Below are 144,179 nucleotides of genomic sequence, written 5' to 3' on the forward strand. Positions count from 1 at the left end.
TTGTGCACAAGTGTTGTGCGAATGACAATGCCAATGTCATTGGTTTGATTCCCAGGGAACACATCCACTGATAAAAAGTATCATTTAAATACACTGTAAGTCACTTTGGATAGAAGAATGAAAATAAGTCCAATAGCTCTGCTGATCCTGCAAGCACGTAGCAGAGTATAGCATCCATCCGCATGTCCTTAATTAATTCTCATCAGTATTAATAGATGATATCTGCTTTTGCACTTCAGTAAAAACAAGCTAACAAAGAGACTGAAAGCAGATCTGATGAATAATACAGCACATTTCTCCCGCCGCTCAGCAGAAGACTTGTTTTCAACATTAATCTTCTCCAGTTGTGGAGATGCTTTCAAATAATAAACCAGCAGGTGTTTGAAGATGCCATGCTGATGGGAAAAAGCCAAATAAATCATATGACGTGTTAACGGATATAGTATATAATAAACATGAGGTCTTCGGTAATTGCTTTGTTAGATGTGATTTATTTTCCCCATCCTTACAAGGAAATGGTATTAAATAAAAATACCAGGGACAAAATAAAAAGGTAAACCCAACAAGAAAACATCACATTTGGCACGTTTGTTAGATGTTAACAATTTGCCATTTTTCAGTATAAACGTATAAATGGATAGTATAGTTATACACATAAAGCAGGTTTAAACAGACATGATATTGATCAATGAATGCTGAGTTAAATAAAAGTAGTAATTCCATTTTAAATTATTTTATTTCAAAAATAATTTAAGACATGAGAATAAAATAAGTTAATACATTTGTTTCGTAAAGTGGCTCAAATCATCACACATTGTTTATACAGTAGTGCACGAACAGAAAAATCACTTTTATTCAATAATGTTAGTCATCTTTATAAACCTGCCAAACTGAAGGTCAAATAAAAAGTTACCATTGAAGCAAAGAGTTAAAAATCCCATCTAGCTCTATGCACATGAAATAGTCACCATTGGCAAGCAAAGTAATTTGTTCGAACAGGTCTTCTGTGGCCCTTTTCATGTACGAATCCATTAAACGGCTGGCTAGAGCTAAAGAGTCCACGTCTTTTAAGTGACCTTCATATGCATCCTTTTGACGCCTTTCATTAGATGTAGAAAAAGAAATGGAGAAAAGAGCCCTACTACGCTCATTAGTGTTCATTACAAAGATCCCGCCAACAACAGAGTGCAATACCATTGAGAACTAACAAACCAACCAAACACTAAAAAGCAATTAGAAATTCTCAAATTTTAACATTCCCAAGAGTACACCTAATCAGCATTCTTCTCTGTTAACTTTTATCCCTCATTACCTAAGATTGATACATAACTGACCAGATTTTAGTCACTCTCAAAATGTGACATGGGGTGGTGTTGGGGTAGAGGGGAATAACTGTGAATTTTCGATCAGAATAATATGCAAATAACATAAAATAAATAACAACAAAAATATTGTTCATATAGATTTGGATATTTACATGTTGTTTTACATTCAATATCACTTAATTAACCAAGATCAGCAGTTTTACACTTTGGGCATGGGTTGATTCTTTGTTGAGGGTTTGACATATTGCACACATTAGATTTTAATGTAATGTTTTAGAATGAAAGTATCAGCAAATTAACAGCACAACAGTACACGGAAGTATTTTTCCCTTTCATTTTTTTCCACAAAATCCCTCAAAAGAGTTCTAAACCATGAACCAAACCAACCAGCTCTGAGGTGAATCATAATATTTCAAACTTTGATTTGAAGCAAAAATGTTTTTGAAAATCAGACAAACAGACAAAGGTACAACGTGTCTACTTATCATCTTTAATGAGGAAATTAACTACAATCACATGTAGCATAACGAATGACGTAATCGAATTTAAAAACATAGAAAAGTATACAAATATTGTTTTAAAAATGTTGGTTATAAGTATAGAACAATATATTTTAAATGTATTACAAAATATCCTATTGTTAGTAGTTTGAGAGTGTAGTGAGATCAACTTGATTGCTGCAGAGCTCTTTTGGCGAAATTTGTTTGCTGCGATTCTATGATTGGTGGATCGTTCTCTGCTGGATCATGGGTAGTGTAGTTTGCCAGCAAAAATGTAATTATTAAACGCAATTTAAAAAAATATAAGTTGAAATAAACTGGACTAATAGCTTCTGAAGAAGCAAATGCCATTGATTATTAACCTCTGAGCTCAAGGTAGGTCTGTCTTCAAAGTTATCGTTAATAATCAGTTCCTCTATGGAAAAGAGGAATGGAATCGTTACTTCCGGAAACAAGACTGTTGCGCTCTATTGAGAACCAATTAGTTACTAAAAGGACATTGAGGATACTTCATTTTAGTAAGCTAAACAGCTGAAACTGGGACATATTTAAATTATTTTATGAATTGTCAGGACACCGAGACACTACTTGTGAAAATGGGTGTCTGGTCACCCTATACATGGCTGTTAACATTAACACACGCTAACTCCTGAAAGTTGAAACCCAAAAGTTTCTGTTTGGTCAAGGAGTCACAAATGTAAGGACAGACCATAAATGATGATGAGGAATGTGCACTTGTAATTTATATTCCACTTTTGTTCAAGATATCAAACACATCAGACACTAGACAAATAGGAAGGGAAGAATTTAAAGCAGCCAGCTTCACTCCACCTTTTTGTACATTTGTTCTTGATTTTGGAAGGAGACTTATAAACAAGAGAGAGAACAATAAAATTAATTAGGAGACTTTGCAAATTCAAGCATTATATGCCTTTTATCCATGCTCTCAGAGCATTGTAGTGCAAAGATCTGGAAGGCCACTAGACTTGCTCTTGCAAGTCAATCTTTATTTGTCACCACACAAGCAGGCCCAGTGGAATTAGTTTTCACAACTTTCACACTTTTCCACCATCAGGCTGAATGTTCTTGTTGCAGAACTATACCTATTCAGGCTTATTGGCATGGTTATGGTTTCTTTTTCCACTGGAGTGCAGTCAAATCAGGATTTGAATTAAATGACAGAGCAAATGACAAATCATTAATCACTACGTCACAACATCCATTCCATCAGTTCGGTTCTCTGTCCCGACCACTTGTATTTAAATGAATGGGAGAAATTGGAACACCCAATAAGGTGGATGTAGAAAAGTCCCACCTTAAAAGTGAAAGAGCCAATGAACTTTTAGATACAGACATCGCTTGTCAGTCAAGTCCAGAACACGCATGTGCATTAGCTGGACCAGCCTGAAAAATTTAGCTTTTTAGCGTGATCTGAGCTGAAGAAGCGATATTTATGATGCTGTTGTTGTCAGATTTAACTGCTAATATGAAATATGTTCTTTGATCGTAATCTTGACCAACCGCTTTGGTGATCTCGGTCTTTCGTCATTCAAACTGTATTTTTACGCCGCTTGTATCCATGGAAAATAGCTGCCCGGGAGTGTTCCAAAGATGGTCGGCGAGTGAACTGACTTAACTTGAAAGCGGGGTCAGATTGGGAGACAAAATTTTACTGGGAATTTCAGGATTCTTGCAGCCCACTGGAGATTTTATCAAACCCATTTACGAATAATCGATATGTTATGCTTTTACTATTAGTTCTTTATTTATCGATATTTTGTTATTATTATAATTATAATTATTATTAATTTTCAATATTGCGGATAAATAGAACAAATCTGTTCGATGCGTCAAGACATCGAATCAACGACTCATTGAAATTGTTATAATACACGACACACAACCTAATTACTTTCTGGAATTCCTCACGATTGCTTATATTTATGCAAGAGCTGGAGGGTAAATAATAGCAAAAACATGTATTTTTTTTGCTATTATGTTATTTAGTAAACAAAAAAGTTGATTGGCAATACTTTTCTCATTTAACCAGACAAATCTGCATTGCATGTTCAGAATGAACTCCCATTATTTGACACACAACTGCTGTCATGGAGGCCATATGGTACCGTACTCTCGCCGTACCCTCTCCCGATGGCCACTCTAACCCTGCTTGAAGGGACTTTGGTACGGTTATCAAACTATGCTGAGAACTCAAAGCCATTGAAAAAAAATAATTTGTACCACTGGATCAAAATAAACTTACAAGGCCAACAAACGATAATTCAGTGTGGAGCAATAAACACCTTCTTGAGTAAAAAAACAACAATTCTATTAATCTAAATTAAAAATCAGAATTGAAAATCAAAAACAGTGTTACTTTCTCCATTTTACTCTCTTGATAACAGGAACCATTTTGTTAAATTGAGGCAGACAAGATCACTGTTTAAAGAACTGTCATTGCCAACCAACTGCACTGTCTCTCACACTCCCCAATGAAGAGCTTCATTTCCTAACAGAGAAAGCCCCGGCCTCAGCCTGAAGACATTTCAAAAGGCTGCCAGCCATAATATGACATATTAGAGCACTGAGGCTGACAGTAGCACACCTTCTGATGCACACAAATGAGAATTCCTGCATGCTGCTAAAGTGAACTGGACACTAAAGCACGTCTCTTAGAGCAACTTCCATTTAATGTCACAGAATAATTTAAGGCATGATAGCAGAGCAGGCCGTAGCAATGAGGAATCTGTAATGAATCCAAAATTGATTCATAATGCCGTAATAGAATACATCTAATTTGGTGTTGGAGAGAGCTGCCACGAATCGTTAATAAAATCATCTCCTGGCATACTGTATATTCTTTTTGTGTGTGACATCAAATGGGGGAGTTGTAGGGGAATGTATAACTCTACAACAGAAGATCCAATTCGCACATAAATTATGAAGAGATCAGTTCTCTTTATGCCCAACCTGTGGGCACCAATTATACTCATTTAAAAACGTGCAAAAATGCACATTGCATAAAATACCCATACAAAGAAAAAACAATTGGAAATATCACACTCAAAGAGATAGTTCACCCAAAAATGAAAATTCTGTCTCATAGTTCCAAATCTTTATGACTTTCCTTCTCATATGGAACACAAAAGGAGTCATCTAGAAGACTCTCCAAGCTGCTCTTTTCCAAATAATGAAAGTCAATGGTGACCACGGCAGTCAAGATTTCAAGGCAACATTTTCAGGGAATAACAACTTAATGGAACACTTTACAGAAAAATAATAATTCTCTGATCACGTAGACCTTAAGTCTGACTTTCTTTCGGTTGCAGAACACAAACGAAGATATTCTGATGGAGATTCAATGTGAATATACCCATAAAAAAGTCAATGGGGTCCAACACATAAAACTCAAGTGGTTTAATCCATGTCTTCCGAAGTGATTTGATTGGTTTTGGGTGAGAAATGGACCAAACTGTAACTCCTTTTTAAATATAAATCTCGACATCTAAAGTCTACTTGGCGCAATCATGATTTGAAGCTTGTTTATACATCCTTGTGGTTGACATGTGCGTCAAGCACAAGGAAGCGTAACCTAGCTACAAATCATGATTGCAAAACATCTTAATTTGTGTTCCACAGAAGAAAGAAAATCATACGAGTTTGAGATGGCAGCGACGTGAGTAAATGACGAGAGAATTATCTAATCCTCACACAAACCTATTTTATGGCTTCAAAAGACTTGGAATGTAGTGCAGAAGTCATATGGACTAATTTTATTATGCTTGTATGGTCATTTTAAAGCTTCATAAAAGCCCTATCCACTTTCTCTATGGAAAGAACTGCTTGGACATTCTGGTAAATGCCTCTTTTTGCATTTCAAGCAAGAAAGAAAGTCATATGGGTTTGGAACAATATGAGAATGAGAAAATGACTGTTTTTTGTTTTTTGGGGGGTTAAATATCCCATTAGAACTTCTCTCCAAAGCTATCACAATAAATGTAACACATGAGTAAAAAAAGTTCAAAATAATAAACTACGAAAACTATGGTCACGATTCAATCCCTGTTCAACACACCAAACCATTTGATTCCTGATTAGAACACCAAATATTAGTTCTATATGTTTCGCATTAGGTCAATTAACAGCATGTGCAGTTTAACATACTTGAAAAGGTCAAATGGCATTAAACATGGCCGTTGAAGACACAGACTTGCTGATCATAAGCGGCATATGTGAGGGTCCTGCACCCTCTACAGCCTCTTCACCAATCAAACCCTGCCTGTTCAGATTCAGGATGGAGTCAGCGATGATGCGGGCGGTCTTCTTCTGGTAGCCCCCTGACGTCACCATTAGGATGGGGATCCCTCTCCGCCGAGCTGCTCTGAAGATGATCTCATCTCTCTTTACTATACCCTGAAAGAGGAGTGAGAACATTTTACCATGTGTTTGATGACTTTGCTATAGTGAATCATTTCAAACTATCCTTAGATGTGAAACCATTACTGAAGGATTATTTATAATTATAGAAAAGAAGAAAAAACAGCACGCTTATGATATGATGAGTTGGCACTGAATTGGTCTAATCAGCTAAGCAAATGTTTAAATATGATCGCTCTCTTTCAGAGTTAAATACAATAAGGCTGACTGGCCTATTTTCTTCCACCTGTGGAGTGGTATAGAGTGGAGATAAACTTTACCTGGACCCATAGGACTAAATCAATGCCAAAGATGGTCATTAAAAATGCATGATCAGGCCTCATCAGATTAGCAAACACAAACACATTTTAGAAATGATTCCAGTAGGGGACAAAGGTTTCAATGGCAAAATGGGTTACACTCATGTGTAGGCATATCAAGCTACATGAATATGTCCATAGAAAACAGTGTCCACGCATGTGTTTCATTGGGAGCCTATGGCACATATGTGTACCGTTGCATATTTTAATGGAGCAAAGATTGATTTTCATTGGACAGCATACACTTAACCTGTCGGTTTGGGTCCTGTCTGGACCAAGGCTTCAATGGGAGCCTATGAATGCATCATGAGAGCGCTATATGCATATGGACATTTTGGGGAAAAAACGGATTGTTTATTGGACATTTAGCTTTCAATCAATATATTTTCTTCTTAAGCCTTGAAGCCTGGTGGGTCTATTTTCTTTGTGAAGATTGGGAGAGTTTTCAAATGGGTAGAACTTGCAACAAACAGCCAATAATTAAAATGATAATGTACCAGACTGACAGTGTTTGAAATTTAAACTACTGCTGTTATTTAGTCTTACAAAGAGTGCTTGGAGATACAGATGTAGTTAAATAAAATATGTTGTAACATTTAGTTTAGCATTTGTATATTGATGTTTTTTTTTTTTACTTTGGCACTTTTAGCACAGTGGACTTTTAGAAAGTTTTCACAGTATATTTCATTAGTCTTCTAACAATGTCCAACAGTGTATGTACATCATCACAGGAGCTTTATATCATTCATGACAATTGTTTATTCCCGACAGTCATGGAAATTCCCACCAACGTGTCATTTCCAGCACATCTCAAATTCTGTATTGTGTTTAATAGATGTTTGTGGTGGAAATGACAGTGATGGTAATGGCATTTTTTCAATGTTTTTGAAATTAAGTGGCTGACTCCTTTGTCTTGCTAAGGCTAATTTTATGGCTAACATGTTATTTATCCTAAATGCACACAATTCAATAATGTTTTCACACATTGCATGATTTGGCAAAATTACAGCTTGATTAGATATGATGGCCAATAAAAATATTCTGCAAATAAATTATATTTAACTTAATTTTTCTTTTGATTTTTTCAAACATCACTTTCAGATCTCAAGCATGCTGCTTGAGCATTGTCTGACACATTTGTCAAATTCATTAAATAAGTACACAAACTTTTGAACAACCAAAATTGTTTGATGAGGTGGAAATGATGCCAAAAATGTGAGACAGTCATCATTTTTATTTATAGAAATGTATAGAAGTCATTTTCATACAATAAATATTGAAATGGTTTGTTTAGTTCACTATTTGTTTAGATTATCAAAGTTTTAAACAACTAACAATTAAAAAAATTTGTTGTGGATATTCATAGTTTAATACTTAAAGTCTGGGTCTGGCTAAAGGCTAACAATCTACATAAAAGGCATTTGAAAGGTACCAAAATAATACTGAAAAACAAGAAATCTGTTAGTTTTAATAAAATCAATCCCTGGGACATGGGAATTGCCTTAAGTTTAAGAAACACCCATTTCATAATCCTGTCTTTAGCCATAACTTGTAAATATTCCAAAATAAAGTATGGTCACTGTTTTAGCAATAGTTTAAGTTAGAAGTCGCATTTGGAAGCAAAATTCCCACTAGCAAGAACTTCCATTCTGGTCTAAGCTGGCTCATGCTGGCTTGGTGCCTATCTACAGTAGCTGGTGGACCAGCATAGCCATGATGTTTACCACCAAGAAAGGCTGGTTTACCAAAATGAAGCAGGTTGAGTCTTTCTGGTTAAGCTAGTTAAGAAGCCAGGTGGGGACACCAGCCAGACTGAAATCAGAAACAGGTTGACTTTTCTTTAGCTAAAATCGTAGTCATAGTCTTTGCTTATCCGAAAGTCGACAAAACAAAAGAGATGGTTGTTGACTTTAGGAGAGCACAAGGTGAACACACTCCGCTGAACATCGACGGCTCCTCTGTGAAGAATTTCAAAAGCACCAAATTCCTTGGTGTTCACTTGGCGGAGAACCTCACCTGGTCCCTCAACACCAGCTCTATTACCAAGAAAGCCCAGCAGCGTCTCTACTTTCTTCGAAGGCTGAGGAAAGCACATCTCCCAACCCCCATCCTCACTACATTCTATAGAGGGACTATTGAGAGCATCCTGAGCAGCTGCATCACTGCCTGGTTTGGGACTTGCACCGTTTCGGACCGCAAAGCCCTGCAGAGGATAGTGAGGACAGCTGAGAAGATCATCGGGGTCTCTCTTCCCTCCATCAAAGACATTTACAAAAAACACTGTATCCGCAAAGCAACCAGCATTGTGGACTGACCCCACACACCCCTCACACAAACTCTTTACCCTCCTCCCGTCTGGCAAGAGGTACCGAAGCATTCGGGCCCTCACGGCCAGACTGTGTAACAGCTTCTTCCCCAAGCCATCAGACTCCTCAATACTCAGAGACTGGTTTGACACACACGTGTCCTGAGTTGCACTTTAATTACTGTCACTTTATAACTGTCTGCTACCTCAATAACTGCTATGTGCATAGAACAATATGTCATAGTATGTTATGTTTACATTTTTAGAAACTGTCATCTTTTTGCACTACTGAGTACTGGTCGGCGCTGCACTGTGTCTATTGTCCTGTTCATTGTCAGTAATTTGTTGTACTGTCCCGTACTTTTTGCACATGTTTGCACGTGCACTTAATATAGGTATATATAGGTTTTTTATATAGGTATTTTATTTCATTGTGTTGTCTCATGTGGTCCTGTGTTGGTCCTTTGTTGTTTTTATGTAGCACCATGGTCCTGGAGGAACGTTGTCTCGTTTTGCTGTGTACTGTACTAACTGTATATGGTTGAAACGACAATAAAAACCTGACTTGACTTGACTTGAAGTCAAGTCAAGTCAGGTTGCCAAAGCAATACGTATTGTTAGGCGTATAGGCACGTGTGAGCTCCATTTTCCGGTTGTAAATTCCACGGAGGAACGCAAAAAGCGAATAGTGAAGCGAGTTGATTTCAGCTGTACAGGATTTAATACAAAGAACAGGAATGCATATTTTATAAACTGAAACCAAAACCTAACCATTAGTGGAGTAAAATGGAGTGGTGGCGGTGTAGTGGACTAAAGCACATAACTGGTAATCAGAAGGTCGCTGGTTCGATCCCCACAGCCAACACCATTGTGTCCTAGAGCAAGACACTTAATCCAGGTTGCTCCGGGGGGATTGTCCCTGTAATAAGTGCAATGTAAGTCGCTTTGGATAAAAGCGTCTGCCAAATGCATAAATGTAAATGTAAATGTAAAATGTAATGTTAGTGGGAAAAATGCAACCTCTGGATTAGCGCTTGTCACTGATTATGCAAAAGCATTTACTTTCTGGTTTCAACGCGGGATCCGAACACGGGTTGCAACACGCTTCTGGTCACGCCACAAGGGAAGGAGCTGATGCAAAAATGTCTAATAGGAGATGGCGCTTATCAGTGAGTCAACATCCTAGGGACTGGAAGTCTTGGAAACAACATGCCGCATACCCGTGTAATCATGTTGCACCAGCACACCGGCATCCAAATCACAACATATGCGATGCAATCCCTTTTCAAAAAGGACTGCAGACACCAAAATAAACTAGCTGACAGTACACATGTTGCCATTGATAAGTGACATCTGTGATTTCCACTTTTGAAAAGCACCAGCTGCCACTGACAAGCATATATAAACAAACAAATTCACGGTAAAAAAAAACAATAAAAAATGTGGTAACCTGTAATTGTTACCATAAGGAGCTATTTCAACCCATCAATGCTTTTTCTGGGATTTCTCACTCTCACATATTTTGCGGTGTATGCAACTTAGAAGAAGTGACTAGCCACAAAAAGTTCAGTCAAAAATGCTTATTCTGTTATCATTCATACAACACACCCATGTGTATTTCAAAACCACTATGACTTTCTTTCTTCCCTGGAACACAAAAGGAGCTACCGTACTGATAACAGAATGTCCAAGTTGCTCTTTTCCATGCAATGAAAGTGAATGGTGACCACAACTATAAAAAAAAAAAAAAAAGTTTTCTTGGTGTTTGTTTGGTGGTATATTCAGGTTGATTTAGTGATGCTAAATAATATTTTTTGACTTGAATTAAACCAGTTAATTTAGATTTGACCATGTGAAGCACAATTTGCTAGCTTAACATTTCATCAGTTTATTCTGTTTATGATATTTTAATAGAAGCATCCTTATGGTCACCATCCAGATCTATAAAAAAAGACATTCTTCAGCACTGCTGCCATTTCATGCTGTAAAGTAGGTCTGAATAATTAATACGGGAGATTATTGACCTGGCAATAAAGGCCTGTCAAGTTGATTCAGTATATCGCAGATATGATATGGAGGACTGAAAAGGAGAATGACTGACAGCAGTACCTGTGGGGATATCGCCAGACCTCCGAGAGGATCTCCATCAAGGATGTCCGTGCCTGCATTGTAGATGATGATGTCGGGCCGTATTTCATTCATTGCCCCTTCTGAGTGGAGCTCCACCTTCTGGAGATACTCCATGTCTTCTGTGCCCCAGTCCAGCTCCACTTTTCGCTTAATTGCCCCTGAAGTCAGAAATGAAGACCAAATTAAGCTTTCATCCCATTAAGTGCTGATAAAGACAAAGGGAGAGTGTCAGCAAACAGAATGGATAATGGCAATTCAGAGCATTTTATCTCCGATAATGGCCAAAGTAACCGATTAAGTTTTGTTCGGTTTCTGATAATAGCTTGACACTGGGAGAAGAGCCATCAATGTTTTTTTCTGGGATTTCTCAATCTCACATATTTAGCTGTGTTTGTAACTTAGAAAAGACTAGCCACAAAAGGTTCAGTCAAAAATGCTAATTCTGTTATCATTTATACAGTACACCCTCATATCTGTCAAAAACCACTATGACTTTTATCTTCCCTGGAATACAATAGGAGCTACCTTACAGAATGTCCAAGTTGCTCTTTTCCATGCGATGCATGTGAATGGTGACCACAACTGTCAAGCAAGTTTTTCAGTGTTTATAATTTAGTATAAAAATAGTTTTTTGCTTTTTATATTTTTCCTGAAAAAAAAAAAGCTAGCATATATTTTCAGAAGACTTCAAATTTACAATAGCACTCAAGTAATCTACATTTATGATTCTGTTATGGTGCTTCTTGAAGCTGGACAACTCTTGGGCATCATAAACGTTCTCTGTATGGAAAAGAGCAGCTGGGACATAATGGCTTAATGTCTTCTTTTGTGTTCAATGGAAGTTCAAAAATGAAAAGTTTGGAACAACATGAAGAATTTCAATTTTTTTGGTGAACTATACTTTTAAAAGGTAAACCCTTAAGCGATGCACCCTTTCATTTCTTTAAGCCTGGTTTAAAGGCATAAAGAGTGCAATTCCTTGCCTCTTCTGAGGCTTTTCAGACCTAATTAGTCTCTTGCGCCTTTAACTGCAGATGAGAGAATACTATGGGATACACGGAGTGTGAAAAAGGAGGTACGTTCTCTTTTGAACCTACTGAAAAGTCACTGAGGGAAAATGTTTTAGAAGGAATCTAACGAAAATAAAAAAAACAACCAGACCATGAAAAAGGTATCTTAAGAAGCCAGGATGTGCCTTCAACAGAGCGAATAGGACTATTAGTCAAATGCATACAGTATAATGTAACTGAAAAGTTAACATACCTTTATATTTAGCTGATTTCATAATGTAAATGTTTTTATGAAATCATCTCAGGTTTGTAGCACATGTGCACTGAAGCTTAACAAAACAGCCATATTTCTGTGACTCACACTCAAATGCTTGACAGAGCACATTAGAACAGTTGAGATAACGGATGTGCTAATTGACAAAGATTATATTGTGACTATTTTGTTTCCAGTTTAATCATGCTTTCAGTAATTTCTTTGATTTGCATGTTCTAAAGGAAACAATAGTGCTTGCAGGGCAGTTAAAAAGACCAAATCGCAATACTGCATGCAAATATGACAATGATATTATCACTGTTGATTACATTTTGAATAATGAAATATCAATGTCTAATTAAAATTTTAAAGGAACAGTTCACCCAATTATGAAAATTCTCATCATCATCATGTCATTCAAAAACCTGTATGATTTTGTTTTTTCCTGAGGGACACAAAGGGAAAACTATTAATCTTCACACAGCTCTTTTTCATACAATTACGATTCAGAGTGATAACGTTTGTTAAGTTAAAAAATGAACCACAAAACATAATTGATTTCACATTTCTAACACCACCAAATTTGATTTGAGAGCTTCAATGGAGGGTAGGGCTGCCCCTAACTGTCGACCAAACGTTAGTTGATGAGAAGAGTCTTGGTCGACCAAGTTTAGATTGGTCAGTTGGTCGCAGAAAAAAAAACTCCACAGGAAGCGGCGAAGTCACGCAGTCAGTGACAGATCCAAAGTGATGACCCCAAGAAGGTGACATGCAAACTCTGCACCTGGGCCGTTTCTAAGCATAGGTGAACTAGGCGGTCGCCAAGGACATCACCTGCTGGGGGCGGGGGCGTCAAACAGGAGGCTGCTGCCATGCTCCCCAAACACCCCCTCACCCCCCCAGAACAGGGGTGCCAATAGGGATCTCGCCTAGTGTGCCAGAATGGTCTGAAACGGCCCTTGTTAATTTTGAAAACGGTAAAGTTGTTCTTTAAAAATTCTCCTTTTGTGTGTCAACAGAAACAATAATAGCTTTTGAACAGCATAAGGTTGAGTCAATAATGACAATTACATTTTTGAGGTGACCTATTCCTTTAATGTTAGGCTTAATTTAACATTACAATAAACAATGTTTGAGAATTTCAAGTAAAGTACAAGAAGAAGAAATAGAAATAAGCCTTTCAAACACTTCAACAAAGACTAGACATCTAGGTGTGGATGCTGCAAAGAACACGCAGCTGATCAAGGCTCGGAGCAAACACAACATATACAATGAGGGTTGCAGGACACTGCCCCCTGTAGGAGGCCAAAAGCACTCACCAGCTTCCCAGAAGGCAACATACCTCCTTTCATTTCCTCTCATCTCTCTCCCTCTTTATATTCCATTATTTCTGAGCATGTGTATGAATTTGTATAGATATGCAAATAAAGAGCCATGTCCAGGCAAAATTCTTCAGATAACCACGAGCTGAAACATTTCAGCTTCTCATTTCTAAATGGGAAAGGATATCTTTACATAATCAGGATCACTTTAAATGCCCATTTAAACACTGAAATGCACATTAACTCACTCTTTGCATATCCGTCTCCTGGATAGATGTGGCGATTATAGACATCCATTATGTAAACTCGTCTGTCTTCAAGGAAATCCCGCTCATGTCCGTTTCCCTGCAATACACATGCATCAAAAGAGCGGATATAGGTTCATAAAGTTCAGAATTGATAAGACTCCTGCTGTTTGCACTAATGACTGACTAACACTATTATTACTCCAAGACTAAGGCTGTTGCTAGTTTTAAATCCCGTCTGCCTCATATCCAGTCCTAGACCGAATCTGCAGACTTCTTTGCATTCTTTATGCTGGATTTGGGGGGCATATTGTGAAATGACCATTTGACTGCTCATTATCCTGCTTATTACTCACTAAATAATAATAATTAAAAAAATGGACATAAAATATTAATTTGAGTTTAAGTTATTTTATAAGCTTTCTTGTAGAGATTGAGTGATACAAGAAGTAGGAAAGATGACCGCAACACCCAGATATCCATGCAGTAAAATGTCACTTTATCTTAAGATGTGCAATTATTCAGATATACACTGCTGGCCAAAAACTTATTTTTATTTAAATAAGCAGATACTTAAGAGCCTATGATTGGATTATTATTGCAATTATCGCATACGAAATGTAGTCGGACAAAAACCTTGAATGATCGTGATTGGAGATCACTAAAACGCGAAGTTACATCGTAAAATATCAACAGTAGAACTCATGTCTATGTTTAATAGTTAAAGTAAGAGCATTTCCACATGCAAAACATGCAATGAAAACTGGATTGGCCACAAGAAAGCCACTTGTTAGTGAGGCTAATTGGAAAAAAAACGACTTCAAATTTGCTAGGGAGCATAAAGATTGGACTGTGGAACAATGGAAAAAGGTCATGTGGTATGATGAGTCCAGATTTACCCTATTCCAATGCGTTGGACGTGTCAGGGTAAGAAGGGAAGCGCATGAAGTGATGCACCTGTCATGCATAGTGCCCACTGTGCAAGCCTCAGGAGGCAGTGTTGTGATCTGGGGTTGCTTCAATTAGACAGGTCTAGTTTGTATATTCCAGGACAACAATATTCCAGGACAACAATGCCAAGATTCATCTAGCTCAAATTGTGAAAGAGTGTTTCAGGGTGCATGAGGAATCACTTTCATACATGAATTGGCCACCTCAATTTATAAATTGACTTAAACCGATATTTTCATTGTAAGGTCACAATACTTAATGTTAACACATAGAACCTAATTGTAAAATGTGTTATCTGAATGGCAACACCATCTCTATCATCTAAGTCATTGTTGGGTCTGTAACAACAACCCATTGTTGTCTCAATGTGCAGATAATACGGTTTAAAAGCAAACACTTACAAATTTACATAAGCAGTTGACGTTGCCTACAGAGACCAGAGTCTGCAATACATGCCATAATTTTACCCTTTTAGTTGGAGATTTAACGCCAACTGCTACATTCTCTATATTTTCACAGCTTTTAAACCCAGCTGAGGCAGCGCTTTTAGGTCCATTTATATGCCAACATGAAGATTCCCACCTTTGTTCTGCTCGTGGCCCTTCATAAATTATTCACCTGGAAGCAATATTGATCTGATCCTTGCCTTAGTCGATGAGCAAAAGACCATAATTACAATCAAGCCAAACTTTTAAATATGGCAGTTTTATATGTTAGTGCCAAAATTATTAGGGACAAAAGCTCCTGGGTCCATGCAAACTTAATTAATAGGCTGCGTAAATTAGCAGAGGGTGTGACTAATTAGGAGTGAGAATGCAAAAAACTGCATATTTGAGGCAAACATCTTCATTTTCAGTGACTGAGGGAAGAAGGAAATTACACTGTAAAGACAGCAACTAATTATTAATAATTTTAAAAATTAAAAAAAAAATTTTTACATCTTAAAACCAGTAGGGTTGCTCCCCAGAATATGTTGTGATTTGAACAGTGGTCCACTGCATAGTTTGCCAGTGTACCCAGTGCCCATTAGGATTCTTAACTAGCTTTAAAGTGCTACAAATAATTTTTTGGGATACTACACATAAATTAAATTAAAGATATCACTGAATTCGTTGTCCTGAGAAATCACACCAGTGACAGCATTAGTCTCTAAAAAAAATAAATAACAGAGCTATTTAGAGAGAGTTATTGGAGCATTCCACTTATTAGCCAATCAGAAAACTAGCCTAAAATTCTTACCAGAAACACACTTTGGCTGTGAATAATTTTGCGCGTTCTGGTTTGCTAACGGTTTTACGACTGTAGGTGTCGAAGTTAGCAAAATGGAAGAAATCACTTACAGCACCTCTTACTAGCCCATTTTACTTCCACAATCTCATGCATCACGAGTGAAACACGATATTCAACAAGACAGGTACAATTTCTGAAGAAAATGTGAGTGGTGCTTGCCGTCGCAAAACTCCTGACCACAATGTCCCACCAACAAGATCACTACCCTTCCCTGAGTCAAAAGATTCCACCCCCATGTCTCTACAATGTTCTGGTGCAGAGATTTGAGTGTTGGTCTAAGGTTGCTTAGGTGCTCTGGAAGGTTGCAAGGGTGTTCATAAAAAAGCTCCTTGCTAGCATTCCACTAAAATGATTTGGTTTTCCCAGCGCTAAATGAGAGAGAGGATGATTTAGGTGAGTGTGTTTGATTACTCTCACAGCTTCATTGCTGCGTTCGCAATACAATGTGACAAATGTATCGTTTTGTGATTCTACATCGCTAATTACTGTTACTGGAAAAGCTTGTTACTGGAAAAGCTACACTGTTGTCAAAACAGCTAAGCTAATGTCACGCTACTAAAAAAGTACTTTTAGTTAATTACTCTCCAACACTGATAACATGCACTGATGAATTGTGAACAATTACACCCTGTCTACACCGGACACGAGAGGCACATCACGTCAAATGCAATAGAACCCATTATAATCAATGATGCAGTCTACACTGGAAGCATCAGTCATGCTGACAGTAAACGGGTGTCCCATTCCATGCACTGCAAGCACTGACACTACTACTGCTAACAACACAAATAAACAGATTAAGAAGTGGTCACACTGGGCGCTGATCACTCAAATATTTTTCGAACAATGCCACGAACCAGGATATGATGACATGTGGGAGGGCATCTGCTGTAAGTAAATAATACATAACAAATAATAATAAATTTTAAATGTTTAAATATATTGTCTAATCACTTTCATGCAACAATTAAATTCACATCTTGGATATATGTATCCTTAGAATTGTGCCAGGAGGTCAGGGTGTGACGTTTCAATCTTCTATTGTTCACGGGTCATCTGGTCATACTAATTCAAGGTTCAAAGTTCAACAATCTTGAAATTTGGTACACGGCGTAGTACGAAATTTCTTTGCATGAGCTTGCATTTCCAGTCTGCAGCATTTGGATACATTTAAATGGGAGTTAATGAGCACAAAGTTTAGTGTGACTGCCCCTTCAGATCGTTTGTGTCGATGAATCCAGTGTAGATAGTCTCAAGCCACAGCATCGCATCAACAGTGTACGCCTGGTGTTAACAGGGTGTAAGACCAGGAATATGTATTTTATGTAAGTATAGGGTCAATTTGTAATTTATGATGACTTTAACCAGAAATAATTAATTAGTCAATCAATCACAAAACATGAGAATGAATGGTCTAAGTTGGTCTTCTCAGCAGGACAAGATCTTAGATTTGCTTTGTATACCTCACTAGTGAGACAGAGACATATTTTTTTCTTTTCACTCAAATTATCTTTAAAAACTAAAAACACACAAAAAAAAAATCTTCCTAAAAACCTGACAAAACATAAAGACAATGAGAGTTTTCTCTGAATGATGAACACAACAGCCATTATCTTCAGCTCTTTGTATGCGATTGTCCATTTAGGGCTCTGATGCTTAATTCTATACCTTACTTTAGTGACACTGCTACTGAGACAGCCCACTTTTTCATCCTGTTATCTCATCAAGCACTTCCAGCTTTCTCTCTCTCTCTCTCTCTCTCTCTCTCTCTCTCAGCTAAGTACAACATCAGACTATCAAGCTTAAATTTACATTTATTCATTTAACAGACACTTTTATCCAAAGTAACTTACAAAATGAGGAAGGATACAACATAAGTGATTCATCTTAAGGAGGCAGTTACACAAAACGTGCTCCATTACAGCTTCAATTGCATTAGAAAAGTACTAGCCAAGACAGAGATAAGAGTGCAAAAAGATAAAACATTTTTGAGTGTATGGTCAAGTGCGCATGAAAAAGTTGTGTCTTTAGCCATTTTTTGAAGACAAAGAGGGAGTCTGCTTGACGGATGGAGTTGGGAAGTACAGTAAAACCGAAAGTGTCTGAAAGTTATTTGGTGCCTCTTTGAGTTGCTACCTCAACTTCTGCTCACCTTCACTGTCCATGAAGGACATTGTATCAGTGAACTAGTGAAGATGTCTCTCGATGGCTCAATTACTTTTGAGTGAACTCTTGCATATCAACACTTTAATAAATATGTGAGCAAGCAAATATCATGGTTTGAAAAATAAAGCTGATCATGTAAACTGGCAATTTGCAGTTTAAAATCCCAGTTAAATATTATAAAATCCCTAATTCAGTGAGATGCATTACAGAACAGTACTACGTTACTGTACAGGATAATTTACCATTTCAACACTGCATTAAAAATACAGCAAGTATAACATGTACTTTACTGGGAGAAATTTAGAGATAATATATGCTACTGCTGCAAAGCATGCTAGAATGACTGCTTACAATATCCATACTGATCCATGCTTTAAAGAGGTCATATTGTGAAAAATCTCATTTACTTTTTTGAAAGAAAACAGGTTGATATCCTATGTAAATAGACAACCATTTTATAGTTACTTTATAAATAGTCAGCTCGTTTTGTTGTCCCATTGGTGGAAGAGGCCTGATTTGTGTCAGATGGGCTGATGAGGCCTTAAACCTAAATCTACGCAAACCCTGTGCGTCCTGAGCCTCTACCATACATCAGCACATCAACGACATCTATTTGACCCATGCAAAGAGGGTATTTGCACAGTCTTAAAGGGCACAGGAGTAAACAAATGGCCTGTTTAATTCTAAGGTTAAGGGAACGGGAAGGAAATGGGTTGTGTAAAACTAAATTACGACTGTTTTGGGGAAAAAATCTTGACTGACATTTTAAGTGGACCTCAGGAAAAACTATAAAACGACACAAAAATTCATGACCTCGTTACACACTATAAGAGCGTGTAGGATATCTTAACACACTTGAAATCCCAGCAAAGTAGTTCATTGCCATCAATGGGCTATAATTGCCAATGCAATAATCTTAATAACACACTCAACGGCCAACACTAACAGAGGCATGACAACAGAAGAACGCAAGTTTTAGCTTTAGAAATGTCAAGGCTGATGCATATAAGTAATCAGAGCACAGTTATCGATTTTGCATTCAAATAAGGGGTATTTTCTTGTCCAGAGCATCAATTCCTTTGCGGTACCATTGAAAGACAGAGTGGTGTTGTAAAAGGACTGCTCACCTGATGGGCGTCTAGATCGATGATGGTGACCCTAGCAACCCCCTCCACCCTCTCAAAGAGAAACTGTGGAGGAAAACACACAAGGGAGGATGTTAGGTTTTTTCTGACAGAGGAACAAATTGCAAAGGGGTTTGTGGATCTCATGACAAAGCAACAATCTGAGAGCGGGATGACTCTCAATGAATGAGTTTCAGTATAAAGACGATACATAGATCCGAACATGGTCTCCATACCCATGAGTCCATGCAGTTTTTTTGTTTTGTTTTTTTGATGAGAGGATAAACTCTAAGGCTGGACTGTTTTTTGTTGTTGTTTTTGGTATGTATTGCCATATCAGCATCAAGGGCTATATCATGGAAAGTACAAGTTATAATCAAAACATCAAGCTGGATTGTTTAAAAAGGAGATTTGTTTATTTTTATTAAAAAGGTTTAATGACACATTTACATAATAAATTCACTCATCAAACAGTGGTTACACATTTTTTAAATCCTTTGATCTTTTGAGATAAAAGAGTTTGATATACAATGTAAACATGCTCCAACTTTTAAAACACAAAACTCCTCATCAAAAAGGTCATTTATTGACACTAAGCTGAAAAAACAGCTCTGTTATTTCTTGTGACATCAAAGGGATATTTCTTCGCAAACTAACCACAGTAAAGTACTAAGGAGAAAGTAGATAGTATTATTCCTAAACAACAGAAGTATGATGGTACTGTATATAACCGGAGGCAGTTACATGTTAGTAGAGACTTGGGGCTAAGGCCAGACATCTGTATATATGTATGGGACAATTCTTTGATGAAATATTGAAATAAGCACACTAATTAAAATGTAAATGTTAGCTACATCTGTGAGGTGTAATTTACATTAAGTAAATCTTTAAATATTACTTGAACTAAAACTAAAAGGTCCCACTAACTTTGTCTCAGCCTCAAATAAGTTCAAAGACCAGAAGTTGCATGCGTTTAAAACTATGCCAGGGATGTACACTTACTTTTTAGGTGCTAGCACAGGTGCTAGTGAACAAAAATTATGAATTAGCACAAAGTAAAATTTATTAGCACACAACAGAGTGCAGTTGAAATTAATTTCATTAATTATTCAGTATTCATCACTACTGCAATTTACTATTACAACTACAATTTTTATTCAATATCATATTTGTATAATATATAATGATCTACCTTTATTACAATACATATTAACCACAAAATATATCATAATGTTGCAATACCCTCGTAATTTGCCCCCACCACAGAATATAAAGGCTTATTTCCTGCTATGTAATTAAAACTAAATAATAGTACTTAGATTTTTAAACATTTTATGAACATATTAATTGTACTGGTTAAAGAATAGATCACTGAAAAACCCATATCTATTGACAAGGCTGTAAACAGTGCGACACTTAAGCGCGCAGCATATAAGGAAGATTAACATGAACCTGACAAAGCATCTATGGGAACCCGTTAAAGTTTGAGTGATCGAGAGCTGACAAAGTAGAAATCAGACTCATTTTAGATGTTCTTTTTTGAAATGCTCCTTGTAGGCAAAAATAACACTCAAAGATGTGTTAAAACTGTTCAAAATCGCAATCACACATTTTTATTTTAATCACAAATGCGAGCAAAACTATCGTAATGTACAGTCTTATGCACTTTAAAACATGATTAAAAAATGTAATTGAACTCTTTCAACTTTCAACAAATGCACTGTACATTTGATAGTTTTATATAATCAATTTGTTGGGTGTTTTTAATTTAGTATAGAGATTAGCATGCTGTAGGTATGCTAAAACAGGTGCTTGTGTATTTGGAGCTTTGCTTAAAACCGCAAATTTCCTGGTTAACGTCTTAAAGTTAGCACATTCCTTGTATATTCCATGAGTAATATACATCTGTATGTTACTCATTGTTTTCATGGTTAATTATCTAAATATTTGGTACTTTTTGCATCTGGATGGACCATCTCATAGTTTCCAAGACAATCATTTTTGTCTGCTCAAACACAGCTGCAAATCGCGGGTCATGAGCGCCTTCTTGTTTGCACACAAACAAGCATGAGTGCTTAAAAGAAGGTGCCAGACAGCAATATTTGGTATTACCGATACTGTAGAAAGACCGGTGTCATTACATATCATTATAGTGTTGACTTGGTGCTGAAGCACTGGTACTTTTGGCTAGGGATGCACCAATCCGATACCTGGATCGGTATCGTCTCCTATACTGAAGCTTTTAGACAGATCGGGTATTGGTCTGGTGAGCCCAATCCATATCGATACTGTGTGTTAGTCATGTTCGTTACTGTCAAGCTCAAAAAATGACATAAAAGAACCATAAAAACACAATTAAAGTAGTTCATATGACTCTGGCGTTTTATTCAAAGCCACTTGAAGACGTGCGATAGCTCTGTGAATCACAAAAGGCTGTGTTTAATAAGTAAATATATAAAATGCACAAACAGCTGCAGCACGTAATTGAATGGCGCTGCTCTGTTTACACACACACTCATGGCTATTTTTAGCCTTCAAAGTGGTGCACAATATTTGAGTGCTCCTCAATAACAACATCTCAGATGTAGATGCTCAAAAGTTCGGTTCACGTATAATATGCATTTAGAATGCACTGGAGGTGGTTCTAATTCTGGTAACTTTTTTTTTTACCAGAATTTGAATAAGATGTGAATTAAACTACTGTGAACTTGCCTACAAACAGACACATGCAGGACTTCCTGGAGAGTTTTAGAATGTCAAAATAAAAGCGTGAGGGTTTTAAAGTTAAAGGTGCACGATTGAGATATATTACTATATATTACTATTATAATATATTATTATTATTATTATGATCATAATTTGTAAACAAATAACAATATTTAAGTTGAATGGGTTCAACAGTGTGAATGACAAATGGACTGATGTCTTACAACTAAATTTAACAAAAAATTGATCTGAAGTCCAGATACAAGTTGTGTGTATAATCACGACCAGCCAGGTCGTGATTATACACACCCAGTCCCTTATCAGGCTAATTAAGCCTCCAAGAGGGATAAAGGCCGATTGCGACGAGAGAGATCGTTTACGGACATGTCCGTCAAGTGTGTGTGTGTTTGTCTTTTGTTTAAGTGAATCATTAAAATATTGTTTATATTGCCAAGCTGGTTCTCGCCTCCTCCTTTCCATTGAACTGCTTTACAGACTTATAATGGAATTCCTTTAATTTTGCTGCTACATTATCCAGTATACTAGTAAATAATAAAGTTTTTCTTAATAAGCTATACGTTTATATTGAAATAATGTGTAGTTATGATTTGTGTATCTTTACATATTAAAGAGTACTCCAATTAGTTCCACAATAATGTCAAGATATTCTAAACTGATTATGCAAAGAAATCAACACCGCATCGGATCCGGATCAGCCGAAGTTGAGATTTCCGATATCGGAATTGGATCGGAAGAGAAAAAGTGGTATCGGTGCATCCCTACTTTTGATATCCCTATAAGATGATAAAAACATTCAGGATTTTACTAAAAACATTCGGGACTTAATCCCCAGAAGCTCACCCCTACCACCACCTATATATACATAACTAACTATAAGAGCAATATGTGGAGCATGTTTGGCAAATGTTGTGCTGTTCCTGGCTCTGTGTAGCCTTCTGAAGGTTCAGTAATAAAAAATGTACTGGTGCTAAGTGACCCCCCACCGCCCCCATTTATTTAACAGCTATTTTCTGTTTCATTAGCCATCCCCAATTGTATTAAATTACATATATATTACCTGCATTATATCTGATATCCTGCCCATTGAAAAACCTATATCGCTCAACCACTGGTTGAAGATTGAAACTAATGGCTCAAGGAAGGCATGACTGATTTCTAGCAATTATTGTGAATGTTTCATATTAAGCATAATTCATTCCTTTTATTAGCAATTGATTCAGATGGCTGATAATATTATGCTTAAGCGCCTTTTGGAGTAAGTATCTCACCTTGATAGCAAGTGTGATGTCAGCATATGCACAAAAACCTCCTCCTTTGTCACTCGAGCAGTGATGGAAACCTCCTCCTGCAAGAGAAACACCACTGGGCGTTTAAAGTTGACCAATTAGGTGAATAGCCATATAACAAGGTTGCCTTGTATTCCAATGCTTCCAGAAGATTTCCAATTGTGTGTTCTTCAAAATCAGGCTTATTGAGAGACTAGCTTTTAATTAGGATAGGATCCTCTTTTTACATTCAAGGAACAGATCCAATCTATATCCCTGCCATATTTAGCCTCATTAAATGACTGCACTCCGGAACCTCCTCTACCGAGGTGGGCCGGTTTCTGATTAGCATTTATTGCTTATTCACACGACCCCGCTCGCTGATTCACAGCTTTCAGTTACTGTGCAACACCCTCAGAGTAACAGTTTGAATGAACAGTAATACATTGTATATCAATGTTTGGCAATGCAGAGGCAAAAAGAAGCTTTGTTTATCTATCAGGGGACGTGAAGGAAATGGCTGAGCTAGCAGTAGCCATACTGAAAGTCTGGCGCGTCGCTCCCACTTCTTCAGACATGAGAACGGGAACAGAATATTGATAGCATCACTACATGGCCATCTCTTGGGAAGCAATGAATGCATGCACTTCGAATAAAGTTGTCAAGAGGAGAACAGCACTGACACTGACTGGTGCTGCTTTTTCATTGTAGAGCAGTTCATTCCTGTTATATCTTAATATTAAAAGACAAATTCCCTTCAAACTCTTCAAACAATTTCATTGTTGATTACATTGTAACTTTTTTCAAAGAAGTTCAACACAGTTACATCTTTAGAAACTCTAATTTCTTTAAACAATCAAAATTCATTGCAGATTTTTTCAAATAATAATTTTCATTGTTGAGTAGTTCAACCCTGTTACATCTAAATATTAAAGATAAAAAATCTGATTTCATTGCTACTTTTTGAAATTAGCATTTTATTGGAGATTTCTTCAAACAATAATTTTTATTGTAGAGTAGTTCAACCCTGTAACAGCCTAATATTAATGAGAAGTTCACTTCCAACTATTTAATTTCGTTAAACAGTCAAATGTAATTGTTGAATTAACTAATCATTTCTTAATACATTATTTTCATTGTAGATTAGTTCAACTCTGTTATATCATAATATTCACGAAGATTTAATTGTAGATTTCAGCAAACAACAATTTTTACTATAGTTCATGCCTATTACATCTTAATATTAAGAAGTTCCCTTCCAATACTCTAATTTCTTAACCCGATCAATAGTTTGAGTTTGTCTGAGATGGCAGAGAATCAAATATGTACAGTACTGTAGCAAATCTTCAAACAATAATTTTTTTGTAGAGTAATTCAACCCTGTTACATCTTAATAATAAAGATAACAAGACTGATTTAATTGTACCTTTTTTCAAATTAGCATATTTATCGCAGAGTACTACTACCTTGTGACATCATAATATTAAAGTTACAAATGCTGATTTCATTGTAACTTTTTTAAATTAGCATTTTATTGTAGATTTATTCAAACAATCATTTTTATTGTTAAGTAGTTCAACCCTGTAACAGCCTAATATTAAAGCAAAGTTCCTTTCCAACAGTCTAATGTCTTTAAACAAGCTAATTTAACTGTAGATTACTTTAAATATATATATTGTAGAGTAGTTCTTCCCTGCTACAACTTAATATTAAAGAGAAGTTCACTTCCAACAATTTTATTTCGTTAAACAATCAAATGTAATTGTTGAATTAACTAATAATTTCTTAATACATTATTTTCATTGTAGATTAGTTCAACTCTGTTACATCATAATATTAAAGAGATGTTCCCTTCCAACTCTCTAATTTTATTGTATACATATTGAAGATTTCATTGTAGAATTCAGCAAACAACAATTTTTACTATAGTTCATGCCTGTTACATCTTAATATTAAGAAGTTCCCTTCCAATACTCTAATTTCTTAACCCGATCAATAGTTTGAGTTTGTCTGAGATGGCAGAGAATCAAATATGTACAGTACTGTAGCAAATCTTCAAACAATATTTTTATTTGTAGAGTAATTCAACCCTGTTACATCTTAATATTAAAGATAACAAGACTGATTTCATTGAACCTTTTTCAAATTAGCAATTTTATTGCAGAGTACTACTACCTTGTGACATCATAATATTGAAAAAGAACACTTTCCTTCGAACTCTATAATTCCTTTAAATGATCAAATTTCATTGTAGATTAGTTCAACCCTGTTACATCTAAATATTAACGATAACAATAATGATTTCATTGTAACTTGTACAGATGTACAGTACTGTAGCAAATCCATAAGTCAAGGTAAGTAAGATGCACTTATCCTCTCTGCAATTGTTTTATCAAGCAGTAACAGGGACCATAAGAAAGAAAACTCATCCATAAATCTCTCAGGAAACAATGAATGCATGCTTTTAGAATCAAGTTGCAGGAGAACAGCACTGACATGGTGGTATTTCTTTTTCTTTTTCTTTGTAGAGTAGTAACACCCTGCTAGATACATCTTCAAGGAAAAGTTTGACCTAAAAGTAAAAGTCTGCCATCATTTACTCATTCTCATATTGTTTCCAAAAACATGTGGGCTTCTTTGTTCTTTGGACCACATATGAAGTTCAGCAGAATGTAAAAGCTGCTATTTCCATACAATGAAGGTGAATGGAGACAGACACTGTTGAGCTCCAATAATTACAACAAAAAACATGCCATAACTATGCAGTTCACTTTCATTGTATGGAAAAGAGCAGCTTGTAAACATCTCTTTTTGTGTTCCACAGCAGAAAGGAAGTCCTATGGGTTTGGAACAGCATGAGGGTAAGTAAATAATGATAGAATTATAATATCTGGGTGAACTTTCCCTTTAATATTAAAGAGAGACCCTGTAATTTAACTCTAATTTGTTTAAACTATCAATAGTTTGAGTAAGACTGAGATGATGGCAAAGCAAACATGCAGTAAGCATAGCAAATCTATAAGTAAGATCCACTTATTGTCTCTACATATGTTTTTGAATGGTGATAGGGACCATTACAAAGAGAACTCACCCACATTTATCGCCCATCCTCTATCCATTGCCAGCTTTCCAGCCTAGGAAAAACAAGAAAAAAAATGTACTTTCATGGTTTAATTTTCCAGCTGGCATTTTACACTTTTCAAGTCATCAAAAATGCAAGAAAAAATTAAAATCTGTTATTGTGCCGGATAAATCAAAGTAGTAACTTGGCGCTAAAGCTGAGGGTGGATACAACATTATCTGAACTTCTTTCATCTCTGATACAACATCTCTGATTACAAAGCCTTTCTATTTCACACTATAGTTCTGTGGATATATAATCTACTAATGATTTAGAAGGGGTTTCTTGCAGCGTTTTACACAGCATATGCATTTGTAATATTTAAACAAATTCCGTTTAGTCATTTATTTTAGTTGTTAATGGTTTCCTCATACAATCTTTCCCTTATTCACTTATCCATCTTCTATCTTAGACATCCTCTTCCTCCGCTTTACTTCTGTTATTATCTCCCATATGCATTGGACAAATCCAATCTATCGAACACATTTTAATGGCAGTGTAATAACAGGAAATGGCTTTAAAATGCAGTTTCCATTGCACCGAGGGTAATCCATTTGTATATGACAGATAAGACTGCCTTCCAAGAGTGGCGCATACCAATGAGGCTTGCAATAAGAAGAAAATTTGTGGGTTGATGCTGCTTTGTTGAAATAATAATCAGTTCTTCACACGTCTTTCAAAAGTGCCCTCAATGAAACCTGCTCTCTATTTCTTATATCATTTTGTCTTGTCAAATGTAATCAAATTGTCTCCATATGCATTTGGATGCTATGAGGACTTTTTATGTGGTACCGCTATGTTTTTGTAGATTATGTAAAATCAAATATTATGAACTTTGGAAACTGTTACAAGTTCTTAGCCATTTGTGTTTGCCATTTACGATATTGAAAAAGAGAGTCTGAAATGTTAAATAATAAGTATAATATGCCGGTTAGTTCTGGTCCTTAATCTGATTGGACTAGCAGTGTTCCAAGAATGCTGATATTTAGTATGACAGCACTGGAAGGTTTCACTGTTTGCATCACTCGGCTTTCACAGTATTCAAGACAGGCTGTCGGTCAGCGACCACGCTTTTTGTTTGAAAATGCATGAATGTCATTACGTTTACACGGCTCATCCACACTAGAACAGTGTTTTCCTCCACCAAAAATGGAGCGTTTCGAAAACACTCTTTATTACTGCATACTTTGGAAACGATGACTTTAGGAAACTGAAAATGTAGTTTTCAAATGAATAAAGATTTGTACTGTTTGCCGACGCAAAACCATTGATACCACTTTGGCTTCATTTGGAACTGTTTTCGTTGGCGGTGCAAAAATAAACAATAACTGCCATATTCTGTCAAAAAGTAAGGTCATGTCCACACTAATCTGTTTAAGTTTATAATTTTCAAAAGTTTGTGGTTATGTTTTCTAATGTCTCCTTTTTCATGAATGAAAGTGTGAATGAGAGGCATAAACGTAGCAAAATCAATGTGTTTTCAAATAGAACCATATTAATGTGGATGTAGCCTAAATAACACTATATTAACTTGTTTCTTCACCTTATTCAACCCCGCCCCTTTTCAATGCTCCACGCTTCCGTGTTTTGTCTCTTAACCTCCGTTTTGAATTGAAGTGTACTGAGAAGTCAATCAAAATGGATTACGTGTGGGAGCACAGAAAGTATTTTTCACCAAGAGTTGATGGTGAGAGTCTAAACCACACCTTTACTACGTGAAAATGATAGTGAGGTGTCACTGCAGATGTTCGTTTTTCCAACACCAACGGAGGTAAATTGGACCTGGCAGATCACATTCGAACAGCTATGACACACTGCACTTTTTATGATTCAAGCATTTTATTGTTATACGTGTAATTCTGCTTAATGTTTTAGGTTTCAACTTGTTATAATTTGTGTTAAAGTGACAGCTCGTATTATTTCACATGCAAGTTCATAACTTTAAGGGAATATAATTTGTCACCCCACATTTTAAAAAGGCTTAAATGTGATTAAAATGGTTGTAAACGTAATGTGAAATAAAACTTACACTTTTACATGTATATGTGTGTGTACAGTATGTGTGTGTGTGTGTGTGTATATGAATATAGTAGCACCCATTTCCCCTTCCCGGTTTACTCAAAAAATCTGTTCACTATAACGTACTGGGTGAATGAGATGAGAAGATGGTCAGAGGTGTCGTATAGAGGTATTTTTAATGACTTTGTGTTGTCTCTTGGAGTTTCATGAGCACAGAGGCATATCAGTATATCCACAGCTTGAAGGTAGGATCTTGTGTATTAATGAATGAAGCGCTCCAGATGTTATGACCTCCCCTGAACACTTTAAAATACTCATGATACATTTTGGCAACTCTATAACCTGTAACTCCACTTTGCTAGTTAATCACACTTCAACATCAACACCATAGATATCTATACAGAAAACTAAATGAATTTTTGTGGTTAAATGTGTGGTAAACCACACATGTGGTCGATTGAGCTTAACTTGCATTGAACCCAGAATATTTCTTTAAACTTAAACTGTCAAAAGATGTGTCATTAGGACTCAGTATTGGCACTATGCAATTTTTGAATATTTTACATGCTAAACATCACATTATCTTCTAAGAATGCTTATGTGGGTGAAAACATTGGAGACCGTAAAACAAAAACAGGCTTCTGGTAGGACACTACCGCGTTCGGGAAAATGGTGAACAGAACTGTTGCATTAAAGCAATATCAGACTTGCAATCAAACTGACAGTAGAACTGCACTCTTGTGTTATTGTGAGTGTGCTTTTGCTTAAGTACATAAAATGTCTTTGATTTGTGTTTCTTGTCTATTATCTCTGAGAAATTGATTAATAATCATTTTAAGCTTAATACATTTACCTGCATCTTGAAATGAATAATTCAATCACATATACAACCAATATAGTCACATCAATACTCTGAGTGCATTTAAAGCTTCTTTTAGTCACTCATGAAGTAGAGTGCCAAACTAAGAGAGGAACAACACACATACACTACAAATCAAAAATGTAGGGTCACTTTCTCATTCTTTTTTTCTTTCACATTTTAGAATAACAGTAAAGTCAGCACATTTATGGAATAATAGAAATGGAAATATGGGAAATATGTTCCAAAATAAATCAAAACTGCGTAATATTTTAGCATCTTCAAAGTGGCCACATTTTGCTTAGAAATGTGCTCTAGGCATTTTCTCAACCAACTTCTTGAGGTATCACCCTGGGATGCTTTTTAAACAGTATTGAAGGAGTTCCCATCTATATGTTGGGCACTTAGTGGCTGCTTTTCTTAATGATTTGGTCATCAAGTCATCCATTTAAAAAAAAATGTTGGCACAATTATATTTTTGTCTACAAAACTAATTTCAAACATTTAAGCATACACCTTCAGATCAAAAGGTTTTTAAGATCATGAGAAACATTTCAATCAAGTGACCCCAAACGTTTGAATGGTAGTGTATATGAACACACACATACGCTGCCTCTTGAGCTCAATCCCCTGGCTGCAGCCACTGGATGTCTTTGCATAGCCTAGGGCCCTGAGATGCTCCTGAGAGGCATAACAGCTTAACTCTCTCTTTGGGGTTTTTACTGATAGGGGATCCAACAGTAAAAGTGCATCAAAAGTTAAAGTCATCAATCATTTTTTATAAATTCAAGGACCAGAGTTACTCATGATTAATATTTTAGGCAAATCACATTACATTCTCAATGCAACTGAAAAAGTACACCACAGATATCCTCTACTGCAGTGGTTCTCAACTGGTTTTGCTTCAGGACACAGATTTTACATTAGGCATCAACGAGCGATCCAACACAGTACTGAAACTCTATCATACAAAAATAAACATGATTTTAACATCATCTGCATATGCAAAACTATTGAGAATGTCTTGAAATTCGATGGTTTCATGCTCTCAGCAACCAATAATTCACAGTACAAAACAAGATTTACAAGGATGAGGCTATGTCATGCAACCATGTTGGCATCTACATAATTTTGCAAGCTTCTATAAAGTGACACATCGCTTTGTGCCAAATACCATAGAATTTAGAAAAGATATAGATTTTTGTTTTCCCATTTAAATGTTGATATTTATTTAGCTACCCTAACTATTTAAGATTTGATTGGATGCATGACCTTTGACATCAAAAAAAATATATAGATTTTTGTTTTCCCATTTAAATGTTGATGGTTAGAGAAATTATATATTTTTCCATTTAATATTCTTAATTTTTTTTCCTGGGGTTTGTGACCCTATCAGAACAGACCTAGGTCACAACCCACCAGTCAAAGGAATAGTTTTGTCATCAGTCACTCACTTTCATGCAGTGGCATATGATATGATTGATGATATGAAGTAGCTCCCTTTTAACATCGCAGAACATGTTTAACCATATAAAGCTGTGCCAATAAAAGGTTTCCTTTGGAATATCATTCCCAAAATGGGTGCCTTTTTGCTTTGAAATCCCTGCTGATTTTCTGATATAATGATCATATTGCTATTGATATTTTTCAATGAGTATTTGTTGAATTGAAGCAACATTCATTTGCTTAAAATTTTTACGTTATTTTATAGAAAAATCACATTGAAATGCGATTATTAAATATGATACTGTAGGCTTTTCAGGTATATCTCACAATCATCATTACATTACATTCATGCCACCACCACAATAATAAAAAAAAAAACAGAGCTTACACATATAATTTTTTTAAGATATATTTATAGTGAGAAAAGAGTGGCCCAAGGTATCCTTCAAACATTCAGCTTTAGTGTTTAGGTTTGTATATATATGGTTGGAGTAAATATCGACATATTTTGTATTTTTGGGTGAACTATTCCTTTAAGTTCCACTACTTAAAGGGGCCATGGCATACATATTTTAAATTTTCTTCCTTGAGGTTCACTTATATGGTTAGTAAAGATTTTTTTAAAAAAGACATAATATACACTCACCTAAAGGATTATTAGGAACACCTGTTCAATTTCTCATTAATGCAATTATCTAATCAACCAATCACATGGCAGTTGCTTCAATGCATTTAGGGGTGTGGTCCTGGTCAAGACAATCTCCTGAACTCCAAACTGAATGTCAGAATGGGAAAGAAAGGTGATTTAAGCAATTTTGAGCATGGCATGGTTGTTGGTGCCAGACAGGCCGGTCTGAGTATTTCACAATCTGCTCAGTTACTGGGATTTTCACGCACAACCATTTCTAGGGTTTACAAAGAATGGTGTGAAAAGGAAAAACATCCAGTATGCGGCAGTCCTGTGGGCTGAAAATGCCTTGTTGATGCTAGAGGTCAGAGGAGAATAGGCCGACTGATTCAAGCTGATAGAAGAGCAACTTTGCCTGAAATAACCACTCGTTACAACCGAGGTATGCAGCAAAGCATTTGTGAAGCCACAACATGCACAAACTTGAGGCGGATGGGCTACAACAGCAGAAGACCCCACCGGGTACCACTCATCTCCACTACAAATAGGAAAAAGAGGCTACAATTTGCAAGAGCTCACCAAAATTGGACAGTTGAAGACTGGAAAAATGTTGCCTGGTCTGATGAGTCTCGATTTCTGTTGAGACATTCAGATGGTAGAGTCAGAATTTGGCGTAAACAGAATGAGAACATGGATCCATCATGCCTTGTTACCACTGTGCAGGCTGGTGGTGGTGGTGTAATGGTGTGGGGGATGTTTTCTTGGCACACTTTAGGCCCCTTAGTGCCAGTTGGGCATCGTTTAAATGCCACGGCCTACCTGAGCATTGTTTCTGACCATGTCCATCCCTTTATGGCCACCATGTACCCATCCTCTGATGGCTACTTCCAGCAGGATAATGCACCATGTCACAAAGCTCGAATCATTTCAAATTGGTTTCTTGAACATGACAATGAGTTCACTGTACTAAAATGGCCCCCACAGTCACCAGATCTCAACCCAATAGAGCATCTTTGGGATGTGGTGGAACGGGAGCTTCGTGCCCTGGATGTGCATCCCACAAATCTCCATCAACTGCAAGATGCTATCCTATCAATATGGGCCAACATTTCAAAAGAATGCTTTCAGCACCTTGTTGAATCAATGCCACATAGAATTAAGGCAGTTCTGAAGGTGAAAGGGGGTCAAACACAGTATTAGTATGGTGCTCTTAATAATCCTTTAGGTGAGTGTAATATTACATTACCTTTTTCTACCCTGTCTTTGGCCCTCTGTCTGAAATGCATGTTTTTTTGTGTACTTTACCTTTAAGACACGCCCACGCCCACAGTTATGATGCCCACAGTTATGATTGGCTAACTTCATTGAAAAGAAGAAAATCCTGCCATTATAAGTGTGGAAATGTATTTAACAATAATGAAAGAATAAAAACCTTTAAGCAATTTACGAAATCCCCTAAAGCACACAGTCCAGGCAATCATTGATATGAACATATGAATGTATGTCCCAATTTATGTAAAGCACACAATCAAATTACAACAGTTGTTCAACTTAAATAAAAATAGAAATCTGAACAAAATCGTCACACTGTTTCTCCCCAATACTTATCAGGCATACAAGAATTGGTGATAAAACAACCCTATTTAAACAGCGAAAAACACAAGCTTTGAATTGGTAAATAAATGTCTATCCAGATGTAGGTAGAATGTTATAAGGGACTGTCAGCATGTGGATTCCCGTTTGAACACCCGGCTTCAATACACATCCTTTGTCAGGAAAATCGGGATGTTCGCCTGTTGGAGAATTTCCCTCGAATGGAGCCGGTCGAACGGGGGAGGGGTCTCCCTTGATAAATTTGCCGCTTAAATATGGGAGAATGGTCGATGCGTTCTTTTCGGCCAAAATGTGGGACATCATGACTAATATAAGACAGATGAGAAAGCTGACAGCCTTGCTATCATTTACTTCAACATTGTTTTGCGTTCTTCTGCCATATTTAAATAATTTAATCTCAAATCAATATTTTGTGAGGAATGATGTATTACTTTGGTAAGTAACCATGTAATAAGGATGGTCTGCTCCCCTTTGGAGTCATGATCATGGTTTATTTATGATAAAATGTCTGACTATACATTTCCTTACATACAGTTTTAAACAAATGAAAATATGAAACATTATAAATAGAAACCGATATAACTGCCGATTAACAATCGGTTATTGGAAGAAATCTCTGCCGATAGTTTTTTATTTGATTTTATTACTCATCAATAACCCTCATCTGGTGAAATGTGTTTATATACTTATACATATACAAAACTCTTCATCAGGGTAATATATACACTATAAAAAGCTTAATTTGGTAAATACTTAAATATAGAGCATTGTAATGGAGCCAAGTCCCCGGTGTATTTTGGGCTTGTTTATAGTTAAAAGTTCAGCGTTATGCACCAAATCTTGTTTTTTTCTATGTATTATTGGGATTTTGGTTGCAACTAAACTGCTTTTGGGATTTTATTCATTTTGGACTCTTGTAGCCTCAATGTCCGTGCCTGTCATTGTAAGGAAAGACCATTATTCAACTAATCGATAATCGATCGGCCTTTTCCACCACCTTGGTTATCGGTATCGGCAAAATCCACTATCGGTCGACCAATATCGTGTCCAATATTGTTGCTGCTGCTACATCTTTAAATACATGTTTCTTTGCAAAGCCTGAATCCTTGGTTCTCAGAAGAATTCATCCATGAATCCAAAGAATCTAAACATTTATTCCCACATTGACGCGTTAAGGAACTAGCCACTCATTCCTAATGTTGGGATCCTTCAGAAATCTATGCAGAGTTACAGTATTTCCACAACCAGCAACACAACATCTGGTGACCTAACTTTACTCTTTTTGCTGGTTAAAAGCAACCTAGCAGTATCACAGCTGCCTTACCTCTCAATCAACTCAACGGCTGCGATGATTACATATGTTGTGGAGGCGGGGCTATTCAAATTACTCCTATCACCTACGTCACTGGCGGGGCGATTTCAAAATGAGTAATTTTTGCAGGGTGGAAACAATAACGATATTTTGGAGAGTATATTTTTAGTTCTGAAACTTACATAGCACAATAACCTCTTATATAACAAAATGACATGACCCCTATAAAGCTCCTATCAACAGTAGTGGCTTACCCGACAGCTGTGTCTGGAAAGGAAAGCATTAACTAATACAAACACATTATTAATGACCACATGCTGTATCACTAAACTCATTTCCACTGCTCAATCAAACCATTTGTCATTGGAGAAGTGCTACTAAAACAAAGACAAGTGTTCACATCTGATCTCATTTATACTCATCACATTAGGCATCTGATAATAAACAATTTCATAACAACAAAGCAGAGATTAATGACTTGAGTCTGCCAATTATGATATTTCCTCCCAAAACGGCCACAATTACATGGTAAATGTTGTCTAACCTTGAAATTCCCAGCGCACTACCTAAGATGGGGACAGCCTGCACATCCTCCCATGTTCCCCGAACCACGACTAGAGTTCCATGCAGTCAAACAACTGCTGACAAAAATGGCAGTCAATTAGAAGACCGTGAGAAGGGCTCGATGGGAGGTATAATTATGTTCTCGGGCTGAGAGGTACGTGTGGAGCACACTTATTGCGAGTTCGTCTGTCGCGCAGCATGGTCTGTCAGAGACACTGTGGAGAACACCTGGCAAACCACAAGGTAATTTACTGCAGTATTTTATTTTGCTGGAATAACAGGGAGGGAAAGAAGCTGCACTAGGGCATCCTCAAGGAGGGGTCCCAGCAATTCCCTAGCAACCACCCAGAACAACTTAGCAACCACATAGCGATGCCCTCCCAAACATTGTGGCAGCAACTTTTGCATGGTTAAGCACCATAGCAATATTAAACATCTGAGCCTGATAATTACATGACTGTGGCAAAAATGTTTGCAAAATGATATTATGTTGTTTCTTTGTCCATTGTGTGGTGCTAAAAGTGAATACAAAATTTTCCCAAACAATTGAGATTCTTAATGTTAATGCTCTATTGAGTTTTAAATCAACAAAACTGACATACCTACGCTACACCTTATACCTAAACATAACTGATGGTGTCATAAAAGTAAATATAAATGCAAACACAATTGCTGAAACCACATAATTTTGTGGTGCTTCTATGACCATTTCGGCTTACGGGTCAACAAGCTTGCTCTTTTGGACTCTTCCCCTGGTCCTTTGCATTACAAGTGCAATGTGAATATAATTTCAGCTACCACACAATTTGATCGTTCTTGAATAAGCTTCTAATGTAGTTGGTTATGTAATGCAAATGTTAAAATAAGAGTAGTAAGAATTAATGCGCTAACGCTTGCGTTTAATTAAAAAAAGATGAATCTGTGAATTTTTCTTAATCGCGATTAACACATTTACCGTTAATACAGAATAAACCAGCATAAACACTGGTTGGAAGGGCGGAACCTTTGTAATGTTTCCACCCGGATTAATTACACTGATGCACACTTCACAACTAGGGCTGAAACGATTAGTCAACATTATCGACAACGTCGACAATAATACTTTTTGTTCAAATAAATTTTCGCTTTCGAATAGTCATTTCATCTCATTTAACCCTCTGGGGTCTGAGGGTATTTTGGGCCCTGGGGAAGTTTTGACATGCCTTGACATTTGTGTTTTTTTCAGTTGCTTAAAAACATATTAATGGCTAAAGTCTGATTACACTGTATTCAGCACAAACTGGGCTACAATAATATGTGAGCAACATGTGTGTACAGGTTTGTATTTTTGAGAAAATTATGTTTAAGCATGGTTTTTGAAAAACTAACATTTTAAGTCACTGAAATAAGGCCATATAACACATACTAAACATTTGTCCACAATACTTTTGAGAACTGGAGAGAGTTTTTGCTACAAAATGATGTGAAAACCATCCTGATCACTCATTCATACAAAACAATATAGTAATTTTAGAGTTGATTATGCAAGGAGCCGTGAACTATCATGAATATGGATGTATTTCACACCTGAGAGACAAAGACCCCTCCCCTGGGCCTATCAATGAGGGATAGAGAATGAATGTGAGGAGACTTAATGATCAAAATCAAGTTTTAAGTTAAAATAAGTAATCTGACTATATATTTTCTTTACATAAAGACTTTGCTTAATTTTAGACCTACACTACCTTTTAAAAGAAGTCTCTTCTGCTCACCAAGTCTGGATTTATTTGATCCAAAATACAGAAACAACATTGATATTCTGAACTCTTTTTACAATTTAAAAGAACAATTTATTAATTTTCATAATAAAATATAATCTAAACATTCATATTATTTTCATATCAGATTACATATCATATTTATATTATACAGCATACAATTTAAATACCTGCTTTAGCCGAAACAGCATTTAAATGTAACTAAAACTTGCTTATTAGGATATATTTCAAATGTCAATACTCTGAATCTTGGCTGGCAAGTCTGGAAACAGTCCCACTAGTAAAATATATACATGTATATATAAAATAGCATGTCAACTAATGAAAACTAAATTACTTACTCGTCTGAAATTGTATCATCGGCTGGATCAAGTCTCTCTGCTCTTCTTCTGAGAAAAATGTTAAATCTTCCATACTATCCTGGCGCTTTCTCGCCTGTGTGTTGTTGCAAACATGCAGAAAAATTAATTAAATGTGTTTACAACCTCACAGTCGGGGGGGCGTGTACATTTGCATTGATCGTCTCAGCACATTAGAGTATGAATGGCGTGCTCTGCTGGTGGGTGGGATCACATTACAGATAATTAGATAGACCAGTAAAAACTGTACATCGCTTTGTTTCAAACAGATTGCATAGCAGGAGAATATTTGTTTTAAATTGGAATAGTTTTATTTAAAGGTAGACTTTCAAAGTAGACTTTTAAGCTTTCTTTAGACATATGTTTCATGTTTGTGTGATAAGTATTCGCAGAGTTTCGGTTCATTTTTGTGACGTGTTTCTGAAATATGCTACAGAGACTGCTGAAAGCTCACCCTTTTTATTTTATTTATTTTACAAAAGCACAAGATTTTGTTGTTATTGTGAGTGTACACAAATAAAATTTATAGTCTCTAATGATGTCTTACACTTATCTGTATACCCAAAAATGACGGAGGATTTTAAGTTGTTTCTGCTGTAATGACGAAAATATCCAGCAGGACGCACCGGCGCGTCCGTCGACCCCAGAGGGTTAACATAACATGAGATCATATGAAACTCTAATGATGAGTGAGAGCAGCACTGCAGCTCGTGCCTGACTGAGGAGAGAAAGAAAACACACCTCACAGTCCAGATGCACTCTAAGCTTTCCAAGCATCTTCAGGTGATGTAGATCACAAAGTACGAGGGAATACTACAAAATAAGTAAATACAGAAGCACTCTCCTTGCAAAATGCTGAAGCAAAATTTGCATGTCAAGTGCCTTTAAAGGAAACACCCCAGAGTTACATCTTTAATGCAGTTATAGTTAATACGTTCTAGCTTTATTAAAGTTCAAATAATAAGAAAGCAGGCCATGTAAATAACTTCAAACTTCGAAACTGGCATTTCTCTGTGCGGTCAGCGCCTCTTCTATGAGTTGTGCGAAGTGTCCTGATCTGAGGAGGAGATATTGAAACCCAGCTGATGCACACTCTGTCGCGGGGACGCTCATCCCAGAGTGTGCTCGCTTAACGCAGCAAGATTATAACGTGATTGCTCGCAAATTATTGAATCATAATATATGTGTCACTGTGCATTTCTTATCGTGAAGAAATTTGGCAATACATAGCTTCATTAATAAGAGAGTGTAGCATAGGGTCGTGTTTGGAGCAGCTAAAGGAGGAAGCGGGAGCCGGTTTCCACAGTCCACGTTGAGTCACATTTATTACAAACAGAACAGAAATCGCTTTTCAGCATAAACACACAGGATCTTGCTTTTCAGTGTAAACACTCTCTATGAAAAAGACATGCGGTCTCTGGTGTGTGCCACGCGCTCTCTTTCGGTGTACTGGCCAATGCAAAGATGCATTCCCCCCTAGATGCAGCATATAAGATATTTAGACTTGATTTTAGAGAATAGATCTTGAATATAAGTATATTTTGTCTTTAATTGCAATAATTGTAGAATAGTCGAATAATTGTTTGAATAATTGTTAGATTAGTCGATGATCAAAATAATCGTTAGTTGCAGCCCTATTCACAACACACACACACATCAGAGAGATAAAGTAATGGGAAAAGAGCTCTTAATGCTATCTGATGTACAAAACAAGCCAGATGGGACTTGTGACAGGAATCAAGTATTGTTCAGCTTATGTAAGGCACATTTTAATTACCACAGAAGCACCAAAATGCAGAATGAGATGTTTTTGTCTGCAAATGCTTTTCATGTGGAGTTCAAAGCAGCGCTTGATGTTGGCGTTGACGCTCTAACACGAGTCACGAACGCGACTTCATGATTGCTGCAGCAAAGTGGATGTATTGCAATGAAAATGCAACCTATGTGGGGACTAGTCTTTCAATTAGTCAACCTCCCACTTAGACTTTGTGAAACATTTAACGTTACTTCAATTGGTGCTATTTTAGTGCATTTCTATCTTTATACTGCGGAAGGCTTTGTTTGGAATTGTTAATAAAGCATTATATTGTTACATATTGTTTTGTGTTCTTCCCTAAGGTGGAAATAAATGCATTTTGACGGGAAAATTTATTTCAGCACAGTCAAAATCTGCAATTAATCGCAATTAACTTCAGAAAGTATGCGTTTAATCGCGATTAAAAAATTTAATCGACTGACAGCACTAGTTAAAATGCATCACTTTACAAGTCATGCACTATAGTAAAAGTGTTTAGATGTCTTAAGACAGCATTGTGTGAGTGAAAAGTATGTGTTTATGAACTTATAATTTGCCCTTTACTTGTGATTTGTGTGAAAGGGAATAAAAGTAATTGTTGTAGCAACTCTATTCACGTAAAAATTATTTTGCAGGTATAGAAATGGGATTCTATGAGACCAGGTAGTAAAATATAGTATTAAGATATTGTTAATGTAAATAGTGTCATAAAATATTTTTTTTTTCTTTCTTTTGTTTGTTAAATGGCTTTGGTAGAAAATAGCATTCTCAGCTGTGCTCACATTGTGCAATTAGATTGCTTACATTTGTTAAAATATTTAAATGCAACAATTCAAATATCAGCAAGCCTGAGAAAAGAGAAAATTGTCATGGGCCAGATTGCACATAATCCAAGAAGGTTATTAAGATCCAAAAACAGAAACTTCCTCTGAGAAATAAAACTCATTAGGAATTAAAGTAGCACTCTCAGCCTTTGTTTTTATTTCACGGCTTAACTCCTCGGTGGAAAAACAGCAAGTAATGTGTCTGTTTTTATGATAGCTTCAAAAGAGGCTGTTAGTGTTAATATGGTTGTGTTACCTGTGAGAAACTCCTCAGAGTGCCTCTATCACAGATGTTCAGAGCCTTTCCTACCGGCTGTTCCTCCCCAGGTTATTTCAACGTATGCCAATGAGAGGTCCTAACTGGGCCCTAACAAAATCTTTCACCAAATGTTTCCAAGTAAAACTTTGAACAATACGCTGTGAAGCCAAATGATCTGAGCAAAATGATGACTCACTGCGATGACTCACAATGGGGCGCTATTGAGTTTTAAATTCTTGGTGACAATTTAAAATAATGTTGTATTTGTTAATATTAGTAAATAGGCATCATGAAATAACAATGAACATAATATTTTTACAGCATTTATTAAAATTGGCTAATGTTAATTTATGAAAATACTATTGTTCATTGTTAATTCATGTTAGTTAATAAAGCGTTCAATAATTTTAACATGTACAACTTTTTTGTATTATTTTACATTATTAGTACAACATTTGTACTATTATGTTGAAACATTGTCTGCTTTATTCCTGAGAGCGCTCACGCCAGACACGCCGATTCGTGATTCAGCCTGTGATTCGCATTTCAGTGCGTGACCGCATGTGGCCTAGATTTTCTCGACATGCAGACAGTCCTTGTCCTCACGCACTGTCACCGCAAATGCGTCAACGTATACACTAGCAGTCAAAAGAGTATACATTGAAAGGCTGAGTGCGCGACCGTGTGTGAAAAACTAAGTATATCCGAGCCTTTAGAGGAACCATTGATTGGGATCCTATAAGAAAATTCCTATTAGGATCCATTACAATTGATTCCAAATCATGAGTAATAATGGCAAACACACATCTCTGGGCGAAATGGATATTTGAAACCTACCATGATGGTTCCTCCCGTTTGTGTGCGCAAGGGTCTCAGAACTTTACGCTGTACCAGGAAGTTGGGCAAGAACAGCAGAGGTGGGATTTCTGTGATGCTGGCAACCACCAGAGACCACTGAGAGGGGCAGAAATCACAAGCACATTTTTTCAGGTTCTAAGCAAAACTATTACAATTAACAGATAACCATAATTAACAGATATTGTGACATAAAACACAATAACAATTAATGGCATAAAAATCAGACAATAATCAAATGACTAAACAGAACACTAAAGTAATTGATAGAGGGGTTGGTGGTGGATTGTACAGTAAATCAGATTTAGAATCCATCTTTGGGAGTAGAATAAATTTGATATCAGTGATAGGCAGATATATCGGCCAGGAAAATTTGTCCAGCTGGCCTAGTATCAGTTAAACAACCAACATTTTTGTTCATAGCATACATTAGGTAACAGTTTCTGTTTTTAAATATTTTTAGAGAATTTGGAGTTATTATTGTGTGAAACAGTTTTGTCCAAATTTACTTGCTATCATTAAGTTACATTATATATATCGTAGTTATATCGGCCACACCTCTAGATATCAGTATCGACATAGGGCATTACAATGCAAAAAACTGAGAATTTATGGCTTATTTTCAAGTAAAACTATCTAATCACCTTTAAAATAATAAGAAAAAAAAATATTTGACATAAGATATTAAGACCTGTTTTCAGAGAAATCTGACAACATTTATAAGGGGTTTATTTCTTACCAAATTGACAAATAGTTTTTCTTGTTATAAGCATAAAAGTTACTAAATATCATTAGATGTCATGGATAACAAGGCAAAATATCTTATAGCATGTTATTTAGCTTCTGAAGTATATTAATCTTGTTTTAAGAATATCTCAATATTTTTACTATAAACCAAATCAAACATACTCTGTAAAAGTTATTTTTGTACAGTACAAAAAAATGTACATAAGTGGTAATTTAATGGAAATGCAAACTGGTGGCAAAATGTTAAAGAAGGATAAAGAGACTACTGCATATTATAGAGTGAAAGAAAGAGTGGAGCAAGTACACAAGATTTGGTCACAGAAGAACTCAGATACCTCTCTGGAGCCCTCCAAGATAGCGTTCTGCATGCAGTAAGGGAAAGAGAGAATACATACACAGAGCCGATTTAAAAAAACTATCTGTACGATCACCTTTCAAGAGTGAACAGAGAGGAGAGTCAGCTATAAGCAGCCACTCAAGCAACACATGCATCAACAAATATAGATTCCTATACAACATGGGTAGTCTGAGGAGCGAACGCCTGTGGGATCATTAAGAAGCTTTTGAGCCGCCCTCATTGTATGGTCTGCATGGTGAGACAGCTGACTCATGAGTGCACTGGGGGCTTGGCAGACTGCAATCTGTGCAGAAGACTAAAAACTGATTGATTTGGACAGGAATAAAGACCTACTCTGAGGAATCAGATGCAATTTGCTATTGTACACTTCCTCTGTGACTCAATGGCTCATTGCCTCTGAGATGAAATCGTACGTCGTGATGTTTTTTTCATCAAGTAGGAAATGTCCACAGTCATAATGGGGCTATAATAGATCTCCTAGAAGGCCTGCAATAAGTACATTTGTAGTGTATTGCAAGTCAGTTTAAGGTAAAGAATATGACAACTTGAAAATCAAAATGCTGCTTTTATAACTGTCTATTTGTATTGCTTCTAGTAACCTTTTGCCATCAGTGTATGGAATTATGGGTGTTGGGAAAAGGATTGGGTGCATGGACACAGCCGAAACTGTTTATCTACCTTGAGTCTGTTCAGGTAACGTGTAGTATGAACCACAAGAAGATCTGCTTCACTGGCCTCCCTGGCTGGAACAATGGTCTCATCTGTGATGAACTGTTCCTCTGGAAACATTTCAAGGTATCATATGAAAGAAACAATAAATTAATGCAAACACACAACACAGTCACATGACAACTTTTAATAATTAGTACGAGATGGCGAAATCGTAATTTATTGTACAGCTTGTGTAAAAATACGCAGCCTGATCTCATGGAATTTACGTGAAAATGGCAAAATGTTTGCAAACCAAAATAATGTGCTTCATTACACGTGAAATGTCCAAAGGGGGCACCAAAAGCGAGGTAAATTATGTTGGAATCAGATGAGGTTTTTAAGGCGAATATTAGATGGATGTATTAATGAGTAAAAAGTACCACCCTAACTTAAAACTTTAACCTAAACCTAAACAATTGTGTCTTAGAAGACACCCTTAACCTAAACCAACTCCTAAACCTAATGGATAGTGTTTTAAAAGCAAATTCGACATGAAAAGCACATCTACCACGTAATTTCGTGTCATTTCTATGACACTTCGCTTTGAGCGTCCTTGGCTGGGCTTGAGGCTCGGTCTCCCGAGTCCAAAGTCCACAACTCTATCAGGTGAGCTACTGTAGATGTTAATAATCATAATAATAATCAGTTTAGAATATCTTTACATTATTGTGTGGAACTAATTGGGCGTACTCTTTCATATGTATAGAAACACAAACCTCTAACAACACATTATTTCAATATAGATGTACAGCTTATTAAGAAACACTTTATTATTAACTAGTATACTGGATAATGTAGCAGTAAAATTAACAGTAATTTCAGTATGTAATCAAATGATAATAATGATAATAATAATATATTATAATAGTAATATATAGTAATATATCTCAATCGTGCACTATTTGTCATGGATCCACCAGTCTCTCTCTCTCTTTCTTCCTCACTGCTGTCAACGCTCACTCTCCCCTGAGTTCTGATTACACGCACCTGCATATCATTAGTGGCTAATCAAGGATTACAGTGCATCTGGAAAGTATTCACAGCGCTTCACTATTTCCACATGTTGTTATGTTACATAAATTTATTAAAAATAAAAAACTAACAAAATCACATGTACATAAGTATTCACAGCCTTTGCCATGGCACTCAAAATTGAGCTCAGGTGCATCCTGTTTCCACTGATAATCCTTGAGTTGTTTCTACAACTTGACTGGAGTCCACCTGTGGTAAATTCAGTTGATTGGACATGATTTGGAAAGGCACACAGCTTTCTATATAAGGTCCCACAGTTAACAATGCATGTCAGAGCACAAACCAAGCCATGAAGTCCAAGGAATTGTCTGTAGACCTCCGAGACAGGATTGTATCGAGGCACAGATCTGGGGAAGGGTACAGAACAATTTCTGCAGCATTGAAAGTCCCAATGAGCACAGTGGCCTCCATCATCCGTAAATGGAAGAAGTTTGGAACCACCAGGACTCTTCTTAGAGCTGGCAGCCCGGCCAAACTGAGTGATCGAGGGAGAAGGGCCTTAGTCAGGGAGGTGACCAAGAACACGATGGTCACTCTGACAGAGCTCTAGCGTTTCTCTGTGGAGAACCTTCCAGAAGAACAATCATCTCTGCAGCACTCCACCAATCAGGCCTTTATGGTAGAGTGGCCAGACGGAAGCCACTCCTCAGTAAAAGGCACATGACAGCCCAACTGGTGTTTGCCAAAAGGCACCTGAAGGACTCTCAGATCATGAGAAACAAAAGATTGATCACTTTGGCCTGAATGGCAAGCGTCATGTCTGGAGGAAACCAGGCACCGCTCATCACCTGGCCAATATCATCCCTACAGTGAAGCATGGTGGTGGCAGCATCATGCTGTGGGGAGGTTTTTCAGCGGCAGGTACTGGGAGACTAGTCAGGATCGAGGGAAAGATGAATGCAGCAATGTACAGAGACATCCTTGATGAAAACCTACTCCAGAGCGCTCTGGATCTCAGGCTGGGGCGAAGGTTCATCTTCCAACAGGACAACGACCCTAAGCACACAGCCAAGATAACAAAGGAGTGGCTACGGGACAACTCTGTGAATGTCCTTGAGTGGCCCAGCCAGAGCCCAGACTTGAACCCGATTGAACGTCTCTGGAGAGATCTGAAAATGGCTGTGCACTGATGCTCCACATCCAACCTGATGGAGCTTGACAGGTCCTGCACAGAAGGATGGGAGAAACTGTCCAAAAATAGGTGTGCCAAGCTTGTAGCATCATACACAAAAAGACTTGAGGCTGTAATTGGTGCCAACGGTGTTTCAACAAAGTATTCAGCAAAGGCTGTGAATACTTGTATATATGTAATAAATGTTTTTTATCTTTAATAATTTTACAAACTTGTTTCACGTTGTCATTATGGGGTATTGTTTGTAAAACGTTGAGGAAAATAATGAATTTAATCAATTTTGGAATAAGGCTGTAACATAAACATAACACTGGATGCACTGTACATATATACAGGGGTTAAATTGGGCCGGTACGGTCCAGATCAGTGTTCCGGCACCTTTGATTCCAAAAAGCTTGTTTGTCAATCAATTCCATTTCTTGTATTCTCCGATGCGGTTTTTGTTTGATACATTTGACACATTCCGTCTCTATTTAGCGAGTGTACATGGTCAAAAGTATATCAAGTTCATTATGCTTCGCTCTAGTCAGTTACGGACGCTGGTAGAGGCAGAATACGAGAGCAGCATGAGGCAACGCGTCCCCGCATTCTGACGCGCGTTCTGCCCTCCGTTCCAAAGAAATTGCGTAATACGCAATCTTCAATCCACTGATATGCAGTAGCGATTTCGCTTAGTTTTACTAAAAAGCTGTATACATGAAGGGGGTTTGAATCTGGAATCTGTTGCATTCAAAGCAACATCAACACAGATCAAAACACTGCAAAAGGTTTCACTGTTATTTGAATATTTATGTGTGTCCTCGATTTTGGTTGATTCAGCATTTACTTTTATTTAGTTTTTCTTTTGAAAAAAATAAAAATTCGAGCAAATATACAGTGGGATTCACTAGTGAAAATGCTTGTTCATGGCACATTGAAGAATTTTAAACTCTTTTATCATTTAATGCATATGTTTTCATTGCACATTATATTATCAGAAACACAGTTTGAGTAAAAGGTAGTTGTCTTTTTTTTTAATTGTAACATAATTAGATTTGACTCTAGCATGTTCTAATCAAGTGGTTCTCAACCGTTTTGACTCCAAGGCCCCCGACTGTCCAAGACATCTTTTGATGTCTGATAAAAATAATTGATCATGGAAGATTTTTGATTCTAGAAGTTTCAGAAAGATTTTTTTTTTTTTTTTGCATTTTAATTAAGTTGAATTTTAATTATTTTAATATTTCTTATTTTAAATACATTTTAAGTCAACTTGAGGCCCCATTGGAAGTGTGCTGAGGCCCCCTAGTGTTTCCTGGCCCCCAGGTTGAGAACCACTGTTCTAATCTAATAGATATCCTGATTTCACACACTTTTTGTCTGTTCTCATCAATAGTATCTCTGAGACCCCACACCTTTCATTATTGTCTGCAAGTATCATAAGACTGTTGTGAGTTATCTGTTCGTCGTGTCTATACCCTGTCTGGATATCACTCACCTGCTGTTTGCCACTCTGCTCAACTGGATTTACTCACAATGTTTACATCACTGTTTCAATCATCTGTTCAAAAAACCCTGCTACTGTTCATATCTCTGCCCCCATGAGTCTCTCCATGACACCGTTAAATGTTAAAAACCCTCACGCTTTTATTTTGACATTGTGAACTCTTCAGGAAGTCCTGTATGTGTCTTTTTGTAGGCAAGTTCACAGTAGTTTAATTCGCTTCTTATTCCAATTCTGGTATAAATGCTCCTCTGGTGCTGTTCAAAATGCATATAAGTGAACCAAACTTTTTTTGCATCTATACGTCTGGATATTGTTCTTGAGTAGTGCTCAAATATTGCGCAGGTGTGTGTGTAAACAGCCGCAGGTGTGAGTAAACAGAGCAGCGCCATTCAAAAATGCGCTGGAGCTGCGCGCGTATTTTATATATTATAAAACACAGACTTTTGTGATTCACAGAGCTATCGCACGTCTTCAAGTGGCTTTGAATAAAATGCATGAGTCATGTGAACTACTTTAATTGTGGGTTTATGGTTCTTTTATGTCATTTTTTGAGCTTAACAGTAACGAACATGACTAACACACAGTACATCGGATTTGGATCGGGCATCTGTTATTCTAAAAACTTAGCATTTTCCTTTAAAAATAGCCATTGTAAGGGTTGAGTGTAAGACTGCTCCATTCTCAAATCTCATTCACTTTAACACATTCAAAAAATGTGTGACAATGCATGCAAGAACCAATGTGGACATTTTCTTTTCGTGCAAAGGTTGTTCTTGTTGCAAAGGCTTAACCACTGACTTAAACCAACCATAACCGGTTTGCTGGTCATGGGCAGTTTAAGCTGGCCCAAACGTACCCAAACCCCCTTTAAAATCAGTCAACACACCAGTCTGACAAGGCTGGGACACCTGCTAATTCCAGCCTAGACTGTTTTTATCTGCAGGGTTGGCTAATATATAGGCCTAGAATTAAATATTATGAAAAATACAAAATTATTGATAGATAAGAGGATTATTGGCCCGATATTCTAAATATCTGTGGCATTTTTGTCACTTTTGTAAATTTTGTCCTAGTAATTTCGGACCCTTTTTTACACCCAGTTAACTTTTATTACCTTAAAAGACATAGATGCTCTTTGCTGTTATGTAAATAAATGAGGAAACAGAGCGTGTGCTGCTGACTAGTTCATTTAAAGTACTCCCAGAGTTCCATTTTGCCCCTGACCTTGCAGCAGGAGCCAAGAAGCATACCTCCTTTTGCTTTTGCTCCCAAAGGGAGTTCAGCTTCCCTCATTATCTCTGCCTCAATGATTGTTCCTCTCTCTATCCTACTTTACCTCCCCTATACCCCCCACACCATCCCTGATTTGCTGCTCTTCGAATCCCTCATTCTTGTGTATTGTATTTCATAGGGCACCTTACACAGTGGTCTGAATGCCTCTTTTGCAAACTGCACCTGAAGTGGTGCTGCTTACCTTTTAAGAAGTGAATGACCTTGCCCCATTTGCCTGCGTCAAAGGGATGCAGCTTTTCCAGACCCATGAAGGTGATGTTGTACTCTGGAGAATAGACAATAGGGAGGCATGTCGCAGGGACTTCTGCATACAGTTCAGTTTGGTGAGAACTGTGGGAAGAGAAATGTGCATTGTAAATAATCATGCTTATGTGCAACCTATAGGAGAATATATACAATCAGTGAGGTTCTTGGTTACACACATTGTCAGCAGTGAATTTAGAAGAAATAAAAAGAAACTACCTACCCCTTCTTTCCACCTGAATCTTCTTTTTTTGACATTGTGGCCACAGCATATCATTTATTCAGCTTGAAACAAATCAAATTATTCCATTAGTGCAAAGCATTAACTTTTGGGAGTTTGCATATTTTAGAAACTGTGTTTCAAGTGTATTTCTGAATATTCTGTTTATGACAAACACAAACTGTGCCCAAAAGACCTTATTCAGAGTAGCGACATTTAATTGTTAATGTGAATGAAAACAAGGCTGTGAGGATTTTTAAATGTTAATGTCTTAAAACTCTGGCATGTAGTGTATAAAGCTGTTTAAAGTTACTAGATAACACCTAATTTTCAAATGTCATGTTGTCTGGAGTTGTTAGTATACTGAAAATAATTTAGAAAGGTGTATTTTTAATGTTTCATCAATCAAACAATTGACACCAACGAAAACAGGTCACTTAGAAGAGACCATCACAGCCTCATTTTCATTCCTGTCAAAAATTAAATATGATGCTACTCTGAATAAGGTCTACTGCTATTATTATTGTCATTATTAATGTATAATAACAACAAAAATGTTAAGTTAAGTTAGTGTTGGTAGTTTCAGGCTTATCACTGCACTAAAATGGGGGAGGGTAACTACATATCCCAGAATGCTTTTCTTGCGCATGCGCTCAAAGAATTTTGATTACGCAACACAGGAAATCTTTTAGCTTTAAAATATCCACGAAATCTCTAGATGAACATAAGGGCCGAATACAAAGTGTTAACTACTTATTCAAAGATACAGCGGGACCAAACTACTCAAAAAGCATTTTTGTGTTTGGATATTTACAATAATCGCTGTAAATGTGAAATCAGCACGACTTACCTGCTAGCCATTCTAAATGTCTCTTATTTCTACGCTGAAAATATTTTTGTCGTCTAGGCGTTTATTATGAACGTAACACGTGCAATCATGCTCTTAATAGATAATGATGTTGTTTCTATTAAATATTTACAGAGAAGAGTATTATGCGCACATTAAATCGTCTGCTTGTCCAGTGCTTTCCTCCTGAAGCGCAGCTGCGTTCTCACACGCGCCCCTTCCCTACGTCATTATGACATACAATAACAATGTAGCTGAACTCTTTAAATGTCTCTTGATTTCTACATTTTGGGTTCATTTATCAAGATTATTTGGTTTAATATTATGTGATGTAATATGTTATTTCCCCCTGATTATTATTAGACCATGCTATGTTCGTAAATCTACACTGGCAGCCAGAAGTTTGGAATAATGTACATATTTTGCTCTTATGAAAAGAAACTGGTACTTTTATTCACCAAATTGGGATTCAACTGATCTCAATGTATAGTCAGGACATTAATAATATGAAAAATTACATTTTGAAAACAATTTCAGAACTTAAACTACTTCAAAAAGATTTCGTCAAAAAATCCTCCATGTGCAGTAATGACAACTTTGCAGATCTTTGTCATTCTAGCTGTCAGTTTGTCCAGATGTCAGGTGACATTTCACCCCACACTTCCTGTAGCACTTGTCATAGATGTGTCTGTCTTGTCGGGTCTGACGCACCTTACAGTCAAGCTGATCCCACAAAAGCTCAATGGGTTTAAGATCCATAACACTCTTTTCCAATTATCTGTTGTCCAATATCTGTGTTTCTTTACCCACTCTAACATTTTCTTTTAGTTTTTCTATTTCAAAAGTGGCTTTTTCTTTGCCATTCTTACCATAAGGCCTCCTGAGTCTTCTCTTTACTGTTGTACATGAAACTGGTGTTGAGCGGGTAGAATTCAATGAAGCTGTCAGCTGAGGACATGTGAGGCGTCTATTTCTCAAACTACAGACTCTGATGTACTTATCCTCTTGTTTAGTGGTACATCTGGTCTTCCACATCTCTTTCTGTCCTTGTTAGAGCCAGTTTCCTTTGGCTTTGAAGACAGTACAGAAGTGTACACCTTTGTATGAAATCTTCAATTTCAATTTCAAGCATTGTATAGCCTTCATTCCTCAAAACAATGATTGACTGGTGAGCTTCTAGAGAAAGCTGTTTCTTTTCTGCCATTTTTTTTACCTAGTATTGAGCTTAAGACATGCCAGTCTATAATTGAATTGCATACTGTGGCAACTCAAAAACAAACACAAAGACAATGTTAAGCTTCATTTAATGAACCAAATAGCTTTCATCAGTGTTTGATATAATGGCAAGTAATTTTCTAGTACCAAATGATCAATTTAGCATGATTACTCAAGGATAAGGAGTTGGAATGAGGGCTGCTGGAAATGGGGACTTGATCAAAAATGACTTTTTCTCAAATAGTGATGGTGCTGTTTTTACATCAGTAATGTCCTGACTATACTTTGTGATCAGTTGAATGCCACTGGTGAATTGAAGTACCTGTAATTATTGCAAACATTTGGCCACCAGTGTAAATTATCATCAACTGTACCCAAGTTTGTGATCTTCAGGCATTAAACCCCACTAATGTTTACCTTTAGAGTACAAACACATTTTTTTTAGTGTATGATGAGATGTTGAAAAACTCATAATTTTTGGTTTATTGCTTTCATCATGATTTTACTACAAATTGCACATTACATATAAAGCATATTTTTTATTTGTCCTTTATTTAACCAGGAAATAAAACTCACTGAGATTAAGATTCTCTTTTACAGAAGTATCCTGGTCAAGGCAGCCATCAGCAGATGTTTACAGTCTTAAATAACATATAACGATACAAATGCAAATAAAAAAAAAATCCATTCTCAAAGAAGTTAAAAGAGAAAAAATATTTTAAAACATTTGTAAATTGACATATCTTTCTCAAGTTCTCAAATAAGATATTTAAAAGTACACATTGACACCAGCCTTTTTCTCTTTAAATAATTTTGTAGAATGTTCCAACAGCATTTATACAAGTAAAAATATAAAGCATGATTCCAGACATTTTTTGGGAACTTTAATTTGTTTCACAGGTTAATCATGTCCCTAAGTCACTATAAATATCAGTGTGTGCAGCACTTACGCAATAATGATGTCATCATCCCAGTGTCAGAGATGAGGTGAAGCTATATCTGTAACCAACTCGCTGTTTTCATTCAGCCCAGAGTAACAACCACAATCCAGATGTTATGTAAGAGAGTACAATAGATAAAAAAAGAATAGACAGCAGCATGTGTTTTATCAGCATCCTTATTCTTTCACAGGCACTGGTGATCTAAAGGCACCCCTATAGCATGAAATGTAATGGTTCTTTGCACTCCCCACAAAGTACAGTCACACTGTGACTGCCCTTTGAAGCTGAGGCAGCCTATGGCATAGCCTGAGTAACTTCTTTCTATAATGGAATATTTTAGCATAAATTGAGAGCTCAGTCTTTTCGGTTTTTTTATTTATTTATTTACTATTATTATTATTTGAATAATATTTCAATAATTATTTCAGAGTATAGAAAGAACATCCCTCTGTTCCTTAGCAATGAAACCAACCCAGTCCTTAGGTAAATTTGATTGCATTAATACACCCCTGACCCCATACATAATTCTGTCTACGAACTGATCTTCATTTTTCTTCAAAGCTGAATATTTCTCTCACCAGTAAATGGTTCTCTTGATATTCTGAGACATTCTGTCTAGTCTCTCAAATCATTCAGTCTTTCTTCTTGACTCATCTTAAATAAAGTTTGAGGAGTCATAAAAATAGGCACATTTTTGTCATACCTTCATTGTGCACATAAAACAAGATTGATGCCCTTGATGTGTGACTCTTTCCACACAGACACACACACAAAAAAAATTAAAAAAATGGGAAACCGCAGGTTTTCCAATTTTCTAAATACTGTTATTTGTGATCTACACAACATAATTGTGTTTCTCTTCTAAACTTGTTTTTGATTCATGTAATTATCAAATATGTGCACTCTACTACTGTAGATTCAATTATGTAGAGTGAATGTGAACCAATCAAGTCAAGGGCAAGAGAATTTGTAGTCCCCAGCATGTGTTGCATGGGACTTGATGCAGAGTAAAAAAAATAAAAACAATTTATTATGCATTTTTGAGCAAGATGAGAAAAAGTGCGTACTTAGTGCTTAATGTCATTCTTTTGGGATTTAGAACCAATTTTGTTATGCTGGGTTACCATTATGGTGAAGACTAGAGTGGAGCTTTAGCTCAGGTTGAGGTCGGGTACTCAAATAACATGATAGATGTTACATTTCTCAAGCATTTAGCGTGTTAATCTCTGCTGTTGCTAGCTAAAATTCAGCAAATTACCATATTATTTTTAAATCAAATTACAAATTTGTAAAGTGATGGCAAAATATCATGTAAAACCGAGGAAATGATTCATACTAGGGACACATAAAATCAAGATGAGGCTACTTAATTGGTTCATTTAAAAATAACTTTATTCAATAATTACATGCACAAATGATGTGTCCTGACATATAATTAATGAGCTAAATCAAGTTGAAAAAATATGCTGATGTAACTTGTTTGATTCAAGTGGATCCAATGTAAATGATTAAATCATGTATATTCAAATTAGTTTTTTTCAGTGAACTTTTGAGATTTCAGAGCCTTTTGATTTAATATTTTGCTTTAATAAATTAAATTCATTGTTAAATCAGTGTATTTATATACAAAATGTGTGCATTTTCTGCTAGATACATGACCAAAATCATATACTGTATATTCCAGATTAACTAAATCGTCAACATAAAAAAATAAAGAGCATTTGGTTTTAAAATCAACAATCAAGGCACAAATAAAGAGTTTTGGAAAAGTAATCCTCTACAAATTACTAATTACTTTTCTAAAATAATAATTATATCACAATACTCATTACTTCATGGATAAAGTAATCACAGTACTAATTACCTTTAAGTTACTTTCTAAAAACACTTTTCACAGAAAGGTTTTTGCTTTTCCGCTTAATGAGTTAAAAATAATGTCTATATTTCCTCCTTGTTTACTGTTTACAATGACTTGTAGTGACTTTTCAGCTGTCACAGAAACACAAACAGAAATAAATAATGGATATAATTCATGTTTTAAATGTATTCTACATAGACAATATTATTTTAGAAGTGTGTGTATCCCAAATAATGTATTGAAAGTAATTAACTTAATTGAAATTCCACAACTGTAACCTGATTACTTGAATTTGATTACTACTTTTGATTTAAAAGGTAATTGGATTACAGTAACAAATTATTTTGTAATCAGATTACATCCAACACTGCAAATGAATGTCTAATTCAGAAAGACTGATTCTATGACAATACATTATAGAAACCAGAACTTAGCCTTTAATGGTTGAGAACTGCCATTTAAGTTTCATAGCACAACCCAAAGAACTTTGAACTCAGGCGATACAACACAGATAGCACACGTATATCTCTGAGACGTCTGTTTTAGATCCTTTCATCTGGAATGCATTATAATCTAATAAACATTTGATAAACATCTTAAGATCAGATTTACAAACATTCTGAATCATAAACATCTCAAAGACATCTGCTGAATGTCTTATTAACATCTGAGACATACTTATTGACATACATCTTATACGCATTGCAGATGAGCCAACAACATAAAAAATACGTCTTTCTGATGTAAACACTCTCTGGGTGATGCATGTGCTATCAGGGAATTGCTCCTCGTTACATTTTCCCTGACTTTCACAGACAATCAAACATTTTTGTTTTTGTTATCTAAATTGAGAGTTTGTCCAAAAAGGATGATTGTAAACTTCTGTTGCTTTTTGTCATTTTTTAATGGCTTGCTAGAGGCAAGCAGACAATTCACCTGGCCTTCAATACGTGGTTGATCAGTTTCATTGATAACAGTCAAAGAGAGATGACAGTAACTGTCCATGTATCATCTGCTGCTTTGTTCTTATAGAGGATCTTCCAGGCTTGTGCTCCATTGTTGAGTGCAAAATAATGGACAGACAGTTCTGTGGAGCCATGTTTTGTGATATATTGCTGCTGTACAATATTCTACCAAGACTCTTGCAATGAAATATTGCTAAAGTTGACCAGAAAAAGCAGTATGTTTGCAGATGTGGACCCTGTTCATTTTAAGATCTTAAAAGGAAGGAATAAATCTCCTACAAAGGGCTGGTGCAATTCATCTATGAGGCGACATCAACATCAAAGTTTGCCATCGGTGCATCTCGCATGGAATATGAATGCTTTGTTCACCTGTTTCTGTCTCGAAGCTCTTTGTGGCAAGAGTTGTATGATAAATGGCTCTGCTTAAAATTTAAAGTGTGAATGCACCAGGACTAGAGGGGAAGATAAAGGAATGGCTGTACAAGGATGTAATGGTACTGGTCTATGGTGAGATTACAGCAGATTCATCCTATAGCTCAACCTTCAGGTTAGAAGGCCACTATACAGCAAACTGCATCAGATTTAAGGGCCTGTCAGGGTAAAAGTTACATTAAACTACAATGTTTTGGTGCAGCAGATTGTTGTTTCTGAAAATTAACTAATTGCTTTGGCCTAACAGGTATAGATTACCCAAATTCTTTTATAAATACTATATATATATGTAATTCTGTCATCATTTTCTCACCCTAATGCCATCTCAAATTCGTATGACTTTCTTTCTTATTCACTATAAATCTTGACATCTGACTTGACTGGAACACAGTAGCCGTGTTTCCACCATCGGTCCATATAAGTGCATGCCAGGGCCAGTTGCGTTTCCACTGTCACTTCAAGGGCTTCATCGTGCCACCTTGGGGCTTTCTGGGAGCCAATGGCCAGGGCCGTAGCAAGGCCCCATGACTGTATATTTGTCATGGCCTCTTTCCAATTAAAAAAAGAATGTTTAGAACATGCTGTGGGCCCCCCCGGACCTGTGGGCCTCTAGAATCATTACCACCTAATCGTTACCAATGGCCTTTGGCCCACAGGTTACCCTTGGGCCAAACAAGGCCATCTGGGAAGATGTTAAAGGTGGAGTTTCACTGAATTTGCCAGGTTGTGTATCCAGTGCACAATGGTTAAAATTGGTTTAGGGAAAATACACATTTGAAATAAAAAAATAGCGGGTTCAGTGCAAATTCGTTACAATGCACAATGGACAAAGCAATGCCCAATATAGACAACTTTCCATGGTTCAAGATCATGGATGGAGTGGTGCTGGAACATTGTGCAGCTGTTAGTGGATAGACCACTTAGGACACCATGGCAGTTACAGTCAGTGAGTTGTCAACGCTAACTTATCTTGCTTGCCAATGTTTAAAAACGATATAAACTTGATACGTATATATAGATAACTAGATAACATGATACCTCAGCTTGAGCTTCTCTCTTGCTTGTGAAATGGGTGTGGTGTGTGACATTGGCACCAGGGCGACACGTTAAAGGAGGGTTTTAGGGCAAAGCTGCAAGGCTATTGGCCCGATGGTGGCAATGCAGATTGATTTTGGTCTCGCGGCTCAAGGTCCGAGGCTATCGGCCCTGGCTGGCCAGATGATAGCCCTGGTTCGCACTGGCCCGATCGTGGAAATGCAGCTAGTGTAGGTTTCAAGATGGTGATTCTTTGATACTGCACGCAGTTGTCAGATCCTTAGTCCCAGTATCATAACACTGTACTAAGTAGACTGTATATCTTACAATAAGATGTGATTTTTTTTTTTTTAGTGTTTATCACCAAACTTCATCCACCTTCGACCATGGTACAACGAGCCTGGCCAAGCAAGGCCTTCAGCTGATCTTTCTTCCATGCAGACCAGCTGTCAACTCCCCAATAGTCTTCCAAAACCAGCAAAAAGACCAGCTTGACCAGGCTTTAAGACCAGCTAAAACCAGCAAACCAGCTCAGGGTCAAGGCACTATGAAGCTTTGTTTGTATAGGATACCCAGAAGAGTAATTAACTACTTTTTATTCCCGTTTTGTGGAGTACACACATAGATACTACAGGATTACATGGTCCATTGAGCCTTAAGGAAGTAATTATATCCTGGTGATGCCTTACGATGGTGCTACTTATTTTAGACCATCTCCTGCTAGCTTTATTCTAGCTTCTCTATTATTCACAGAATTTGGTCATGTTCAGCATGTAAAATGGCTAGAAATAGCATTTTAGCTTAGCAATTTACACAAGGTTTATTTCTTGTACTTCAAGCTTACTCCTCTGTCTGCTCGTATGAATGTAACACATCATGAGAAAGTGTTTCACCGCTGTTGAAATGCACTTTGGATTGCATCATTTATAAATATTAATGTTTTCCATCTGAAAGAACTAAATATTAAATGAAACAAATGACAATAAAATGCAAAGTAATCTCTTCAGTAATCAAAATACTTTATGAATGTAACTGTATTCTAATTACCAATTATTAAAATTTGAACTGTAGTGGAAAACAGTTACTTACTGTATATTTTGTATGTTAAATACGTAATCCTGTTACATGTATTCCGTTACTCCCCAAACCTTGTTACCTGTATACATAATTAAATGCTAAGATTAGCATTTTCACCACCTTCTGAAGCAAGGAAAGCTGTCCTCTATGGGATTGACCTCATCTTTAAGTAAGAAAATACTGTGTCTCTGCTAAGCGGAGGAACGCATTGATTCATGTTGTGAAATACTAAAGGAGATCATGAGATTTCAAATAGAAAGCCTCTGACCATAGGGAGGAAATGATTGTAGAATACAAAGGTGACAACATAATCCTTAAGTAAACATAGTGAAGATCAGTTAGGATTTGTGATGTTCTTTGTATTTTAAAAGAGTCTGTTTAATATCATAGGCAAGGCTGTTACACCATATGGTTACATTCCCTAAGTAGTTGTTGCGTCACCTTTGCATTCAGAATTTCAGCATAAAAACATGCATTTTATTCACTAACCACCCACAATGCAGTTATTTAGAGAGTATTTAAATTCAGCAGAAACACGCCTCCTTTCCATGTAAATTTGGCTCTAGAAGTCAGCACTATTTTCCTGGCACAATTATTGTTGTGGTATTACCAACAAAGTCTCTAATTTGTACGAGATGGTGAAATCATACGATATTGTACAACTCTGGTAATATGTATACGTACTTTCACACCAACCAATCACAGATGCTTTCCTCTTCTCCTTCTAAACCCTCCTATTTCCTTTCTTTCCTGGTACATAAAAACATATGTTCCAATTAAAATCATGGTAAGGGGTTCAGCTTTATAGTTAGGTTTAGGTTTATGGGGTGGGGTTAGGAAAAATCTCAAGAACGTGCATTCAAAACTCGGAAGCTTTAATGTTAGGCTTACGTTTGCATCAACATATGTTTTGTTTACTGTGAAATAAAGGCAATTTCGGGGTTTACAGCACGACGAGGGAAGCATGGCTGGTATTCTAAGAGTCATACGTATTCATATGATATTGTATGATTTCGCCATCTCAAACTATTCTTACGACTTCATGAGATCGGGCTGGCTATTACTGTCCATGGAAAGCAGGCAGTAAATGGAATTTTATTGCAAAGACATGTTTGTTTTAAATGACCAATTCAAAGCTTTTGCATTTGGTCTCCACCAATTTTGAATCCAAGGCATTATTATTGTGTTCACTGGGTTAATGAAACAGTTATTTCCTTTATTATATATTTACAGTAAATAACTGATATGGTCTCTATAGGCTTATCATACACAAAAAAATGGTAACCTGCAATTGTTACCTCAAGGATCTATTTCTATTTGATCTAATCCAGCAAGTGCCCACCAATGCTGTGAAGGAATGATTCTGAGATTTAAATGAGGATGCATGGAGGATTTGGTTTTCAGAGCATCAAGCGCCCCCTGCAGGAATAAAACTTTGTCACACAAGATACAGTCAGTGGCTGACAACATGTGCAATTTTAGTCTGTAGGTCTGTTACCCACACAACATTTTGTATGTATTTATAAAACATTAAATATATCAAATGAGTCATATGTGGAGCCAGTGAAGATGTTTGAGGCATCCATAGAAATATCATTTGTTTTTTCAGGGTGAGGAAAGCAATGATCAAACCAAATCTATGCCATTGAGGTTATGTGACACAATTTTTTTACAGTGTAGGAATTCTTTAATTATACAAAAATGAATTAATATTCTCTTTTGAATAGGAACATGCAACCAAAATCACCATCAATAATAATTTACTGCGAACAGAAGTAGAGGAGGTTCTTTCTTTTCATCAAAGCCATGCTGAAAGCAAACTAAAATGGCTATCAAATGCCTACAGACAATTACAGACTGTGCTTTGGAGCTGGCAGCTGGTGCTGGGAAAAGTCCAAGATTTGTCAAGCATGCTTCTGTCCTCCAGGCCCAACCCTGTACCAAGCCCTGAACTCCACTGCCTACTGCTGCAACAGAATGACACATTGCCATGACTTTCTCAAACAATAAGACTCCTCATAGAGATCTACCCACAGTAATACTGCCTGAAATGACACTAACAATTTGCCTTGTGATGTCCTACAGCATCCAGCAGTAATTTTGGATATGAATTTGTTGTTTGTGCAGTTTGTTTAATAGATTTATCTCTGTGGATTACCATTTTCGGCGCGGTGCCGTCAGAATTGATCCCAGAGGCTAAAGGCCTTTTCTCAGTAAAGAAATCAATGGTTTCACTCTCCTAATGATTTGCCTTTTCTGTGATTATTCACAGCTGTGTAGTCAAATGTCATTTTCATCTTTTGCTTTTCTCTTTTTTAGAGAAATTGAAAAATTTCTTACATGAACTTTTCTTGTTTAAACTTGCGTGTTATTTGAGCTGTAAAGCTGTTTAAATTGTCATTTTAATGTTTTTATGTTTTTGTGTCTGTAAAGTGATCAATGGAAAGGAGGAGGCGAGAACTGGCTTTTCAATATAAATAATAGTTTAATGATAAACTTAAAAGACAACATAAACACACACATGATGGACATGTCCGTAAACAATCTCTCTCTCCCGCACGATCCTCTGCAGTCGACCTTTATCCCTCTCTGGAGGCTTGATTAGCCTAATACGGGACCGGGTGTGTACGATCACGACCCGGCCCCGCCCTCCGCCCTGCCACAGTGTCATTTTATGTCATCGTGTCATTTTTATGTCATCATGGCAACAAAGATATAAAATTAGATATAACTTTACACAGAAAAGACTAGTAAGTGATTTTATCATGCTAATATCATGTTAACATGTATATGGTTTATTTCTTGTGGAAAAATCTTTGAAACGGATTATTAACTTCCGTTAATAAGTGCCTCACTGTTACCCAAAAATGTTATTTTTCTTTTTTTAAAAAAGGAAGTCAAATAATTTTGTGGCAATCAACATTATGCCACAAATGCTGTCGATTCAGCTTAACTTATATTTAACCTGAAATATTCCTTTAAAAGTCAAAGTGTCCTGATACTTTCTTTTTTTTTTTTTTACGAGTATTGATACTTCCTTTCCATTTGGCACCAACAATCATGCCACGGTCCAAATCACTGCGATCACATTTTTTCCCCATTCTGATGATTGATGTGAACATTAACTGAAGCTCCTGACCCGTATCTGCGTGATTTTATGCACTGCATTGGCTGATTAGATTATCGCATGGATGACTGTTGGTGCTAGATGGGCTGGTTTAAGTATTTCTGTTACTGCTGATCTCCTGGGATTTTCTAACACAACAGTCTCTAGAATTTACTCTGAGTGGTGCCAAAAACAAAAAACATCCAGCAAGGGTGGTCTACACAAAATTAGGCAGGTTGTTTTAATGTTGTGGCTGATCTGTGTATCTATATATATATTCACTGCCTTTGAGGTTGGGAGTAGGACATGACATGATTTTAATTTGTGCACTGAATGTTTACAGAATGACATTAGTACGTCAGATCGTACAAGCACTAGTACAAGGGCATGAGCACACTATCGGAACCTTTTCCAATACCTTCCAAAGCTATTTCAACAAATACTACTTATTAAATGACAATGTTGAATGATAATGATTTAAAGGAGCAGAATAAATCACCAAATATTTGAATAATTATGAATCAGAAGCCTATTTAAATTTGAAAGATACAGAGAATATGGAACCCTTTAGAATCAGGTTAAGAAATGTTTCTAACAATGTGTGAAAAAGAAAGCAAGTTTAATTACCACCAATTCATGAATAGTTCACAGCCCACCTACACTGGATGAGCAGTAGCAGAACACCTGCCAAATTAGTTAAGTATTCATTTAGTTGGGCATGTAGACATAATTACACCTAAGTAATGCATACAACCTTGTACAGGAACTGCAAAAAAGTTGCATTTGTCCTAATTGTCAGTGATTTAACATTGTTTAAAAAATTGTGAACCCAGTGTTCTTTCATGTGACATTTGACATTTTATGACGTGCACCTTCTCACAATACATCAAACAAACAAGGGGTATGGACAGTAATGAGCTCAGTATGGTAAAGTAGATGTATCCACTTACAGTTAATGAGCATTGGACCGCTGTGAGGATGCAAACAGCACTTAAGTTTCAGGTGCATGATTTTATATGTAGAACTATAGTACTGGAAACAGGGATTTGTTCATGTGGCCATACAACCACCCTTTGTACAGTACTTTCTGTATGATACAATTGTTTTGATCTCTTATAGAACAGCATGTTAACAAAGCTTGTGGGCTGTGATTGACATCTGTTTTTACACACTAGTGGGATCAAACAAATTATATATATATATATATATATATATATATATATATATATATATATATATATATATATATATATATATACTGTATAGAACTGAAGACTTGGTTTCATTATATTGTATATGCACAACCTACATTACTTAATGTCATGTATTTTAAACAAAGATCCCCATCAAATCTTCTTGATATGGTCAGCGCCTATATCTTTCCAACATGATCCCAATATACCTAGTTACAGACAAGTGCCATCCCCCATCATAATTGTTTTGTATCAGTACAAATTTGCATATCTTCTTTTGTAGCTCAACTAATAGCGCATTGCATCAGCAGCACGGCAGACTCGAGTTCCCGTCCCACATTGAAACCAGGAAGTAATCAATAGTACAAACAGTGACAAGTACAATTTGGTGGTTCCTACATTTACATTCAAACCAATACAGCAGGAATTCTATAATACTATAAAGGAATAGTTTACCCAAAAATAAAACTTCTCTCATCCGTTGCTCACCCTTATGCCATCCCAAATGTGTATGACTTTCTTCTGCAGAACACAAATTAAGATTTTTAGAAGAATATTTCAGCTCTTTTGGTCCATACAATGCAAGTGAATGGGTGCCAAAATGTTGAAGCTCCAAAAAAATCACACATGTCAGCATAAAAGTAATCCAAATGACTCTAGTGGTTAAATCCATGATAGGTGTGGGTGAGAAACAGATCAATATTTTAGTATTTTAGTAAATTTTTACTATAAATTCTCCTCCCTGCCCAGTCAACCTCCACTTTAACTTTCACATGCTTCTTCTTGTTTTTTGTTTTTTTTGTTGGTGATTCACATTCTTCATGCATATCGTCCCCTTCTGGGCAGGGAGAAGAATTTCTAGCTAAAATGGACTTAAATATTGATCTTTTTCTCACCCACACCTGTCATATCGCTTCTGTCATATATATTTAACCAATTAAGTCTAATGTATTACTTTTATGCTGCCTTTATGTGCATTTTAGAGCATACAAATTTTGACACCCATTCACTGGCATTGTATGGACATACAGAGCAGAGATATTCTTTTAAAAATCTAAATTTGTGTTCTGCAGAAGAAAGAAAATCATACACATCTGGCATGGTGTAAGGGTGAGTAAATGATGAGTTAACTATTACTTCAAGTTCAAAAACACTTCCCACGCCGGCCACTGGGGGCAGTGCATTGTATTTCGGTAAGCACATTCCAAGTTTAGTTCAACAAATGTCAACACACTGTTTCCAAATTCACTATTTGTGTATGTATGCATGGTATGTTTGCTTCTACAAATTTGTTTAAATGGGGGAGGTAGGTTGGTGGGGGGGTTACAGTCCTGCTGTAGGGGACTATTATTTTAACACTCTGTTTACAGCAACAGCTTAAGGGAATAGTAAAAGGGACTTAAATATCTGTTTCTCACCCACACCTATCATATCGCTTCTGAAGATGGAGATTTAACCACTGGAGTCTTATGGTTTACTTTTATGCTGCCATTATGTGCTTTTTGGAGTTTAAGATTTTTGGTACCCATTGACTTGCATTGTGAGGACATACAGATTTAAAATATTTTTCTAAATAGCTTTGTTTGTGTTCAGCAGAAGAAAGAAAGTTATACACATCTGGAATGGCATGGGTGAGTAAATAATGAGAGAATTGTCATTTTTGGGAGAACTATTTTTTTAAGGCTGTTTACATTGGACACATTGAAGCAAAAAAAGATGAAATGCACTCACACTTAGCAATGAGCGGTAGTGCGAATCACTTGCATCACATCAGAAATAAAACAGGGTGCCCCTTAACTGTTGGCTCGTTGTGATATGGCAGTCACATCAATTACAGACAGCATCATTAATTAAAATGGAGCTACTAGCTTTTGACGCTTGTGTCTGGTTCCTTATTCAAGCTACTTTTGGACAATATGTTTTGTAAGATGCCCTGTACAAATATATGGAATTGATTGGAATTGAATCGAACAGCTAAGAGTACTTGAGAGATGAGTTATGTTGTGTGTTTTTTATAAAGAAAAAATAAATGAAAGAGTATCTTTATCAAAACTTCTCTCAAAAAGATTTTAGAAAAGCAATAGCCTAGGTGGAAATCATTATGCCACAGTATGCATTCAAACCCAAAATCTTCCATTATTCACTGATTACTTCAAACGTTTTCTTGTCAAATTGGGGCCTAAAGAGATTTCTCTGCATAAATACTAAATGAAAAGCCACGTCAAAGACTGATTGAATTAACAGCCTATTGCTTGTGAATATTCATGGATATCAGAGTGTGAATTTTAGTCTGCAACAGTGTAGTTATGACTAATATGAGAAGAACACAGTTTTTAATACCATGGTCATCATCCATCAATAATGCTTCATCTCCACTGCTGTCACACTTTAATGGCATATTTGACTTTATGAAGTCCTCTTTGCTCTTATCAATCTTCTTTTAATCTAAATTTTCAGCATCTACTCCAAACTATTCAATTTCAGTCTATAAATTATTTTGGGGAGTCATTGCTCTACACTATTTTAAGTTTAAATCTTACTTGTTGTTCACACCTACCACAGAGCTTTGTTTACCTGAGGTTTCATTGGCATGGTCTGCAAAATTTATGAGTTATGCGAGTTACAAATCAAAGTGTGCTGCTTTTTTATGTTTGGCTTTTTCTATACTTCAGTGCTTTGAAATGTGATGGATTCTATTTATTTTCTGTTGGAGTCATTTAATTTATGGACTGAGGGCTGTGCTTTTTATGTTGGTGATAATGTGGTGCAGCTCTAATGGGCCTCAACTCAAAGAGAAGTGACCTTATTGGCTCACCTGCTGAAGAAAGATCATGTGTTACTAGGAATGCGGCACTAGTGTCACCAAATGGAATTGCAAAAATAATCACTGTTTTCAAACAGATTTCATGAATACCTTCCTTGTGTCCGACAAATAGAATGTCCCATCCCAAACTCATGTTGTTGAGCCAATGTTGCTATGTTGGGCTTGTTGTTATGCATATTATGCTAATTATTTGTAGGGGTGGGTAACATTTTTTATTTTCCAATCGTGATCTTTTAAACGATCTCGAAATAGATCCTTAAATCTCAAGAGCGATCCTTTACGCTATGTGGCAACCCTCTACAATCACTTGCATATGCGATCAAATTTCAATTTACACAGTATATACTGTATATATTTATAATTCATTTGTTCATTTGGCAGATGCTTTTATCCAAAACGACTTACAAAAGAGGAAATCATAAGCAAATCATCTTAAGGAGACAGTAGTACGAAAAGTGCCATACACAAAGTTTCACTAGCATCAAAATAGTATTCAAAACAGATTAAAGTGCAACAAGAATTTTATTTTTTTTGTGCCTGGTTAAGTGTTCATGGAATAGATGCATTTTAAGTTGTTTTTTGAAGACAGAGAGTGAGTTAGCTTCACAGATAAGAGTTGGGAAGGTCATTTTACTAACGTGGTATGATGAAACTGAAAGTCAGGGGAAGGTGTTTTTGTGCGACAAGGTGACATTCCTTAGCCGACCGCAGGCTTCTGGTGAGCGTGTAGTTGTGCAGAAATGATTTTAGGTATGCTGGAGCAGACCCAGTGACTCTTTTGTATGCCAGCATCAGAGCCTTGAATTTAATACGCGCATCAACAGGCAGCCAGTGGAGAGAGACAAAGAGTGGTGTAACGTGCTCTCTTTGGTTCATTAATGAACAGACGTGATGCTGCATTCTGGATCATTTGCCAAGGTCTAATTGCACATGCAGGGAGGCCTGCAATTAAAGAGTTACAGTAGTCCAGTCTAGTTATGACAAGCGACTGAACAAGCAGTTGTGTGGCATGTTCAGAGATGAAAGGTCTTATCTTCCTGATATTGTAGAGTGTAAATCTACATGATCTTGTAGTCTTTGAGATGTGGCCTGTGAAATTTAGCTTGTTATCGATGGTTACCCCTAGATTTCTGACCGCTTTGGAAGGTGACACTGTAGTTGTACCCAGCTGCACGGTGATGTTATGTTCAACATCAGAGTTGGCTGGACAGACAAGGAGTTCGATCTTGGGTGGGTTGAGTTGCAGGTGGTGTTCCTTCCTCCAGGCCGAGATATCTGTCAGGTAGGCAGCGATACGAGCAGTCACTGTGGTGTCGTTGGGCTGGAAAGATAAGTAGAGTTGCGTGTCATCAGCATAGCAGTGGTAAGAGAAACCATGTTACTGAATGATGGGTCCTAATGACGTTGTGTATATGGAGAAGAGAAGTGGTCCAAGCACTGATCCCTGAGGTACCCCAGTAAGTAATTGATGTGGCTTGGATACCTCACCTCTCCAGGCTACCTTGATGGACCTACCTGAGAGATAGGAGTTAAACCAGTCAAGCACAGTTCCTGTGATGCCCAGAGTAGAGAGGGTGGAGAGTAGGATCTGATGGTTGACTGTGTCAAAGGCTGCAGAAAGGTCCAGCAGAATCAGAACGGATGATCTGGATTCAGATTTCACCTGTCTCAGTGACTCTGTATATATACAATGATGAGCCAAAACATTATGACCACTCACAGGTGAAGCAAATAACGTTGATAATCTGTTTACAAGGCCACATGTCAAGGTCTGGGTAGATTATATGGTAAGTGAACAATCTGTTCTCGTAGTCAACACTTTGAATGCAGGAGAAATGGGCAGGAGTACCTGAGCAACTTTGACAAGGGCCAAATTCATATGGCCAGACGACTGGGTCAAAGCATCTCTGAAATGGCAAAGCTTGTGGAGTGCACCCAAACAGCAGTGGTGGGAGGAGGGACAAACAACAAACCGGCGACATGGTGTTGGGAGCCTAAGGCTCATCGATGCAAAAGGGCAACAAAGGTTATCCCGTCTGGTCCCGTCTGGAGGAATGGGTCACAAAACACAGTGCATTGCACCCTGCTGCGTATGAGGCTGCGTAGCCGCAGACCAGTCAGAGTGCCCAAGATGACCCCTGTCCACTGTCGAAAGCACCTATAATGGGCACACGAGTGTCAGAACTGGACCTCGGAGCAGTGGAAGAAGGTCGACTTGTCCAATGAGTCCCATTTTCTTTTATATCATATGGATGGCTTTGTAAGTGTGTGCCATTTACCTGGGGAAGTCATGGCACTAGGATGCACTGTGGGAAGACGACAAGCTGGTGGAGGGAGTGTGATGCTCTGGGCATTGTTCTGCTGGAAAACCCTGGGCCTTTAATGTGGACATCAATTTAACAGCTGCTACCTACCTAAACATCATTACAGACCAGGTACACTCCTTCATGGAATGGTATTCTCTGATGACAGCTGCCTCATTCAGCAGGATAATGCGCTCTGCCATACTGCACACATTGTTCGGGAATGGTTTGAGGAACATGATGAAGATTTCAAGGTGTTGTCCTGATCTCCAAATTTCCCAGATCACAATCCGATTGAGCATCTGTGGGATGGGTTGGACCAACAAGTCTGATCAACAGCGGCTCCACCTAGCAATTTACAGGACTTGAAGTATCTGCTGCTAATGTCTTGATGCCAGATACCACAGGACACCTTCAGGGGTCTTGCAAATTCCATACCTCAGTGGGTTGCCGTTGTTTTGGAGGCACGTGGAGAATCAAGAGCATATTAGGCAGGTGGTTATAATGTTTTGTCTCATTAGTGTCTAAAGTATATATATATATATATATACACAAAGTATGTATATATAGACATTTTTACTTAATGAATTCCTGAAGCAAAGTTTCGTTGGTATCTTTATTTTTTCAGAAAATTAGAAGTAAAATCCAAATATACTGACAACTTAGAAGCAGCTTTGTTTTGAAAACCAAGGATGAAAACTTACTTTGTTTCTGTTTCTTTACTTACATAAGTAGAAGGGTCGAGCTGCTCATTTTATATTTAGGTCTAACCTGAGCGTATCAAAATATATCGCACACATGCTGTGTGACTGATCACTTGCACAAGAGCAAGAGTAGAGTGAAAAAGTGAGTAATATTTTGATATACAAATGGGGAGAGAGCCATTTTGCATGTTATTAATGTTTGTGCACTGCATTTGAAAAAGGTAGTGTGCAGATCATGCTGACAGATACATTTTAAAGCTATCAGCTCTTTGGTTGTCTTCTTTGTTATTGATTTCCCTATTGCAAGCTGACTGTGTGTTTAAGTCCTCTTGCCTCATGTAATTAGAACAATCCAATCTTTCACTGGATGTCATCCCCATGCTTTAACGATTAAATGCCTTAAATTACCTTGGGTCCCAGCATGTATATCTATCACAAATGGATCAACTAATTGCCCAGATAGTTAAAATGGGCAAAGAATTTACTAGACAATTAGAAAATAATAGAATAAAATACATTCTGTTGTCATCTTACCCTGATGCCATCCCAGATGTGTATGACAGTCTCTCTCTTCAGAAGAACACAAATGAAGATTTTTAAAAGATGATAGAGCTCTTCCTATAATGGAAGTACATGAGTGTCAGAACTTTGACGGTCCAAATGCAATTTTTAGGGCTCATAAAAGTAATCCACACGCTCCAGTCGATCAATGAATGTCTTCTGAAGCAAATCGATGATTTGCGGAGCATGACATAAGCGTGTCGGTGAGTTTACGTGAGAATTTGGAAGTGGTGCTTTATACAACAGAGAAAATGTCACGTAAGGGTTCAACCATTTCAAACAGCATTAGAGCCCTCGTAAAGAAGCACTGATTTAAAGTTAAAAACGTTTTAAATATCAACTTGTTTCATACATAAACCTATTGATTCGCTTCAGAAGATATTTAGTGATCGGCTGTAGTCGTGTGGAATACTTTTATGCTGCCTTAATGTGACTTTGGACCATTAAAGTTATGGCACCCATGTACTTCCATTGTAAGGACCTGACAGAGCTCTATCTTCTCCTAAAAATCTTCATTTGTGTTCTGCTGAAGACAGACAGTCATACACATCTGGGATGGCATCAGGTGAATAATGAGAGAATCTTTGGGTGAACTACTCCTTAAACAATTATAAAAGTTTTTCACTATTCATAAGACAAATGTTGAGGAATACTAAAGAGGTGTGGGCATAACTACAAAAGATGTGCAGGGGATGGAAAGAGATCCAGGGCCAATAAAGACCCAAGGTATGCATTTAAGGTTTAAACTAGGCCTCTTTAACCGGCAGCCCATGGGTCAAATTCAGACCAATTTTAAATTTCAGTGGCCTGCATATGGAATTAAATATGTGCCATTGGGATTTGAACTTGCATTTTAGTACTTGAATTTGAAATTTTTTACTTGAACTTGTATTTGCAGTTTTGAACTTGTGCCACTGGGACTTGAACTTGAAATGTAGGACTCGAACATGTTTACTTGAACATGAATTAAATTCAACTATACTTGGCACGAATTCAGATTGATAAATTCAGATTAGATTTAATACACTGATTCAGGTTTTATATTCATTTTCGGGTAAATTTGATGAAGACATCCGGGGTACTCATGAAGAGCAATCGAGCCTGTATGTAATCAAACTCCTTCTTGACCAATCACAACATAGCTCACAGTTCAAACAGTTAGAAAAGGATGCGTCTGCTGTGATATAGTGCCAACGTGGGATCATGGCTGATCAAGAGTCACCACCTCTCTCCAGCGAAAGTTACTTGTTCTGCCCAGATGCAAATTCCAGAAGTAATCAGTGTGATTGGTAAACAGGTGTTTGATGCATGAAATAAATGTTTATCAGTCAACTGATTTCTGACGTGCATACATTTACATTTATGCATTTGGCAGAAGCTTTTATACAAAGCAACTTACAGTGCAGTTATTACAGGGACAATTCCCCCGGAGCAACCTGGAGATTAGAGTCTTGCTCAATGACACAATGGGGGTGGCTGTGGGGATTGAACCAGCAACCTTCTGATTACCAGTTATATGCCTTAGCCCACTACGGCACCACCACTCCATACTTTTCTACAGGGGTTCTCAACGGAGGTGTTCAAAGGATGCCACGGGGTGCTGAGAGCAAATTAGTAGAGAGAGGGGTGTAGGGGGGTTAGGTTGCAAATGGGGGGTGTTTATCAGTCATAATCATCAAATCTATTGTCAAGTTCCTCTTTGCATTAAAACATTTATCTAGACTTGGAGTACATAATTTGGTTCTCAATTATATGTGTTGGTACGCATTTGTACTGCAGTTCATCTGATTTTGAATTCTAGCAACACATCTGAAGTATCTGGTTTAGCAGCGTCAAATACACGGGCAGAGGCACAACCTCGGCTAATGCACCTGTATGGGTCTGTAGGTGGATACAGCTCAATGGGCAGAGCAGCGCAAGTGCAAAACTCTTAAAGCTCAAGCTCTAAAACACGCAGCTTTGCGAGAATCAGCGAGAAGCAAGTCGGGAGAAGCTGAATTCGGCACACACACTTGCATTTACTATAGTAACACCAAATGTACTTTAGGCTGAAATAGATTGATAATAAATATTATCATATCACTACTTCAGCTCTATTCAATTTGTCATAGGCTACATTAGGTGTGTGAGGGACTATAATACATTTTTGTTACAACTTAAATATATTTAAGTAGGGGGGCGTTCATCAAAAAAATGCTCTACAGAACACCCAGGGGATACGTAAATTTTTGCTGCTGTTTTGCGAGCCAACCAGCTACTGTTTAAGTTTACACTAGATTGCCAAGTAAGAAGTAGTAAGTAAGGTTTGGATATGTGGAAATAGTAGATATCTGTCAACAAATATTAAAGCTACCTAACTCAATTTTACTAGTATATTACACAGATTTAGTATACTTCATGCCACAAGAGTTGCATAGTGTGTCATCAAAATCATGCACCAAACGGTTTGGTGAGAAAACACATAGACTGTGTTTATGCTGACCAACCTACCAATCCAGACCTGAGTAATGTTAAGTTAACTTTAGCTTCGCAATTGCTGCAATTTGGACACCTACACTCGATGCACTTCCAACTTACCATCTAAACTCGAAAAATGAAATAAAAGTAGAGCTGACTATCTAGCAAACATGACATTACACAGAAGGTCGTTAGCTCGTGACTGCCTTTTGGAACCTGTGGCAAACAGTAATCGGATAAACATTTGTTTCATGCAGCCCGTTTACCAATCACACTGATTAATTCTGGAGTTTGCATCAGGGCAGAACAAGTGACTTATGCTAGAAAGAGGTGGTGGCTCTTGTTCAGCCATGATCCCACTTTGGCACTATTTAAGAGCTGACCCTTCCTTTTCTAACTAAATGGTGAGCTAGGTTGTGATTGGTCAAGATGGAGTTTGATTACATAGAGGCTTGATTGCTCTTTCTGAGTAGGGCTACCCTGGATGTCTTTTTCAAATTTAAAAGAATCTTAATATAAAACCTGTATCAGTGTATTAAATTATCTGAATTCGTGCCACATACAAAACTGGACCTTTTTGCAGTTTTTCACCTCATTTTGTATTTAATTATGAGGTTCAAATACTTTGTTTTGGTGACTTTCTATGCACTAATTTGTGCTGGATTAGCTTGTCTGCTGGTATCTTAACGAGCACGCTTTTGATGCACTGATAATATTTACTACAATGTTGACAAATTGCTTACCAAGAAAAGAACCGTACCCTGTTTGGCAGTCTTTTTGAACATATGTTCAATATTCTGCGACAATGACGCTGCTGCCTGCTTTCTCTTCCGTCTCTGCTGCTCTTTTCGCGCCATACTCGCCATCCAGATGGATGTCGTTGGCCTCACTGATTTACTTGCACGTGAATGAATGAGTGGACATCTGCTATGTTTTAGCGTAGTGAGTGGAGTTTTCAGACGGTCCCTTACATCCTGCGAAACCGAATATCCAACGAATATTGAACGTCAAACTAACTTTACCGCGCTCACTGAGTGCATAGCGTTCGAAGTAAAAAATCTAGATCATTTAATCTATGCCTAAATTTACTGTTATTGTTCAATACATTTTTTACTATCATTCTGATTGACTTTTTTAGTTATGACCAATTTTAAGCCCTTTTTTTTTCTTCCAGAATTTCCAGCTGGATAAAGAATTCCCTTGATGTTAATTTATATAGTGAACAAATAATGTAGGACTGTTATAACACAATATATGATAGAAGCTTTTCGTTAACACAATATTCTGGCTTGGCCCACATGCCCCATGATTTTTTCCATCTGGCCCACTTGTCTATGAAGTTGAATAGCCCTGGCCTACATCCTAATTGAATAAATGAAAGCTATAAACACTGATGTTTTCTTTAAGCAGTGAATACATATTATTATATCGTACTTATATTTGCAGATAGTAGCTTTTCATTGACAAAATATTCTGGCTCAGCCTGCACCCCCAAAAATATTTTTCATTTGGCCCACCTGCTGGTGCGCCTGAATAGCCCTGGATTATGGCCTGTCAATCTCATACAAACGTTACACCTCAACTGCATCCGATTCCCACTGCAGGCTACATGATTTCATAAAATCTGAGGTTTGTGGTCAAAAACAAAAGGAAATTGGCCAAGATAAAAAATAAATAAATAGCTGGTGGGAATCCTGCCCACAGGCTGCAGGCATTTTTCACAAAAATCTAAATAGATTTGTATTGATTTGTACAGTACTGCACTTCATCTTGGTGTGTAAGCAAATGTGCCCCTTGATTTATGTGACTGACGTTCATTGTGTTGAGGTCAATTTAGTTCATGCATGAATCACAATATCGGCATTGAGTAATATAGGCAAAATTACGTGCATTGAGTTAGATGCCATGCTCAATGGCCACATGAGCTATAATAGATGTCTTTGACATTGTTTTAGCTTTCCATTGTTTAACAGCGAATGGCTGAATGTCATGGCATTTTCATCACCATGAACACATGAATAGAACTTCACAACCAGACAGGTGTACTCTCCATAATAAGCCCTCCATTAATGAGAATTTACACTTACAAGGACTTATCATTTATGAAAATATTTTAACAATATTTTTGTCTAAACAATATACACAAGCACACTGATATCAAACAGTTTCACATGGAACAGAGTACAAAGTTCCTGGGTAATTTTCTGAGAGCAAAACAATTTATAAAAAATTTATTCCAAAAAATTCCATGGCTAGTTTTGAATGGCCGTCAAGGGAGAAAGATGATTTTTGCTGCCAAAATGGTGTAGTTTCAAGAAGGGCCTCAGTGGATCATACTAAATAGCCAAACCTTGACACATTGATTATTGTTTGTAGCACCTACTTTCCACTATACTAACAATTTCCAATGGATAAATTCAAGTCATCTCCTATATCTCAGTGAATATCATGTTTCACTCGGAAATATATCACATTATGGAAGTAAAACGGTCAGCGAATATATGTTGTTTTTTAACGGAATATATATTCCAGTTTCAATACATGTTAAAGCGGTAGTTCACCCAAAAATGAAAATTCTCTCATCATTTACTCACCCTCATGCCATCCCACATGTATATGACTTCCTTTCATCAGCAGAATGCATTTGAAGAAAAACAGAAAAATATCTCTGCTCAGTAGGTCCTTATAATGCAAGTGGATGTTAACATGATTTCTAATGCTCCAAAAAGCACAGACAATCAGCATAAACATCAACCTTATGACTCCTCATCCATATGTGGCACGGTTACTCTCCTCAATCCGGGTGGTAGAGGACAAGCCTCAGTTGCCTCCGCTTCTGAGACCGTCAATCTACGCATCTTATCACATGGCTCATTGTGCACGACACCGCAGAGACTCACAGCATGTGGAGGCTTATGCTACTCTCCGCGATCCACGCACAATTTACCACGTGCCCCATTGAGAGCGAGAGCCACTAATCGCGACCACAATGAGGTTACCCCATGTGACTCTACCCTACTCCCTAGCAACCGGGCCAATTTCGTTGCTTAGGAATCCTAGCTGGAGTCACTCAGCACACCCTGGATTCGAACTTGTGACTCCAGGGGTGGTAGTCAGGTACCCAGGCCCCCAATTTTTAAGAATTCTTTGTAAAAAAAAATTAGTAACTTAAACTTCTTATTATATGGTTACTTTTACTAAAACCAAGTTACCATATGGATACTACAGTAATGGTGTAGTAAAACCAATGGTTAATTATATAAAAACATGACATAAAATAAAAACATGGTTACTTCATTCATGGTTAATACTATATTATTACACTAAATCCATGGTAAGTATCATTTATTAATGAGGATTGCAGATCATTATCAATGTTTTATCAAGTCTGAATTTAAATAAACCAATAAAAATTGTCATACAAGCCCATTATAATACATGTCATGTATATATTTGTCATTATTTATTGTGAATAACTCCAGATACTGTTTTTCTGTCATTACCTCAGGAAAACACTGCTCCCTCTTTGAACGAGCATTATGACTGAAAGGGTGAACGCTGTCTGTGACTGCTAGTATATTTTATAATTTCTGCACGTCAAGATGAGCGGAAAGAAAAAAACTGTTCTAACATAATTATTTTTTACTTTAGAATCAGTCCACCTGTCCCTAGCATTTATAAACATTTCTACCTTTTCCTCATTATAAAGAGGCTTAACTCCTAAAGACATGAATTGTAATTTTGCAATATATGTAGGAAGTCATGACCACTCACATTAAAATGAAGACTCTAGTGATACCAGTAACCACTTAAAAGCTGTTTTATTCTGCGTGGAGAGGGTCCACACATGGGGGCCGCCATATTAAAATCACATGACCAACTGAATACTACTCACTTAATCTCAGTAACTGTCCTGTTTTTTGACACTTTCACTCATTGATTAAAGTAATCATGGCTGACTGTGAATACTAAAATTCTACAATGGCATCTGAAACAGAAAACTATTGATTTTTAATCCAAGCAGCTAGGTGTCAGTGTAAGTCCAAGATGACATAAAGATAAAAGTTACTGAGTGCATCTTGAAACCCTCCAAAAATGTGCCTCATTTACTTCCATTGTTAGAGCCTCACTGTTACCTATATAAATATATATTTATTTATTTATTTATTTATTTATTTTTTAAGAAAACATAGGAGGCAAATTATTTTTGTGACAATCAACATTATGCCAGAAATGCTATGGATTGAGCTTAACTTTTATTTAGCATAGAATATTCCTTTACAAAGGTTAATATTAAAGAGGAAACATCCAAGTGGATGATTACAATCATGGTACTTAGTACTGAAACAATGTGCACTTCACTTGATTGTCTTAATGAATTAATTTATGTTTTCACATTCAGTTGAAAATTGTGTGTATTCCCAAGGCACTTGAATGTTGCTGTTTGTGTACAGAATGCACATTTAATTGGTATAAATCAGAATCAGAATGAGCTTTATTGCCAAGTATTCTCACGTACATAAGGATATTTTTTTATTTATTGTTTGGTGATAGGAGAAACAAGTGCACACAGCACACAACATTGCAGTGAGACACAGAATATAAAACAAGATAAGAGTGTAAATAGACACACAAATAATAGGACATATAACAGAATGGTGTATGTACATGTGCAAGTGGTAATTTATGTGCAAGATAGGGGTATGTACAGTTATTGTATTAAATATGTGCATTTACATATCAAGGTGAGGGTATTATTCTGTCTCAGTATAAAAATGTTTTGAAAATGCATTCAGAATCAGATATTGATACAGACATGTAACATTAAAGACTGATACATAAAACCAACCTCTTTTGTAAAGAAGGATATACACGTTATGCACGCACACAGTGTCTATGACGTGCAACTGTATTGAAATGTCCTGCTCGCCCTCAATATACTGAAATACTAGCTTATTTAGAGGACTTATTTGTTATCCAAATAAAATGAACTTTTCTGCAGGAGCGGATGAATGTAGTCTCATTTAAGCAGCTGATTATCTGTTTTGGGGGGAATGAAATAATGAGGCAGGCAGATTTGCCAGTTTGTTTCACTGAAAAAGTGACTAGAGTGACAGCTGACTATATTGGGCCATAAGTCATTTTTATTGTTTACTGTATTTGCATGAGTGGATTTATATTAGCAGGCCTTGGGGAGATGAAATGAGAAACGTTTTTTCTTAGAAGTGCATTGTATTGTCTTAAATAGATGTGTAAGGATTTGTTTAGGCTTCCAATACATGATGTTAAACAGCGACAGTTACTTTTCAATTATGGTTAATTACTTTTGGTGACTAATTACCGAATTCTCACTCGCCATCTTGCACCCACACTCAAGCACTCTGGTTCTTTTTTAAAACTTAGTGAGCTGCCTTACTGTCTACAGCCTACTTAGGCAACTGCCTTCTAAGGCAGCATCCTAGGAGAAATGGAACCTCACAAGTGATCGATTTGGAAGACTCTACATAGAGTAGGCAGCAACACCGTGCGCCATACAAATAATGCTTCTCTCACTTTTAAAGTTTCTAAAGTAGTATTTTTTATCATGACTTACCAGTTTTGAATTAAGTATATTTGTAAAAAGCATTTATCTCGCTTGGTCCGACATCTTGGATGGAAATTTCACTAAGATAAGCATCAAGTGTAGTGTAGTTCTTCACCAGAAATTCCAATACTAGGCATGATTTGGGGAAAAATTGGATGCAAAATGATGGACTGTCTGCTTCAAAAGAAGCATATATCATCAATTAACAACCTCAGAGCTCACGATGGTTCTGACTTTATCCCTTATTGCATACCTGGGGTCTTAAGTAACCTGGGACCTCAGTCCACCCTCTGTATCTCATCCATTTTAAAAGTAATGCCCACTACTCTTCAGTATTTCTCAACCCTTTTCTTCTGAATAATTTAGCAAAAAAAAAAAATATATATATATATATTTTTTTTTTTTTTTCTTATAACTGCTTATGTAACAGGAGCCAGCTGGTAGATAGCTGTGTAGTGTGTAACCCTCACTCTCTTGACCTCAAGTGGAGCACTAGCGAATGATGCTTGAGGCTGTAGCCTTCAGCCTCCTTGTTAGAGCATGCCGGAGACGTCGGTTCGAGTCCCGTTTGGAGCGGGAATTGTCTATAATAACCAGGACCGGTTACAATGGTGCCGTGACCCGGATGGAAGTGAGGTTTAGGGGGTGACTGTAACGGGAGCCAGCTGGCAGATAGCTGTGTGTAAACCTCACTCTCCTGACCTCAAGTGGAGCACTAGCGACTGATGATTATTTAGCGACTAGCGAATGATGCTAGAGGCTGTAGCCTTTAGCCTCCTTGTTAGAGCACCCGCCTCCAACGCCTAAAACGTCGGTTCGAGTCCCGTTCGGAGCGGGGCGACCAGCACTGGTTACACTTAGATACCAAAAGTGTATAGGGTCATTAGTGACCCGAGAAATGTAATAGTGTGTGTGTGTGTTTTGCTTCCATATATCATATTTTTATGATACAAATATACAAATGACTACTATATCACATTGATTTTCTGTGAGACTATGGTGAATTATCAGTACTCCACATGCATGTAAACATACATATCATACATGCTATTTGCTACTCAAGGTGGCGGTGATGAGACAGGAATTGACTTGATTTACATTTGACATTGATATTTGATGAAGCAGCAACATGGAAGTAAACTATAGCAAGTGTAACACATGAACTGTATGATGTGGCTATTGTCATTTTGTTGTACTAATGAAATTATGAAAGTTGTGCATCTATTTAGTCTTAAACAGTGCCTGAGAAAATAAATATGTGAAGCTTCTGTGTAGATTATGTTTGTAGCTCAATATACGTTTGACAGCCAGAGTCTCATAAAATGTCAGTGTGGAAATAATGAATCCTGTTCTATTTTTGACGCATCATCTCTTTGATATATGAATAATAAAACATCAAAATATATACGAATATGAAATATAAAGATGTCTCCTTTTGAACAGCTCAACTTATAATACATACTAAAACTGCTCATATCCTCAGAGAAATTTAATGAGAACCATTCATGTGCACACCAAAAGAACTCATTTTCAGAACTTTTACAGAATTAATTGAGCTCTAAACAGACAATTCTTCTACTTTTTTAACCATCTTAGAGTGCTGTGTCAGATACCAAATAATGCAACCAGCCTGGTATACAGTGATTTAAACTCTCCTTCTCGTTCATGCTCTGATTCCTGTAAGTGAGTTCTCTCCATTTGGCTTAAATTAATGGGTGGCAGATTGTAATAGGAATGGGTACACGACTTTAAAGTATGGAAAGAGCTCAGATGCAGGCATCATCTGATACATTGACACACAAAATTGATTCTGTCGCCTTGTTTTCAGGCATCTGACAGCTCACCGATTGGCTAATGTGCTGGATGTAAGTGTGGAGATGGAACCTGCCAGTTGGGGAACATCTTAGTGTGAGGCAGTATTTGAAATGATAGTGTTAGGATGGAGCACAAGTGGGTGTACTTTGCAAGCTTGATCTTAACAGTTAAATTTTTTGGGTTAATGGTTTATATAGTTTGAGCATCAGGTTGTGCTCAACAATGGGCCACCCAAATCTTTAACAACAGCATTTTACCATTACTTTAATACTGAATTGTCTATAATCTGCTATATGCAGATGAGATGGCGAATTGCCAGTCATTTGACAAACCAAATTTGGAAAATCAGTTGGAAGAGACTATTGCTGCCTGTTGCAGGCTGCATATGTCAGTTCACTATTTCATTTGCCGAATCGGTCTAGACTTTTCAGGCAGACACACTGATGTATTGCTATTATTAGCAACAGTTTTTTCAGTATGGTCATTGGAATCATGATATTAAACGGCGAAGGTTTCTCAAACGCAGTTTGGAAAGGGATGCACAGTAGATACAGATTTAATTTGGATTACACTTCTCAGCTTATTTAATGAATAAATCCTATATTTGCATTCGGTGAAGGAAATACCCGTGCTTGGTAGAGAGCATAAGAGTAATGTTACAGTTTACTTGGTAAGCTTTGGTTTTAGGCTTTGTCGTTGTCATGACCCAGAGCATAATTTTTGTTTTCGGCTGCCCATAAAAATCAACACATAGTCACTGTGCATTCTAAAAAAGGCAATAAAAGCTTAAATATAAGCACAACGGACAAGTAGCTTTCCTGTTACTCGTTGTGCAGTGTGGTACAAACAATTCCAAGGTCATGGGTTCGTTATCAATTAACGTCAATTAAATTCATGTAAACATAAAAAAGTTAAATCGGTAGTTGGTGTGACCACCTTTGCCTTTAAAACAGCACCGATTCTCTTAGGTACAGCCGGACTCAGTTTTTCTTGGTCGTTTGCAGATAGGATGTTCCAAACTTCTTGGAGAAATCACTACAGTTCTATTTAGGCTGTCTCGGCTGCTTCTGACACTTCATGTAATCCTTGACTGACTTGATGTTTAGTGGTTCAGTGATCTTTTGCAGGGCTCCTTGTTCTATTCTATTCTATTTTAGATGCAAAAGGAATGTTTGGAAGCCTAAAATGTACTGTACATTTCCTGTTGACACACTAAAGCTGAAGATAAATAAGCATCTTAAAATAAATATTTTTGTGAAACATCTTATGTCCCTAAAACGTTTGCACAGTACTGTAAATAAAATAGACAAATCACAATGCAAATAGTGTGATGACTTAATTGATGAAAAAAAAGTTTAAAGGTGCAATGTGTAACAATGTTTATGTAATATTTGCCTTTTTTCCCCCAATGTGTGAACAGCTTATAACTCAACAAGCCCTTCCCAGGCTCCCTAGGTTGCTTATCAAAGCCTGCAGACTGACTTTCATGCAAGGGCAAGTCAGTTTTGCCTGGAAAATCCAAAGGATGTGACATTTATGTGTGCTCTTGAGAGCCTTGGCTTCTCTTCCGCTATTCAACAGTGACAACAGTCTGAAACACTAGGTAATGTTATCTTAGAGATGGAATTCATCAAACGTCCGGCTCCCAGCACATCACCGACTCCTACACAAACTCTGAGTAAGCCAAAAAAATTAAAAATATATCTGGTGAATCCATCTGGTTAAGCGGGAACTTGATCGTGGTTAAGCGAAAACTACAGTGAACATCGGCAGGGCATTTGATTCCTGGAGTGAACTATGATCGGTTTTGGGGATCCAAACTGACCCTGAATTGGCATTCTTCTTATTGGACAGGTAAGCTTACATAACTACAAATCATGTGAAATTGTTATGTATACCTTGTCTGGTCTCACCGTTGCCCCTTTGTTTACCATTTTTGTCACTTTTGTAATTCCTTAGTTTTCACTTTTGTCCCTTTTGTAGCTCCACAGTCTCCCTGTTAGCGTTCGTGTTCGCTGTTCATTGTTTTCACCTGCCCTCGTTAGTTGTCTTTTGTTTTAGTTTATCACCTAGTTATCTTGTTTGAGTTCTGTTTGTTCATTGGTTCCTGTCTTCCCATGTCCACGTATTTAAACCCTGTCTGTTCGTTTAGTCACTGTCTATCGTTGAATGTTGTTAAGCCTGGTCTGTGTTCCCTGCCCGAGTTCTCTGTTTACGTCTCATCGTGTTTAGTTTCCTTTTTGCCCATTGTGGCTGTTTTCTTTGTTCCCGAGTTGTTCGTGTACCTGCCTTGTTTGTTTGTTTGGTCATCAATAAAGTTAAACTGCATGTGGATCCGCATCTCCTCGTCTGCCTTCGCTGCTCATTCATCACAGAAATATAGTGCCATAAGAATTGATCAGTGTAATTTTAGCTAAACTACAATAGCACATGAAATGAATGCTAGACAGTGTTCAAAATAATGCAAAAAGACTTGTTATAATTTGGTTATACAGAAATATATACTTTCTATTATTATAAAACAATAGCAAATCGATATATCAAAATGACACTTGTGATGGAATCACATCAATATTGAATATGGTCAGCATATTTACAATGTACAGTCTATTTTATAAACAGCTATTGTCATCATCCACCAAATTAAGCTAACAGCTATTGATAAAGCTGGCTAGCTAACTAACGTTGACATAGGCTATCGTATAAATGCAGTCAATGTATCATGCAAAGAAAAGTGATTACTTCAATCTACAGTCTCGCATAGTCAGACCTATATCCACACTTTGTTTTAGCCCTGTTCCAGCACTGGAGTGTTAAATATAATATACATTCTCAAAGTTTGTAGTAAAACAGTCATAACTGTGTAATTTTAATTATGCTACCTCATCTGTCAGCATGATGCTGGTGGATCACGTTCAGTCTCTTTGTATGTTCCGTAATTTTTTTGGCTGATGCTCTCTTGCTCGCGTCCCTATGGAGTGTGTGCACAAGCACGAGCAACAGGTAGCTGGCTGCAGTTCACTTAACGGCCACAGGTGTCATTAATAACAAGGGTTTCTGAATCTTACATACTGCACCTTTAAGATTTACAAAGATATTATGAATAATAGATAGCACACATAAGGCTGAAATTGTCTGCTAAAAGAACTTTGAATTGAGTCTCTAAGTTATTCCAAGCAGTTTGGACTGATTTAATTTTAATACACAGGGTAAGTGTTTTAGAAAAACACCTAACCAGAATGATTGAGTAATTTCAATACAGTGAGTGCTGCCTCACAAGCATCAGATAGTCTGGAGGTTTCATTTTATTACATCTCTCTCATCAAGACACTTGCCAATCCAAGTGTGACCAGTATAAAATGCATTTTATGTCCATTTTTAAAGCCGAAACTCTCCATGGCAAAGAGCAAGTTTGACCAGAGTCAGTTGTGCAGTCAGTCAATTGAAATAGCTATCAAGATTTCAGCATCAATTCCAAATACACATACTTTACACTGGCTCTGCTAATCTGTACAATGAGCAGCTCATGAATTGTTAATTGAAACTCTTCTTCCTATATTTCAGAAGCTGAAGAGAGGACAGAGACCAAACTTATAATCTCCCTGAATGAGAAACAATTTAGAATGTAAATATTTGTGGCCATATAATGGAGTTTTATTGTGGACATTTACATTAAAGGAATATTTCTTGTTAAGCTCAATCAACAGCATTTGTGGTACAATGTTTATTACCACAAAAATAATTGCTAAAATCATGGTTTCATTGAGGCACTTATAAAATTTGTGAATGGAGCAAATTTTTGGAGGGTTTAAAGACAGAAATGTGAATCTTATAATTTTATTAAAGCACTTACATGAATTCTTCTGTTAAAATATGTGTATTATTTGAGCTGTTAACTTGATTAAATGTACATTTGTTCAGTCATTTTAGGGTTTTAGTGTTTGTTGGCATTACATCATCATGGCAACAAGTTGTAACTTTGGATATAACTTTACATAAAAGGTTAATAAGCAATTTTATTACGCTAAAATCATGTCAACACACATATTGTTTACATCTTGTGGCAATACTTTTGAAACAGTGAGTATTTTAACGTTTATGGATTGGCCCCATTCACTTTCATTGTAAGTGTCTCACTGTAACCCAGATTTTTGCTTTTTTAAAGAAAAGAAGAGGCAAGTCATAATCAGTTTTTGTGGTAATCAATATTATGCCACAAATACGGTCGATTCAGTTTGAGTTCTTGAACTGAGCCCAGAATATTCCTTTAATGCCCCTCTCTCTGTCTCTCACTCTCCTTCTTTCCCTTTATATTGACTGAGATTCAAGATTCATGCCTTTGGTGACTCCTGCCATTTTAACAAAGGTGGACTAAAGTGGATTAACCAACCTCCTATCTTTTCATTACACCATGAAGCACTTTTTTAATAAGCAATGTTGCTGATGGCAAGGACTACTGTACGAATGCCCAACAGAGGGTATTTGCAGAAATCTACCTAATTTCTTGAGATCTGGAAGGACAATCAGCCCTCCTTTACTTACCTGGACGTGGTGCCAGAAGAGATGAACCAACTCCAATCACTTCTTGCCTCATTTAGAGATCAGAAGAGAGAGAGAGACAGAATGGATGAATCTTAAAACCTTAAAGGCACGTGATTTTTCCTATCACCAGCTTATCTCTCAGAGGCCCCCTCTGGAACTGGCTGACAAGGTTCCAGAGAAGAACAGCCTGAAAACAGGCTTAATTAGGTTGGCTTTGAGGACATTCAACAATGGTGCTATTGACAATTGCAGCAGCAGTATGGATGCAGGTCTCTTCAGTTTCTGCTTGAGGAGTTTGTGGATTTCTATCTATTTGTATCTAATTCTTTCCAGCCTTCACTAAGGAGTGCAAAAAAGGATAAGTGTTGTTATTATTACAGGTACATCTTATACAATTAATATTATTTATACAATAGTTAGCCCCTGTCCTCTAATCTGACTGGACAAGCTGATATTTAGCATAACAACAAAAGAACACTTCACTGTTTGTATCACTCCTCTTGTCTGTGTTTGCAGCGATCGATTCCAATTCCTCTTAATGACTCTGATTATTTAACAGTTCCATTAGCAATTCTTTCTGAGGAAGAAATTTTTCTTGCATTTATAGACCTGCAAAGTTATGAGCTCATTCACAAATCACAGATACTTTTAGGCTATACAATTCCTGCAAATGCTGTGTTAAAACAGATTGTTGAATTACTTTTTTATAGACTTATTAGAGGCATAAATGCATTTGAATAAATTGGTCATACTGAAACTAAATATAAATTCGAAACAAACCAAAAATATGCTAGCATACACTGCCTGGTCAAAACAATTTGCATACTGTAATATTTCATTGGACCATCTTTAGCTTTGATTACAGCACACATTTGTTGAGGCATTGTTTCGACAACCCTGTGTCACATTTATTTCTGTTCAGAGTTGCATTCATTTTTGGCTGAGATCTTGTATTGACGACGGGAGAGTCGAACCACTCTGTAAAGTCTTCTCCAGCACATCCCAAAGACTTTCAATGGGGTTAAGGTCAGGACTCTGTGGCGGCCAATTCATGTGTGGAAATGCTTCCTCATGCTCCCTGAACCACTCTTTCACAATTTGAGCACGATGAATCTTGACATTGTCATCCTGGAATATGCCAGTGCCATCAGGGAAGAAAAAAATCCATTGATGGGATAACCTGGTCATTCAGTACATTCAGGTTGTCAGCTGATTCTTTTTATTAACAAGTAATGTTGCTGAGCCTAGACTTGACCAGTTGAGCAACCCCAGATCACAACACTGCCTCCAGAGGCATGTACAGTGGGCACTATGCATGACAGGTGGATCGCTTCATGTATCTCCCTTCTTATCCTGACGTGCCCATCCATTTGAAATAGGGTAAGTCTGGACTCATCAGACCACATGACCTTTTTCCATTGCTCCACAGTCCAATCTTTATACTCCCTAGCAAATTGAAGTAGTTTTTTCCGATTAGCCTAACTAACAAGTGGTTTTCTTGTGGCCACAAAGTTGTTCAGTCCCAATCCTTTCAGTTCTGGTCGCATTGTGCATATGAAAATATGGTCTTACTTTCACTATTAAACATAGCTGTGAGTTCTGTGGGCGATTATGTACGATGTGACTTCGCCAAGTGTTTTAGTGATCTCCAATCAAGATCATTCAACATTTTTTCCCGACCACATTTCTTCTGCAAATCTAACGGTTCACCAATATCCTTCCAGATTTTAATAATGCCTTGGACAGTTCTTAACACAATTCTAGTGATTTCAGCAATCTCCTTAGTTGTTTTCTTTGCTTGAGGCAGGAAAATAATTTGCCCCTTCTGAAACACTGTAACATCTTTTTTACGACCACGGGATTAAGAAATGAGAAGCTACACATTGCATCAGTTAGGGTTAAAAGAATTGGTGCCAGCTGAAACATATTAGTCACTGTGTGGAGGTGAGGGCCTGAACGAGTGTCCGTCTGGGGAGAGAGTAAGCGGTAAGGGCTCGCACCTGAAATGAATTACTGATAATTGATTGTTTCTGTATTCAGGTAGGCGGTAGGGATGACTACGTACCACTAACCCAGGAGTTGTTTCAATGTGGTGTTCCATGACGTTAGTGTGGCCGGAAAAATCTTTTTGCAACTCCATACGTTGTGATGGCGAGGGGTAATCTACAAGGGACTAGGGTGAATTGATTGGCTTTTAATTTCACCTCCGGTCTGAGCTCCTCGCTCTCCTTAACCACTGTTGCCAAGGACATGGGGACAACCTCTGATGTGCACCGCAACTTCCTTCATGACGTCTAACATGTCACAGGGCTTACACCAATATAACATTTCAAATGGGGAAAACCCTGTGGAGGCTTGTGGGACCTCTCGCACTGCAAATAACAGGGGTTTGAGCCATTTATCCCAGTTCCGAGTGTCTTTGTGCACAAACACATTTTTTTTAGGTCTGATTAAATTGGGGCCTGGTAGCTCAGTGATGATTGATGCTGACTACCACACCTGGAGTCACAAGTTCGAATGCAGGATGTGCTGAGTGACTCCAGCCAGGTCTCCTAAGCAACCAAAATTGTCCTGGTTTCTAAGGAGGGTAGAGTCACAAGGGGTAACCTCCTCGTGGTCAAGATTATTGGTTATCGCTCTCAATGGGGCACGTGGTAAGTTGTGAGTGGATTGCGGAGGGTAGCATGAGCCTCCACATGCGAAGCCTCCGCGGTGTCATGCACGACGAGCCACATGATAAGATGCATGGATTGACAGTCTCAGAAGCGAAGGCAACTGAGACTTGTCCTCCACCACCTGGATTGAGGTGAGAAACCGCACCACCACGAGGACCTATGAATGAAAGGTATGATTAAATAATTCGACCAAGTTTGTGGATGGTACAAGCTTGTCTGAACTGATTTAATTCCCAGTAATTCATACAGCTCATGTAGTGTATGTGACATAAAAGCAGTGCCCTGATCAGTGAGGTTCTATTTCGTAATCAGAGCAGATGCAGAAGGCCCAGGCCACGCCTCTCCAGCCAGCACTTTGCACATACCACATCAACTCACTTTCCTCACAGGATCCATCTACACACAACCACTTCAATAATAATTAAAAAGCTGGTCAATTAGTTCTAATAAACATCTGCTAAAAGATCAGATTTACAAGCATTCTAAATCATAACTGTCTGATGAAGGTGTTATTGTTATCCAAAAGGAAACGTCTTTTAGACGTATTGCAGATGAGCAAACAACCTAAATATACGTCTTCCAGATGTAAGCACACATCAAATAGACGTCTGGGTGACCAAGCTCGATTATATATCCTAGTGCTTGACGTATGCACAGAGTGCTAGATGGCGCTAGGAAGTGTAATCGAACTTCAAATCATCATCGCCATGGAGACTGCTGATGTCAAGATGAAAAAGGAGTTACATTTTGGTCTGTTCTCACCAAAACCAATTGGATCACATCAGAAGACATGAATTAAACCACTGGAGTCTTATGGATTACTTTTATGCTGCCTTTAAATGCTTTTTGGAGCTTCAAATTTTCGGTCATCATTCAGTTGCATTATGTGGAGTCATACACATCTGGGATAGCATGAGGGTGAATAAATGATGAGTTTTTGGGTGAACTATTCCTTTAATTTGGGTCACACTGCATGGGAAAAATGACATAAGATCCACACTTTCTCAAAACTTCCCCAGAAATCACAATATTTAACAACAATATCATACATTGAATGGACCAAATAAAATTGTTTTTAGATTAAATAACACATTAAGTAACACAGTTACAGTTCTTGGTTCATTTTGAGCTAGACATGACAGTGATTCACTAAAAAGAACCGGCTCATAAGAGTAATTCATTCAGGAACAAAATTAAACTGGGTGTGCTGTGTATCGCACTGTAAACTCAAAAGAACTGGCTCATGAGAATCATGTTCGGGAATCGGACTTAACTGGTTGCACAGTGTGTTTTGCTCTATAAATTCAAAATAACCATAAGAGTGATTAGTTAGGGAATAATTCAACACTGGTGAATAGCACCTCAGGAAACAGTTAGATCAAGATCAAGCCCTAATAGCACACATACATCACACAGAAGTCTATTCGATGTGTGTTTTTACATCTGGAAGAAGCATTTTTTTTGGTTGTTTGTTAATCTGCAATGTGTCCATAATGCGTTTCCTCTCGGATTTCAATAAACAATAAGCAGATGTCCTTGAGACGTGTATGAGTCAGAATGTTTGTAAATAAGATATTTTTAAGATGTTTAGCAGATGTTAATTAGAATGCATTATTATTTTCTGATAAAATGCTCTTAAGCAGACATCTCAGTAATGTATGTGTGCTGTCGGTGAGGCATGCCTACGGATGCCTATGTTTGACACAAATAGTGTTCCATGCCTTATGTTGACCCAGGAACACATCCTACTTGGTAAAACTACAGTCACCATATTCTATGACATTGCCATGGTCATAAAGTATGTGAACTGGCTTTTACCAGTAATTCCCACATGAGTCAGGCTTTCCAGTAAGCTCAGGCATTAGTGGTGACCAGGGTTGGGAGGGTTACTTTTGAAATGTATTTCACTACAGATTACAGAATACATGCACTTTGGATCGCATCATTTATATGTATAAATGTTTTACATCTGAAAGGACAAAATATGAAACAAATGACAATAAAATGCAAAGTAATCTCCTCAGTAATCAAAGTACTTTTCGAATTTAACTGTATTCTACTTACCAATGATTTAAATTGTAACTAGTAAAATTGTAATATTTTGTATTTTAAATACGTAATCCCGTTACATGTATTAATCCGTTACTCCCCAACCCTGGTGGTTACACAGTTAGAAATACTCACAATGGTAAGGTGATTAAAGTGTTTAGAGAGAAATTATTGAACAGCGTTGATATTTCTGTATCAAGGGTTGCAGTCTGAACTTTTCTTCTGAAAATATTAGACTGTATTGATCCTGTGATTTCAGAGCAGTCTAGTGCTGCAAAATACATTTTTTATTTAATCAAGTCCTCAGAAAATGAATGTAGTGATCTCCACTCACTCTATCCTGACATCACAGTGATCTTAAATTTGAGATTAAAGCTAGGTTAATAATCCTCAGGACAGAGGGAAAGAAACTGGAATGGAAAATTGGCTTTCTATAGGGATGTGGGTGAAAAGAGAGTACAGGTTTAATGAAGGTCAGGCGATCTAGGGATCATAAGGTTGAGTAACAGTCCTGCTGTAATTGGCCTGTCCCAGATTCTGTGTCAGAAGATGTCTGTAATGATTATAGCATTTCACTGTGGAAGCAAAGGGTGTGGAACGTATATAATCCATAGTGAGGTGCCTGTTTTTCTCCAATAGCCACTTCATGAATTCATATTCAGTTTTAAGTTAATTTATGTATTAAACAATGTGTTTTTCTCGATTAATGTAATTCTCTAAAATGTGCACTCAACTAGATTACATTATGTAGGGTGAATTTAAACCAATCAAACATGTTCAACAACCTGGGCAAGCGGATTTGGGGAGGAGATTTGTAGTTCCCAGCATGCTTTGCATGGGACTTGAAATGTTGAACGTAAGTATTATTTTAAGCATTGCATTGAGCAAGATGAGAAAAGGGGGAGATGTAATTGCATTCAATTATGGAATTTAGGACCAATTCTGGACCACTGTGGAGAAGAATGGAGCTTTTGAGAATGGGTACACAATTTACTCAAGGAGCGATTATTACTTAGCATTTTGCATGCTAATGTAAGATATTGCTAGCTAAACGTTAGCTACATCAGAAGTCAGTAATGTGACACAAAGATATAAATCTGAAGAAATTAATTATGTTAGGGACACATATAAAATCACTATGAGGCTTCTTTATTGGGTCATTTAAAAATAACTTTAATCCATTATGTTGAATTTACATGAACAAGTGGTGTTTTCTGAAAATAATTAATGAGCTAAACCAAGAGGAAACATGAATGATTCATGTGGATCTGATTTAAATGAATAAATTGTGTAAATTCAAAGCATTTTTGGCAGTCTTATCTACATAGCCACTCGCCAATTTTGATTTATTAATTTTATTAAATGAATAATCCGCAAGTTGAGCAGTTGTGGCATAATACTGATGACCAAAAAAAATAAAGATTTTGACTCGTCCCTCCTTTTTTTAATAAAATGCAAAAGTTTGGTTCCAGTGAGGTAATGGAAGTGAATGGGGGCCAATATTTTAACATAAAAATACTAAATTTTTCAAGAGTATAGCCACAAGACATAAATGATATGAGTGTAAAAAATATTTTTGTGCGATAAAATCTCTTGCTAACCTTTTCTGTGTAAAGTTAAAGCCAATTTTACAACGTTGTTGCCATGACAATGTAATGTCAACAAACCCTCAAACCCTAAAACTCTGTAAAATGACAGTTTAAACAAATTTACAGCACAAGTAATACATGAGTTTTAAAAGAAGAATTCATGTAACTGCTTATATAAAATTAAAAGCTTCACATTTCTGTCTTTAAACCCTCAAATTGGCCACATTCACTTTCATTGACACCATTCACTTCCATTGTAAGTGCCTCACAGAAACCATTTTTGCTTTATATATTTTAAATTAAGAAAAAGAGGGACGAGTCAAAACAAATTTTTGTGGTAATCAACATTTTGCCACAAATGCTGTCGATTGAGCTTAACGTGTATTGAACGTGTGCTGATTTCGTTTACTGTGGTTTTATGGAGCTGTTTGTCCTTTTTCGAGCTTGGCAGACTGCACAGGGCAAATAATGTGAACACTTCACCTTGTGTTTTCCATGGAAAAAATTAATTAGGGTAAGTTTGGGATGACAGGGTGAGTGAATATTTTTTTTTATCATTGAGGTGGAACGTTGTCACTGTATGACCATGAGCAACATGGACGGGTTTAGCCGTTGCACACCATGTCTGTGTTTACATAAGCATTTCCCGCTGAACATGAATACAAACGTGCCCTCCCGCGAGCATCGACTGGAGAGAATGCGGTGGAGGATGCTGCGATTGGGTACTAGAGGTGAAAACTTTACCATGAGACCAAACAGTCATTTTGGCTAAAATCTTACTGATCCATGTATTTATTCACTGACTAACAAAGTCCCAGTAATGACAGTTTTAGATGTACGGATCAAGTTATCAAATTAATTCTGTGAGATCTTGAATTAGTAATCAAGAATGACAATTTTTAAAACAGTATAATATTATCTGACACTGTCCGCACATGACCTAATTAATATTCATGAGTTTCGCCACTTCGTGTCATCACAACTGTCCCCACCACTTTTTAAAATAAAGTGACTCCCATGAGCATCACCAAAATTTAATTGCATATTGTAGAGCAGAGGGGGGCAGGGCCGGGCTGGAATGACGCACGCCCGGTCCCCAATCAGCCTGATGGGGCGCGCGAGGGATAAAGGCGTCCATTGACGACAGTTCGACAGAGAGAGAATTACTGGCAGCTGCCCTGTATGTGTTTGTGTGTGTGTGTCTTTTTAATTCATTAAATATTGTTTATATTGTTGAGCCGGTTCTCGCCTCCTCCTTTCCTTTAATCCCTTACACATAAATACTGACTGTTTTCAAACAGGTCTCCCAAACACATCCCCTGTCTTTCTTTGGCCAAATAAAAAAACTGTGTCGGGCTGCTCAAATAAACAGTGATACACACTTTACATGGAAATCAACCTAATATCTGATAATTGCTTCTTTATGTTAAGCTGTGAAAGGAGAAAGTATTTTACCATTACAAACTTCAGCTTTAATTTGTTTAATATTAATTGTTAGACACTATATATGACGTAAGCTTCCACAAAGGACACACACATTAAATATGTGTCTAAATAGATTTAATGGGGAGTGAACATTTCACAGCCACCCCTCACCCTGAGCACACAGGTCCCAGATGCTAAGCATACTGTTCAATTCATCCTCACCAACACCTCATTCTGGCAGAGGTCAAGACCCACACTCTAGATGCCAGCTAAGGGCCAGATTTTTGGGCAGGCAAAGGAGAGTGTATAGTGCCCCTTAATTTTTCTTTTCACATTTTGCTTCTGTCACTCAGCCAAGATAGTTACGAAGGCAGTATTCAGAATGAAATACTAACTAAATACTTACTGAATACTGTGCCGTATACTACATACTGTGATTAAAAAACGGTTAAATTTTAGGCATAATCAGTGGCAGAATTAGGCATGGGTGACATGGGCAGTTGCCCAGGGAAGCATCTTACAGGGGCGGCACAAGGTGGCGGCACCCTCGCTCAAATTTTATAGAGAATTATTTCTACAGGAATGGGCAAAAAAAAAAATCCTTTTTACATATGCTATAAATGTGATTTTGCAGCACAGCTGGATATGAACAAATCAAAGGGGGGTAAATTCTTTGTGAAGTCATTGTATTCATGAAGTCAATGAAAGAGCACAGTATGCAGCATCACTACGACTGAAATTAGGCCATTTTAACAGCAAAGTGGCTAGTATCATAACAGCATACAGCACTTGAAAAAATATGTGGAATGACCATCAATACATTTGCCTGTTTTGCATTTTCAATGTAGTACTATTAACAGAACATACTTATAAATACACCCTTGTGAAGACTTATTTTGCATTGTGATCTTTATATTGGTTTTATCGGCTGGATTTGTTACTGGTTTTGGATTCGTTTTCCTGTTTGGATTGTGTTTTACTTTTGGGTTGCTTGTTTTAAAACTCTGTTCTGTGGTTTGTGTTTTTAGGCCAGACTGTTCCCATAAAAATAATGTAACTGTGGCGGGTGGGGGGGGGGTTAATTCTCTATTGATTTATTAATTTAACAAAATCTGCCTCCCTATACCCTTAACCTTAAATCTAAACAAGAGTGTCATAAAAAGTCTTTAAGTTGTCATTAGATAGCTTTAGCCACTTTTCCTCTATCTGGACAGTGTGAGCCAGGGCTATCAACTAACCAGTCAGGGCCAATAGCCTCGGACCTCGACCCACAAGACCAAAATCTTTCTGCGTTCCCACCATTGGGCCAATAACTCAGCAGCGTTGCCCAAAAACTCACCCTTAATATGCCGCTGTGATGCCAACATCAGGCACCCCACCAATATCACAAGCAAGGGGAAAGCTCAAGCTGAGATATCATGTTATCTAGAATATCGAGTTTATATAGAATATAAACAGCAAGATGAGTTAGTGTTGACAACTCACTGATTGTAACTGCCATGGGGTCTCGAGTGGTCTCTCCACTAACAGCAGGATGATGTCCAAGCACCCCGTCTATTAAAGTTCACCGAACCATGGAAAGTAATTTTTTGGGCACCGCTTTGTCCATTGGGCATTTTAACGGATTCATACTGTGCCCGCATTATTTAGATAATTTTTTTCCCCAAACCTGTAACGTTGTGCGCTGGATACACAACCTGGGAAGTTTGGCGAAACTCTGCCATTGACATTGAACCAGCCTCAATCCCTAGTTGGCCCAAGGTTAATCAGCGGTCAAAGGCCATTGGCTGTGGGCCCCGAAAAATCCCAGAGGAGGCATGATGAAGTCCCGGAAGTGACAGTGGGAACGCAACTTGCCATGGCACGTGCTAGCATGCCCTTATTTGGCCCTATAGTGGAAATTAGGCTATTGTGTAAGAAACAGGGTGAAAAATATGTGTTTATGAACTGATAATCTGCTGTTTTACTAGGTTAAAAAAGTCTGATCTGTTTTATTTGTCTCATCTGTTTAATTGGAATCAATGTGTAACCTCACAGCTGAGCATACAGACCCCTTAAATGTTACTTGCTGGGCCTTTCTGTCTTTTTCATGGAGACCTTGATAGTCAGCTCTCTGCATGTCTCATCCCCTTTCATTTTGTTGCTTGCTGTGTAATGTTAAAGGTAATGTTCCACATAAAAAAGTTTCTTTAAAAGTTTTGGCTCCGTACTGCTTCAGTGTGCTGGCTTTTAGTTTCTTGTCCTTGGTTTCTGTTCATGATGGATGCTACCTCGTGGGGTTTTTGTAATATCTCTTGCAGTAATATATATTGTGAATATTTGAAAGACCATGACTCTATTAACTGACAATCTTTATGTTCAGTCATAACCCTGCTGGGAAAAAAACAGCATATGTTTTGAAAGCTGGTTTCACAACATGGAGAGCTGGTGTAGTATAGTGTTCCAACAAAGCTTTTTGACTAGCATTAGCGTTAATGTTAACTACATTAGTTAATGCATGAGGTATCATGAACAAACAATTAACAATATTTTTATGAGAATTCATTTAAATTTATAAAAGGGTTAGTTCACCCTAAAATTAAAATGTTCTCATCTTCTACTCACCCTCATTCCATCCCAGATGAGTGTGACTTTCTTTCTTCTGCTGAACACAAATAAAGGCTCTGAAGGTCCATTCAATGCATGGGAATGGTGAACAGAAATCCAAAAGTCAACATTAAAGTAATCCATTAGACTCCAGTGGTTTAATTTATGTCTTTTGAAGCGATCCAGTTGGTTTTCGGTGAGAACAGACCAAAATATAACTCATTTTTCACTATACATCTTGCCATTGCAGTCTCTTGGCACAATGTTAGCTAATAGAACCTTATTGCATGTGTTACTTCTTAAAGTAGTAATTCACCCAAGAATGAAAATTCTGTAATTTGTATTATTTTCTTTCTTAATGAAGATAACAATGACAATGGACTTTAACATTTAAAGCCTTAAAAATAACATAAAAATATCATAAAAGTAGTACATCATATTCCAAGTCTTATGAAGCCATATGATAGGATTTTGTGAGAAACAATCTAAAATGTAAGTCATTTTGCAGCAAATATATTGATATCCACTGAGATGACTTGCATTGTATTGTAGGCCTATCCAATTGATAGCTTTCAGCTAGCTATAGACTCAAACATTTTTCTGTTTGGATTTGATTTTAATCCAATCAAGTCATTGATGGTTGTAAACATGGACTACAGTGGGTGCATTGAGTGATTTCTTGTATGGCTGAAAGACTCCAAACATTTTCACCAAAACTACACCAGTAGACTTTTGTTGGAAATGACTCTTTAAGTCCAGTGTGTGATTGGTTTGAAACAAAGCCACATTGTGCAAGTCCCAGGTTGAGCTAATGATTGGTCTAACTTGTAAAAAAAGGTGTTAGTGAAGTGTTTTGTAGAGAGGAAAGCTATTTTTTCATACACATTGTCACACCGTTGACCATTGTGCTTTTATAATGCTGTAGTATTATAGTTATAGCTTGAAAAGGTCTGGCTTTTCAAAGCAGCTGCACTGTCATCAGAAGTTCATGTAAAACTGGTCTACACTGAGTGGCTTTTCATACAGACATCATTGACATTGACATCAGAATTCTTTAAAAGGTGCTGTTGCTGGCCTTGTGGTACAAAAGAGAAGGACATTGATTCTTAGAGGTTGGCCCTTTATGGGTGTCTGGTGGCCTGCAATGAAACATATGTTGTTTTTTCTCTCCCCAGATATTTCACATGGTAAAATTTGAAAAATATGTCTTCCCAAGCTCATTCCCTTAACATTTATACTGCGAGTGGGATGTGCTTCCTTTTGGTTTGTTCCTTTCCAGTATAACATAGTTAAGTCAAATTGCCACGACTCCTACAACACATCACTGTGAACATTTTTATGGAGAAAGTGTCTAAAATCTTGTCCTATTGAAAAGGTTTGCATATGAAATCTATTGCTTTTGTGAATGCAAGATTTGAGTATTCAAAAGATGCACTTCAGTGTGATTACTGTAATTGCATCAGTGTCATTGAGCACAATGTTAAAAATGGCAATGCATCTCGGGCACACCAGGAGTATGCCTGAAATTGCAATATAAGTTCAGGATAATAATGATATATAGTTTTAAACTGAATCAGCAAGATACAAGAAGGACTGCTGCTTACAATTGAGGCATACATCATTAGTTATACAATTTTAAAAAGGAAATAAAGCAGCACCTGTTTGAAGTTCTTGTTTCCTGTGATTCCCCACAATGTAGCACATTGTAAAGCAAACTTACTGTCTCCATGGGCAAATGATTCACTCATCAGCTAACCAGCTTGCCTGATCTTGGCTTAGGAAGTATATAAAAGAGATTTTTCCACTTCATACCAGATAGCTTAAACAGCCTAATTGGTTTGCTGGGTTTTGTTTTAGCAAGGCTGGGTGACTAGCTAGACAAGCTAAGGTTGGTTTAAGCATTTCTTATTTAGCATGGTAATGCGAGCTGACAAAAGAAAAGTTATTACAACAAGAGAACCGACCAGAGTTCTATGAAATGTCAATTTTACACACCAAAAGTGTACATGCATCCATTTCACCCTCAAAAGGGAGTTTAACCAAGTGCACAGTGACAGTCAGCATTCCCTCTCTGACCTTGTTCAGATAAGAAATTGGCTTTGCTTTTGCTGAGTGGAAGCTGAAAAGTGAAGCTTGTCCAGGTTTTCCTTCAGACAAAAAGTCACAGGTCATAGTGCTTCAGCTCTCATTCTCACACCAGCTTCTTGGGCAACGTCTGGTGGCCAATTGAAAAAGTAATGTGACATATCTTTGAATATAATAATAGATCTCTGCTTAAGATATATATACATCTATCAGCTGGATGCCTGACATCTTAACACTAAGATGTTATAACTCTCATGTGAAATATGTGTTATTTTATTAAGTTTCTATTGTAATTAGTAGCAGGTAAAAGGTAGTGATTTAAACTAGAGATGTCTGATCTGACCACACTGAACTAACACCTCAAGTCTGACATCAGTGTCAGGTTTTATACAGTTACATTTACGCATTTGGCAGACACTTTTATCCAAAGTGAATTACAGAGCGCTTATTACAGGGACAATCCCCCCGGAGCAACCTGGAGTTAAGTTCCTTGCTCAAGGACACAATGGTGGTGGCTGTGGGGATCGAAGCAGTGACCTCCTGATTAGCAGTTTACCAGTTGTGTGGTTTAGACCACTACACCACCACCAGTTGAATGCAACAGCTGGTTGCATTACATAACCAACTACATTTACTAGCTTATTCAAAAGCAATCAAGTTGTATGGTAGCTCAACTGATAGGGCGTTACACTTGCGATGCAAAGGACTTGGGTTTGAGTCCTGAAATGCATGCAAGTCGACAAATGAGATGAAAATGTCATAGATGCACCAAAAAATGACTTGTTTGCTTTGGCAATTGTGATTTTCGTCTCACATTTACTTTTATGACACGATCGATTAGGATTAGGATAGGGAGGTAGGTTATGTTGATATAACCTTCTGAGACCCGAGTGTGACTGCAGTGTGCATTTCCATTTCTCTTTTTGATTTGTAACTAGCAGCCCTTAAGAAACTAAGGACAATAAGCCTATAGTCCACGTAGAGATTCTACTCTTTTGATTCAAACAGGTTTTAATGTAAAAACGTAATGAGGTTTCTTGCCAGATATAGTTTTGTTGTCTTTTTTGTTTCTCCCAAAGAAAAACGCTGAGATTGGCACCATGTTGTTTTGTCACATGAAAATGTAACCCTTTAATGACAGCCTAGAATCTCTTGAACTGAGATGAGTCAGTTTAAATGAAATTAAATTATGCATAGCCTATAAGCCAAAACCGAATGTCAATGCATGTTGTCAACCCCACTTTTGCTTTTATGACAGCATGCTCTTGAGTTTTGTACAAAATTTGTGCAAACCCTGATGATCCATGTTATCGAGAATGATTTAAGAATTTTCCAAAGAGCATCTTGTGTGCTTCAAAGGAAATCTGATCTTTTGTACAGATTAAACATGGACAATTTCACAAATTCACTGTTTATTTCTAGGTTTAAATTAGATTTTGGATCTCAGATTTTCAATGTGCTTTATATATGACCACACTGTGTAACTGTAATGTTTGAATGTCACTGTTCATGGCCAAGGCTTCAATTTACAGTATCTTGTCTCTGTAACAGTGGCTAATCAATCCAGCAAGCAATGCCTAGATATATGTATGGGTCCAAGGTAAGGTGTAAAGCTCTTTCTAGTGAGTGATACGAGAGTAAATATAAATGAATGCCTAACAGCTACTCATTTCTTATTCAATACAGAGGTTAGTAGGGCTAGATACAGCTAAAGAGCACACAATGGGTGCATAGCTTGTTTCCATGGAATCTGTACTATACTTCCTCTTAGTGATTGCTATAGTAACTATATATGTGGCCATATCTCATTCATCATTTTCAAATTTTCTATATACCTACAGGTCTTTGGAAGTAATTATCTGTGAAAGTGATTGCACACAACAGCAGATGGGCAGTACAGAATTGGTTGTATCGCTTTAAATTAAAAAGGACTGGATTGTCTTTTGTGGTCAGGCGGAGAAAGCAGATTTAGTACATTTTACCCTGTCATCTTTCATTATCAATTCACATTGTTGCAGCTATTGTATAGAACGTTGTGAATTTATTCTGTTGTGGGCTGCAATTTAAAATATGGTTGGATAAATAAGAAATCAAATCACTCCAAAATGTTTCAAATGTTTTTGCAGTTCTCAAAATTAATAGAAATTGTATTCCATCAGAATAAGTCTCAATATTTTTTTTAGTAATTTTCTAGATTCCACATCAAATGGGCCTACCACTAAAATACTGCTAAAGAATTCAATGCACATATAAAGTCAGCGACTGCAACCACATACAAATGTGCCAACAGGACTGATGTTATTCTGTTATCTGTGCAAGACTATTTATGCAGGTTGCTGCAGACTAATAGTGTAAATGAAAATGTAATTAGGCCATATTCAAAAATAATTTGTATTTAATTTTGTGGTTACTATGGTTTTACTACAAATACTATAGTAAAACCATGATTAACTTTTGTAAGGGAATATCAACCTAATTTTACCTATAACTATCGCGTGATAATATTGAATTCTGAAATCATTTGATGTTGCAGCAAACTATTGATGCTTAATGCCATTTTTATGCCATGTTGTTCATTACAGTTGTCAGTAGAGGGCACAATTTTGCTGCTGTTGTTTTTGACAACCGCTTCTCGATGTTGGTCTCTAAAAAGCTCATAAAAGTAAGAAGGGATGTGGCTAATCCAATGGCTCAGCTTGTGGAAATTCCAGAATGGCTATAATTACTAACAGCACCTTTAAAACAGCTTCAGTGTAGTTTCTTGGGAAACTACAGTTTCAAAGTAGCTTCCCCACAGTGCTAGGTAGTAACAGTTTGCATGTAATCTGGATTCCGTAATAAGATTACAAAAATCAAGTACTTGTGATTGGATTATATTAATAATAAATCAGATAAACTTTATTATGGATTTCATGATTACATGTTAATTAGGCAATGGCAGTAAACTGTTAATAATTTATTATAATTTATACAAATCTTTGAAATCTTTCTCTCTAAATCAGCCTGCCTACGATATACGTTTGGTAACTTTGAGTGTTTTTGAAAGAGAGAAAGAGGGGGAGGATTGTGAAATTGCACACAGACAGAGACTATTTAGCAGAGATGGGCCACTAATATTTAAATGAATGGGAGAAATTGGAACGCCTAACCAAGAAGCTCAAGCGCCCAATGGTCAACGGATGTAGAAAGGAAGTCCCGCCTTATAGATAAAAGAGCCAAACACGTTTTAGATACAGACATAACCTGTCAATCATCTTGCTAACACGCACACACATTAGCTGTACAAGCCAGGAAAATGTTGTGTTTTAGCATTATATGAGGTAAAGAAGCTCAATTTGTGATTCCAAGATTATCTTTTTTCTCTCTCCCCTTTTCTCCCCAATTTGGAATGTTCAATTCCCAGTGCGCTCCAAGTCCTCATGGTGGCATAGTGACTCATTCCAGGTGTTGGAGGACGAATCTCATATGCCTCCACGTCTGAGATGTAAATCCACGCATCTTATCACATGACTTGTTGAGTGCGTTGCCGAGGAGACAAAGCGCGTGTGGAGGCCCACGCTATTCTCCCCAGCATCCCCGCACAACTTACCTCGTGCCCCACCGAGAGTGAGAACCACACATTATAGCGACCACGAGGAGGTAACATCATGTGACTCTACCCTCTCTAGCAACCGGGCCAATTTGGTTGCTTAAGAGACCTGGCTGGAGCCACTCAGCACACCCTGGATTCAAACTCTTGACTCCAGGGGTGGTAGTCATTGTCAATACTCGCTGAGCTACCCAGGCCCCTGATTCCAACATTATCAAATTTTAGTGCTGATTTTAAATATGTTTTTTTCTATCGTAAACTTTAACAACCATTTTTGAGATTTCCCCATTCAAGTAGATAGGAGCTGCAATGCCATGACTTGAGGTAGCTTCCCGAGAGTGTCCCAAAGATGGCCAACAGTAGACTGACTTGCTAGAAAGACTTTGACATAGACTAAGAAGGATCTGTCTGTGTCCTGCAAGATGACTACAAGACATGCCCACTACACAACATGGCCACTACAATGCACATCTACTACTAGTTACACCCCCTTCAAATATCCAGTGAAATGTCTGAATCCTAAAACAGTTGGATGTGTTTGCTGTGTTTATTTGAGTCCCACAGCAACCCTACACCTGCATCTATCCCTACCCCTAAAACAAACCCTAACCACAAACTTAAAAAAATGGAAAGTTTATAAAATGATTACATTTACCACAACTTAAAAATTCTATTGAACACAATCATACCGCCGTATCAGTAGGTGGTGACAGTGAGGAGAAATGTGATGAAAATGAAGAGGAGAAGAAGCTAGCATATGCTTAGCTTATAGGATAAACGGTTAGCTTGTGAGCGAACTGGAGAAAACAGACCAGAGAAATGTTTAATGTCACCATTTACTGTATATCTTTGGGTTAATATAATATGTGACATATATTTTAAAAGTTATTATTTGTTATATTTACACAGTTAAGACAAAATGAATCATACAGCCATTACATAGGATTTTAAAAGTTATTTTAGCCAATAGAATCGCTTTATGGTCCAAAGGGGGAGTTACTTGGAATGGGCATGTAGTGTTGTGTCATCTTGCAGGATGCCGACAGATTCACTTGCAAAGACCTGATACTCACCATTAGCCAGGTGAAGATCACATTTGACCATTGGATGTACAGAGATAATTTCACTTTTATGGCGACATGGGGCAAAAATATAATTGTGCTATGTAAATTCAGCCTTCCCCGCGACCCTGTACACAGGATAAGCGGTTGACGATGGATGGATGGATGGAAATTCAGCCTTCTAAAGCTTAATATCTTGTCAACTGTAAATAACCGGTCTAATATCTTACCTAATGGTGTTTGTTGGCAATAAGGAATTAAATATATTTTTATTCCTCTTTTATTTTTTTTATTAATTCAGAAGTAATCTAGCCAGCACTGCTTCCTCAATACTGGATTTAAAGCAAATGCTCTGAAAGTTGTCTGTATTTTAAAAAGCACACATACCAAATTAGAAGTCTCTATATACTGATTTGGTAATTGTTTCTGTTTAAAAGCACTTACTGTCAGTAAAGGAAGATTTTTATTGTGTGTGTCTCAGTCCCGCGATGAAAGACCATCCATACTAGATGATTTAGTGATTGCCGAATATATGCTGTTGGCCTGCATTCATCTGCTAGACACAGCATTGGCTTGTGGGAAGAAAACTGCAAGTTAAAAATGTCTGCCTCTTTTACTCTATAGACAATTGATGGCTGTACAATTTTAAATGTGCTGTGCAAAAGGAGTCAAACATAACTGACAGACAAGCACTTTTTCTTAGCGGTGTCATGAGGATATTCTGAAGTATTTTGTCAGTCTCACAAAGGAGCAGAGGCTGCATTTCATTTCTGTTGCTTTATATCAATATGCCTGATAGCTATTATGCTGCGGAAATGCCACTGTGTATGTAAAAAATGTATTAACACAGTTCCTTGAAAAATCAATGCACTTTCAGGCACTCTAAAAACCGTACACCATTTAGCTGATTACTTCTGTGCCCTTGATCACTACACCAACATGAATCTACAGAATCTAAAATGTATTTGTTCAGCCAATGCAAAGTAATTCACATTTTTAGTTTCAGTGAAACTAACCCCACCATAAACTGGATAAACTGGATAATATAATTAATAATTAGGGCTGTTGATTTAACATGTTAATTCAGTGTGATTGATTTTGTAAAAATTAACACAATTAATCGCAATGCCCCTGGACCGTAATAAGGAAGATTCCTGAGAAATGCAAGCTTGTAGTACCACCTGTTTACTCCAGAGGGCAGTAATTGAAATTTCAGCTGTATGAGCAACGCACAGTTTATACAGTGAAGAAAACATCTCGGTTACCTACGTAACCTCGGTTCTCTCTAGATGAGGGAATGAGTATTGCGTAAGCTAGCTTACGCTACGGGAAAGATTCATCTTTTCTGAGATATTGAAGCCAAAAAATTATCCTTAATTTTGTATCATTTGTCAACGCAGTGCAGCAACTGCAGACCTTGAGCGGGCTAGCTAGTGAGCTCATTGGTTGCTCTGCGGCAACTGCTGCAGCCTATAGATGAACTTGCGTGAACTCGCACCCAATGAGAGGCGCCAGCGCGCTCACTGTCCCAAAGCCCGCCAGAATGGGCGTGGCTAGGGTGCATATAAGCGCAGTTCGTAGGCTGGAACCCTGGTTTTCATTGAATGAAGCGAAAATCGCTCGTGGCGCGAGCATGGCCGGTTACGCAATACTCGTTCCCTCATCTAGAGAGAACCGAGGTTACGTAAGGTAACCGAGACGTTCTCTTACGAGAGGTTCTCTCGTATTGCGTAAGCTAGCTTACGCTACGGGAACCCATTGTCAACGCTGTGCGCGCCAAGCATCCACTGCATGAGCCCCAGGGGGGTGGGGGGACCCGGGGGAGCCCTTGTGAGTGGGGAAATAATATTTGGCCGGCAAGAGTGCGGGTCAGTGTGTGTGTGATACATAAGCACATAGTGGGAAGGGAAAAACAGAGCAGCGGTGCCAGTCTGTGTGAAATGTGTCCCATTAGTGCAGCTCACCAGGGGAGCTGTAGCGTATTAAACCGCTAGTAGTTTTGCCTGCAGAGCGGGCACTTCCAGATTGTAAAATCTGACAAAGGTGGAGGGGGAAGCCCAGCCCGCTGCCACACATATGTCCTGAATGGAAATCCCGCTGGACCATGCCCACGAGGAGGCCATGCCTCCTCGTGGGCATGGTCTAGTTCAGAAAAAGGAGCAGTTCAGAAAAAGGAGCTTTTCCTGAACTGACCATAGGCCGAAAACCGGCGAGCCCTCGCAGACCGCGCCCCAACCCGTGTTGGCGATGCTCGAGGGACAGGCTCCGGCGAGACAGTCGCTTCTAAACCCGGTTCCGGCAGCCTTTGGGAGCGGCACTTCTTCCGGCGCGGCGAAACAGAAGGCGGCGCGGCGGCTTCGGTCCTGAGCGCTTCGAGTCCGCCATCAGCGAAGGCGAGCTCTGCATGCCCCAGTCCCAGGCAGAGAGCGCAGATGATGTGGCAGTCTCCGGCGCTGAGAGGGGTGCGGCATGAACCGCAGGTGCGAGGCATCTTTAAAAAGATGCTCGTGCTCTTTTGTGAAGTTCACTGAGGAACTAGTTTGCTTTAAAAAGGATACATCGGCGGATGGCGTAGCTCGCAGGATGGCTGAAGGTGGCGGCGGCCGGCTTCTTCGAGCGCTGTCCAAGCTTGCTTGATGCCCCTCGAACGGCAACGCGGCTTCTTGCAGTTTCAGAGATGCGAAGAGCTTCGCTGAAGCGATGAAAATCAGGGTTCCAGCCTACGAACTGTGCTTATATGCACCCTAGCCATGCCCATTCTGGCGGGCTTTGGGACAGTGAGCGCGCCAGCGCCTCTCATTGGGCGCGAGTTCACGCAAGTTCATCTATAGCCTGCAGCAGTTGCCGCAGAGCAACCAATGAGCTCGCTAGCTAGCCCGCTCAAGGTCTGCAGTTGCTGCACTGCGTTGACAAATGATACAAAATTAAGGATTATTTTTTGGCTTCAATATCTCAGAAAAGATGAATCTTTCCCGTAGCGTAAGCTAGCTTACGTAATACGAGAGAACCTCTCGTAAGAGAACAACACTTCAGCAGACAGCACAACATATACATGCGTTAAGTTCTTTCGTTCAAAACACTTGATGGAGCGCAAATTCAAACTAAAGGGATCTCAATATTTGTTCTAAGTATTAAACTATATTTAACTTGACACAGTGACCTAAACATGTTATGTTTATGACGCAATGCACCCGAGACGCTACACAAGCATGTCTGATGCTTGTTGAAATTGACGGGTCCTTAAACAAGCCCTCATAATAAATCGCGAACTGATTGACAAATTCACTTGTGAAATGGATTGCTGTGAACTGTGTGCCAATGATTGACTTATGATCAATAATATGGTAGTAAACAATACATTGTATTGTAAAGCAACTTTTTGTATTGTCTTATCAATGATTAACTCTTCTGCTACAGGAATGTAATGCATTTTAATTATCTGAATATGTTTTTATTTTATATATATCATTTTGACATATTTAAAGATAACTATGTAAAATTATTTCATCATTATATATTGAATTATATGAGGGGCTTTCTCAGCAAATATTTTATATGTGATTAATCGCGATTAATTAATCGGGACACCATGTAATTAATTTGATTAAAATTTGTAATCAATTGACAGCCCTATTAATAATATAATTTACAGTGTATGAGCTGGGTTGTATGAGTGTTGTGATCAAATGGGATCAAGCTGATTTCTTTGTACTCATTGAGGACAAGTTCATGTTAACAGCTTTTTTAACAGTTCACCATCCCAATGTTTGCACATTATGCTATTGAAAACACATGTGCATCTGAATTTCAAGCTAATGAAATGCTTAAGCACAAAAGAGAATTCTTGCTGAGTTAAAATTACTCACTACGAAAAATGGAAGAAGATAGCATGAGATGAAGACAAGCTCAGAAGATGAGGGGGGAGAGAGAGCAAGAGAGATGGAAGGGGATAGACGACTGCCTCCCTCCAGGCTACAGTCTGTTTGGAATCAGACAAGGAAAGAGGAAATTCACTCAAAATATGAGACACAGAGCTGCTGTAGTCAGTGTTGCCTCTACATGTATTGAGACAGCACGATAACTGCAGCAGAACAGGCAAGATAGAAGAATAATATCTGTTTTAAAATTCTGAAAAAGCATTTTGTGAGAATTTAAAAAAAGATAAAAAGTAGTCTTTTTACCACTTAGTTTGTCACGACACATATGTATATCAAAGAATATATATAAATGTTTTAAAAAGCTATAGAAAATATGTGGTTTCTTTGTATTTAGGCAAGCCTTTCACCTGCAAATCTGAAAAGTTCTCGAATTACTGTAAAAAAACAAATGCCGATAGAAAGCAGCAGTCGGATTTCGTTTAAAGACAGACCTACCATGTGCTCTGAGGCTGTTAATAAATGGTATATGCTTATGTTATAGCCATCAGCATTATTTCAACCTCCTTTTATAGCAGTCGTGTTAAAAATGGGAATTTGGAGAATCCACCAATCAGAGAATCATGTCCATTTGTGAATGATGCAATCGAGTTGGTCTTCCTACACTCTCAAACTACTTAAATATTTGTAAATATCTGAATATTTTGCAATGGAACTAAAATTTAACAACTTTAAATGATTAGTTTCATATATTTTTTCAACATTTTTAATTTGATTATAACATTTTCAATGCTTCATGGGCTCATTCCCTCATGAAAGACGGTAAGTACACAATCTTGTACCTTCGGCAATGCAGCCAAAGCCCGGAGATTTTTTAAAAGTGTTTCTGTAACTCACCTGGTAAAGCATGGTGCTTGCAACGCCAAGGTCTTGGGTTTGATTTCCATGTAACACACATGCTGATCAAATGTACAACACCTTGAATGTACAGTCAGTTGCTTTGGATAAAAGTGTCTGCTGCACAAATGTATGGGTGGTGAAAGGCTTTATGACCTTACAGTATGAAATACATTGATGCAGAGGGATTCATGTTGGTTCAACAATCAGATTTTAATAACTGGAAAAGGTAGGCGATATTTACCTTATCAAATTTTATTGGTCATAATGAGGAAGAATAATTTGAGGCTTCTTGCCCCTGTAGAGTGGGTGCAATGGGTACCATTACAGTATGTACTGTAGATGAAATAGCACTAGAAACAAGCTTGTTTTTAAACTAAAGGCTAAAACATAAAAAATGTATCAAGAGAAGACAAAAGCCCTCTGAAAATATGCTCATTTTTTAGGTAGACAGACTTTCTTACAGTCGATCTCAGCCCTATCCTTGTCATCACTCAAGAGGCTTTGATGAAGACGGAGTCCTTGTGATCAGAGAGGATGAATTGTGAATCATGCACATTATCTGGTGTCTCTTCCTCATTATCAGCACATTGCACAGGTACTGCCGATAAACCAAACAGCATATGCCACGGAACTGTCTGACACAACAACTGGGAAGATAAACAGTTCCTCTAATCTGATTTTTTCTTCTTTATTGTCAGCTTGCATTTATGCATTCTTCTGGACTTGTGCTATAATTATATCCCCAGTCATTTCTCTCTTTTATGTGACACATGCAAGCTTTCTGATGGTGGCATGTAAACATTTCTTCATCTTAACCTCTCAAGTTGACGACAGTCAAAATGTAAGAAAACAAGAATTTGCTTACCACACTTAACTGTAAAGACTACCTCTATACAATACATTCACCATGCTCAATGAGTAAAAACATACCGATAAAGTATAAATCAAGTTCTTGTATTCTGGTGGCAATGCACCAACTGGCATGATGAAGATCAATCACAGGTTGACGGCCCCATTTTTGCGTTTGCAAAGAACAACCACCAGAGGGCGCGTATTAAGTCAAAAACACAGAATAAGATTCTCCTGGCATGAAGTGTACAATTCTATTTTAACCCTGGGTTTTGCATACAATACGGTCATTCAAAGCTATTGATGATCCTTGTTTTGGGGATTATACTAAAACGGATTTTTATAAATCAAAAGAAATGATCCGCAAGAGCTGTACATTATAATACAATAGGCTACAATTCAAAGAAGATCAAATATCGAGGTTTAAACATACCCTGAGAGCTACAATGGGCGAAGCCAACAGAATGCACTCATCGTGAAAACAGCTGCTTGGAAATGTAACACCCCTCATCTCTATTTTGTTGAGGGAGTGGCTTGGACAGGGTGAGTACAGTGTGCCTGTTGAATTGGCAGAGAAGAGCCGTTTTGGGATTGCAATGTATAATTATGAATAATGTATATTTTTCTTTTTTTCTCTATTTGTTTTTGATGGTTCTGTATCTCATTTCAGATATAGACCTACATAATGTCTTATTTTAAATTAGGAACCAAAGTGGATAATTGTTACTATTTACTTCACTGTATACTTTAATACATGTGTAAATAATAATAATGATGATAATAATAATAATAAAATAACTGAGACAATAAAGTAAAGTAATACAAAATAAGAACAACCTCGGACCCGGAAAGATTCTGGAATTTTCTGTTTGAATGTTTTAATTTCTTATGGGTTTACAGAACAATACATGTTGTAAATGTGTTATTTGGGGCGGAAACTAGTTTCCTATTGTAAATTTTTTAAGTACCAGCGCAGTAAACGATAAACACTGCTTGCCTTTCCAGCCTTTCCACTGAAGGGTTAAACGAATTTACCAGCCACAGAGCGGTTTACGGAGGGTTAGTTACTGCGGCGCAGCGGACGAGCGCTTGAGCGCAACTTCAGTAGGCTACTCAGTGCTGCGAGCCGTCAGCAGCACCAGCAAACATAAACAATGGCGGAGCAGCTGTAAACCCACCACACAGCGGATCTAATTTGCCCCATGGATGGGCATTTCGCGTACACCGACATGGAAAGCCCGACTGAAAACCCCAGTAAGGCGGCGGAGTACCTGAAAGAGCTCAATAAAATCATCGAAACCCAACAGGAGTTGTTGGAGAGGCAGAAAATTCGGATTGAAGAGCTCGAGCAGCAAGTGACTGATCTTTGTCAGGAGAACGCGTGCCTCAAGGATCAGCACCAGAGGCACCTGGCCACCTGCAGACTGCAACAACAGGGCAACAGTCTCCCTACGCTGGGTGCCATAAAGGAAAATGTGATCCAGGAAAAGTAAGTGCTACTTTTTGGAAGCTGTCACTGTTGGTTTCGTGTTTAGTTTGGACTATGAATGAATGAATACATCTAAATAGGCATGCCAGCTGTGTACCGTGCTCTGGGTGTCTCTGATCAATATGTGTTTATTTGTGAGTCTGAACTGTAATCCTTACATGTTCCAGCAAATCTTAAACCATAATAGCAGAATTAGATTTTACTTATTAATAATTTGTTAATGTTTGGAAATGCTTTTGGCTTATTTTAATGAGTAGCTAAACAAGAGATCAAAACAAGATTTTGTGCCTACTAATGTTGCAGTATGGTTTCAGAAAGGTTCCTGGAATTTAGAGGTGAACGTTATGGAAAACATTATGGACAACCTAAAAGAAACGTTCCATTTCCATGAAAAAAAAAAAAAAACTTTCTTGGATAACCAATAAAGAACATTGAAGCTCAGCTCTGGTAAACAAAAACAAACGTTCCCACAACGTCCATCCAGTGGGATGGCCATTGTCCATATACATGGCCTGGAAGTGTCTGTATTTACATAATCTTTAAGGAGTACACCGTTCAACCTATGAAACGTTCCGAACGCGTCTCTGATGCCCAAAAATGCCATCTAGGTTGGCAGCCAAGGGCGTATATTTGGCTTGAACATTGGGGGGTTGCATTGTGAAGCATTTACATAGTTCCATTGATCATGGTATAAATAAATAATGGGGGGTTGAGCTTGCTTGTTTTGATTAGTGGGGGTAACTCCCCCCCCATCGCCCCTGGAATCTACGCCACTGATGGCAGCTCACCAATATTTGAAACGCAGCCCATGTAGCTGGCAGAACTGAAAGAGTCAGCTGAGAACCTTGTGAAATCGTGCCATTTTTCTTATCTGTGATCTGAAGAGAGCGTCTTTGAGCTGTGTTATGGCTAAATAGTAACAAAGCCATCGGGTATTTGTACGGTATACCAGATGTCACTCAAAGCAGCTCAGCAGCACATCTTTTATCTTTTTTATGCATTAGAGTGGAAGATTTTACCTTTTTTTTTTTGCAAGTTGAAATCTACTGAATAGCATGTTTCCCTGAATGACTTGTCAGCTCTTACTGTATTTGTAATGAAAACGGAATCATATTACAGTAACATTTCGTTGGCCTTGCAAAGAATGCCATATTATATGAGTTTCACCTTTTTAGGGAGTTGGCCAAGTCTGTCAATCCAGACTGATACATGTATATCTGAACTGCGTGTGCCCTTTTTACATATCCCATTGTGATGTCATTTTTGATACCACACACCGCGTGACGTCAAAAAGCTACTACAAGCTCTTCTTAAGAATTCCAATCTGCTATTATTTTTAATGTTGACAATCACGATAATGCCCAGCAGCTCACATCGCTTCTGTACCATACCATTCATGATGCGTCCTTTCCCATGCTTAATGCAGAGTGGATTCATTGCAAGAGATAAGTGTTTATCTGGCATATTTATGGAAATCTACAAGAGCATTTGGATGAGTCAGGAACATACATTTCTCCCCAAGACATGGTAATGTAGTAGTTTATTTTTAAGCTCAGTCGAATCAGGATTTTCACTGCATATGAACATGCATTTGTCACATCATCCCTTGTAATACAGCAGCACCATGTTTTATGCATTTTGTTGGCTGTTTTTTGACACGATGCATTGCGAGTTTGGATCCTGTTCTGCCAAGCTGCACTTCAGTTGTACTTTCTACAATGCATTTGTCTATAGACGGTGTTGTAATTAGAGAAATTGTAGAGGTAATTGTACGGTATGGCCCTGATCTTCTATAGAGTTTGGTCTTCACCTTTAAACTCTGATAACAGAAGGATTTTATTTTTACAAGGCAGTGCAGATTTTGTGAAAGTGAAATATATGTGCTGACTAGAATTCTGGAGATATATGCTGGTCTGATATACGTTGACCCAAAATACTGCTATTCTACAGACTTTTTTCCAAAATCCCTAAACAAAGTTCAAAATGATCAATTATAACTCCTAGAGCTTTCAAGCTACATCAACCAAACTCGGCACAGACCTTCAGACTGTTCTGATTTAGTGTGCTATGTCTTTGCATTCAAATGTCATCCATCCATCCATCCAGTAATGTCCGTATAACAATCAAACTTTTATTCTACTTTCAGACAACGCTTTGTGAAGCCAACATTAAAGTTAGACTTATCTCGTTTTAATTTTATTCCTGTTTTTTTGCTCTATGCTATAAAATAGCTATTCATTTTTATTTCCCCTTTCCCTGCTTTAATATGCCTGACTTCCCTATGCTTGCTTGAATGTCAAACCACTTTGGTTCATATTTTACACACCTATATATGATTCACAAATAACTAAAAGAGAAGGACTAGACTATGTGTGTTCACCAAGCTGTGTCTGTGATATTCTTCACTATAGAATGTACTGCAAGCGCATGCATCATTGTGATTGGCTATGATGTGAAGTCTTTTTTTCTCAATCTCCTTTGGTGTCAAAGGAATGTTCTAGGTTCAGTACAATAGAAAATAGAATCTGGGTTATTGTCTGAGTCTCTTAATATACAATGGAAGTCAAAGGGGCCAATCCATAAATGTTAAAATACTCACTGTTTCAAAAGCATAGCTACAAAACGTAAACAATGTGTGTTAACATTTTTGTGTAAAGTTATATAAAATTAGTTGCCCTGATGTCATCACAGCATAAACCTTATAATCTTAAAATAACCCTTAAACAATTTAAACAACTTTGTATTCAAATTTAAGTTACTTTAGTTTTGAATCCGATATATATATATATATATATATATATATATATATATATAGTTTCAGCTTTTCACAACTGCAAAATAACGAGGAGAGTCGAAATGGCATAACTTGACAGGAACATGTTCACTTGAGACGGGAACCTGGATGTTTAAGACCTGATTTCCAAGGACATTTTACAGTTTCATAGTATCTACAGTACATTTGCACAACAATGAGTCAATCACAGAGAAATAACGCACAGTATAAGTGTAGATTATATTAAGGTATCATCATAAAAACAAACAAACACACATTTTTCCTAAACATAAATAATAGATTGTTCATGTAGTGAAAATGGCTTTGTGTTTAGCTGCTAAAACTATTCATGTCACTGTACTATTCATGCTACAGAAGTCTTTTTTATTTTATTCTGTTGGAAGTTCATCTTTAAAACAGGCTACTTGAGTTTGTCGAGTCCTGAAGGGGGGTATGAATGATAATGAAATCTAAGCGTAGAACAGCATCTGTTTAAGTTGGCTGGTGTAACAACAGTAAGTGACTCTGATATAGAGAGCGCTAAGTCATAACAGAATATTTCTACTCTTGAAGTCCGGGAAAGTGATTTGGTGCTTCTTTGTGTTGGTACCACAAGGCACTGCTCATTTGCTTCTGGTGGGAACATAGCTCGCAGGAATGATTGAAAATAAACTGGCATAAAACCAGTGACTGTTCTGTATGCCAGTATCAGAGCTTTGAACATGATACATGCAGCAACTGGCAGCCAGTGTAGAGAGGCAAGGAGGGATTCTTTGAAGACCAGACATGCTTCTGCATCATTCTGGATCATTTGCAAAGTCCTAATTGTGCAAACAGGAAGGCCAGCTAAAAGTGCATTGCAGTAATCCAGTCTAGATATGAAAGGAGTGCAAATCTACAGGATCGAGCTGTTTTTAGATGTGGTCAGTGAAATTGAGTTGTTTGTCGGTGGTTACCTCTAGGTTTCTGTCCGTTTTGGATGGCGCTATTGTAGATGAACCCAGCTGAACGCTGATGTTGTGCTTAACAGCTGGGTTGACTGGAAAGACGAGGAGCTTGGTCTTCGCTAGTTTGAGCTTAAGGTGGTGTTCCTTCATCCATGCTGAATTGTCTGTCAGGCAGCCTGAGATCCAAGCAGTCACAGTGGGGTCGTCAGGCTGGAAAGACAAGTAGAGCTGCATGTCATCGCATAGCAGTGGTAAAAAGCAAGGCGGTGCTGGTCCACCAGCTAGATCAGACACCAACATAGGCCATCATGGGAATTGCATTCTGGTTAAGCTGGTCTTTTAGCAGGGTGTTTGGGCAGTCAATGAAACTTCAACCAATGATTTGTGTGCTGCATTTCGAATCAAAATTGTCTGTACAGTATTTGATATGTATTTTTTCTGCAAAATGCTGTATAGACTAAGAAAGGCTATTGTGCTGAAGCCTTTCTGTTGGCCCTCATGTCATGGAGCACATTGCCACGTCAGCTGCTGGCTTTGTGCTGTCCTCAGCATGTTGGCAACCGTAGCATGGACTGTAATGGCCAGCAAAGACACTCTTGGTGACATTTGTAAACCAACATCAATACATGCTATGCATCTGCAACTGTTTGAGTATCTGAAATTCTCACAATTAATTATCTGATATCCATCAGAGTTCAGCAGTAATGGGCCAGTAGGTCAGATTTGTAATTGCCTGGCCAAAGTTTCCTGATGACCTCATCATCAGGAAACGTTCAGCTTGTTTACATGCACACTGATATACTGTTAACTACCAAAAGTCAGCTTTTAAAAAAAAACAGACAACTTAAGAAATTGGGTTTACATAAGACGTGAAAACTAGGGCTAGGAAAAAAATATAGATTGTTTTCTTATGCATCGCAATCTTTATTTAAACGATCTAGATAGTGATACTTAAATCCCAAGCTCGAACTGTGCGGCAGCACTGTATTATGCAAGTAAATCACATGCATACTGTATGCAACCAAATTTCATACTATGCTAAAACAAAATTTCTGTGATTAGCCACTGGCTTTTAAATGTCCAGATTTTACTCACCAGTGATTGAGTATTCTATCGGTTAAGTTATCTGAGTTACTGTAGCTTTTTTGTCAGCTGGAAAAATCTGGCCATTCTCCATTGACCAACAAGGTGTTTCTGTATGCTCACTGAGCACTTTATGAGGAACACCTGTCTAATCAGCCAATTGTGTGGCAGCAGTGCAATGCATAAAATGATGCAGATACGGGACAGGAGCTTCAGTTAATGTTCACATCTACGGTGCCCTGGAAGGGCAGGTTCGATACTGAATATTGAAAGGCTTTCTGGTTGTCTGACTCTGCTGACTGAGGTCCGACTGTGGCAAGCAGCTGGCGGTGTGTGCCACCCCAAAAATACTGGAGGACCAACCGGTTGTTAGCTGGGGATTTTAAACCGAATGTGGATGTGGGCCACCACTAAAAATTATTTTAAACCAGCGGCCCAGACCACTGTCAGAAAAGTTCCAGCTGCTGCTGGTGCCAACTGTGCTACCGGCGGTCTGCTACTGGATTATGCATTATAATTAGGCAATATGTTAGGGCGCTGATGTTGACCATTTTCCAAACATTTTGTGTGGATTCAGTGGTATCCTATCCATGGAGGCATCTGGGACAAATCCGACAGTCTCATTCAATTGCATTTACCATAACTTTTAGAACACATTTTAGATGGCTTTTACTTAACCATCGAAATGCCAGTGACCACACGTCTTTGTATGCATTCATAATTCAAAATAACATTTTATTTCATTAATCATCTCCATTTTAGTGTTTTTATCCATGCTGCGGTCATGTAGGTCTTTATTTAGCCCTTTACATCAACGTAGCGTTATGTTAAGGGAACAACATAATTTTCTTGTGGCAACGAGAAAAGGACGGTTTTCCCTCGACATACAAAGTTGTGGCCACGAGCCACATATTATCTAGTGGCCACAAAATATTATGTTCCCACAAGTTAATATGATGTGGCCACAACAAAACTAAGAGAAACAAACTCATCCCTTCACGGGCACCAAACACATCAACCATCAGAATGGGGAAAAAATTGTATCTTAGTTATTTCGACCATGGCTTGAATGTTAGTGCCAGACGATCTGGTTTGAGTACTTCTGTAACTGCTTATGTCCTGAACAGTCTCTACAGTTTACTCAGAATGGTGCCAAAAACAAGTGAGTGGCAGTTCTGCAAACGGAAATGCCTTGTTGATGAGAGAGGTCATGGAAAATGGCCAGACTCGTTTGAGCTGCCAGAAAGTCTTCGGTAACTCAGATAACCACTCTGTACAATTGTAGTGAATGCACATCTCAGAATGCACAACATGTCGATCCTTGAGGCGGATGGGCTACAACAGCAGAAGACCACATCAGCACTTTTAAAAAGTGCTCATTGAGTGCATATGTACTTCTAATCACACATGGATGATGCTAAGAAGAGGTAAAGAAGCAATTCAACTACACTCAAAAGCTGGATGTGACCAAAATTATGAAACACTAATGAATTTTTACATAATTTGCCTAGTAAGAAGGTCACCTGTGTAATTAACAGCATTATTCATATATTAGCAAAAACAGCATTTTTCATATATTAGCAAAATGGACATTATAACTAAAATATACTCATATGAATCCGAATTGAATCCAGAGCTTTTGAATCTAAATCAAATTGCACACAGAGTGTGTCGGCATTCTGAGTGAGTTTGAGTCATATATTGATATAACGTTTGTCTTGTTTAATGATATGATGCATTAAGCACTCAGGGGCAAGCGATCAGTCTGTGGTGGCACAGAAATGTTCGGGCAGCATTTTTATTTTGTCAGACTGTGGGGGGTGGATATAATGACACCCGGGACGGAGAAGTGCGGCCACCTTGGTGTGCACACATGTTAAGTTTGTACATTTGTACAGAGATGATTTCACCTCTAAAGAACTAAATTGTGCCAAAAAATGACCAAAAAATGTACTAAAACAGCAACTGCAAGTGGAGTGGCCAATGGGGAGGCCAGGCTTTGGACCCCCTAGCTCCGCCACTGTAAGCACTGCTGCAGGTTATATAAAACACTCTCCCCTGCAGAATGTGAATTTCATCAGCAGTATCATCTGTAAACACTGCTATGGCCAGTTGTGCAGTCCACTAATAACGTTAGAGCTTTGGCAGCAGTAGGAACGCCCACCAGTGACACTGATCGCAAAGTATAGCGACATGCCGCCCGCGATGTGAATGGGGCTTAAAGGAAAATGTCACACTGTTGCCAAGTTTATTTCAGACTAAGAAACACAGCTCAGGGAAACTAAGTAGAATCTCAAATCGTTCATAATACTAACAGCTCTAACTCAAAATCAATGGCTGGCAGTTGCATAATGCACTGTTGCCAGAGGTGTTGCACGTCCTTGGCTGCAAATGTGCCTCCTTGATGGTAAAGGTTTAGTTTCTGTATAGATGTAGTGACAAAGTAGAATTTCAAAGGTTATAGAAACCATAACACAACACCTTTGTGCCTGTGAGAGGCATAGCGATCAGTTGCATGCTAAAAATTTTGTTCAGGTTCAGCAACCAGCATCTTGTATGGCTGCTTGTATGGCACATTGCGATCTCCAGCGGGATGGATAAATAAGGGTGTGCATTGGTGAATAGCCCAGGGCATGAACGGAACATGTTCCATCTGTGATGCCTTTTTCTGTATGGGATGGACATCCAGCTCGGATGCTGGAGAATCAACAATGAAACCCCTGGGTGGCCATGTAACACCGCCATTTGAATACTAAGATGAAAAGAGTAAAAAAAAAAAACACTTGTGAGGCACTGAAATATTGAAGGCATATGTGACTAGTAAATTTGCTCCCTTGAAAATACAGTAGCCTATGTGTTGGTGTATGTTAAGTAGGCCATATATTATATTAAGTGTGCAATGGCTACAAGACTGAACCAAAGGTAGCTGAGACCAAATTGTGAATTTTATTTAATTGCACTAGTTTCATCATGGCTGTTTATTGTTTTCAGTAATAGGTCCCAGCAGATAAATATAGTTACTAGTACACTGCAGTTATTTTTATACGACCTTTTTATTTCATTATTGCTCATATCTCAACATAAGGGCCTTTCAAGAATGAAATTAATGCATGAAAAATGCATATAAAATGAAAAATGAGAATCTAATGAAAAATGCATCGATCGCCTTGAATGTGTCTTAATATCTACGGATATTTGGGTAATATTGCTTTGGTGCTACAATGGGCCATCGATCTGTTAGTTGCAATGCAGAGGCATTGTTAACTGGTGCAGAACTTGTTGAAAATTGGAACTCCTGTCATAAAATCTGTGTTGCCTGTGCTGAGAGTTCAAATATTTCCCAGAATTAAGAATTCTCCCAGGATGTGGAAAAGTGAGCTTTGAAAAGTATGCTGCAGATGGCATAGGATTTAATAAGATGACAGGGCTTAGAGTTATATGATTGTTAATTCACCGTAGGAGAGTGCATCTCTGTTTGTTTGGTTTTGAGAAGGCTTTTTATATGTCTGGGCATGTGCTGTGCATATGAAAGGGCTGACAATATGTGGCATATCTCCTGTTTATGAATTCTGTAAACAACTGTAAATTCAAATCCGTTTTCTGCTCTTATCAAAGAACAACCTTTTCTGTTTTAAAATGGGTTTCTGATTTATATTTTTTGTACCTCTGGTTAATCAGAGTATATGAGTGCAATGGAGCGGCAACTATTTTACCTCAGCACTCATAGCATTCTATAATCACTCCAATCCAGCTCCACTCCGGGTTGTCCACTTTCCGCTCCTTGCTCCCTCCCTGATCACTAATAAGAAAGCCCCCGCAACGTGATCGCTCTGTGGCAAAATGTGCATCTTACTACCACTCCACTAAAAAGTTATTTTGGTATGCTTTTAAATATCACAAACCTCCATGCAGTTGTATTAAATGACAAATGCATTTAAAAATCTAGGAGAAAAGCTAATGTGTGTAATTGACAAAGATCATTCTGATCACCACCAGGAGTGGTGGAGGCATAGTGGCTATTGCATAAGGCTGTTAATCAAAAGGTCGCTGGTTCGAACCCACAGCCACCACCATTGTGCCCTTGAGCAAGGCACTTAACTCCAGGTTGTTCCAGGGGGATTGTCCCTGCAATAATTGCACTGTAAGTCGCTTTAGATAAAAGCATCTGCCAAATGCATAAATATAAATGATCAAAATGTTGCTGTTATTATTTAAATCAAGAAAAGGGAAAAATGTAAAAGTGTTGATCTACTACTTCAGTTTTACATAATTGGAACACCAACATTAGCCCAAGTCTGTATTAAATTATTTCAACATTGCAACATTCTCTAGATTAAGTAAATGACCAAAGAAAAAAATATATGAAATTAATTACCAAACAATTAAAAAAATTAAATGAAAATTAATTACCAATGGAAAAATAAATGCACAGTGCATTCAGAATGTATTCAGAGCTCTTTATTTTTTAACATTTTGTATGCAGCCTTATACTAAAATGCTTCAACATCAATACATCAATCTACACTCCATACCCCATGATGATAAAGCAAAAAAAATATTTTTGATAACTTTTGCAGATGTATTAAAACCAAAAAACTGAAATATCACATTGACATTAGTATTCAGACCCTTCATTCAGAAGCACCTTTGGCAGCGATTACAGCCACAAATCTGTTTTGGTATGGTGCGACAAGCTTTGCACACCTGGATTTGGGGATTTTCTGCCATTCTTCTCTGCAGATCCTCTCATGCTCTGGCAGGTTGGATGGGGACCGTCGGTGGCCAGCCATTTTTAGGTCTCTCCAGAGATGTTCGATTGGGTTCAAGTCCCGGCTCTGGCTGGGCCACTCAAGGACATTCACAGAGTTGTTCCTACATTGTCTTGGCCATGTGCTTAGGGTCATTTTCCTGTTGAATGTTGAACCTTAGGCCCAGTCTGCGGTCCTGAGATCTCTGGACCAGGTTTTCATTAAGGATATCTCTGTATTTTCCTGCATTCAGCTTTCCTTCAGCAATAGCTTTCCTATTCCCCCTGTCCTGCCACTGAAAAACACCCCCACAGCATGATGCTTCCACCACCATGCTTCACCGTTGGGATGGTATTGGCCAGGTGATGAGTGGTGCCTGGTTTTCTCCAGGCATGATGCTTGGAATTAAGGCCAAACAGTTCAATCTTTGTTTCAACAGGCCAGAGAATCAGTCTGAGAGTCCTTTAAGTGCTTTTTTATGTGTCTTGCACTGAGGAGAGGCTTCCGTCTGGCCACTCCGCAATAAAGCCAAGATCGGTGGTGTTGCAGTGATGGTCCTTCTGCAAGTGTCTCCCATCTCCACACATGATCTCTGGAGGAGGACTCCAATCAAAGTGTAGAAACATCCCAAAGATGATCCAGAGAAATGGGATGCACCTGAGCTAAATTTCAAGTGTCTTAGCAAATACACATTTCAGCATTATCAGTAATCTATTTGTGCATTTTCCTTGATAACTAAACAAGTTGACTCATGATACCATTTGTTTATTATATCGCAATCGCATATCGCAATATTAACCTCAATAATTGCAATATGACATTTTCCCCAAATCGTGCATCCCTAGCTCCAATATAACAAAATGAGAAAAAATGAATGGGTCTGAATACTTTCTGAATGCTCTGTACATACGTTGATCAGCCACAATATTAAAAACACCTGCCTAGTATTTTGTAGGTACCCCTCGTACCCCTCGTGCCACCACGTGTTACCGTAGACTTTATCAGTTCAAACCAGTCTGGCCATTCTCTGTAGACTTCTCTCATCAACAAGGTATTTCTGTCCACAGAACTGCCCCTCACTGGATGTTTTATGTTTTTGGCACCATTCTGAGAAAATTCTAGAGATTGTTGTGCTTGAAAATCCCAGGAGATCTGCAGTTATGGAAATACTCACGAGGAAGACCTACACAATATTAGGCAGGTGGTTTTAATGTTGTGGATGCTTGGTGTGTGTATATATATATATATATATATTGCATAAAAAATTATGTTTTTTTAGTGGTTTATTATGAATGTTGAAGCACCAACAACAGAGACACCTGCAATGGAATACGTATTCAGCATGACAATTTATTAATTCTAAACAGCTCATAAATACAGAAAATACTTCCCTCTTTCCACAAAAATCCATTCATCTATATTCTCTGAAGAAGTGAGATCATGTTTCCAAATTCAGAGAATGGATTGCATGATGACCATTGCCTTCCATTTGTAACAGGGTGATAGGAATCCACATGGGATATTATCAGCTGGTTAAATGGAGGCCATCTATCATGCAGCCAATGCCGGAGCTACTGTACAGCTCTGCAAATGTTCCCTAATGCTGGAGATGATCTGTTACAGAGACCGGAGCCTGCCAGCAGCATTTTACCATCCTAAACAAAGAAATAGAGCAATCTCTCTTTTTTTCCTTTTATCCTTTTAATTGCTCCATTGTTTGAGTTGTATGCATTTTATCTGGTTGGTACTTCAGATTGTAACAGTGTGTGCCATTCTTAAATATAATTTTTTGACCTTGATGGGAAATTTTTTGTTGTAATTATGAAAATGTAAGTTTATAAAAAATCTGCGTAGAGCAGTTGTTGAATCGTCTCCCAAAATTAGACGTTTATCGATCAGATTTGCCACTATTTTGAAATCTTCATAACCACTTCTCTTTTCTTGCGACTCTATTTGTACCCTTGATTAGGAGGGACCTTGAAAATGTGCCAGAATTCCTGTATTTCCATAGTTTGTTCTGAACTTTATCAAGTTTGCAGAGAAAACTATAAGTAAGTTATTTGTATGTTAAATTCAGTAACATTGTATTGGCTTTGTCTGTTTGTTTGAACATCCCAACCAGCCCAGCACAGCATCATTGACTCTGTTGATGGTTTGGGGTGTGTCTATCTGTTTTGCAGAAGGAGGGAGTATTCAGGAAAGCTGAAAATAATATTTATTTGGTGATGCATGTGGCGCAGAAATTCAGCCAAACTCTAAATGACAATTGATTGTGTGTATGATAAGCAGGACTTTTGAGCTATTAGTCACTCAAGGCCTACAGCATGAGCCAGACCTGACAAAAAGGAGCTTTTATTGAATTCTGTCTGAGGGGAGTCCACTGAGAAAACATGATTCCTTACAGGGCACTGTGAGTGATGGTGATTTGGCTTCAGGAACATGGCCTCATTGAGACCAAGTAAAGGAATGGACCCTAAAAAATAGTCTGTGAATCACAGAATAAACTGGGAATGAGAGGCCGTAGCTCACATTTAATCTGTACCAAGAGAGAGATACACGGATACCTCATATATAACAATTTAATAATTAATTAGCAATTTGTGAGAATTAAATCTAGCCTCTGAGGACTTCTATTCATACAGTTTTATGGCCTCATTCATTCATTAAATTCTAAAATGTATAATCTGTTTAGCGAAAGGTTATCTTACATATTGAATGTATTGTAAATGTGTTGTCGGGTGAATGGGCAAAGTCATATTTCACCCCTAAAGCAAAGTAAAGAGAATTTAGGACTATTTATTTTAGAGCCATAAAGATTTGTTTGAACTGTGCCCATAATATCATTACTGGAATGCATAAAAATCTAATTTATTGTCATTAATGTAAAGTGAGAAATATATACACTGGCATGAAAAAGTATGTAAAATTATCTAGTTTTCTGCATTAATTGTTCATAAACTGTGACCTCATCTTCATCAAAGTCACACGTATAGACAAACACAATGTGCTTAAGCTAACAACACACAAACAATTATAATCTTTCATGTCTTTATTATACACATCCCATTGAACATTCACAGTGCTGTGGAAAAAGTAAGTGAACCCTTGGGTTTAATAACTGGTTGATCCTCCTTTGGCAGCAGTAACCTCAACCACGTGTTTGCAGTAGCTGCGGATAAGACCTGCACAATGTTCAGAAGGAATTTTGGACCATTCTTCCGTACAGAACTGCTTCAGCTCAGCCATATTCTTAGGATGTCTGGTGTAAATGGCTCTCTTGAGGTCATTCTCTTTTAGATTAAGGTCTGAGATTTGACTGGGTCACTCCAAAGGGTGGATTTGTTTTATAAAGCCATTCTGTAGAGGATTTACTTCAATGTTTAGGGTCATTGACCTGCTGCATCACCCAACTTCTACTGAGCATCAGCTGGTGCACAGCCGCCCTAACATTATCTTGTAGGATATCTTGCTAAACTTGGGAATTCACTTTTGCCTCGATGATGGCATACGGTCCAGGACTTGAAGCAGCAAAGCGGCCCCAAATCATGATGCTCCCTCCGCCGTACTTCACCGTTATGATTAGGGCTGGGCGATATGGACCAAAAATCATATCTCTGCATTTTTAGGCTGAATGGTGATACATGATCTATGTCAAGGTTTGTTGTTACGAAGTGGGCTAAATATTCAGTTGTAAGTCAAAGCCACATGTGAGATGGTAAATGATGCTTGCAACGCACTTTGTTTCGTGGTAGAGGACATTTCTATTTGCGATGGCTTTGCGGACTTTTGGATGCTTCGTGTTTATGGCATTCTCTACAGATGACATGGCTTTGCTACCCATCTGATCATTTAAATCCAAACCATCTCCAAATAATTCAACCATTGTTTTTCTTTTTACTAACCAGGTCTTCTTCGGGAGTGTGGACTGGCGCTGTGTCTCCCTCCATGTTGCAGGAGATTGTTTTTCTTTTTACTAACCAGGTCTTCTTCGGGAGTGTGGACTGGCGCTGTGTCTCCCTCCATGTTGCAGGAGAACTTGTGAGCGATTGGGTTTGCGCACAGAAGCAGAGGGAGAGTGGGGGTAGGGTTGTGCGGAGAGTGTGAGAGAGGAGAGATGCAAACACTGGCACAGCTTTACGGAAGAATCGGATTATGTAGCGCAACATCAAACTATATCGATATAAACTGTATTCTCTCATCCTATGTCTCGTTTAAAATACATTGATATACCTTAAAAAGGCGATATACCACCCAGCCTTAGATGGGATGATGTTTTCATGTTGGTACGTGGTGCCCTTTATATGTAATGCTGCAAAACATTTCCCAGTAGCATTATGGAGTGTCAAGGTGGTCTTTGGCAAACTTCAGGTGCATGGCAAAGTTTTTGTTGGAAAGCATCGGCTTCTTTTGTGGTGTCATGCCTGTTTAATGTTTTCCATATATGTAGTAGATTCACTTCAGACACTTCTAGGGAGAGTAGCCACAGCACTACATCGTATCCATTTATGTACTGTATCATTTTTCCAACTGTGGATTAGGGTTGCTACTGTTACCGGTTTTACTTGATACAAGGGAAAACACCGGTGTGAAATTTTATACTGGGTAAAAGGAGGGAACAATATGAATGGATCTTCCAATATCAGTACAACAGCCTAACGAATAGAATAGCTGCCTAATGTAGAGTTTGCGACCCATGATAAATGAACGTAAATAACGCATTGAAAGCCAGATGTTCTTTACCAACTGTGGCGGCGGGGGCGTGGTCAAGCGCCCGTCCGGGAGAGAAAAGCGGTAAGGGCGCTTACACCTGCGCCAAATTATGTCTAACACCTGTCTCTAATTTCAGTGAGTACGAGGAGAGCGGCATAAAAAGGCAGCGAGAGGGCCCCACGAGAGAGAGAGATGACAAGCGACCTCAGTGTATTGTATTGTATGTGTGATAGTTGTACGAAGCAAAAGGGAATTAAAAACCTTACCTTGTGGTGAAGACCTGTTTCCTGTCCTCCTTCCTTGGGAAGTATTACACTGGTGCCGAAACCCGGGAATTTAGAAGGACCTATCACAGAAAAGGCACAATCACCCTTAGATCTATTGCGAAGAGTAACCCTCAAAAGAAGTTGATCAGAAGACCAGAGCACTCTAGTGGGGGAGTAAGGGAGGAGAATGTCAATGATATATTGGAGCACGAGACCAGATAGTGTCTTGTAGACATAAAGCAGAATTTTTAAATCGACCCTGAATTTCATGGGAAGCCAGTGTTGAGACTCTGAAATAGAGGATATGTGATCCCTATTTCTTGACCCCGTTAAAAGCTAGCTGCAGCATTTTGAACCAGCTGTATGTGGGATAATGTCGTTTGAAGGAGACCAATGTACAATGAGTTACAATAGTCTAAAGGGTTCTCACTCTTTCTTTGTTTCAGAAACTTTTTTGTAAGACTAGTATCGTGTATGAGTGCTGCAAATGACCTCAGACCATCTCAACTCAGGAGGTGCTCTCTGAACTGAGTTCAGTTCACTTTATTTCCACAGAGCAGTTCATTGTGAACGCAACTCTGCAGGGTCACTTTATATATAGAATATACATCTGTGATTAAATCATAAAATAATACAAAAGCTTGTTCACCTCCAACCATGATTTATATTTCAGTGATTATTATCATCATTATAATTATTATGTTTATGTTATCTTAATTTGTATTAGTAATTTTCCGCCTGTTGTCATAGATGGATACTTGCATGGCGGTAAATGGAAAGGTGGTTGTTCATTATATGAATGAATTTAATTTTCAATGCAAAATCACTAAAGCAAGAATATTTACCGATCCCTCAGCTGGGGATTGAAGATGTAATTGGGTTTTGTGAACATATTTCTTGCATATTGCCCAGACCTAGGAGGGAACAAATTTATTCACACACACATTCAAAGTCATTACCCTTCCGAAGCAGCTAAACTGGGTCCTGGGATGAAAGGTAATAAAACACCAACATTAAACCTGCTACAATCAACAATAAGTGATGTATTTGGCCGGACAACGAAATTCCCGACCGGTAGCCCATTATGGAGAGAATGCACGGATGAAGGAGGTCAATGGCCAAAGTGATGTTGACCTTCACAACTGTTGAAAAGCCATCTTTAAAAATTCTGAACAACACACATTTTAAATGCACTTATTTTTTTCAGTTTCATTTGAATTTTTAGTTAAAATAAATGAAAAATAAAGTAGTAAATCAAACTGCCTTGCTTTATTGTGTAGACACTGTACATTTTTGAATAATGTATTCAATATATACAAGAACAATACAATCATTTGTGTGTTATTAGTTAAAACGGATTGTGTTTGTCTATTATTTGGACTTTATTATTAGTATCAGACCCCATTTTATGAATAACCAATGCAGAAATGCAGGTAATTCCAAAGAGTTCACATACATTTTCTTGCCACTATAAATGTTATATAAAATTGTCAGAATTATTTCATTATGGGAGTATATGTTGTACTTCGTGCCTTTTTTTAATGTCTCTGGATGGTTACACCACATGACTATTTTTTACTTCAATCCCCAGGAAAAATATCAAAATGACTTTGAACTCAGAAATTCAAAACCTGTATGCATTCAAGTAATTATTTTGTGTATTTCTGAATAATTTAATAGATCTGGCCTAAAATAAATAAATACATTTAAAAAAAATAGTTTGACCCATGACCACTGACATGTGGTCATGGGTCAAACTGCATTATACCGCCTACAGCTGGTTCAAAATGCTGCAGCTAGCCTTTTAACGGGGTCAAGAAAGAGGGATCACATATCCACTGACCCATGAACACAATCTGATGATCCATATATCCATAGCCCTGCTTGAAAATGTTTCAAAGAGCATCTGGAACATCTGACCTTTTGTACAAAGATGTTAGTATGGCCAATGTCACAAATTTGCATACATTTGATTTGCAACCTAGAAACAGAGCAGAATCGTTCATATATTTCTTATTCATTTTATGCCATATGATTCCTTTGCTTAAATCCTAAACGTAAGGTTCAAATTACATTGTGGATTACAGATTTTCAATGTGGTCTCACACTTTTGGACCCCACTGGACAAAGGTGAATCCCTGAGATGGTGTCCTGTTTTTTGGGGTACCACACCGCTCAACTGTAGCCCACTCTTCGAATTTAAAATCTATCTCTACACTCTTTTTGGTGTTATGGGCCATAAACAACATGACTACATAAATTCTCATTTAGAAGTATTTTCTACTCAATCTGGAGTGCTATTCTATTTCCATTTCTCTTCTCTGTGCAATCTCTCAAGTGGTTGTCCATCACTAAATTCCAAGCGGAGGGAATTTGGCTCAGCAACACTAGTGTTTTGAAGCAATCTTACTGCAACTTTTGACTTAAATGACAGTGTTACTTTTCACTGCACTCATGTGATTTCATCTAGATGAAAGATGGATATTAGCGAAAATGTACCGTTTAGAGACGTAACCATTATTTGTGCTCTTAGGGATTCGCACAAAACATCAATCCCCTGGCCGAGATTTTAAATGTTTTTTCTCTGGCACTTAGTTGTATAAACACAGTGTAGTCAAGTCTCACTTCAAATGGAGTGACTTTGTGATAGTCATGGCGCACCACAGAGAAAGCCAAAAGCCTTCTGCTTTTAATAGCCTTTCACTTGGGGGTTTTGGGGTTTGTTGAAACACCCGCTGTGTTGCAAATGAACTGTCTTCTTCAACTCATGAATGTTCTGTCTCACCCTCGTCTGTGGGGTGTATGTAGCGACAGCAACCAATCCATCATCAATGATGGGCGAGACATTTAATAAATACCAAAAATAAATATGCCTATTTTGGTATGGAGAGACAAAGGCCATTATAGGCCTACTTCATTTCAGTAGAAGTTATCCATAATTAATCAGTAATCAGGGAAATGTAGTCTGTCTGGCGTCCATTTGTTATGTGTGTTATGGACATTTTGTGTGTGTTTTTGATAATGATAAAATATCTGTTTGTCTGTCTGTCTAGATCTATTATTCAATTTCAAATATTTGGCTAGAAGTGTTATGCAAAATGTTGTTTGGTCAAGGCAGTCTGATAAGTGAGGCATCACCATAGATATTTTTTTCTGTCACAGACATTCGCTCAGATTCTCAAGTCGGATGATTCCGTCACAGGCTCGGCAATCTTTGGATATTATCGCATGCTTAACTATAGATATATATTATATTTGGAAATATATTAATCATATTGCCATTTTAGATCCCCTAACCCAATCCCATTTCTCAGCCAAACCAATTATCAACAGTATAAAACATGTAGCGGACAGGTTCATTTAGTCAAAATAATTGTATTTACATTACACTATTTTATAGATATTTTTGAGCACATAACCCCACCCCTATGCCTATACTGATTCTCAACACTAAAAAAGTTTTTACAAGTAGATTAATGGACATTTACAATCATTTATTCCATACAAATTACAAAAAAGCACTATAAAAGTATTCCAGTTAACTCATGCTACATTCAAAGTAAAGATGCACTGAAATTTTGGCCGCCGAAAATGACATTTTCCGCAAATTGTAACAGAAACGTACTTTAAAAACTGGTAACAGAAACACTAAAATTGAGAAAAAGCATTGTTTATGTTGCACATTAAAGTCCACTTCCCCAGTCGGGAAGTGATAACACTCTTGGTTTTTAGCGCATTAACCCTTAAATGCATGGGAATTTCACCAAACACTCTTACATATTCGGGTCTTTAGAGCCCCGTCACTTATATCAAACACAAATGGATCTACAAAATGCCCAGATAGTGTCAAATTTTCAAATATTTTCAAGACAATTAGAAAATAGTATAATAAAATTGATTTTGATGTTGTAAGAGAAAATGCGACAAAAAAGAATTCATTACTTTCACACTGAGATGAAATCAGAAGCAAGATGAGATGAAACTGACTGTCAAAAACTTATTGAGCTACAAATAACACATAAGATTCTCATAAGCTACACAAAAGTTACACATACGTATTTTCTCAGGTACTTATTGAGTCTAAATAAGCTTACATACAAACTTACATACATCATTTCAGTAGTACACCCAAATGAAAATAGTTATATAAATCTGTTCATGTGTTACACTTGCTATAGTTTACTTCAGGGCTGGACTGGTAAGCTGGCATACCGGGCATTTTCCTGGTGGGCCGACGCACTTTGTGGCCAATCAGGGGCGGACTGGCCATCGGAAAACCGGGTGGGCCGGCGGGTCACTGCGAAACGGGCCGAATGGGCTGCAATAAGCTAAAATGAGCCACCGTTATGTAGAACGGACCACAAAACGGCGCCGCAATATACAGAAAAGGCCAGATCAACAACCTTTGGGCCAGTTGCCATGTAAAATCCCGGGGCGATTTCTCTTCCCAGTCCAGACCTAGTTCACTTCCACATTGTTTGTTCATTAAATAGCCATGTCAAATGTACATCAAGTCAATCACTGAAACAACAGCGCCACCTTGAGTAAGAAATGACATGTATTATGTGTGTCTACACGCATATGGAATACTGATAAATCAACATTGCGTTAATTAATTTTTGCACAGAAAATCAATGTGATATAGTATTTATATATATGAATATAATACTCAATTATCTTGGAATAAACAATGAAATCTATATCCTGCGATAGTAAACTTATACCTCATATATATATATAGAACATATATGTTGTCCCGCATCACTATAGACCCAAGGTATGCGTTTAAGGGCTAATGAAGAGTGTTTTCCAGTGCTCCGGAATTGTGTGTTAAGCTCCACAAAAATCAGTCAGACGCCATCAGAAGACCTGGAATATAGTCCACTGTTAGAGGATTAATTTTATGATCATTTTTATGGTCCTTTTCTAATTTTTTTGAGGTGCAATTGGACATTCTGAAAACCTACTTTGTGTCCCAGGGCAAAAAAAAAAAAAAGTGTAAATGACGACAACATTTTAAAATCATTTAATTTTTAAATTAGGCCTTGGGTTAAGTAATGGAATGCTCAGAAACTAGTTGAATACCCAGATGCCACAGTGGCTTTTTGTTTGTTGCGTTTGGCTTATCGGTCTTTCAGTTGAATTTGTCTGCTAAAAATATGAAATCTTCTTCATGTAGTGTCTGATTTATTAAATTCACCTCCCAGGCTCAAGTGCACTGCTCTCTAGAGTTCTTGTGAACCATAGTGCAGAGATTATTGGAAAAGTGCTTTGGTCTGCTCTCAGATTCCTTGATAAATGGCTAGTCGCTTTCAGCGTTGTTAAGTATTGGGCCAAACTTCTACTGCACAGCACTAAGTTTTCACTGACAGTTTGATTTGTGTGCAGCTTCTCTCCTGTGAGCAAAGCGTCAAAATCCACTGGAACACTGACTGTGGTGTGCTCCTAATCTCTGCATTCAATTTGGCCCCATTACTCCTCAAAGTGGCTGACAGGAGAGGAGAGGGCAAGAGATTTCATCCAGCAATGGGGAAAATTCTCTAAATCACGGCCTGAGGGAGGGTAGATTAGTGCCCAAATGCTCAGAACACTCTTGCTCTCTCTCAGGTGCCAAAGCAGGTGAGTGGCTGTGTCACGTTTGCCATTTCTATCCCTTTAGTTCACTCTCTCACTTATGCCAGTTGTTCTCTAAAGCAATAAGCCACGAGTGGCCGTGTAATCGTTAACAAATACTAAATTAATACATTTTCGTTAACTATAAAACAAATGGAAAACTAAACTGTATGCTGTATATTATGAACCATTTCAAACAGTCTTCATTGAGCATGCAAATGCCACTAGATGGCCCAGACAAATTTAACAGCAAATGTTTTTTATAGGGCTGTCGATTTAATAGCTTTATTTATAATTATATATAAAAAATAACAACACAATTTATCATGTCCTTAGAACGTAATAAGGAATTTTCCTACCATTGGAGCAATTCAAGCTTAAAGTACCACCCATATGTTTTTACAAGACTTGGCAGCTGTACAGGCAATAAACCACACTTACCAACAGCAGAGAGCACAAGATGAGGATGTTCTTGCGTTCAAACACAGTTTGAACAAACTTCACAGACAAACTCCGTATGCAAGGGTCTTTAAATACATTTTGTACATTTTAAACTACCTAACTTAACACAGTGTACTAAAAAACTGTTTATAACACTCAGGGCTGGACTGGCAATCTGGCATACCGGGCATTTTCCCGGTGGGCCGATGCACTTTGGGGCTGATCATGGGCGGACTGGCCAGCGGGAGAACCGAGCGGGCCGGTGGTCCGTCCGCGAAACGTGCCGAATGGGCCGCGCGATAAGCAAAAATGAGCCGCTGCGTGATGCAGAACGGACCACAAAACACTGCCGCGGTATGCAGAAAAGGACAGCGAAATCTAACCATTGAGTGTAACACCTTACCCTACCCTGAGAGTAAACATAACCATGATATTAATATTAAAATACCTGACTTGTAATACGAACGAAAGTGACATTTCCGGTTTCTGAACGCGCTTTCGTGAAGTGTATGTGACTGGCTGATGTAGAAGTCATATGTTTTTATATGATTTAAGTCATACAAAATCACTACCTCATAGTATTGTGATGAATTCTCATGAGACTATGTTGGAAGCTTGTCTGTCTGTCTGTCTGTCTGACTGTGTCTCTCTCTGTCTGTCTATCTATCGATCTATCTGTTTGTCTCTCTGTCTGCAATGAATTTGATTAATTAATCTGCATATTTTGCAATGAATGTGATTAATTAATTGGCATATCATGTAATTAAATCAAATGTTTTTTGATTGACAGCCCTAGTTTTAAATATGCATTACACATTATGCATTAAAATGATAAAAACGAACTAAATTAAAACATCAAAACAACATCTCTGCTATATGCTACAGATCTTTTACATTACTTCACCCTTAAGAACCCTTCAACAGTGGTAAAAATAACAACAGAAAGCTTTAAGTATCTTATTGCTTTCATAAAAATGATAAAAGGCATCAATGTTCAATAATTACTTGCATTTATTAATGAGCACAATAAACAATTCTTCTGACAAAATAGTTAATTAGCGTAACTGGTGATATTTTAGATATATAGAGTACATAGACTTGACACAGTAATAAAGAATTCAACGTTGTGGTAATTGAAGTGATATGCAGAAAAGGCCAGCGGAACAACATTTTGACCAGATTACCACTGATTGATAAATCAGTGTTTTGAATTATCATATTAACACTGTGATAACTTGTTTGTTTTGAAGTCGTATTATTGATTGATGATGGATAAAACTAATGGCTTGACTCTGTAAGACAAATCAGCTTCTAAGGACTTTTGCATGTTGCAAAGGATTTTGTAAACAGAAGGAAGATGAGTGGTCCGGTTAGCTGTTGCCCCATAGCCAAGATTATGATCTTGCTTCTGATTTTAATATCACAAAGAAAAGACAATGCTCTCAAACGTTATTATTTTGTAATCAATGGATTGAAAATAATTTTCAAAGTTCAATACAAGTTACATTATTTCGACTGATCCCTCAGTTTTCAAAAATACAAGAAAACATATGAACAGTAATGCTTTTACAAAAGAAGTTCATGGAGTTTCAGGCCATATCCACACTAATTTGTTTTCATTTGAAAACACAGTATTCAGTTTCCAATGATGTGGTAATGGAGGAATATTGTAGTGTGGATAAGAGCCATTAACGTAGCTTTTTTTAAAACAAAAACATACCAGTGTGGCTGTTTCCTAAGAAAACCATAGGGTTTAAAAAGATATGTGATGCATATATTTTTGGTAAAGCACTTGCTGTAATTTAACCATATTGTAATGCCTTTTTTTTATATAATCCAGTCAGTGAAATATATACTTTATAAATGAAAATTACTTTCAAGAAGAAGCCGGTCTGGATGGAGTAGGGTAAGTGATCCCGCTCAGAGATAGTGGCGTGGCACTCACGTAAAACAGAGGCATATGAGAAGATAAGAAGCATATTAAGCACTTATGAGTGTTGAGCGCAAGATAAATGTCATTTTAATTTGCAGAAATGTTTAATGCTGGAAGAACCCTGTCCATGTTTCTTAAATTCTCTCAGTCTCATGTAAAGTGCTGCCCAATAATAGATATGCACATGCCACACGATGGATATTTACGTATCGCAATATACACAATATAGCAAAATCTCTATCGATTGACACTTTATATCTTCACCAGGATATATATCGTCATATCGCCCAGCCCTCACAGATGTTATTTTTGTAGTTGTAGTTTGCCTCATGTAATCAGTTGTTACATGTCAACTTCACCAGTTGTTATGTTATGACGCTTTCTAGAGTAATTTGGCATATTATGGAGAAGTTATTGGGTTTACTGGTAGTGCATGCTCATGATAGGGGTTGAAAGATTGGATATCTCTATACCAGAGTCAGAAAATAAAGGGTGCTTGTGGCAGAAATGCCACTGAAAGTGATAAAAATGTTGTCATAGTTTAAAAAAAATTCCTTTTAATGGCATTTAAAGAATTCCTTGAAATCATTAACATAGAGTTGAAGTGAGAAGTTTACATACACTTAGGTTGAAGTCATTAAAACTCATTTTTGAAACACTCCACAGATTTCATATAGTTTTGGCACATCGTTTAGGACATCTACTTTGTGCATGATACAAGTAATTTTCCAACAATTGTTTACAGACAGATTGTTTCACTTTTAATGGACCATATCACATTTCTAGTGGGTCAGAACTTGCATACACAAAGTTAAGTGTGCCTATAAGCAGCTTGAAAAATTCCAGAAAGTGATGTCAAGCCTTTAGACAATTAGCTTCTGATAGAAGGTGTACTGAATTGGAGGTGTACCTATGGATGTATTTTAAGGCCTACCATCAAACTCAGTGCCTCTATCCTTGACATCATGGGAAAATCAAAAGAAATCAGCCAAAACTTCAGAAAAAAAAATGGTGGACCTCCACAAGTCTGGATCATCCTTTGGAGCTATTTCCAAATGGCTTAATTTACCACATTTATCTGTACAAACAATAGTACGCAAGTATAAACACCATGGGACCACGCAGACATCATACCGCTCAGGAAGGGGACGCATTCTGTCTCCTAGACTTGAACATAGTTTTTGGGGCGAAAAGTGCAAATCAATCCCAGAACAGCAATGGACCTTGTGAAGATGCTTGAGGAAACAGGTAGACAAGTATCTATATCCACAATAAACGAGTCTTATATTGACATAACCTGAAAGGCTGCTCAGCATAGAAGAAGCCACTGCTCCAAAACCATTATAAAAAAGACAGACTACAGTTTGCAAGTGCACATGGGGACAAAGATCATACTTTCTGGAGAAATTTCCTTTGGTCTGATGAAACAAAAATGTAACTGTTTGGCCATAATGACCACCATTATGTTTGGAGGATAATGGGTGAGTGAGGCTTGCAAGCTGTGATGTGGGGGTGCTCTGCTGCAGAAGGGTCTGGTACACTTCACAAAATAGATGGCTTCATGAGGAAGGAAAATTATATGGATATATTGAAGCAACATCTCAAGACATCAGCTAGGAAGTTACAGCTCTGTCACAAATGGGTCTTCCAAATGGACAATGACCCCAAGCATACCTCCAAGTTGTGGCAAAATGGCTTAAGGACAACAAAGTCTATGTATTGGAGTGACCATCACAAAGCCCTAACCTCAATCTGATAAAAAAATTGTGGGCTGAACTGAAAAAGCATGTGCGAGCATGTTGGCCTACAAGCCTGACTCAGTTGCACCAATAAAAGCTGAAATAAATAATTCTCTCTACTATTACTTAATTATACTTTTAAGTAATAGTAGTATACTATTACTTAATTCTATTCTAGGCCTAGATATGCATTTTATTTCATGTTAAAACTGGTTAAATTTAAATGTTTAATCTGTGAAGATCTGTGAAAAAAAAAATTGCTCTCATTAAGGTTAAAAATACCCCTGAAAAATCAAATGCACAGGGCAAATATTGCCCCTAAATAGAAAAGTTAATTTCAGACACTGGTCACTATGCATATACAGTGCATCCGGAAAGTATTCACAGCGCTTCACTTTTTCCACAATTTGTTATGTTACAGCCTTATTCCAAAATTGATTAAATTAATGATTTTCCTAAAAATTCTACAAACAATACCCCATAATGACAACGTGAAAGAAGTTAGTTTAGTTGCAAAAAATCTTTGCAAATTTATTAAAAATAAAAACCGAAAAAAAATCACATGTACATAAGTATTCACAGCCTTTGCTCAATACTTTGTTGAAACACCTTTGGCACCAATTACAGCCTCAAGTCTTTTTGTGTATGATGCTACAAGCTTGGCACACCTATTTTTGGGCAGTTTCTCCCATTCTTCTTTGCAGGACCTCTCAAGCTCCATCAGGTTGGATGGGGAGGGTCAATGCACAGCCATTTTCAGATCTCTCCAGAGACGTTCAATCGGGTTCAAGTCTGGGCTCTGGCTGGGCCACTCAAGGACATTCAAAGAGTTGTCCCGTAGCTACTCCTTTGTTATCTTGGCTGTGTGCTTAGGGTCGTTGTCCTGTTGGAAGATGAACCTTCGCCCCAGCCTGAGGTCCAGAGCGCTCTGCAGCAGGTTTTCATCAAGGATGTCTCTGTACATTGCTGCATTCATCTTTCCCTCGATCCTGACTAGTCTCCCAGTACCTGCCGCTGAAAAACCTCCCCACAGCATGATGCTGCCACCACCATGCTTCACTGTAGGGATGGTATTGGCCAGGTGATGAGTGGTTCCTGGTTTCCTCCAGACATCACGCTTGCCATTCAGGCCAAAGAGTTCAATATTTGTTTCATCAGACCAGAGAATTTTGTTTCTCATAGTCTGAGAGTCCTTCAGGTGCCTTTTGGCAAACTCCATTTGGGCTGTCATGTGCCTTTTACTGAGGAGTGGGTTCCGTCTGGCCACTCTACCATACAGGTCTGATTGATGGAGTGCTTCAGAGATGGTTGATCTTCTGGAAGGTTCTCCTCTCTCCACAGAGAAATACTGGAGCTCTGTCAGAGTGACCATCAGGTTCTTGGTCACATCCCTGACTAAGGCCCTTCTTCCATTTACGGATGATGGAGGCCACTGTGCCCATTGGGACATTCAATGCTGCAGACATTTTTCTGTACCCTTCCCCAGATCTGTGCCAATGCGGTCTCTGAGGTCTACAGACAATTCCTTGGACTTCATGGCTTGGTTTTTGTTCTAACATGCACTGTTAACTGTGGGACCTTATATAGACAGCTGTGGACTCCAATCAAGTTGTAGAAACATCTCAAGGATGATCAGTGGAAACAGGATGCACCTGAGCTCAATTTTGAGTGACATGGCAAAGGCTGTAAATCGTTTTTATTTTTATTAAATTTGCAAAGATTTCAAACAAACTTATTTCACATTGTCATTATGGGGTGTTTGTAGAATGTTGAGGAAAATAATAAATTTAATCAATTTTGGAATAAGGCTGTAACATATCAAAATGTGGAAAAAGTGAAGCACTGTGAATAATTTCCGGATGTACTGTAAAATTAGTAAGTGATTCTATCACAGTTGTGACGTATAATGTAAACCTGGAACATTTCTTTGAGGGGAGGTTCAGAGGATATTTCACTTGTAGTTTGCAAAGTTTAGTTTTACAATTTGGCTCAGAATTAATTTTGCACTTCTCCTAAGTACTTCCAATGTTGAACTGTTGCCTAAATGCTGTGATTGGAAACTTTGCCAATTGTGTAAACAATAGCTGTGTCTGTTGTGTCCTAAAAAGGTGGAGAATGTTGACTTTTCTCTAAACAGGCTTTTTACTCAAGATACTTTGAAAAATGTTCTTAGCTCATTCACTGACTGTCAAAGCAGCACTAGGGGTGACTCACCTCCCTCCTCCCTCTTGCATGCATTTAAGCCAGTTCCCAATTAACAGCTACGTGGAACGTCGCAGCACAAGCCTTCATCTGTAATGGGTTCTCTTTATTTTGTTCTTATTGCGCCTCTAATGAAAATGGGAACCACACTGTTAATGTGTTTCTGTTATATTTGCATTTAATAACGATTGCCGAAGGCTTAGCAGGTTCAAAATCTAGCTATTAGAGCCACAGGCTTTCAAAAGTTGGTAATTTCATTGTTGATTTATGAGTTCTGCTTTCGGCTCAGACACTTCCGTTAAAGTCAAGTTCCTAACTTGAATTTCCACATCATCACTAATCCGGATTTAGCTGTGGACTTCCTACAACAGTGATGGGTAATCTCGGAGTCTGTTTACACAATGTTCAATATACGTTAAGCCTTAAAGAGCAGCTTTAGTACTAACTACACACAGGCCGTCACTAGGCATGGGCGGTGTGACCGAAATGTTATATCCTGTAATTTTATATTGCAGCAACAGTATATTACAATACAGTTATTTTTCCTGGAAAATCTATATAAAAATAAGAAATGAAAAAATAATTTTATATTAGATAGCCATTTGGTAATGGCTATTTTTTGCATCATCCAATGAATTAAATACTTTAAAAATGAAATGTTATTCACCTCATTTGATTTTTTTCTCTTTTTATTAGGAACTTCGTAGACTCAAAACAAAAGATTATTCATTGCAAATGAGTAATAAATCTGGCATCATTATGAGAACAGCTTTACATTATGAAACAACTGAGTTCAAATCAACTAATATTATAAACCAGATAGTTCTGACTCAAAAGTTTGATTGGGTGAGCCACATACACAAGCCATTCTAAAATAGCTGATTATACATAGTGTTTACACATTTTTTAAAATCAACATACAAATTATAGGAAGACAGATATATCAGTCTTACCGATTAATCGGTGCCAAAAGTTGCTTTTTGGAACTTTCGGTTATCAACAAAAATCTATGCCAATAGTTGCCGAAGTTTATTTTATACTTCTTCTGTGGTCAGCACTATTTTTATTAGATAGTCATGTAATCTAAAGTAAAGCAAGGGCATGCAAAGAAAAATTTGACCACGTGAAAATATGCCCTGTCAGCACATGCATTGCGTCTCCAACTTCATATCTTGTGAATATTAATAAACCTTATTCCTAATTAAACCTCATCTGGTGAAATATATATATATATATATATATATATGTCTAAAAAACTTAATCTGGTACATACCACATATAGACCAATATATTGGCTTTAGCGATTAATCTGCAGATAGTTTAATAGTGCCGATAGTTGCTATTATAACCAACTATTGGTTATTGGCATAGTGTCAATGGTTGCCGATATTTTTTTCATTATTTCGACATTTCAAAATAAGTGTCCCCAGTGTGTTTCAGGCTTGTTTATACTTAAAAGACCTGTTCTATGCACCAAATCTTTTTCTTTTTTTGGTTATTATTGGGATATTGTTTGAACAATAAACTGAATCTAGGATTTTATTCATTTTGGACTCTTGTGGCCTGTTTGTCTGTACTCATTACAGAAAGGAAATGCTGAGAATTATCCACTACCTGTTCTTTCCACTACCTTAGTTATCGGCAGGTCTGCCGATTAGGGGGTACAACTGGACCTTTTGCTTTAGTCCACACAAAGGATATTCCATATTTTAGAGAGACAGATAACCACAGAGACGGTGTCCAACTGCGAACACCCTGCAACCCCAAGAATTCATACCTGCGGCCCTGGTTATCGGTATCTGCAAAATCCACAATCGGTCGACCTTTAGTACAAATGGCTTACTTATAGATGTTCTGCATAATAAGCTGGTATACGAGTATTTTAACATCTAAATAATTACACGCTTCACCTTTTAGGTTTTTCATTTTTACAATCATTATTGTTGTCACCCCACTGCAGCTGTATATCTCTCTGGGGCCCTTATGTCATTTCAACCACCTGCAGGGCAACAGAGATCTAGGGCAGTGCCACAGGTGAGAACTGTTGTATGCCAAAAGGTCAAAGATCATGTAGATGAAGGGAAGCTCCCCAGGGGCATTTTAATTAGGCTGTGATGTGAAATCATCTCGCCCTGTGCCGCCATTCGAGGTGATTAAGCATAACTGCTCTTATTCAGCCCAGGCTTTTTAATAATTAGACAGTGATTAATGAGGATAATTTGGATTTATGTAACAGGTTAAGTAGACATTCTGTGCAACAGAACACCAGGGAGGAACAGGATGGCATGGCTGTTGGCTCTGGTGAAGATGGATGTCTCCAAAGAGACTTGTTGTGAAATTCCAGTTTTTCTAGTTTTATTATAAAATAATGGCATGCCATGTAGACAGTAATAAAAAGTCAACAACATGTCTTATCCTGCCAAATGTATATTTACAAACAGATCTCATAGAATATCATTCCTATTCCTGCATTATTGCAACATGGCTTGTTGTGTGTATCACAGCAAAATGACGTGGTTCTTTTAAAAAATGCAATTGCTAACTCACATTTGCTTTGAGGACCCTTACAGTTAGGTTTAGGGTTAAGGGTAGGGAGGTAATTTAATGCTGATCAGTGGCAGACTGGCCATCGGGAGAACCTAGCAGGCCAGTGTGTCTGCTGCGAAACGGGCCAAATGGGCCACGATAATCAAAAATGAGCGGCTGCGTTATGCATAACGGACCGCAAAATGGTGCCGCGATATGCAGAAAATGACAGCTAATGGTCGACGTCTGGGATGGCTCCTCCAGAAAACTGGTTTGGCTGTTTATTCTGTGGCTCTCTCTGATCACCCTGTCCAATACAAGGCTTCTCATAACGCAGTACGTGCAAACTATTTTTCTTCCTTTATCAATAACTCAAACTGTAAACCTCTCTTTTCCACTGTTAAGAAACTTACACAGTCTCCATCACTGTCACCACCTGCATCTGTTGAGCTATGTGAATCATTTCTCCAGTTTTTCAAAAACAAAACTGACTCATCTGTGGCCACTTTAACAATTCTGATGCTGCTGAGTGTTTAAAAATGTTTCATACCAACCCAGTCACCCGACTTACTACTTTTTCCCATACCACCCCATCTTATGTTGCTGTGTTGATTAACAAATCCCACTCTTCAACATGCCATCTTGACCCTGCACCTACTTCTCTCCTTATCGGTTCTCTTCACGCTATCACTACTCCTATCTCTCACCTGATTAATACATCACTCACTTCTGCTATTGTTCCATTAGCTTTAAAAACAGCTGCTGTCTCCCCTATACTGAAGAAACCTGGTGCTGACCCAGGTGTATTGGATAATTATAAGACTATTTCCAAACTTCCATTTGTGGCCAAGATCCTTGAGAGTGTGTTTGCTTCCCAAATTCAGGAACACTTGAAGTCTAATAATCTCTTCGAGCCCTTCCAGTCAGGTTTTTGCCTGCTACGCAGCACAGAAACAGCTCTGTTAAGGTTAGTAAATGACCTCATTTTTGCAGACACAGGTTCACTCTTCTTCTACATTCTTCTTCTACTCTGTCTTGGCTCAGCTTTTGACACTGTCTCCCATTAAATCCTTCAGCTGTAGGCATCTCTGGCACTGCTTCTCGTTGGTTCGTATCCTATCTACAAGACAGGCAGCAGTTTGTCTCAATACAGAATTACAAATCATCAATTTCTTCTGTTTTAAGAGGGGTCCCTCAAGGGTCAGTGCTGGGCCCCCTTCTTTTTGTCATTTTTGTCCTTCCACTTGGCAAAATTATATGGAAACATGGCCTTAGTTTCCACTGTTATGTGGATGACACCCAGATTTATGTTAGTTATAGCTCCTCAACACTATTCCCACCACCATCATTATCTACATGCCTCCATGATTTAAGACATTGGTTCGACGCTAACTTCTTGAAGCTCAATACGGAGAAGACTGAGATTTTGATAATGGGCCCAAAATCATTGCTATCACGCTGTTCAGACTTTACTTTGGATGGTGACGGTACTGCCATTAAGTCCTAGCTCGCTGTTCTTGTATGTATTTTTGATACATCACTCACCTTCGAGGCTCATGTTAATAACATTATAAAGACGTCATTTTTGTTTCATTTACGCAATATTGCCTGTGTCCATCCAGTACTCAATACGAACGATGGAGAAACACTAGTCCATGCATTCATTTCCTCTAGACTGGATTACTGTAATTCACTCCTGTTTGGATTACCCACTAAGACACTAAATCACCTTTAATACATGCAAAATTCTGCAGCTAGAGTTCTTACTTCAAGTAAATAGTCTGCACACACCTCTCCCATTCTGCGACAACTCTATTGGCTAACAATTACCTATTGCATTCATTACAAGATATTGTTGATAACTTTTAAGGCTCTTCAGACACTTGATCAGTACATCACTGAGTTGCTTCGCCCTTATATTCCCGCTTCCACTCTATGGTCTACTGGTGCATATTTTCTGTTTGTCCCTAAGTTCAGGTTGTCTTCAATGGGAAGCAGGTCATTTATGACTGTTACTCCTCGAATTTGGAAGGCTCTCCCACATCCCCTTCATGAACTCACCACTTTCTCCTCCTTTAAATCATATCTAAAAACACATCTGTTCACTCAGTGTTATCTCTCGGCTTGCTAGGGAGTTTGTGTGTGTGTGTGTGTGTGTTATCTGTCCAGTTGCTGTATTTCATGTATTTGCTCACATGTAAAGCGACCTTGGGTTCAAGAAATGCGCTATATAAAATAAACTTATTTTTGTTATTATTTTAATTATATCAAACTGGATATTTCACAGTATTGTGATTATTTTACCTCACAATGCTGCACTGATATTCTGCCACCAAGAATCAGTATTTATATTTACTTTTTAAAATGTTTATAATGATAAACACACTTGAATAAAAGTATGATATTCCCTCATGTTGTTTTTTTTTTATCTGACACCACTATCCTACTTCTATGGCTCTACAATGAAGTACAGCAGGAAGTTCAGCAATTGTTGTGCAAAGAAGATGAATGAGAAATATTTTTAGTAAATGTCTGCATAATATGACAGTTGTGAATCGCAGTACACTTAAGCGTAAAGAATCCGCATGGTACGGCACTGTGATTTGTGACCCATGTATCAATATAACATTGCATCAGCAGATCCCTCTTGATTCCCACCCCTACCTGCCAGCGTGATTGAGCAAATCATTTCATAGTGCAGATAATTTTGAAAATTTTCTGTAATGATGTTTGAAAGCTGTGATTTTTGCTCAGTGGATTATGGCACAGAAATCTCATCTCACTGACACAGATCACAGGTTGTGGAACAACCCCAATTACCTGAATCAGTTTAAGAGCAAGCTCAGTGCACTGAGGGTATTTGCCGCTATTGTTCTCATACTGAGGTTTTCAAAATTGAGTGTGCAGGTCTTAAACTCCTCTTAAAAGGGCAGATTTGACCAAGATTGTCACCATAGGTTAGGTCACTTTATGTATACCGTATATGTCAATCAATAAAAAAAATTAATTCATTAACACAACGTGCTGATTAATTAATAAAAACTAATTACATCAATATTTTCTGAGAAGGTGATTTTCATGAGACCTGTCAAGAAAATGTCCTGGTCATTTTTAACCCTAAGTCAATAGAAAAAAAATCAATACATAAAAATTACATTTTATTTTGCATTAAGAAAATGACATACATTTATTTATAAATTATTTTCAGGACACTTAAGCACATTTTACCTCCCAATTCTCATTACCATAACACATCCAGACATTTTACTTTAACTAGTCCCATTGTTTTAACCCTTGTGTGACCTTCGGGGCATTTTTGTCTTTTTAATTAAAAATATTTGATCGTTTTGGCATGTGTTAATGCCAATGAAATAAGTATTGTCAAAGGTGTGTATTTTTTAGGGGAATATTGATTTCAACCTCAGTTCCTATAATACATCTATAATACACTGTATACCCAAAATAGTTACATGTGGGACCTTAAGGACAAATATGTCCCCATTGAAACCCATTAAAATGGCAGTATTTGATCACAGTGCCATTTAAAGCATAAAATCATGAATTCTATGATATTATACTTTCATTCCAGAGCCCTGACAGTAATGTCACAATTAAAAAATATATATATATGTTAATGGTCCTAAATATAGGCTTAATTTTCTGTTTTGTTATTATTTTTGATAATGGAGTAAAAAAAGGGGCAGGATATTTTCTTGTCAGATTTTGTGAGAATCACCCCAAAATACCGTGAATTAAGATAATTAATAATTAACGGCACGCTGTTGTGGCAGACGTGTTAAACATTGAACATAAAATGGCTGTAATAGTCAATATATTGTCTTTTATTTCTAAATCATTGTACACAAATTAGTGTAGTTATATTGACAGTTCTTTTATTCTGTTGTATTCTATCTTTAGGTGTATGATGTAAAGAGAGCTTAAACATCTGGCATGTTTTTAATGGTTTGTACTGGTTTTTCATTGAAATCGGAACTGTAGGTTGACTCTTGTTCAGCTAAAATTGTCAGTGTTTACCGAAATTTCAAACATTACTCCCAGTGACCAAAGCAGTAAGTATTGTTGGGCGTATGGGCACTTGTGGGCTCCATTTTCCTGGTGAAATGTCCACAGAGGGGCGCCAAAAGCGAGTTGTGAAGCAAATTGTATTCACCTGTACAGTATGTAACATGGTGAAGAGGAATGCAAATTTTAAAACTGTACCCCCAAACCTGAACCTAACCATCAGTGGAGTAAAAATGTAATGTTAAGGGGGAAAATGCCTAAGAATCACACTTGTCACTGATTATGCAAATGCGAATAATTCCTGGTTTCAACATGGGATCCGAACCCAGGTCTCCCACGCTGCTGACGCAACACGCTTTCAGTCGTGTGACAAGGGAAGGTAAACACACATGAGATGATTAAAAAATGTCTGATGGGAGATTCAGTATGTCAACATGTCAACAGATGTCAGTATGTCAACATAATGTGGCCAATCCTAGGGTACTGGAACGCTCGCAAGCAACATGCCCACTTCCTGTGTGATCATGTTGGCTTATTACATGGCTACTTACCAAGTAAATAAATCAATTGGTGATGTCAGTTGTTTCAAATATGTAATCATGATTAATATGATTTTTGAAAGTTAATTGCAATTAATCGCAGATTTTGAAAGTGCTGAAATCTGACTCTATATACTTCTTTTCCTATCACGATGGATTTAGTTCATTCTTAGAAAAATATGTAACAATAATGTTTTGTTAACATTTTCAAAACAATGATACAGCAGTGTAAAGACAGAAAGGCACTTAAATAGCAACAATTGAAGTAACATTGAACATTTTACGAAAATGTAAGTGGGAGGTTGACTAATTGAAAGAACTAGTCCCTGTAGTTTGCGTATTCATTGAAATGGACATTAAATCTCTTAAACTCTAGTCCTTCACAATTAAACGATATTAAACGTGGCTATTGACTTTTCTACAGCAATCGTGAAGCTGCATATACATGATTCATGCTGCTTGAACTCCACATGAAAAGTGCTTACAGAGGGTTACAGATCTTTTTTTTTTGCTTTTAGTGCTGGCACTGTCCATGTAATGATACGTCATCGAATTGTCTGGTAAGATTGAAGCGCAGCACATCGCTGGGAAGGTGTGAATCCATATCGGTTTGTTTTATACAAAGAATGCTGTGATTAACCAACCTGAATCAAGTATTATAGAGAGCTGTGTAATAATATAGTTTAATATATGTTGCTTATAATTTCATACTTAAATAACTTTCTAAAAAGTTTAATTTCATGATTCAAATAGTCCTTGGCCAAATGATTTTACATTATTTATTTTTATAGATTTTTTTTAATTTTATTTAACTATTTGATGTAACCACCTAGCAATGCTTTAGCAACTACATAAAACATAAAATAAAAGTGTCTGCTAAATGTTTAAATGTAAATGTAAACCACCCAGAATGCCTTAGCAACCGCTACATAACTTAGTAATGCCTTAATAATGAATGCAAAACTTGTGACACTACACACATTTTCTTAAGAAAATGTAAAAACCTTGTTCAAAGACTAATCCAGTTCAGCAAATATAGCATGAAATGTATATGTAGCAGGAAATATCTTTCAACGAAATTAGCTTTGTTGTGCAGAATAACAGGATGTCCGCTGGTAGTATTTTGTTTGGGAAGTTCACATGTCCTTTTTCAGAACTATTGCTGATCAGAGCAAAATCAAAATGTCATTTTTGTTGTCCTACTTTATTAAAATGGTTATTTCTGTAGTTACAGTGGTTATATTTGCCTATTCCGCCTTTGTCAAGAATATGCTTATTTAGCCCACAATAAATAAATAAATAAACCAATTAATCCCGAAGGTACTCAGTGACATTTCACTTCATCCCTTTCCCAACATTAGGATGTGTAGTCTTGTTGTGTATTAATGTGTGTGCCTGCTCCTTAATCCTGCGTCATCCGTTGAACACGTCAGACAGGCTACTTTTGCCAGGCCTGAACTGTGTTGAACCCTTAAGTATCATCCGCTCGATTTAGGATGTTGTTCCTGCAGGCAGGCGATTATGTCAAGGCCACTGGTGCTGTAGCATTATTTTCACCACAGCAGTATGGCAAATGTTAAAATGTCCTTACCCTGTAATTTATTTATTTTAAAGTATTTGCTGGTGTTACAACAAGACTGAAATCAGTTTTGTGGTTCACTTTACATAGGAAATTCATATTTGAAACATAATTGAAACACCCCAGGCACCAATATTCATATTATTGGTCAAACGAATAAGGGTTTTTTCAATGTTATGTTGATGTTGTGTTATTGTTTGATGAGTAGAGCCACAACTTGAGAACAGCATCCGCTCTTGACATCTGTTCCTGTGTTTTGTTGTTGCCATATTTTTTGTCCCTGAAGACAAAAAATAACACTGGTTAAAAAGTTGTGAGAACTTTATATAGACTTTATATATACAGTATATACTGTAGATATACATGAGCTATTTTTGGATATGCCACATCAAGTGTGCCCAGGTGGTGCGTACTTGATGTGTGTGTAGAAGTGACCTCCTCCATACATTGTGCAAGTCCCTGTGAACTGACTTAAATGCATTTTTTTCTTCTGTGCTGACGCATTTCCTGGAACGTATCGAAAGCTCACACCCTTTTTTTTAAATAGTTGATAGCATTTAGTTTACACGGCAGCCCTGAACACGATTTGCTACTTGCTTTTGCTAATCAAAATTATGTGGTATTAGTGGGAGGGATGTTCTCATTTTACAGAGCATTTGATTGGATGAAATGAGGGAGTGCAGTGTGAGTCATCAATCTTTTGGTATTCCTGGAAGACAGAGTATAGACTGCCTTAGTTGAGTATATCTGTTATACGTGAATTTTGTCAACTTTTAAGAGCACAGCTCGCACACTAGCCATGAAACCATGTAGATGGTTTCAAAGCTAATGGACATGGACTGAAAGCCACCAAACTCCAAATTTGGTTTTAATTTAAGGGGTCTTTAATTAATCTGACTGCTGTTTGGAAGTGGGTCTGGGCAATATACATTTACATTTACATTTATGCATTTGGCAGACGCTTTTATCCAAAGCGACTTACAGAGCCCATATTACAGGGACAATCCCCCCGGAGCAACCTGGAGTTGTGAGTGAATACTTGCATACTGTACATTTTTTTAATAAAACATTTTAACACACAAATTCCACGCAGAGACTTCCCACGAACATTGATGCTAATGAGTTTTGAATGAATCGATTCATTGAAATGGACATTTTTAACATATTCGCCAAGATGAATTGGATTACCAACTCGAACACAATTTTTACTACTGAAGTGTAAATGAGAGATGCTATTACAACATTAGGGTTAGGTTATTTTGTCTTAACATTGTCATACTCGCATATCACGACTAAAGGAAAGATAACAAAAATTAGTCTAATGACATGGCCTCTTCAGGAAAATGAATGGCCCAATAAAAAGTGCACAATATCACATTATTCACAGTTATGCGTAATATATCGCCAGAAACATTACTGCAGATATATGGTGAATATCCGATATATTGTGGCTTATCGTGGCTGCATAGGCTGTTTAATGTGTTTGCCTTGCAGTAAGAAAGAATTTATAATATGGGTTTATCCTGTACATCTCCTGCTGATATTGCACACAGTCCTGCTGTCCCAATGTCAAGCTTTCACAAACGGTTAAATAAAGTGATGTTTTGCCCTCTCTCTCATCTTGTGTGCATCCCCCTACCAGTGATTGATAAAGCCCCTCATTATTTGTGCCATTTCATCTTTGGCTTCTTAGGGAAAGCATCATGCAGAGACAGTCTGTATGCTGAAGCACCTGCTAATGACTCTGAAAAGAGCCCACTTTCCACACACATGCACACACGGCACAGATTCAAAGCAAAGACAAGAAGTTCAACACTGGCCACATGCTTTCAACTAGTCCAAACAAGAGCCGAGAGCTGATTGTAACCTGCATTGTACTGCAACAGCACACAGTGCAACAAAAATCAAGCCAACATTCATTATGATAATGATAGACATTGTGCCATAACTTAACTTTTTCTTTATGAATGGGCAAGAATTTGATGAGTTGGATTGATTTATGAGGGCATACCTTTTCAAACATTTAACATGCAGCATGTAACATGTTTTGTCGATTTATGTCAAATATTTCAATTGAATGGATTGTTTAAAATGGTCACTACTGTGATTCTGATCATCCGTGTCACCGGGTCATTTTTCCTTGTCTTCAGCCCCGAATGTAATTTTAAAAGTAGGCAACATAAGTTCAGGTTAGCTCAACAACAAATATATTTCTGTATGAATATGCAATAATCTTCATGACGCAGCCTGTCACGCAGGTCTTCGAAGAATGGAAGCTACTCTCAATTTTATTTGAATTACGCTATATTTTGTTTGAAGTTCACGTGGCGTGACACCCTCCCCCTATCCTCCCCCTCCACCTCCCACTACTAGAGAGGCAGCTTGTGTCACTCTGGAAGAAAAATGAAACGTCAAGAAAAAAAGCAACGCAGCCTTTTAGACTTTATTGAAAAGAAGAGTAATTGTGAGGATTTACTGATGTTACCTACAGGTCCTTCTCAAAAAAGTTGCATATTGTGATAAAGGTCATTCTTTTCCATAATGTAATGATAAAAATTAAACTTTCATATATTTTAGATTCATTGCACACCAACTGAAATATTTCAGGTCTTTTATTGTTTTAATACTGATGATTTTGGCATACAGCTCATGAAAACCCAAAATTCCTATCTCAAAAAATTAGCATATCATGAAAAGGGTCTCTAAACGAGCTATTAACCTAATCATCTGAATCAACTAATTAACTCTAAACACCTGCAAAAGATTCCTGAGGCTTTTAAAAACTCCCAGCCTGTTTCATTACTCAAAACCGCAATCATGGGTAAGACTGCCGACCTGACTGCTGTCCAGAAGGCCATCATTGACACCCTCAAGCAAGAGGGTAAGACACAGAAAGCAATTTCTGAACAAATAGGCTGTTCCCAGAGTGCTGTATCAAGGCACCTCAGTGGGAAGTCTGTGGGAAGGAAAAAGTGTGGCAAAAAACGCTGCACAACGAGAAGAGGTGACCGGACCCTGAGGAAGATTGTGGAGAAGGACCGATTCAAGACCTTGGGGGACCTGCGGAAGCAGTGGACTGAGTCTGGAGTAGAAACATCCAGAGCCACCGTGCACAGGCGTGTGCAGGAAATGGGCTACAGGTGCCGCATTCCCCAGGTCAAGCCACTTTTGAACCAGAAACAGCGGCAGAAGCGCCTGACCTGGGCTACAGAAAAGCAGCACTGGACTGTTGCTCAGTGGTCCAAAGTACTTTTTTCGGATGAAAGCAAATTTTGCATGTCATTTGGAAATCAAGGTGCCAGAGTCTGGAGGAAGACTGGGGAGAAGGAAATGCCAAAATGCCTGACGTCCAGTGTCAAGTACCCACAGTCAGTGATGGTCTGGGGTGCCATGTCAGCTGCTGGTGTTGGTCCACTGTGTTTTATCAAGGGCAGGGTCAATGC

The 144,179-nt window shown here is 37.7% G+C and overlaps 2 protein-coding genes across 5 annotated transcripts in view; one reads left to right on the forward strand and one right to left on the reverse strand.

Moving 5' to 3' along the window:
• Nucleotides 1-480: 480 nt before the first annotated feature.
• Nucleotides 481-49,011, reverse strand: LOC127626264 (histone deacetylase 11-like). 2 transcript variants are annotated; one of them, XM_052101938.1, is made up of 12 exons: nt 48,834-49,011; nt 47,987-48,048; nt 47,702-47,850; nt 42,545-42,645; nt 41,844-41,870; nt 40,744-40,860; nt 26,441-26,483; nt 23,353-23,429; nt 19,361-19,423; nt 13,830-13,926; nt 10,976-11,154; nt 481-6,238 (listed from the first exon to the last, which is right to left on the reverse strand). In XM_052101938.1, the coding sequence occupies exons 2-12, from the start codon at nt 48,019-48,021 to the stop codon at nt 5,999-6,001; spliced, it is 1,128 nt and encodes a 375-aa protein (XP_051957898.1). In that variant the 5' UTR covers nt 48,022-48,048; nt 48,834-49,011; the 3' UTR covers nt 481-5,998. The 2 variants fall into 2 exon arrangements, with proteins under 2 accessions (XP_051957898.1, XP_051957897.1); XM_052101937.1 differs by lacking the exon at nt 41,844-41,870.
• A 56,166-nt stretch (nt 49,012-105,177) lies between these two features.
• LOC127626308 (IQ motif and SEC7 domain-containing protein 1-like) overlaps nt 105,178-144,179 on the forward strand; it is a 268,015-nt gene continuing 229,013 nt past the window's right edge. For 2 of the 3 annotated variants that reach the window (XM_052102015.1, XM_052102016.1), the window contains exon 1: nt 105,180-105,614. In XM_052102015.1, coding sequence (XP_051957975.1) covers nt 105,328-105,614 — 287 coding nt within the window. In that variant the 5' untranslated portion in view covers nt 105,180-105,327. Of the gene's footprint in view, nt 105,615-144,179 lie in introns of all 3 variants that reach the window. The other variant, XM_052102021.1, reaches the window with a different exon arrangement.

This window comes from Xyrauchen texanus, chromosome 32, assembly GCF_025860055.1.
Source record: "Xyrauchen texanus isolate HMW12.3.18 chromosome 32, RBS_HiC_50CHRs, whole genome shotgun sequence".
NCBI classification, from domain to species: Eukaryota; Metazoa; Chordata; class Actinopteri; order Cypriniformes; family Catostomidae; genus Xyrauchen; species Xyrauchen texanus.

What these genes read in the sequence shown, in the direction of transcription:
- LOC127626264 (XM_052101938.1), bottom strand. Translation starts at nt 48,021, where the DNA reads ATGTCAAAAAAAGAAGATTCAGGTGGAAAGAAGGG. An exon ending in GTTACCTGAACAGACTCAAG is followed by an intron (nt 41,871 to 42,544) that starts GTAGATAAACAG and finishes TACTGCATGCAG; the next exon opens with AACGCTATCTTGGAGGGCTC. An exon ending in GTCTGGCGATATCCCCACAG is followed by an intron (nt 6,239 to 10,975) that starts GTACTGCTGTCA and finishes CTCCTCTTTCAG; the next exon opens with GGTATAGTAAAGAGAGATGA.